At 31.0% G+C, this 104,350-nt stretch overlaps 6 protein-coding genes and 2 long non-coding RNA genes across 18 annotated transcripts; 6 read left to right on the forward strand and 2 right to left on the reverse strand.

Moving 5' to 3' along the window:
* Positions 1-2,472: 2,472 nt before the first annotated feature.
* LOC111015937 (P-loop containing nucleoside triphosphate hydrolases superfamily protein) lies at positions 2,473-7,221 on the forward strand. The gene is made up of 11 exons (XM_022291135.2): positions 2,473-2,957; positions 3,063-3,299; positions 3,621-3,875; positions 4,285-4,364; positions 4,466-4,571; positions 4,666-4,779; positions 4,900-4,998; positions 5,186-5,275; positions 5,398-5,504; positions 5,589-5,732; positions 6,538-7,221. Exons 1-11 carry the CDS (start codon positions 2,694-2,696, stop codon positions 6,806-6,808), a joined length of 1,767 nt encoding a protein of 588 aa, XP_022146827.1. The 5' UTR covers positions 2,473-2,693; the 3' UTR covers positions 6,809-7,221.
* Positions 7,222-9,699: 2,478 nt separating this feature from the next.
* LOC111015867 (putative phosphoribosylformylglycinamidine synthase, chloroplastic/mitochondrial) lies at positions 9,700-18,921 on the forward strand. Its single transcript, XM_022291039.2, is given in 7 exon segments — positions 9,700-9,831; positions 9,979-10,029; positions 10,178-10,835; positions 10,838-14,639; positions 14,809-18,017; positions 18,483-18,616; positions 18,706-18,921. Coding segments are annotated over 3 exon segments (4,167 nt in total). The 5' UTR covers positions 9,700-9,831; positions 9,979-9,987; the 3' UTR covers positions 14,305-14,639; positions 14,809-18,017; positions 18,483-18,616; positions 18,706-18,921.
* Positions 18,922-24,083: 5,162 nt separating this feature from the next.
* On the forward strand, positions 24,084-37,620 carry LOC111015870 (uncharacterized). Of its 10 annotated transcripts, none has more exons than XR_015787408.1 (16): positions 24,084-24,393; positions 24,572-24,903; positions 25,501-25,637; positions 25,890-26,041; positions 27,319-27,405; positions 27,753-27,877; positions 29,518-29,566; positions 29,650-29,855; positions 29,939-29,999; positions 30,136-30,858; positions 30,995-31,146; positions 31,240-31,519; positions 31,634-31,679; positions 31,790-31,941; positions 32,057-32,152; positions 32,762-37,620. It is a non-coding gene; the product is annotated as an uncharacterized LOC111015870 (long non-coding RNA). The 10 variants fall into 10 exon arrangements; XR_015787409.1 differs by having other exon boundaries at positions 24,085-24,903; positions 32,762-32,848; positions 32,925-37,620; XR_002602084.2 differs by having other exon boundaries at positions 24,085-24,903; positions 31,240-31,350; positions 31,425-31,519.
* Positions 37,621-37,657: 37 nt separating this feature from the next.
* On the forward strand, positions 37,658-48,345 carry LOC111015886 (uncharacterized). The gene is made up of 5 exons (XR_002602088.2): positions 37,658-39,754; positions 39,876-39,922; positions 40,094-40,204; positions 40,355-40,458; positions 43,188-48,345. It is a non-coding gene; the product is annotated as an uncharacterized LOC111015886 (long non-coding RNA).
* Positions 48,346-52,284: 3,939 nt separating this feature from the next.
* On the forward strand, positions 52,285-54,544 carry LOC111015952 (small ribosomal subunit protein eS4x). Its single transcript, XM_022291159.2, has 5 exons — positions 52,285-52,440; positions 52,911-52,988; positions 53,091-53,271; positions 53,525-53,622; positions 53,916-54,544. The coding sequence occupies exons 1-5, from the start codon at positions 52,438-52,440 to the stop codon at positions 54,348-54,350; spliced, it is 795 nt and encodes a 264-aa protein (XP_022146851.1). The 5' UTR covers positions 52,285-52,437; the 3' UTR covers positions 54,351-54,544.
* A 1,782-nt stretch (positions 54,545-56,326) lies between these two features.
* LOC111015964 (ferritin-3, chloroplastic) lies at positions 56,327-58,418 on the reverse strand. Its single transcript, XM_022291177.2, has 8 exons — positions 58,013-58,418; positions 57,673-57,756; positions 57,509-57,569; positions 57,315-57,402; positions 57,037-57,098; positions 56,875-56,940; positions 56,727-56,790; positions 56,327-56,627 (listed from the first exon to the last, which is right to left on the reverse strand). The coding sequence occupies exons 1-8, from the start codon at positions 58,306-58,308 to the stop codon at positions 56,584-56,586; spliced, it is 765 nt and encodes a 254-aa protein (XP_022146869.1). The 5' UTR covers positions 58,309-58,418; the 3' UTR covers positions 56,327-56,583.
* A 25,693-nt stretch (positions 58,419-84,111) lies between these two features.
* LOC111015947 (LOB domain-containing protein 12-like) lies at positions 84,112-85,379 on the forward strand. The gene is made up of 2 exons (XM_022291149.2): positions 84,112-84,343; positions 85,033-85,379. Exons 1-2 carry the CDS (start codon positions 84,188-84,190, stop codon positions 85,354-85,356), a joined length of 480 nt encoding a protein of 159 aa, XP_022146841.1. The 5' UTR covers positions 84,112-84,187; the 3' UTR covers positions 85,357-85,379.
* A 12,441-nt stretch (positions 85,380-97,820) lies between these two features.
* Positions 97,821-102,718, reverse strand: PUR4 (purine biosynthesis 4). Of its 2 annotated transcripts, none has more exons than XM_022291045.2 (3): positions 102,542-102,718; positions 102,305-102,355; positions 97,821-102,174 (listed from the first exon to the last, which is right to left on the reverse strand). In XM_022291045.2, the coding sequence occupies exons 2-3, from the start codon at positions 102,344-102,346 to the stop codon at positions 97,975-97,977; spliced, it is 4,242 nt and encodes a 1,413-aa protein (XP_022146737.2). In that variant the 5' UTR covers positions 102,347-102,355; positions 102,542-102,718; the 3' UTR covers positions 97,821-97,974. The 2 variants fall into 2 exon arrangements, with proteins under 2 accessions (XP_022146737.2, XP_022146738.2); XM_022291046.2 differs by having other exon boundaries at positions 102,305-102,445.
* Between the last annotated feature and the right edge of the window lie 1,632 nt (positions 102,719-104,350).

The raw sequence follows: 104,350 nt of genomic DNA on the forward strand, positions 1-104,350 counted from the left end.
TATATATTTGATAACTGGTTTTTGTTTCTTTAAGAGAAAAAAGTTATAAAATTGAAAATATAGGGATGACAATAGTGTGGGGCGGATTGAAGATGCGCTCCTCATTTTTTTACTCGTAAAAATTTTTAGTCCACCATCTCTACCTCGTTCTTCGGTTTGGGAATCATAACCATATTAAATGATCGTTATTTTTTGAAGGAGATATTCGCGGTAAAAATTACCGATTTTGTAATTAATTTTAATTATTTTTTTAATTTTATAGAAAGCATAATAAATATATATGAATTATTTTTAGAATTATTATTTACTATTATAAATAATTAGTTTTAAAAAATATTTAATATTTTATTTACAATTTAGTAAATATGTTAATAAAAGTATATATTAATTATTAAAAAGAAAATAGAATCGGGACAATTTTGAGACATGCATTTTCTATTATTTGAGTGGTGACTCGATCCTAGAGAAATTTTGTCGTAGAGACATGAAATACAAACTTAGATGGATGGAAACTTTTTAAAATAAAAACTTTGGAGAGAAAAAGGAAAACTAGTGAAAGAAAATTTAGAGACAAATAAATTTTAAAGAAAAAAATTAAAATTGAGAGGAGATACGTTAAAGAAAAATAAATTAAAAAGAAAAAAGATATAGTGGGAACAAATTTAAAGATAAAAACAATATTCGAAATATACTTCTTAGAAAAAATAATTAAATGAAAAGGTAATTAAACGAGAAAATGAGATATAATTTTCAGAGGAAACATATATTGAAAAAGAAAAAAATATTGTACGAAACGAAATGGTAGAGAGAAAAAAAATCCGATAAAATATTAACTTTTTAAAGAGAGAAATAAGAGTGATATGTTAGAAAAAAATAAAGATATTTGAGAGAGATAAATAATAATAAATATTTAAAATATAAACATTTTAGTGAGAGAAAAATAAATTTTGTCGGGTCATAAGCCCGCTTATTCATCTTTACAAAATTTGAATTTTCGTAATTCATTTGTTAAAAGTTTGACAAATAATTTTTTTTTATTTATAAAATTAGAAATAGAATATTAAATTGGTCGTAGAATCGTGGTTACATAGATGCTTTTTATAGAATATCCTTAATTGGGGGTATAAGAGTATTAGCTGAATTAACTTATTTTTTTGATCGACGGGTAATTGATGGAATTACAAATGCGGTGGGTATTCTTAATTTTTTTGTAGCAGAAAGTTTTCAATATGTAGGAGGTGGTCGAATCTCGTCTTATATCTTATTGTATTTAGCTTATGTATTCATTTTTTTATTATTAATTTACTAATCCGAAACTATGATCAATATCCCGCATCTGAATCGGCACAGCAAAGAGAAACTTAGAATGAATAAAAAATTGAGAGTGATAAAGAATTCTATTATATAAATATATGAGAAAGAAACAAAAGTCGAGTATTATTAAAAAAATAGATTTTGAAAAACAAAAATCAAACTTTCTTTTCCTTTTTTAATTTACATAGGATTTGTACCTAGGATTTCAAAATAGTTTTTTTAAAACATACAAAATTGAATTGGTTATCAAAAAATTTTATTTTTTAAAAACTAAAAACAAAAAATAAAATACGAAAAATGAAATGGTTATCAAACGGGTAATTAATAATCAAATTTATAAAATTTGACAAATATAAGAAGATGCATTAGACTCTCTAAGAATGTAAGAGAAGGAAATCACTCATACAATTCAGCCAACATTTTGATGTCATCAACCCAAATTACGACATCATCTTACCAAGCAGAAGACCCGAAGACCCACAAATAAGTTCAAACTAATAACTTCCAAGAAATTGGATTCAACCATTGCTTTAACCAACCCTAATCACAAGTTAATTTCATCCCCTCATGAGTAGAAGTTCTGCCAACAGAGTGTTCGCGATTGTGTGAGTGTTTCCATTGTCACATGAATACCTAATCTATCATCCCGTATCCACTCACACATTCGAGATTCCCTATCAGATATCCCACCCAAAGCAGGCTTATTATGAGAGGTAAATTCTTCAATCATTTTAAATCAAAAAGTTAATCATCAACAATTAAATAAAAAATAGTAAGTACAACATCAACCTCTAAAAAATGATTAAGATAACTAATATGAGCTTAACTCGACGATATTAGTTTCTGACCAAGAAATTAGAATTTGAATCACTCCCCCATTTATTATACTAAACAAAAAATGAATAAGATGCATTAAACAATAGAAGATAGTAACTAATGTATATCTATCTTAAATATTTATATTTTTTAATAATACAAATAATTCGACATTTTGTCAGCAATTAAATTGAAATGGGCAACATGAATATAATTAAAAAAATAATTAAATTAAAATGAGTAATGACCAAAAATAACATAAAGTTAGCACAGCCTTAAAAGAAAGCTGATTAAAAAAAGTATTATTAAAATAAACACAATACAAATTCCTTTTCGAAAAAGGAAAAATACGATTTTGTGAAATAACCCTACCTTAGCTACCTTTGAATCCTCCTCTCACTTCCACACTCCCACCTTCTTCTTCACCGTCTCCCCCTCCCTTTTAGCTGCTGCCACCGCCGACGCCGACGACGACGTCGCCTCCTCCGTTCAGTGACGCCGCCGCCTTCTCCCTCCTGAAAGTTTGCTCTGATTTTCTACTCTTTTGTTATTGGTATTCTCCCATGGACTCCGAGGATGGAAACCGAGCTTTAACCAGCACCCCCTTCTCCGACCTCGAACCTCCCCTCTCTGCACCAGTTCTCGAGGCGCTGGCCCAATCTGGTTTTCAATTTTGTACTCCAGTTCAAGCCGCCACGATTCCGTTGCTATGTAGCCACAAGGACGTCGCCGTCGATGCCGCCACCGGTTCGGGGAAAACCTTAGCGTTTGTAGTTCCGGTTGTCGAGATCCTCCGCCGATGTTCTAGTCGCCCCAAAGCTCACCAGGTTCGTCTCACTTTGTTTCATGTCATTCGAGTGACTTTTTGTTATTATCGACTCATAGAAGCGTTCAAATTATCTTTCTACATGTTATTCATATATTGTATGCAGGTTATGGGGATAATAATTTCCCCAACAAGGGAGCTTTCCTCTCAAATTTACAATGTTGCGCTTCCTTTTGTTTCTACACTATCGAATTTCAAATCGGTGCTTCTCGTTGGAGGAGCCGAAGTAAAGGCAGACATGAAAAAAATAGAAGACGAAGGTGCAAACCTGTTGATTGGGACTCCAGGAAGGTTATTCGATATAATGGAACGTATGGACAACTTGGATTTTCGGAATTTTGAGGTATGCGTCGGCCTCAAAAACTTGTTCTTAGTTAATATATTACGACAATAAATGTTCTTCAGTTAAGTAGTTGATAACTTGGTGTAAAATGATCCTTTACAGGACCCCATATATATATACAGAAAGGGGTTATGCCATTCAAAGACAGATGCTATATTGTTTCCTCCAGTTTATGTTTTTTATTTAGTGAATTTTTCTTACCAAAAGGAAAAAGATTTCTTATTGTCTGCATTTTATGTTTACATTTGCATCTATACTTTCAACCCTTCCGTCAGTTGATTATCACAAAGTTTTATTGTAGCTTTGATTATTTACCTACAGGTTTTGATACTGGATGAGGCAGATAGGCTCTTGGATATGGGATTTCAAAAGCAGATAACGTCAATTATATCTCGTTTGCCTAAGCTTCGTAGGACTGGTCTTTTTTCAGCTACACAAACCGAAGCAGTTGAAGAGCTATCAAAGGCAGGGCTAAGAAATCCTGTCAGGGTTGAAGTAAAGGCAGAAACAAAGTCTGGTTCATTGTCATCAACACAACTTGCATCTTCGAAAACTCCGTCTGGTCTTCATATTGAGGTATCTTATGCAATTGCTTCTCTTTAAGATAATTTGCATGTTTCAATTAAATAACTTGATGCATGGAGTAAATGACGGATATGTGAATATTAAAGACTTTTATTTACACTTCCTTGATCCCAGCCATTGTCATTGGGGATAGATATTATAAGCACTCTTAAATCATGGTCTTATTGAACTTAGTTGTTTATGAAGAACTCGAGACACAAGTTCACAACTGATACTTTTGTCCATGAAAAGGTTATGGGCGGTCATGGTGTGTGGATTGAATTATGCCCAGTATCCAAGAACGAAAAGTCTAGGATTTGTATGTAAACATTGCGTGCATGCTCGCAATTATTCTATAAGTAGTTTTGCTTGCATGTCCTGCAGTTTTATTTCAATATTTTTTGTCCTTTTGACTTTGCAGTATTTGGAATGTGAAGCGGACAAGAAGTCTGCTCAACTTGTTGATATTCTTGTTAAGAACAGAGCCAAAAAAATCATAGTGTAAGTTATCTGTTGGATTTATATACTTTCTAATTTATGACAAATATGGTTAAATATGGCAATGTTTTCCCCCCATTTTAGCATGGTTTTGTATTGTACAGATACTTCATGACTTGTGCATGTGTTGACTATTGGGGAGTTGTTCTACCACAACTTACCATTTTAAAGGGTTTTTCCTTGATCCCTCTGCATGGAAAGATGAAACAAGTAACTTTTCATAGACCATATTCTGTAAATTTTAAATTGCATTATTGGAAGCTCACAATGGATTTTGATGACCTATATCTTTTCTGTTCTATAGACCGCCAGGGAGAAAGCACTAGCCTCATTTGTATCCCTCTCGAGTGGTGTCCTTCTATGCACAGATGTTGCAGCCCGTGGACTTGACATTCCTGGTGTCGATTGTATAGTTCAGGTTGGCTATGGATGTCAGTCCATATTATTTTTCATATAGAACTTTTCTTAAAGAATTATGGTCTTTTAAGTGCATATATCCCTGAGCTAAAATAGATCTACTTATTGTTTGGTTATGCAGTACGATCCTCCTCAAGATCCTAATGTTTTTGTACATAGAGTTGGCCGGACAGCTCGACTGGGTAGAGAAGGAAATGCCATTGTTTTTCTGTTGCCGAAGGTGCAATTTGTGCTATTTGGTCTTTTTTATTATTGGAATTTTATATAATAAAACGAATGAACGTTGGAATATTGGTTCCTCCAAGTCTCTTTGGTTAATATTAATAAATAAGAAAATTATAAATAAACTCTTCTTTGTTGAAGTGGTTATTAATATTAATTATGAGAATTCTGACTTATTTGCATAGGAAGAAGCTTATATAGAATTTCTACGCATAAGAAGGGTTCCTATACAAGAGAGAAATTGTTGTGATGATGCTTCAGATGTAGTTCAACAGGTGAGGATATTAATCTTTGTGGTGAATGTTTCCGTTTTCTGTTTATGTTAGCAGTAAAAAAAGTTCCAAGTGTCATTTTACTTTTACTAAAACACCCGACGTCATATTAAAACTTGTTATAGATACGAACCGCTGCAAAAAGGGATCGTGATGTTATGGAGAAGGGAGTTAAGGCATTCGTTTCTTTTATACGTGCTTATAAAGAGCACCACTGCGCTTTCATTTTCAGGTGCCTAATGACATTTCTTTTAAATATTCTAAACAATCCGCAGAATACCTAGCTTTCTAATGTTTTGTTGTCACTGTCATTCAGATGGAAAGAACTTGAAATAGGGAAGCTGGCCATGGGTTATGGTTTGTTGCAACTGCCTTTGATGCCTGAGGTAAAGCACCACTCACTGTCGACCGAGGGTTTTGTCCCCGTTGAAGATATTAACTTCGAGGAGGTTAAATTCAAGTAAGGACTCTTCACAGTCAGTCTTTATCTTTTCAGCCATTTTGTTATCTCTCTCTTTTTCCATTGTCTCCACTCTCGATTTGCTAGTTTTTTAACGATACTTACTTTGTGTCACAGACAAGTAGTAATATGATTTTTGAATATGTGGGAGCTTACTGCTGTATGTAAAATAATGAAAATGTAGACTGATTCAGAAAACATACAAGAGTAGAAACATAGTTTATTTCCAACCACTGCCTAAGATAAATTTGATAGATGTATTAGCCGGGGGTATTTGGCTCACTAATCTATGGTTTGTATATGAGCTTGTTTGTCTCAAATTTCAAACTTGTTCATCACATGGATCGAAGCAAATAAGTTTGTCTGCCTTTTGGAAACCCACCTTTTGGAAACCCGCCCTTTGAGCTACACGCTAACTTTTACAAAATCACAATCATAAATCCACAAATAAAATAAGAACTACCTAATTTAGGCGGATGAAACTTGCCTATATAATTCAGCCTTAGGCTATACAAATTTGGGCTTTCCAAAACATGGGACCAAATGCTTATTAATGTCATATTGCTATGATCTTACATTTATTTATGTGTGTATGATATATTTTGATAAGTTCTCTGTTTTGCCCACTTGAGTTTGGCTCAACTAGCTGAGACACTTATCTCTAACCAAATGTCGAGTTTCCCTACTCCCACGTGTTATATTAAAAATATTAGTTTTTGTTCTGATTTCAATGTTTACTTCACATCATAGTGACTGATATTGCAAAAAAAAAAGGTTTTCCCTTAGCTTACAAACATCTTGTTAGGGATAAATCTCGGGAAAAACAACGGAAGAAGAATCTTCAAGCTAAGAAGGAAGCACAAAAGCAGCAGCCTAAACCCGAGCCGAAGAAGAACTCTAATGCTGCTACAGCTCCGGTCTTGAGAAAGAAAACAGCTCGACAGAGACGTGCTGCACAAACAGTTGAAGATGAGGATGAGTTAGCGCACGAATATCGACTGTTGAAAAAACTCAAAAAGGGAACTATCGACGAAACTGAATATGCAAAGTTAACTGGGACTGAGGAGCTACTGTGAAATGCATGAGTAAATTCTAAGATTCCAGTGAACTCTCAAAGACATTTACGACATAGCAAGAGTCTCGAGCATCAGAGACGGTCGGTCTTTTGAGAACGAGAGAGAATCACAGTACCTTGAAAGCTTTGTTTGGAGAACTTATGCTGCTGAAAGGGACCGATTCTGCAATGATAATCTTTGGAGTCCCAAAAGTTTTTGGCTTGAAGTTTGGTTGCAGCTGGAACAGATTTTTGCTTAACTGATAGGTCTACCGGTATTATTGAGCTACATCTCTTTCTTTTGTATATTATGTTGCTAGTAGGTGATTTTCCTATGTAAATTATGCCCTTTCTCAGGCTTCTTTTACTATTTATACACCCTTGATATGATATTTTTGTATCCTAATAGATAAATTCTGCCCACTTTATTTATTAGTTCTAGATGTTAGTGTTTATCTTTCTAAACCTTTTTTTTTGGGTTAAAATATTATTTTAGTCCTCTACTTCCGACTTTAGTTCATTTTAGTCCATATAGTTTAAAATCTCATTTTGACTCTAGTATAAAAAAGATCGTTGTTGGGGTCCTTATTTAGAAAAAAATTATCACAAATTTACACGTGACAAATAACGCGTTGAAATTGTAATAAAAAGTTTATATAAAAATATATTAAGGGATCGAGGTCATCACTTTTTAGAAGTATATATACCATTTTGAGATTTAAAGTTTGAAAATGTAGGTTTTTATTTATTTATTATTTATTTTTAATGCTCTCTTTCTAAACTTCCTCTTATTCATAGTATAACTTTCATTATTTGTTTGATAAATTTTGATGAAGTGTTGATTATGATGCGATCTATATAAATTAATTTTTGTTTGATTTTGTATGATAATGCACTAGATTGATATGTATGTCACACCTTTAGTTTAAAGACGTAATCGATTGATTTTGTATGATAATGCACTAGATTGATATGTATGTCACACCTTTAGTTTAAAGACGTAATCTAAAGACGTAATTAATAATAGGGATCAGTATACAATTAGTCTATTTTATGATTCAAATTACACAATCAACTTAACTTTTTAATCATAGATCATTGTCATTTCTAATATATGTTAAAACAAGGATAAAAAATAAAGTCAAATATGTAATAAATTTAGAATTAATTTTTGTTTTGAAATCTCTAAAATCGTACCATTTCATGAAATCCCTTATTTTTGTTTTGAAATACTTAAATCTCTAATTTGAAAACTAGTTTATTAGATTTTGGATATATGACACAAACAGTTCAAATTATATATTATATAACTATTTGACTATATACTATTAAAAGTTATATATTATATAACCTAAATATTTTAGTATATACCACTAAACACTATATATTATATAATCTTTTGAAGTTGCATATATTTATTATACTGTAAATTATGAGATAAAAATATATTATATGTATAATATTATATAATAATAAAGAAGTATATATTATATAACCATTTAGTATATATCTTATCATACTATTGAAAAAAAAAGCATGAAAAAAAAGTCGGAAAAAAAAATTCGGTGAGAGAGGAATTTTTTAAAATTTGATTACAAAAGTAAAAATTTTGTATTATTTGTGATATGAGAAAAAAATGAGATTTTTTAAGTTAGATCAAAGAGAAAAGATTTAAAATTCAAATACGAAAAAAATTGATAAAAATCAAATCTAATCATTTAAATAAAAAATAAATTTAATTAAATAAAATAATAATTGAGGCAGGATTAATGAAAATTTAAAATCAAAATTTGAAAACTTTTCAGTTATTTGTGAAATATTGGTTCTAAATGACCCATTAGAGATATTTTCTCTCAATAATAAATTTTAATCTATGGTAGAAATGTTTTTAGTAAATAAAAAGGCTTGGGAAATCCATTTGTTTGTAACAAGTTGAAAGAAAATCTATTGAAATATTTTTTCCCCCTCAAATTTTAATTTTGGGGATCAATATCAAATTTATAATAATCCATTATGCTACGGAAGGGTGTTCAATATTAATTTTTGTTCAACTATAGGGCTATTTGTTTTTTTTTCCTTTCTTTTTCTGATTTTCAGTTTTTTGTTTTTAGAAACATAAGGAATTTGTGTAATTTTGAGAAATATATTTCAAAAATTAGAATTTTGAACAACAAAATTAAACGTTAAGCTCCTTGATTTTCAAAAACTAATAATATATATATATATATATATATATATATTATTTTTTTGAGTTGGAATGATAGTACCTAAATATATGGATATGCATATAAATCTCATACTATTGTTTAGTTTCAATAAGTAACTAACTATTTTATTAAAAAAACGTAATTAAAAAATAAAAAACTTATTTGTGCTTGGAATCTCTGTAAAAATCATAATGATTTGAAATCCGCAGGATTTGGAATTAAAAAGTAAGAAATTTCAAATAGATTTAATTGTTATAAAATTTATATTTTAGAATGAAGTTTTCCTCTAAACCCTAAAATATTACATAAATTTAAAATACAAATATGAAAAAGGAAACTTTAAATTCTAAACTCAAAACTTTGAAAAGATTTAATAGATTTTAAATACAAATATGGAAAAGAAATCCCTACCACCTAAAACTTTGATCGCAATAAATAATACAAATATAAATTAGATTATGTTTTTTTTGTTTGAAAAGATATCATGATTTAATCTCATAATATTTAAAATTGCTATTAATAAATTAGGATGGAAAATTTTTATCAATAAACTTCTTATTTTATTTTCGAATATTCAGATCAAAAAATTGTAATCTAATTTATTTCAAAATTTTCTTTTTGTTTTTTCCATTTTTGAACGTAAAATTTTGTGATTATAAACAAAGATAGAAGAGTTTTAAATAATTTATAATATTTCAAATAACTTATTCAGTAGTCCCTTGTTTCATACGCAAAGAGTCGCCTCCGTAGTCGCCGTCGCAAATCGGAAAACTTCCAAAACCCTTCGCCGGCGCTCCCTCTCTGAATCTCACCACCGCATATCCTCTGCATAAAGGCGGTTGGTGGCTACAGCTTATGATTTTTTCTTTTCTTTTTCCGATTGATTCAGTCTGATAGAGGTCGTGTGTAGAAAATGAAAAGTAGCGGATCATCTCTTTTTTGTTTATTTAGTGATCGTTTTGTGTTTTTTTTTTTAATCTCGCAGGTCTGCTGAATGGCTGGTGCTGGAGAAATTGCTGCGGCGAAGTTCTTGCAAGTATGTTTCTGTTTTTTGGTTGTCGTTTGGCTTCTGGGGAATATCATATAATGGAGTTGGAGAAGTCCATGTTGTGTTTCGGAAGGTAATAATAGTTGTTTTTCTCTCACATTCACTTTGCTGATAAGGATTTATTTGCTTTTGATAGGATGGGCGTAGGCAAAATTTGTTTCTGCAGAGTTATTCCCACTGTAAACGGCATGGATTATTGGGGATGCTGCCAAGTTCGACTATGAGATCAGTTAATTCTAACAGAGGATTTGTTCCGCTGAGATTTAGGGCATCAAGCAAAGCCAGGGCTGTGGATTGTAAGGTGGTGGCAAGTCCAGTAGATGAGGCTTCAAGCTTGGTTGAGAAACCCAATACAGAGGTTATTCATTTTTTCCGTGTTCCTTTGATTCAGGAAAGTGCCACTTCTGAACTTCTCAAGTCCGTCCAAGTGAAGATTTCAAATCAGATTATTGGTTTGCAAACTGAGCAGTGTTACAACATTGGGATTCAGTCCGAGATTTCAAATGAAAAGCTATCTGTGCTTAGATGGCTTCTTCAGGAAACTTATGAGCCTGAGAATTTAGGGACGGAGAGCTTTCTTGAGAAGAAGCAGCGGCAAGGACTGGAATCTGTTATAATTGAGGTTGGACCCCGTTTGTCTTTCACTACAGCCTGGTCCTCAAATGCTGTGTCAATCTGCAAAGCATGTGGACTAAAAGAGGTGACGCGTATGGAACGTTCGAGGAGGTATTTGTTGTACACTAAAGGTGCGTTGCAAGAACATCAGATTAATGGGTTTGCTGCAATGGTTCATGATAGATGACAGAATGCGTTTATATTCAGAGGCTTACATCTATTGAGACTAGTGTGAAGCCTGAGGAGATTCGATTTGTCCCCGTTTTAGAACAAGGTCGGAAGGCACTGGAGGAGATTAATCAAGAGATGGGATTAGCCTTTGATGAACAAGATCTTCTCTACTACACCAAGCTTTTCAGGGAGGAAATCAAGCGAAATCCAACAACGGTGGAACTGTTTGATATTGCTCAATCCAACAGTGAGCACAGTAGGCATTGGTTTTTTAATGGAAAACTTGTTATAGATGGAAAGCCTATGAGTAGAACGCTTATGCAGATTGTCAAGAGCACCTTGAAGGCAAATCCTAACAATTCTGTGATCGGATTTAAGGATAATTCAAGTGCAATTCGAGGATACTTGGTTAATCAGTTGCGACCCGTTTGTCCTGGTTCAACAAGTCCGTTAGAAGAAAGTAGATGTGATCTTGATATTTTATTTACAGCTGAGACCCATGCAACTGGGAAGGGGTCTTTGGTTGGTGCAGGTACAGCTGGTTATTGTGTTGGAAATCTCAATATAGAAGGGTCCTATGCTCCATGGGAAGATTCATCATTCACCTACCCACCCAACTTGGCTTCGCCTTTGAAGATCTTGATTGATGCGAGTAATGGTGCATCGGACTATGGTAATAAATTTGGGGAGCCATTGATTCAAGGCTTTGCTAGAACATTTGGGATGAGACTACCTAATGGCGAAAGACGAGAGTGGTTGAAGCCGATCATGTTCAGTGGAGGCTTTGGGCAAACTGATCATACCCACATCTCAAAGGAAGAGCCTGCCATTGGAATGTTGGTTGTAAAAATTGGAGGCCCTGCTTATCGCATTGGTATGGGAGGTGGAGCTGCATCAAGCATGGTTAGTGGTCAGAATGATGCGGAGCTTGATTTTAATGCTGTGCAACGTGGGGATGCTGAGATGGCACAAAAACTTTACCGTGTTGTTCGTGCTTGTGTTGAAATGGGGGAAAATAACCCAATTATTAGCATTCATGATCAGGGAGCGGGGGGGAATTGTAATGTTGTCAAGGAAATTATAGATCCAAAAGGAGCAGAAATTGATATAAGGGCAGTTGTTGTTGGTGATCACACTATGTCTGTCTTAGAGATTTGGGGTGCAGAATATCAGGAACAAGATGCCATCTTAGTTAAGCCTGAATGTCGTAGTGTATTACAATTAGTGTGTGATAGAGAAAGGTTACCAATGGCTGTAATTGGTGTAATAAGTGATCATGGTCGTTGCGTTTTAGTTGATAGTATTGCAATCCAAAAATGCATTGCTAGTGGACTTCCTCCCCCTCCTCCTGCTGTGGATCTCGAGCTTAAGAAAATACTTGGGGACATGCCTAAAAAAACCTTTGAATTCCAACGAGATGTTCATGTTCTGGAGCCACTTGATATTGCTCCTGGAACTACAGTATTAGATTCTCTTAAAAGAGTGTTGAGACTTTTGTCGGTAGGTTCGAAACGATGCTTCACAACAAAATCAGATAGATGTGTAACAGGTCTTGTAGCACAACAACAACCTGTAGGGCCATTGCAAATTCCTCTTGCTGATGTTGCAGTCAAGGCACCGTCTTATTCTAATTTGACTGGAAGTGCGACTGGAGTTGGGGAGCAGCCCATAAAAGGCCTACTTGATCCCAAAGCAATGGCTAGATTGGCACTTGGAGAAGCACTCACTAATATTATTTGGGCTAAAATTTCCTGTCTTTCTGATATTAAAGCTAGTGGAAATTGGATGTATGCTGCCAAGCTTGATGGGGAAGGGGCAGCCACGTATGATGCAGCCGTGGCTCTTTCGGAGACTATGATCGAACTTGGCGTAGCTATTGATGGAGGTAAAGACAGTTTGTCAATGGCGGCCCAAGCTGGCGGAGAGGCGGTTAAGGCTCCTGGAAATCTTGTTATTAGTGCTTATGTTCCTTGTCCTGATATAACGAAAACAGTTACTCCTGATTTGAAGCTAGGGGATGATGGAATTATCCTTCACATTGATCTGGGAAAGGGAGAGCGACGATTAGGTGGATCTGCTTTTGCTCAGGCTTTTGACCAAGTTGGAGATGTGTGTCCTGATTTCGATGATGTTCCTTACTTCAAAAGAGTTTTTGAGTGCATTCAGGAACTCCTTGCTAGAGAGTTGATCTCTGCTGGTCATGATATTAGTGATGGTGGCTTGGTGGTTTCTATCTTGGAGATGGCATTTGCTGGAAATTGTGGCATCATCTTGGATTTGACATCACGTGGAAAGAGTGTGTCCCAAATACTTTATGCAGAAGAGCTTGGACTTGTACTTGAGGTAAGCAAGGATAACTTAGACATTGTAATGAAAGTGTTAACCACTGCTGGTGTAACTGCTGATATCATTGGACAAGCAACTGCTACTCCTATTATAGAAGTCAAGGTTGATGGTGTGACTCGTTTGAAAGAGGAAACTTCTCTGCTCAGAGATATGTGGGAGAAAACTAGTTTTGAGCTTGAAAAAAAACAGTGTTTGCCTTCTTGTGTGGAATCAGAAAAAGATGGATTGAAAACTAGGCATGAGCCTTTGTGGGAATTGTCTTTTGTTCCTTCCTCTACAGATGAGAAATATTTATCTTCAACATTTAAGCCTAAAGTAGCTATAATTCGAGAGGAAGGGAGCAATGGAGATAGGGAAATGTCTGCTGCATTTCATGCTGCTGGTTTTGAACCGTGGGATGTGGCGATGTCCGATATCTCGGAGCGAAAAATCACATTAGGGCAATTCCGTGGAATAGTATTTGTTGGAGGTTTCAGCTATGCAGATGTTTTTGGTTCAGCCAAAGGTTGGGCTGCTTCAATCCGATTCGATCAATCCGTGCTGAATCAATTTCAAGAGTTTTATCAACGGCCAGATACATTCAGTCTTGGAGTTTGCAATGGGTGTCAACTCATGGCTCTCTTATGGTGGGTGCCAGGCCCCCAAGTTGGTGGTGTGCTCGATGTTGGTGGGGATGCTTCACAACCAAGGTTCATTCACAATGAATCAGGACGGTTTGAGTGTCGTTTCACAAGTGTGACCATAAAGGATTCACCGGCTATAATGTTTAGGGGAATGGAAGGCAGTACATTGGGTGTGTGGTCTGCCCATGGTGAGGGAAGAGCATATTTCCCCGACGATGGAGTTCTCGATCGAATTCTCATTTCTAACTTGGCCCCAGTAAGATACTGTGATGATGATGGTAATCCAACAGAAGTTTACCCTTTCAATATGAACGGGTCTCCCTTGGGAATTGCTGCAATTTGTTCTCCAGATGGTAGGCACCTTGCTATGATGCCTCATCCGGAACGTTGCTTCTTGATGTGGCAGTTTCCTTGGCATCCCAAGCAGTGGAACGTGCGCAAAGAAGGTCCAAGCCCGTGGCTGCGGATGTTTCAAAATGCTCGAGAGTGGTGCTCCAGAGAAGCTTAATAATCCATTGAAAGTACCTGCTATAATTGATTTTGGAACTTATGTATTGTTCTAGTTTTCTTAATTATACTAGGATGCTTGACATTTACTACCATCGCATTTTAAATTTAGAGTTATTATTTTTCTGATTTTAGGCAATGCCATCAATTGACACTAGGAATCATTCACAATCTCTCTCTTCAATCTTCTAACCTTTCTTCCCTTTACACTTTTGTTCTTCAACTGGTCTTTGTTCAATTAACTTTTTATTGAACTGTTGGAGCTCACTTTTGACGTTTGGGGGATACTGACATGGAGTTCTCAAATGCGTAATCAGGATCTTCAAGAAATTGAAGGTACAATTTATTTCGTTCAAAAGCTTGTTTGTTTCCTTTCTTTTTTTCTTTACAGCCTTTAGGTTTGTTTTGCGTTTCTATTCCTAAAAACTAGAACTTATATGAACAAGAAATACTGGGTAATCTTTTAAATAATTTTTTTTCCTTCATTTCCTTTTTTCACTTTCAGATTCATGGAGTACTGAATGTTGTGATCAGTTGGGGCCTTCTACCTCTGATTGGTAAATATAATAGCAAGGTACATAAGAAAATTCCTTTCGGCAGACATGTATAGTTTTATCTTCACATCTTCTGCAGACTGGTCGAGGACTGGTCAAAAGCTTGAAAATGAGTCAAAAGGAGAATAATGTTTCATCTCATCACCGCAATATTAGAATTACTTTCACCATGATGGTCAGTCTTTAGTCTTTATATTTTTTTCAACAATATATTTTTCGTTCATTTTGTTGGACCTCTTTCAAAGATTGTACAGATATGTGCAATTGACAGCAACAAAACAGCAAGCTATTTGAGTAATAGCAGTATTGTTTATAGGACAGCAGCTTTTATAATAAGTGCAATGCAAGTTTTACTTCACATAATCTTGATCGTGGCCCTTCATTATTTTATCAGAGTGAATAACAATAATATTATGCTCCAATTTTCTAAAGAAAATTCTTGATTATCTTTCTAAAGTTGTTATTTACTTCATCTGCTGGTAATGAGGATAATAATTTCCCTGACAAAAGGGAGCTCTTCTTACAAACTTCAATGTTGCTCTTTCTTTTGTTTCTACACTATTAAATTTCAAATCAACGCTTCTCGTCGGAGGAGCCGAAGTAGAAGTAGACATGAAGATAATTAAAGACGAAGATGCAAATTTGTTGATTGGGACTCCTGGAAGGCTATTGATGTAATGGAGCGTATGGACGAGTTCGATTTTTGGAAATGTTAGGTATTCTTCAACCTCAAGTGCTTGTTCCTGGTTATTGGATTATTTGAGTTTATGTATTTACTGTCTAATCTAACACCTCTCTCCCATAACAACAAGTTTTCCTTTCAGTCAAGTGGTTGGGTCCAAATGGTTATGCCATTCTGAAACAGATTCTATACTGCCTTCTGTACATATTTTCTATTTAGTGATTTTTTTCATCCAAATGAAAATAAGTTTCTTATTGCCTGCATCTTTAAATTTTCAACCTTTTAGTTAGCAACTTTCTTGGAATATTGTACTGGTCTAACTTATAAAATGACGTTTTAGAAGCCAATTGATGGAAACACAGTTTATATGAACTTTGATTTTTCAAGCAGGTTCTGATATTGGATGAAGCAAATACCTCGTTTACCTTAGCTTCGTAGGATTGGTCTTTCTTAAACTACACAAACTAATTGAAATCCATGGTCATCAATCAATGCAACTTGCATCTTGTAAACTCCGTCTGGTCTTCATATTGAGGTATCCTATGCAACTGCCTAGCTTCTCATTTCATGCTAATTTGCATGTTTCAATCCAATAACTCCATGCATGCAGTGAATGATGTATTTGTGGTTAAGGATTTTCATTTACGCTTCTACGATTCCATTTATTCGTCAACTAGGATGTGTATGATAAAATCTAAGTCTTGGTCTTATTGAAGTTAGATGTTTACGAAGAACTTGAAAACAAGTTCTTAATAGATACTTGGTTATGAGCTGACATGCAGAATGGGTTATGCCCAGTAGTCGAGAAATATTGCATATTTAATTGCATACATGCTATTCATATTAGAATTAACTGTTCCATGTTTGTTTTGATTTTCGTTTTATGGTTCGGGCTACTTTTGGTTTGAGCTGATATTTTTTTATATACTTACATTTGCTTTATGGAAGTATGGTTTCCCGTAGGACAAAAAGATTCCTGCAGTTTCCTTTTGATCATTTTTATTTTCCTTCTAATTCTACAGTATTTGGAATGTGAACCAAACAAACAAGAAGTCCACACAACTTGTTGACATTCTTGTTGAGAACACTGAACAAATGCAAAAAATCATAGCGTAAGTTATCTGTTGAATTTACATACTTTCTATTGTATGATTAATGTGGTTCAGAAAAAAGCGCAATGATTTTTCCTTCATTTTAGTAAGGTGCCGTATTGTTAATGATACTTCATGACTTGTGCTTGTGTTGACTACTGGGGAATTTTGCCATTGTGGCTTACCGGTTTAAAATGGTTTTCCTTAATCCCTCTACACGGAAAGACAAAACAGGTAACTTCTTCATTACTATGAGTTTTGATGTCAGGACTAAAGCACTAGCCTCATTTGTGTCCCTCTCAAGTGGTGTTCTTCTATGCACAGATCGATGTGCAGCCCGTGGACTCAACATTCTTGGCGTCAATCATATAATTCAGTTGGCCATGGATGTTGATCCATGTCTGTCTCTGTATAATTTTTTTTATATAAGAAAATGTGGTCTTTTAAGTGCATATATTATCAAGCTTAAATAGGTCTTATTGTTTGGCTATGCATTATGATACTTCTCGGTAGGCATTATGATACTTCTCAGTAAGCTTGATCCTTTTGTTGGCTTTTGATATCACTCTTATGTTGATTGTATTGCTCATTGTCGAGCCTATATTTTGCTTTCATCTTTTCCTTTTTTCTCTTACTCCTATGGGAGTTTGTATTCTTGAACTCTTTCTCCTTTTCATATATCAATGAAAAGTTGTTTTTTGTAAAAAAAAAATATAATACTTCTTAGTAAGATAACGTTTTTGTACATAGAGTTTGGTTGGACTGCTTGATTGCCTATAGAAGGGAATGCCATTTCTTTTCTTCTGCCAAAGGTTTCGTTTGTGAAGAAATTCTTCTTTGTTCTTAATATTAAAACGAACAGTTTGATTGACCTGCGTGGAAGAATCTTATTCTTACTCATTGGAAGGGCTCGAGAAATTGTTGTGGCCATGCTTCAGATATAGTTCCACAGGTGAGGATATTAGTCTTTGTAGTGAATGTTTCACTTCCATTTTAAATTTTACGGTTTATGTTAGCAGTAAAAAAGTTCAGGTGTTATTTTACTTTCACTGAAAGACCCAACGTCATATGAAAACTTGTTAGAGATACGAACCACTACAAAAAAGGATCATGATTTCTTGAGAAGGGAGTCGAGGAATTCGTTTCTTTTATACGTGCTTGTAAACAACATCACTGCTCTTTCATTTTCTGGTGCCTATGACGTTTCTTTAAGAATGCAAAATATCTCACTTTCTGGTGTTCTGGTGGAAAGAAATTGAAATAGGGAAGTTAGCTGTGCGTTATGGTTTGTTGCAGCTGCCTTTAGCGCCCAAGGTAAAGCATCACTCGCTTCGATCGAGGGAGTTGTTCGTGTCGAAGATATTAACTTAGAGGAGCTAAAATACAAGTAAGGACCCTTCACAATCTTTACTTTTTCAGCCATTTGTTATATCTCTCTCGATTTGATACACATAAGAGAGTAAAAACATGGGATATTTCATACATAAATGGTTATTTCTAGTTCTTGCCTAAGTTTGCTCTACGCCTAAAGATAATTTGATGAGTAGTTGAAAGAAGTCATCTGTTTGAAGGCATTTGGCTCACTAGTCTACATATCTTTTTTCATTTGTTTCTTTTCATTTATTTCGAGAAATATATAGATAAATTGTATTTAATATGTGAATTTACTTCATCATGTTACTAACTCACATGAATACTGTTAAAATTTGAAATACTCAAATTATTCTCATGAAACGTCTTTTCAAACATGTGAATCAAATGCTTTTTTGAATGTCATGCTGCAATGATCTTATATCTATTTATGATACTCTAAAATAGAAGTTTGCCTATAACTTACCACACGTCTTATTAGGGATGAATCTCGAGAAAAACAACCTAAGAAGAATCTCTAAGCTAAGAAGGAAGCATAAAAGCAAGAATCTCGTGGAGCCATCAATTCATAGCTACGGTATAATATTTGGAAAGAGGCTGCCATCAGTATGGGAGGTGAGTGTATTTTCAAAACGATTTTGGACGACAAAATCAGATTGAAAAAGGGAACTAGGAGATTGACCTTAGTTTTTTTGTTTTTTTAGTTTGGAGATGGAGCTTCTCCCTGTACTAGAGCACCTGCACCCGCTCCAAGACTTGAAGTTGAAAGTTGAAAGATACCAAGGATTTTTGTTATTAAACTCATCGAAGGTTTGAACATGTGACCTCCGAATAGGTGTTACTTGGAAATTAAACTGCATGCCCTCTAGCTCGAGAGATTGGCTTAATTGATCCCGAAAAAATTGGTACTCTTCAGGATACCTCGTAACTCTCCATTTTTTTCCTTCATTTTAGTCTAGTAATTTTAAAATGATAGTTTTAGTCATTGAGCTTTTAAAAAATTGACCATCTTGGACCTTCTATTTTTATTTTTATCTAAATTTTTGGATTGGCCTAGTTGGACCAATGTTACTTTCTATTCCACTTTTTTTAAATGTTTGTTTTAGTATTTGAGCTTTTAAGCTTTTTATTTAAAATTTTCAATCAAATTTTAGCGTGATACTTTGTTAAAATTTTACAAGTTATGGAGATCAAAATGGACGTTTTAAAAGTACGGAAACTATAGATACTAAAATTGATGTTTTGAAAGACCATAAATCAAAGTTGGACCAAAGTAGTATTAAACATTAAGTTTATACAATTAATTGTAGACATGTATATAATTTTCACGCCAAAGCGAGCATAGCTTAGCGGTAATTGACATATATTTGTCTCAAATTTTTTTTCTCACTCTAAATTTTCTTCTTTCTAAATTTCTCTCTAAAATTTTCCCAGAATATTTATTATTATTTATCTCTCTTCATCCAAAATTTTCATTTCTATGTATTTTTATTTATTATTTCTTTTTTTAACCCATCAGTTTTATTTACCTCTCTAAAAAATTAATATTTCTCCAAACTTTTTTCTATAAAAATTTCGTCTTTTATAACTTTTCTTTCTTTTCCAAATCTATTTTTTCCCTCAAAATTATATCTTTTTTTTATCATTCAATTTTCTGTCATGGTAATTTTATTTATCTTTGTATTTATTTATTTTCTCTAAAAATTATATTTTGAATCTTATTTTTATCTCTAAATTTTCTCCATTATAATTTTTCTCTTTCTTTCTAATTTCTTTAACATATCTTTTCTCGACTTATTTTTTCTCTTCAAAATTTTTCTGTTTTTGTATAAGTTTTCTTTCACTAATTTTTTTTTCTAATTTTTTATTTATCTCTCTAAGATTTATCTTCCAAAAATTATTTACATCTCTCTAAATTTGTATTTTCATGTCTTTACACTAGTGATAAGCAAGAATTTTCATAGGGTCGGGTCCCAAAAATAGGAAATGCATGTTCTGACTCAGTCTCCGATTCCATTTTTTAAATAATTAATACATATATTTATTACACTTTTTTACTTTTTAAATTCTAAAAATAATTAAAAACAATTATAAAACTGACGATTTTCCGAGAGACGAGGTGGAGAGCATCCTAACTCGCATCTACACTATTGTCATCTCGTATAATTTTTTCATGTTTGATTTTCTGATTTTTAAAAATAAAAAACAAAAAATGGTTATCATAGTTTTTGTTTTTCAAAAATAGAAAACTAAAAACTAAAAAACTATAAACAGAAATGGCTATGAAGTGTTAAGCTTTTGACCAAGTTGGAGCCGATATTCGAAACAGAGCTGGGGTGGGTTGATGGTGAGGGGAGATCTTGTTTTTCATTTACGGAGTTCTCAAGTTATCGTCATATCAATATTAAAGATAAAACGATATCTCGACAAATATTTATAAAACATAAAATATATATGTCCCTAACTTTCCACTTTCAATTAAACACTTTTTTCTCCTAACATAAAATTTTCTCCTTTTCTAAATTTTTTTAATAAGATATTTTGTCCTCTCTATTTTTACTCTTAACACGCTTACATCATCTTCTTTGGTTCTCCTAATCTTCTTGTCGGTTCATCGGCTCATCTCTGCCCTGTTCTAGTTATAGAATGAGCCAGATCTCTCTTGTAACTCTATTATTCCCTCGTAGTCCTTGCTGGAGAGAACTATATGAGGGATCGAGAGGGCTCTCTCCCTTGTTGTGAGAGAAAGAGAGCCGACGAGGGTGGGTGGTGGGTATCTGTAACGAATCGAAAAAATAAATAAATATGTATATTTTCAAGAGAGGCACCGAGTACATAGACGAGGCGGTCCCGGGAGTGAAAGCCCATTCCCTCGTGCTCTGGAACTCCTTTACTTCGGTTGAACAAAAAAGGTTTAATCCTGTGAAACTGTAGCGTAGTGATAGCCAACCCAGAGTTTGACATTCTCCGGTCTTGGAAGGAAACCACTGAACTTTCCTTCCCAAACGGACAAAAACACTAGGAGGAAGACGATCAGGATCTCACGTGTGGCCGCTATTGGAACAAACTCAGAATCTAAGAGTGCCAAGTGCCCCCAGTCTAGAAGGACAGTATACCACACGCTTGGAGCCAAACTTTTTTAGAAAAAGAAAAGAGATTTGTAAAAGGATAAATTTTTATCTTGTTACGGCTTTTTAAAAAGTTTTAACAGGGTTGGTTTTAAACTCTTTAAACCCTAGTTTTACATTAGTAATTTTCTCTAGACCTAGTAAAATAAAACAGTTAAGAAGAAAGAAATTTTTATACTCTAGTAAAAAAAAAAACAGTAAGTTTTCTTTCGTATTGTATTTGTTTTATTTTTTCTAATGTTAAATATTTAATTCAATTTGTTGGAAAACGTTTTGGGGTATTTTTTTTTCTTCTTTTTCAATTAGATTGAATACTTTTTACCGTTCCAGAATTTTCAGTTTAAATAATTTTGTTTCTGAAAATGTTTTTGGGCTATTTTGAACTCTTTTTGCGTAAAAAATTTAACCATCTGCATTCTACGGTATAGTTCATTCCCTTCATTTTTACATGAAAATGGTACGTTTCTATCCAGTTTTAAAGGCTTTTTTATACCCTTTTCAAATTTGATTTTTCTATAAAAAATCAGTAAATTGTTTTGTTGAATTTTCGGAACTTTTCTTTCATAAAACTGAAAAAAATTTCCATATTTAAAATCACCAAAATTTTAATAGTTTTGAAGGTTGTATATGCAGTTTTGTTGAGAAATTTTTTATAAATTCACTCTGCATTTGATTAGTAACAATTTTTAGTGTTATTTTTTAATTTTAAGGTATATTAACCAAGTTTTTCAAAATTGGCTTTGTAGCCTTAAATCCATATTTTTCATAATTGTTTCATGTGAAAAAGTTTTTGAATGGGAAGATTGAGTAGTAATGTGTTGAATTTTAAAGGTCAAGGAGGATGTTATTTACATTTGTGAGATTTCCAATAGAGGTAAACCAAAAGTTTTGTAAGTAATTGTACGTATCCCTCCAAAAACTGAATATTTATTTTAGATTTGATATGAAAGATTTGGAGTTTGACATTTTTTTTTATGAAATTGAAGTTTTATTATGATTTTATAAATATTTTAGAAATTGATATTTTATTTAATTATGAAATATTTGAAGGTATGTTTGGCATGATTGGATAAAGTTTTGTTTGAAATTATTTTAATATTTTGAAGTGATTTACTATTGAAATTATGTATTTGTTTTGCACCAATTAACAAAGTGGTTGTGGAAGCTGAACCACTGTGAAATCCCACGATTTGAATTCACCGCGGCGCTCCTCCATGAATGAGAAAAATGAAAGTTGCATTAGTGATAAAGATCTCTAGGGAAACTGCTAAAAAAAGATTGAACATGTGGGAGGATCTGAACCAATTATGCTTTCATTGCCCCCATATAGAGCACTGAGTTACTTATGTTACGATCTTCAACAGGCAGACTGCACTGACGACGGCGACTAGGAGGGATCGCTAGACCAGTAGTCAGACCAACGATGAATGTATAATGATTGTGACTCCACGACAAGCTCAATAAAGAATTTCATTGAAAGGGGATCGTAAACGAAAAAGGAGTCCATGACCCCGCGTATAAAGAGAGGTCGAATTCCAAACTCTGCGAGGAAAGCAAGTGGTGTTCGTTGGAGGGCGATGACGTTGGTGGGTCGGAATCAGGAGGGGAGAAGAGAACCGGAGGTATAGACAATAGGAGGGAAGAAGGAAGAGAGGGAGACGAGGGAGAGTGAGAAAGAAAAAGAAAAATGAAATAATTATAGGCATGTTAAAATAATATAAAATTAAATAAATACCCAACTTACCAAGCCACGTTAGCTTTCGTTAATTGAGTTGTTGGTCCCATCGACCTTTTACAACTCTTTTTTAAAAGTTTGGACAAAATTGTCATTTTTTGAAACTTAAGAACCAAATAGAAACATATATCTAAACTCAGGGAATAAAAAGTATATTTTACCCTTCATTTTATAACCATCTTCTTTTTAAAAACCATATTACAAATTTAAACTTTTGAGTTTTATATTAAATATAATCACACCCTAAACTTTAACAACTGTCTAATAAGTCCTCAAACATTCTCTCTATTTTTTTTAACTTCACAAACTTAATAGATATAAAATTTAATGTTTAGGGTCATCTTATATATAGAAATTCAATTTTATATCTAATATATTCACTAATTTTAAAAATATCAGATGGTCGGCCACATATTAAATACAGTGTTTAGAGACATTTAGAGTTCAATTTATTATAGATCAAAATTTGGAAGTTTAGGAATAAACTTAATTTACACTTTTCTTTTTTGGCTGTGATGTTTCCTTAGAGGAGAGAGACGAATTATGCTTTATATTAGTAGGTGCATTATAGCATTAAAAAAAAAAAATACACTTTGGAATATAATAGAAGAATTGGACTTAAAAAATAATAAAAAAATGTTGTAAAAAAATAAAATAAAATGGAATAATTGGGAACATAAAAAAAAAAAGTACTGTTGGGTTTAACAAACTATTGATTAGTGTGTGTATCAAGATCAACAGTTTTTCTCAAGAGGGTGGTTTTTCTCTCCCCTGAGATTTTTCTATCTTAAAATTTTCTTTATAATTTATTTCCATGTGAAATTTTATCTCAGTTATTTACCACCTTTTATTTTTAACTGTATTTACTCTCTTTCTTTTAATTGTTTTTCTTTACCTTCCCTATTTGTTTTGTCCTTTTTTGATTTATCACTTTTCCTAAGCTTTTCTCCATCTTTAAAATTGATTTAAATTAATTTGGAATGTATTTTTATCACAATTTCTCTCATATACTGATATATTAAAATTAGCATGTTGGGTAATTTATCAACGGTAAAAAAATTTTATTGTTTTCAAAAAAGGAAAAATATTGTGCAACTTGGAAATCCCAGATTTTTACGGAAATCTCTACAGAAATTACCGTTAGCATTTTATTTTGAATTTTGAATTTTGAATTAGAAAAAAAAAAGATTTCCGTTGCGCGGGGTTGAAGCTGGGGAGTTCGTTATTATATTTGATCGTTCGGTCACACTTCCACTTCCACTTCCCGCTTCCCGCTCCCCGCTCCCCGCTCCCCGCTCCCGTTTGCGTTCCATAGTGATCACTTCTTCTCATCGCCATCGCAATGGTGATCGCTTACCAGTTCCACCGCTTCGATCATCTCTTTCTTCTTCTTCTTCATCCCCTCGATGGCGCAGCCGACGTTTCTGCGTTCTCTGTCTTCGGCCTCCGATTCAAATTTTGGTGGTCGGAGGAATGTTAGGGTTTCGACAACCGAGGGAGAGGCGCCACAAAAGTTTCGCAGCCCTAGGGTTTCGATTTGCTCCATCTAAACTTCCGTCGTATTTGACAAAACATTTTCAATCTCATCCTTATACTTCTCAACCTTGTGTTTTTAATCGCTTCTTAATTTGTCTTTTTATATTTTCATTTTCATTTTCTCTGCTATTGTATTGATTATATTGACCAATCTGTTCATGTTTTTTCCAGCATGCATCTAGTAGTGTATACCACAATGTTCATCATCCAACCAAGTTGACATCCACGGCAGATTTGGTTTGTGCTGTTTTAAACATAAAACTGAGCATAAATTGGAGGATCCTATTTGTGAGGGAAAGGGACCGTAAACTTTCTATGGTGAAACTGAGAAGGCCATTGTGACCGAGACCGTTAGGATCAGTATGATAGAATGGAGGACGATTATCAGCACTTCTGAATCACATGATAGAGAGTGGTCTCGTGATGTGAATCATGAATATAGGTGCACTGAAAGATCCCATTCCAGAGAGTTTTAGTTTCTCATGCTGCAGCTTGTTTTGCTGGTAAGTATCTACTCGATAACCGCCATTTTCTTTCCAATTTATTAGCAAATCTTCTGCCATATTCCTGAATGTTCTGTTCCAGGTTAAGATCATATCAAATTCCATGAAATTTGTCATGCCCGGTGTTGGAATTGTCTTCTTTCTCTTGTTATTCCTGAATTTTAGGGTTTCGACAACCGATTTGCTCGATCTTAGAATTCCGGTGGTTTTGTCTATCATACCCCTCGTATTTGACAAAACATTTCCACTCTCATCCATATACTTCTCAACCTTGTGTTTTTAATCGGTTCTTAATTTGTCTTTTTATTTTCATTTTCCCTGCTATTGTATTGATTGATCAATCTTTTCATGTTTTTTCCTGCATGCATCTGGTGTATACTACAATATCCATCATCCAACCAAGTTGACATCCAGGGTAGATTTGATTTGTGCTGTTTTAAACATAAAACTGAGCATTAATTGTAGGATCCTGTTTGCGAGGGGAATGGACTGTAAACTTTCAAGGGGCAAATCTGACCATGGCTTGCTGTACACGCTACCACTCAAAATTGCGTGCTTAAGTTTACTGACACTAGTTATTTATTGTTTTTATAACAGTCAATCACTTTTCACAGCTGCTTGCTATCATTGGAGAACACAGATCAGTGATTGTGGTGATGACATTTGTGGAGCAGTTGTTAATGTTAGACCTCGGCAGGATAAATAATGCTTCCAATTCCAATGAAGCTGCACAGGTAATAGCCACTAGAACGATGATTTATATACAACCCATCGGCCATCATATTTTCTGCAGCTTATACATCAATAAATACGTCTGGCATGCAATGAAATACTGAATTTATGAACATAATATGTTTGCACAAAATGTTTGGAGTGGGGAATGTATTTGTTCATCAATATTTGTATTCGTATTCTTTTGATTCTACTTATGAAAATTTTGAAATTGAATTGATGTCTTCTCGTCCTCTTTTAATTTTTATGGTCAGGTGGAAACTGTACACACAGGGCATTGGCTGTTGTTTGGACTTCCCCTCTGGTAGCTGCTCTTGGTGTGTCCCTTACTATTCCTGTAGCAATGTTGGAAGATATCATCCGTAGCTGGCAATATTCGGCAGTTTATATCATTGGGTCAGCCCTAGTAAGTAATTTGATTCTTTCAAAAAACTAAAATGGGTAAATCTTATTTTAATTCACATATTACAAGTTCTCTTAATTAGATTTAATTTTTGAACAATTGGATGGAGACTATACTTTGTGGTTGTTGATTGTGACACTATAGTCCTGCTATATCATTTATACTCTTTTTTATCGTGACACTAAAATGAGTAAATTGATCGCACACCATTACAACGTCAATTTTCTCAACTCTTTTACCCGATTTCAGTGTCTATCCTTATTAACTCCTTCGACTGTTTTGTTCTCTCTTTCTTCCTTTTGTACTATACTGAGTTTAATTTCTTCTTGATACCCCTGCTTCTACTTTCAAAATATTTTGCTTTTGGAAGTCGTCGACCACGATATTTATGGGTTTCTTACATGTCTAATCTGAATATCTTATTTTTATTTTTATTTTTTTTTATCTTTTTTATTGAAATATCGTTTGATGATGTTGGTTGTAGAAGTTGTGAAAACCATTTTTAAAATTATATCTCCAAATAAATTATAGGATTTTGGATTATATTGAAAAAGTTTCTTCTGGCTGCACAAGTAATAATACTTACAGCACTTTATTTCTCCATATTTTTTTACTTAAGTTCTTTTTTGAGTACTTGTTTCGTATTCTTCTTTTTTTTTTTGTTGGTACACCTTCATCTCATTTTTTATAGGAATGAATTCTTTGTTGTGATGCTTATTGAGCATTTATGGCACTTAAGCTATGATGTTTACCTATTGGGTTCTTTGACTGAGATTAAACCTAGATTAGTTGTGCTTAAGATGTTGCATATGCTATTACTGGGAGTCTAGTGTATTGATTACATGTGGCTAAATTTTGTGATTTTATGTGGGGTCTTTGAACTCTTAAGCAGAAGATTACAATTATTAGTTTCTACATAAGTCCTATATAAAACGATCTAGAAGCTTTAACATTGACTTTGGGAGGTTATTTGCATGAAGCTTAAAATAAGAAAAAGATTTTTATAAACCAACCTCACTATTAATCAATATTTATTCATCCAATGCATCTGGGGTAGCTTTCAAATTTCCGAAATGACAACCATTCACATTACTTCTTGACCCTCTATATATAAATCAATAGTTTCTGGGGGTTTGGTTTGTTTGTTTGTTAGCCTGCCTACGACATTTTTCACAATACATTAGTCAATATATGACTTCAATAGTTGTTCTATATTGTTATTCAATATAATGATTAATGGGAGGATTTGTTCACTTGGTGCTTCGAATCAAACCCACCAGAGGCAGAGCCATGGAATTACAATATTTATTGTTTCCCTTTCTGTTGTGGAGTGGTCATTCAGCACATCTGATCTACTTCTCTGTAAGGTTCGCCTTTTCGCATATTTCAATTTTCCACCGTCATGCAGTAGTAAGTTGATAATGGCATTCCAGTTACTTCAATATGCATTCCATAATCAGGCACATATTTATTATGTCTGTCTGTAACAAAATAAATAAACAATTTAGAATATTTAAGCATGCAAGAATTGGAGCTGCCTCAACAATGATAAGTTTCTCTCTCATGAAGGAATTTGAGTTTTTAAAGTGACAGGAGTCAGACTTAGTATATTCTTAGTAGGAACAATCCGAAAGTTTTACATCTTCAATATATTTAATTGATTTAATTAACTCATCTTGTAAGTTTGTAATTGATAAAAGTTATTTACGGGTAGACATCTAAAAGGTTGTGCCACACCATGTTTCCGAAGGCAGTGCTCCATCAGCCAAGTACCAAAATTCATAATAATTAAGTCTGACTTTGGAGTTGGCAAGCCATGTAACATGAGATTTTTCACAGGTAACAAAATTATTGATATCTCTCCCTCTGCATGACTTTGGAGTTGTCAAGCCATGCAACATGAGATTCTGTTTGCTATCCTATTTTGTGATTTTTGGTTCTGCATTACGTTGATCTTTGATTATGTAGTAGCTTGGACGATAATGGCATCAATTCTGTCTAGTCATTATGCAGCTTCATCCATGCTCAGGTTCTTTTTAATAAAATGGTTGTGTTCATGTTGATGGTTCTTTTTCTGTTTGGTGAGAATAGCATGAAAAATACTGGCTAGTCATTACGTGTGTGTGTGTGTTCGTTTTCTGTGATAATTTTTATTTACAAGTTGGCGGTGTATTTTTCAAGCTATTTTAAAATGCTTACATTGAAAATTGATTTGATTTTCCGGAGATTTCTATAACTTTATTTTTCATTCAAAGATTAGGATGCGATATGGATGGGTGGATGTTTATTGATTATTTTGGTAAGCTAATGTTGATCTGTACTTACATTTGATACTTTTCTGCTATTAATGTAGTATCATGTTTCGGATCTTGTACAACTTAATATTTTCTGTAAAATAGTTGATTGGTAATTATTAGAAAAAAAATAAATTATATATATATATATATATAGGAAAATCATGTAATTATGAGAACTGAAAATAAGAACACATCGAAATACTATTTTTTATTTTATTGCATTGCATCTGTAGGATTTAACTTTTGCCATGTTTCTCATTTCTCTCTCATCTCATCTCCAGTTTCTTTTGTTCTTTATTTATGTGTAACAGTGTTCACATTGCTTTATTTAAAATTTAGCTTTGATTTTTGTTTCGATGTATTTGATGATTACATTTACTGGAATTTATTTCAAGATTTTAAATTTATTGCTTAATATTTTAAACATGGTTTGTTTTTGTGTAGTTTACTGGTTTAATGTTGCAATTTAGTAAGCATGTAATATACTTTTCTTTCTCATATCTCGAATTTTTCTTGATAGGCAGACTTGTTTGGCCGTTTGTCATTACTTTTTATACATAATGTCAAGTCTTCTACCATGTTTCACATGCTAGGTGATGTTGGATCTCTTTTCGAGTGATATTTTGTTTCAATATCTCCTCTCTCTGACTCTCAACTCTTTTTCACTTGTATTATATGCATTAGCCTACTTGAAGCACTGGTGAGTTTAAATTTATTTTTACACTGGTTTTGGATTCATCTTCTAAAAACAAAACAAAATAAAAAACATCCCTGAAAGTTCTTTATCTTGTAAAGAAAAAACCCATTTGCATGGAATTGAGGATCCCGAGGGAAATTGTAGTCCAACCACAACTACCTCTAGAACTTTAACCACAACTCATTTTGCAGTTCATAATTCTTATGTAACAAAAACACCCAAGAGACTTCCACTATGCAAGGTATCTTAAATTAGTTATTGAAATTAAGAGTACGGTAAAGGACGGCTATGAAAGTTATTTGGCATTATTGACCAGATGGAACCTCAATAGAAACTCTGAGATTTTGTTGATTTAAAAATTCATTCATTCATATTGGTTCTCTAATAGTGATCAATTCTGTAATCACATATTATTTTCCGGTTTTTTTTTTTCTTTTGGGTATGTCATTAGCTTTAACTAGTGTAGTTTTTACTGTTTAGCCCAGGTGGATCTGAAATATTAAGAACAGAGCTCTTAGACCTCCTTTTCTGAAAGTAAGTTTCAAGTAAGTTTTGAAGTCCTATAATTTATTCCATTAGATAATTGAATCTCTTGTTTTTTTTTTCTTTTTTGGCAGTCTGGTTTAAATTCTATCCTTACAACTGAGGTTGACGTCTCGTCAATACAAGCAGAGTTTGTCTGACTTGATGTAGCCCATAATAAGCAGTTCTTTACGGATTTTGTTTTTCAAGAACATTGAAGCAAGTGAACGCTCAATTCACAGGTCTTGTGCTTTTGCATCTCTAATTTAAGACCAGAGCTCTTAGAACTCCTTTTCTGAAAGTAAGTTTCAAGTAAGTTTTGAAGTCCTATAATTTATTCCATCAGATAATTGAATCTCTTGTTTTCTTTTTCCGTTTTGGCAGTCTGGTTTCAATTCTATCCTTACACCTGAGGACGACTTGTCAATACAGCCCATAATAAACGGTATGACTTCTTTACGGATTTTGTTTTTCAAGAACATTGAAGCTAGTGACTGCTCAATTCACAGGTCTTGTGCTTTTGCATCTCAAATTTTTTATTCAGATAAGAACAATGACAAACATTCATGTTTATCTTACAGGTGCAAGAAAAGTTCCTTGAAGATCTTGTACTATGGGAAAGAAAGGGCAAAATGATGTAAACTATACAAAAGGAGCATGCAGGGATGAACTCTCTTCAAACTTTCAATTTACTTTTGTTCCTTCAGATGAATTGCATCATACTCTCTACATTTGTTTTTTAGTCCACTTTTAAATTCACATTTAACTTGTGTTTAGTATAAAACAAATAACAAAAGTTCAACATTATATTGGACAAGATTGTAAGGAAGTTTAAAGTTTTTTGTAGGTGGAATTCAACTACGTTGTTATTTCCTAAGATTTCATTGTGCATTAAAACTGGTTATTAAGCTATAAATGCCACCAAGACCTTATTCTTTGAAATTTATTTTCGATTATCACAGAAGAGAGGTTTTTTGATCGATCAGTAGATATGTTTTATGTACCCTTTTGCTTGATGCTGATTATCAACTTTTAACAAAATTTCATTAGACTGTAGGAGTATAAAGCAGCTCGAGCTAAGTTATTGCAGCAGGGGTGCTACCATTACAAGATCTCGGAGCCAAACTGACCAAAGAAAATGATGGCAGGGAACTGATAGAGCTATCCACTCTGGAAGAAAAGACAATTCCTGACGAACTTGTTAAAATTCAAGCATACATAAGTTGGGAGAAATCAAGGGAAGCTAATTACACTGTGAGGGATATTTATTCTCCCTGTCTCTCTAACTCACCGGCCCAAAGCAGGTATCCTTTCATATGTCATTTCATTACTCATTTTACTTGTTTGTTCTCCATGATTATTTAGAGGGAATTTGAAGAAGCGAAGGAAAAGTTGCTCTCTGAAGGAGAAATATAAACTAAAGAAGCAAAGCTATTGCAGGCTCAAAATACGTTGGAGTTGAAAAAATTCAAAGAAAGCAGAGGGACCTTATGCAACTTGTAAATAAAAATGTCCTCAACATATAGAGGAAACATATTCAGCTAAGCCAAAAGCCTTGACATATGTTAAACTAAAGGAAGAACATGATCGTGGTAAGGATCTTCTGGTAGGAAAATGATGTTATTTTTTCCAATTCCTCTTTTTCAAAGGCCATTTTTGTTTTCTAATTATTTTCATTATGCTAGGTTCTTGTAATAGAAAATGCTAGTACGACAAAGATTCATTTGACTACAGATTTGCAGGATCCAGTTACAGTGTGCTGGTGTTTATCTAGAACAAATGTTGGCGAGTGATTGGTAAAATGCTAAAACTCTTGTTTCATTAAAATTTTTTGGGAGAAGGTGTAGATACTCTAATGCAATTTTTCCAGAAAAAAGTTTATGTAATTTGTGGGCATTTCTAGTCCATGGGGTCCAGTTTCATTGAGTCAGGCAGTTGAAGCACAATTTATATCCCTTCTTAAAGGTAAGATGAGAAAGGGTGTCCTTGTAAGTAAACTCTTGAAATTCTGAATTTTGACTATTGTATTATTATAGATACACGCTCAGTAGCTTCATCTTGCTACAACTCATTTTATAGGTTCCACATCTAGAAATCTTGATTGAAGGAGGATATGGTTATGTGGGTATGTCTTGTCTTCTTACTTGAAATTGGATCAAGAATATAAAGGCTCATAAGATTTTTTGTTTGCTTTGGCATCAAACCAATGCAGGTGATCTCTTTTCTGTTTTGTAGTGTGATTTATCATCGTACCCTTTTTTTACACCTAATTTGCCTCATCAATGAAGGAGAGAATTTTCATAAAAGGATATTGAGGATGGTAAAGGGTACTGCAAGCCATTGTTGGATGGATAATATAGCAGAACTGAAGAGATTGCATTTTAAAGGTTTCTTTCAATGTGGTATATGTTACCCTTGCACACAGTTTCACAATGTTTTTCATAATATTCGTAGAAAGTATTTAAAATAGTGGTGATCAACATCTTTCGTTTCTCTTTGCAGCAAATCACCTGATATTCTTCCTTTACATATTGATCTGTTAGGCGGAAATTTGCCCAGCTGGCTGTTGTGACTCTACTTGAGCAGAAATTTTGCGCGGTAAGGATTAAGTTATGTTTGTTATTTTTAAGGTAAAAGCAGTGTTTGCATTCAACTATGTTATGAGATTAGCTCGAATAAAAAAGTCAATTTAGATTTGAATTTTCATATACTGATTTTTTAGTTTTGTTGTTGGATTATGAATGGCCTCCTTAGACTTAGATATAATTTTCCTGACGTAGAGGTGGATAGAATGATAATCTGGTTACATGTATACTTAGCTTGTGTAAATATGAGCAACCATATATATGTTTGAACCTAACCTAATGGTATTATATTATGAACCGAATAAATGACCCGTGAAATAAATTCTATTTACAATCCAAACATTTGATTGGGAAGTGGCAAGGCTTTAAATTCTAGGTGGATAGAAGCTGCGATTACTCGAAAATGGTTCTGCAGAAAATTTAATTATGACTCTAATGCTTAAAAGGTCCCATTACTTACAGCTCAGAAAATTTATTGTAGGTCCCTCATTTTTTTTTCTTTTCCATCCACACACCTGCTTCTCTTCCTCTTATTCATATTTTGAGCTCTTGTGTACTGTCTTCAATGTTTTCAATATCTTAGTATAATGGGGTGGTTTCTAATCATTTCTTACTAACAAAGGAACTCAGCAGCGTTGTATTTGTCATGAGGCGTGGTCCCTCATGCTCAACGATGATCAATCTTGGAAAGGGGCACTGTGTTTGTCAGGTTTCTTCTTTTCACTTTTATTTTAGCAATTCTTGCGATTCTTTTCTGATGGTAATGTTCTGATACCTTTCTCTAGGTCAATGTGCCTTGACTCGAGGCTATTGAATCCTCTTTTTTTCAAGATGGTCATTTTCTCTTTCACTATTGTATGAATAGCCTCCTTAGATATGATTTTCCTGACGTAGTGGTGGATAGAATGATAATATGGTTACATGTTTGCTTAGCTTGTGTAAATATGAGCAACCATATATATGTTTGAACCTAACCTAATGGTATTATATTATGAACCAAATAAATGACCCGTGAAATAAATTCTATTTACAATCCAAACATTGGATTGGGAAGTGGCAAGGCTTTAAACTCTTGGTGGATAGAAGCTGCGGTTACTCGAATGGTTCTTCAGAAATTTAATTATGACACTAATGCTTAAAAGGTCCCATTATGTACGGCTCAGAAAATTTGTTGTAGGTCCCTCTTTTTATTTTTTCTTTTCCATCCAGATACCTGCTTCTCTTCATCTTGTTCATATTTTGAGCTTTTGTGTACTGTCTTCAATGTCTTCAATATCTTAGTATTATCGGGGTGGTTTCTAATCATTTCTTACTAACAAAGGAACCCAGGAGTGTTGTATTTGTCATGAGGTGTGGTCACTCGTGCTCAACGACGATCAATCTTGAAAAGGGGCAAAACTTTATGTATGTATTATTGTGCATTTTTAACTCCTCCTTCCATTATCGAGTGTGAAACGTTAGAGTCTTCCAGTTCTAGCTTCATGTTCTTGCTTCTTTTTCCTCTTTGCGTGTACATTACTGCTGCATTTTCTATTTACCTGCTTTCTTTTTTTTTTTTTTGGTTGTTGTGGCTGTTATTTGTGTTGCTTTGGTATTTTTTTTGTTTTTGTTTTTTTAATTTTTGATTGTTATTTGGACCATGAGTTGTTGTTGTTTGGTTGTCGTTGTGGTTCTTTTTGTTTTGGTTGTGGTGGTTATTTTAAGTAATGTTTTCCCCATATTGTCACAATTGTTTGTGTGTGTATATAAGATGCTAGATATTGATTTTTGATTTCTTACCTTCAGTTCTTGAGGAAAGTAAATAAATTGCTTAATATATCCTTGAACATATAGTAACAAAGAATTTTCAGGTTCTAAATAAGTTATCCAAAAGAAGAGCTTCCTCCCTCTCTCTTTCCTATCTCTCCCTCCCCTTTTTCCTTTCCTCTCCCTCCTTCCTCATTCTCCCTCTCTTCCCTCTCCTCTCCATCCTCAATCTCCTTCCCTCCATCCCTATTCGTCTCTCCCTTTCCTCTCTCTTCCTCCTCTTTCTCTCTCCCTTCCTATTATTTGATTATCGTGTTTCAATGTTATTTGAACGAAACATTTGTGATTAATTGTATTAGGTAGTTCTAGTAGTAGTTAGCTTCTCTGTTTAAGATTGGGGTAGTCAGTTTGGATTATTATTTACCATTTGCTTATATAAAGCCCCATATCTTTAGTTTTTGATGAGAAATGCATAAATATTTTCTCCATTTATTGTTCTAGTTCATATTACAACTATTACCTGCTGAGGTCTATAACTACAATCTTTTAGCAGGTTATTCCTGCTTGCTTTCCTTATAAATGATGGCGCTTTTTTGTTATTCTTCATAAATCGCAATGGTAAATTTCAAAATAATGTAGGTAACTTGATAGATGCAAGGATCCCTTGTGTTATTATGAAATTTTTTATCTTTAACTTTGTATTGAAGTGGATGTTGTTTTGTTGGTAAAACATGTTATGTTGGTAAACTATTGATATTGTTAGGAGGGAGAACTCGGTCTTCCTGTTGTCTCTCTTCCCCTCCTCTTGTTTCCCCTTTCCTCTTTTCCTTCCTCTTTCTCCCTCCCTTACCATGGTTGGATTTTGTTCCAATGTTAATTGAATATTTGTTATTTATTGTATTTGTTTAATTATAATTAGATAGATTTAGAAATAGTTAGCTTTTTGGCGACTTTTTTTTTTGGTGACTATTATTTACAGTTGACTATTAATTGTATTGTTTTTGTTCCATAGTCTAGTGCTTTTTGTTATTCTTTTTTGGGGAGAAACTATTTGCTATTAGCTTTTAGCTATCTTGGCTTCTCCATTCTTGCTTTGCTAAGTTTTAGTAGTTGTTAGCTTCTTTGGTTAGGATTATCATGCAGTCGGTTGAGATTGTTGTTTACAGTTTGTATATTTAAATAATCATAAATTCTTTTCTTTATTTATTGTTCTAGTATATATCCATCGATGTTGACTAACTATGATCATAGCTTATTTTTGGCTGTTTTTATTATTCTTTATAAATGGCAATGATCAATTTGAGATAATGTGAAGGGTAATAGGGGCATTGTAGTATTATGATGTCATTTTTTATGTTTAGTTTGTTGAGTTTGATATTGTTTTGTTGGCAAAATATGATGTTATTGTGTAAAATGTTGGCAAACTACTGTTACTATTTGGAGGGGAGGGAGCACTTAGTCTTCATTTCCTCTCCCTCCCTACCCATTCCAATACCAATTATTGGTTATTTTAATTGGACATTTGTTTTGGTTGATTATATTTGGTTAGGTTTATATTGTATTTGTTTTGGTTGGGCTTGTATATTTTGGGGGAGTAGCCTGTAGCTTGTTTTTTCTGGTTCCTAGTGGATGATTGTTTTTATTGTTCTTTATAAAATTTTGCACCGAGTAGGGTGTTTAAACTTGTTGGTCTTTGATATTCTTTCCTTGACTGTGAAAGCTGGTAGGTAGTGAGAAATTTAGGTAGAGAATTTTTGTATTTGTGTTTGCTTTGTTTATGTTTGTGTCTTTATGCTATTTGTTCATGTTTTCTTCGATGTTGTCTCTTTATTCATGTTGTGTTACTTTGGCATATACATAACCAGAGAACGAGTCAATAGTAGATGTAGTTAGGTACGCCCTTCCCTTTATTTAATTTTTATTACCATTACCATTTATTTAATTTTTATTACCATTACCCTTTATTTTTTCTTTCACGATGTTTGTCGTTTGCATAATTTCATATTGCTTTCTCTCTCTCTCTTCCCCATGCTGCCCTTCCTTCCAGAATCTCCTCCTTTTGTCTCTCCTCTCCCACCCTCCTTTTGTCTGTTTTTTTTGCTTTTGTTGTTTTTGTTATTCTTTATTTGTTTTGATGGAGTTACAAAACTTTTATTTATGTATTATTGTGCATTTGAAACTCCTTCCTTCTAGCTTCATGTTCTTGCTTCTTTCCCTTCTTCGCGTGTACGTTACTGCTGCCTTTCCTATTTATCTACATTCTATTGATGGTTGTCGTGGTTGTTGTTTGTTGCTTTGGTCATTTTTTGTTTTGGTCGTTATTTGGACCGTGAGTTGTTCTTTGGTTGTCATTGTGGTTATTTTTTTGTTTTGGTAGTGGTGGTTGTTTCAAGTAATGCTTTCTCCATAACATCACTTTTGTCTGTATGTATATAAGATAGTAGATAGTTTTTATTTTTTATTTTTTACCTTTAGTTCTTGAGAAAGTAAATAAATTGCTTAATATACTCTTGGACATATAGAAACAAAGAATTTTCAGGTTCTACTCAATAAGTCATTCAAAAGAAGAGCTCTCCATAACATCACTTTTGTCTGTATGTATATAAGATAGTAGATAGTTTTTATTTTTTATTTTTTACCTTTAGTTCTTGAGAAAGTAAATAAATTGCTTAATATACTCTTGGACATATAGAAACAAAGAATTTTCAGGTTCTACTCAATAAGTCATTCAAAAGAAGAGCTCTCCCTTCCCTCTCTCTTCCCTGTCCTCTCCATCCTCAATCTCCCTCCCACCCTCCGATATTCCCCTCTCCCTTTCCCTCTCCTCTCTCCTCTTTCTCTCTTCCTTCCTATTATTTTATTATTTGAGTATCATGTTTCAATGTTATTTGCTTGAAACGTATGTGATTAAGTGGGTAGATTTAGTGGTAGTTAGCCTCTCTGGTTTGGATTGGGGTAGTCTGTTAGGACTATTATTTACCATTGCTAATTTATATAAAGCCCCACATCTTTAGTTTTTTATGAGAAATGCATAAATATTTCTTACATTTATTGTTCTAGTTCATATTTACCATTATTATTAGCCGAGGTCCACAACTACATCTTTTAGCAAGTTATTCTTGCTTTCCTTAATTATGGCGTTTTTTTGTTATTCTTCATAAATTGCAATGGTAAATTTTTTAATAATGTAGGTAACCGGATCCCTTGTGTTACATGACAATTTTTTTATCTTTAATGTGTATTGATGTGGATGTTGTTTTGTTGGTGTAAAACATGTTATTGTGTGAAATGACGTAAACGTGTACATCAATTATTTTAAACTATTGATATTGTTTGGACTTTGGAGGGAGCACTTGGTCTTTTTGTTGTCTCTCTTCCCCTCATCTATTCTCCTCCCTCTTTTTCCCTTCCTTCCTATCGTTGAATTTTGTTCAAATGTTATTTTAATGGAATGTTTTTTATTTTTTGTATATGTGTAATTAGATAGATTTAGTAGTAGTTAGCTTCTTGGGTGACTATTACTTACAGTTGACCATTAATTGTATTGTATTTGTTCCATAGCCTATTGTTTATTTATTATTTTTATTTGGGGCTTGTTTTCCTACTTTATGGATGTTGACTGGGGTGTGTTAAAACTTTTGTTTTTTATATTCTTTCCTTTCATAACTGAATGTGAAATGTTGTGAGAAATTAGTAAGAAAATGAGTTAAGAGTAGATGTAAACTGTGTCTTGACCCCCCCCCCCCCCCCCCCCCCCCCCCCCCCCCCCCGCCTTCCATCTCTTTCTCTTTCCTCCTTCCCAGTCCTTCTCCCTCCCTACCTATTATTCGAATATCGTGTTTCAAAGTTATTGAAATGAAACATTTGTTATTAATTGTATTTATTGAACTACATAGATTATGTAGTTGTTAGCTTTTGGTTAGGAATGTCGTCCTGTCGGTTGAGATTGATTACAGTTTGTTTAGTTATATAATCATAAATATTTTTCTCCCTTAATTGTCCTAACATATCCATCGAGGTTGACTAACTATATGAGTGTTTAGCTTTGTTCTTGGCTATTGTTATTTTTTGATATCCGTGAGTGTCTGGGCCAGCTTAGGTGCATCTCGACTAATCTCACAGGACAACTATCTGGACCCTAGAACATTTAGTGCTGGAAAACACATAGAAATTACTAATTTCTAGGGTAGGTGGCCATCATGGGGTTCTTGCTTGTTATTATTCTTCATAAATTGCAATGGTCAATTTTTAAATAATGTGAATGTTAACGGGGGCATTGTAGTATTATGATGACCATTTTTATGTTTAGTTTGTTGAGTTGGATATTGTTTTGTTGGCAAAATATGATGTTGTTATTGTGTAAAATGTGTGCATCAATTATTCTAAACTATTGTTACTATTTTGGAGGGGAGGGAGCACTTAGTCTTTAATTTCCTCTCTCCCTGCCTTCCCATTTCAATACCAATTATTGGTTATTTTAATTGGACATTTGTTTTGGTTGATTGTATTTGGTTAGGATTTTATTGTATATGTTTTGGTTAGGTTTGTATTTTTGGGGGAGCAGCTTCTAGCTTGTTTTTTTTTCGCTTCCTTATGGATGTTGATTGTTTTTATTATTATTCTTTTTAAGTTCTTGCACTGGAGTGTTCAAAATTTTTGGTCTTTGATATTCTTTCCTTGCATTGCTGACTGTGAACGCTTGTCGTGAGAAATTAGTTAGAGAATGTTTGTTTGTTTTTATGTTTTTATGTTTGTGTTTGTGTTAAACCGACTTAAACCTTTACATTTGTTTATGTTTGTGTCTTTATGCTATTTGTTCAAGTTTTGTTTGTGTCTTTATCCTTTATGGCCTGGCTGTCTTTCTAGTCTATGGTCTCTTTATTCATGTTGTGCCTTCATCTCAGTTGTGAGATGTATCTTTTCCCTTGCAATATAAATAACCTAAAGAATGAGTCAATGGTATATGTAGTCAGGTATTTACTCCTTCCCTTTATTTAACTTTTATTACCATTACTCTTTCTTTATTTTATTTTTCATGTGGTTTGTTGTTTTCATAATTTCATGTTGCTTTTCGAATTCCTAAGTCAATTAGAAATTGGCTTCGAAAGTTAAAATTAGTTATAGAACACCACAAGTTTCCTAATGGTTTCCTAATGGTAAGTTTGGATGAAAGTGAATCTTATTTTGATCTCATATTTTTAGCTCTTGTGTACTGTCTTCAATGTCTTCAATATCCTAGTATTGTATTTGTCACGCGGCGTGGTCACCCGAGCTCAACGATACTCAATCGTGGAAAGGGGCATTGTGTTGGTCAGGTTTATTCTTTTCACTTTTTTTCTTGCGATTCTTTCTGATGGTAATGTTTTGATACATTTATCTCGAATTGTTGCTGCATATGGCTATTTGTCTACAAAGCGATAGTGTGAAAGTAAGTAGTTTTTGTTAAGGAAGCAGTAGTTAGATGCAAATAGAGACGCAGAAGTTTCTATTGAAGTGCGAGGTACAAGAAAATTGGAAGATGCGTGAGTACACCATGCTTTGGAGCATCATATTCTGTTTTGTTTTCTTTATTTGCTTATTTCCCCCTCATCGGGCTTGTATTTATTAGTTTTTTATTAGTTGCGGGTGTGACTTTAGTATGGTTGAAGGTTTTCTCATTCCATCCGGTGCTGTTTTTGAAAGACATTGTTCTCATCCTCACCCATTTCAACCACCTAAGACAATTAGAAAGCTAAAAGGTAATCCAAGAGGTGGTAAGTTTTGATTAATCCAACTTGAACACGCTGGTGGAAATGAATCAAATGATGGTGAGTATTCAGTAGAGAAGCACTTCTTGACATTTTAAAACAGAAGATGATGCTTATCCAATGTGAGTTGAGTTCCTCTTCAATCAATGTTCTAAAGTATGTTAATTGTTTGCATCTTTTCAAATACTAATGTGTTTTCCCTACTTTCGGTTCGGTTATATGTTTATCCATTCTCTTTTGCAGTCAAACACTTAGGTGTATATCTTATATGTCTCTATTCCCGTAGGCAGGTATCACAAGTTTCTTAATGGTATCATAAGTATTGGGTTTCCTGCTGCATTTCTCTTTCAATCAATTAATATTGATAGTTTTGTGGTCATTCTTTATTGTTAATTATTTTTGTCATTTTTGTTGTTGTTCGGTTGTTTTTGCTTTTTTGAGAATTAATTCTTCATTTTCAGGTATGGGAAGTTTTATTGTCCCATCCACATGCACTTTTCCTAGCAGAGACTCTAAAATGGAGAACTTGGTTCATTGGTTGTGTGTTGAAGAGAAACAAATGAGAACTTGAGGTATTATTCATTAGGATCATTTTGATTTAAATTAAATAGTCTTTAGTTACTTTAAGTTTGTTCCTATTGATGCCTCCTTAAGTAGTCTTTTATGTTTGGAGCCATTATGTTCATGCGTGGAATACCAGTGGCTCTCTTCTTTATTTTCAGGTATGGGAAGTTTTGTTGTCCCATCCACATGCATTTTTTCCTAGCTGAGACTCTAAAATGGAGAACTTGGTTGCCTGTTGAAGAGAAACAAATGAGAACTTGAGGTATTATTTAATTAGGATCATTTTGATTTAAATTAAATAGTCTTTAGTTACTTTAAGTTTGTTCCTATTAATGCCTACTTGAGTAGTCTTTTAAGTTTAGAGCCATTATGTTTATGCATGGAATACCAGTAGCTCTCTTCTCATTTCCTATCATCCTCTATCTCTTTCTCCTCGCCCTCTCTTTCTCTCTTTCTCTCTTTTTTCCTCTCTTTCTATCTCTCCCCTGCCCTCGACTTTCTTTCCTTTTTCCCCCTACCTCTCTTTATACCTCTCTCTACTCTCTTTATTGGAGTATTGTATTTCAATATTATTTAGTTGGGAGGATTTGTTTTGGTTACATTGTCTGTTAGGTTTGAGGAGGGTGCAAACAATGTTCCACATTGGCTGTGGAAGGGAGTGATCCATGGTACATAAGAGAGAAATTATCTCCATTGGTACGAGACTTTTTAGATGAAATCAAAAGCAAAGTCATGAGGGCTATGCCAAAAGCGGACAATATGTGGTATCGTTGTCCTTAATATGTGGTATCAGAGCCATGATTTAAATTTAGCTGTGTCGGTGAATCCTCGAGTGCCGAACAAAGAAGTGGTGAGCCTCGGAGGTGTAGTCATGGTGTAATCCACGGGTGTGCTTTATCAAGGTATGGCGCATAAGCCTTGGATAAGAGCAAGCTCTCGTTCAGGTTCCGAAAGTAGATATGAGTGACTACTTGAGGAGAGGTTCAATGGTAATTTGTTCAAGGGGAGGATGGTTAGGTTTGTAAGGAAAGTGCAAACCACATTGGCTAGGGAAGGGAGTGATCCATGGTATATAAGAGAGGACAATTATCTCTTGTGAGACATTTTGGATGAAACCAAAAGTAAAGTTGTTAGGATTATGCCCAATATCATATCACTGTGGAGATACGAGAGGGTACTTGGGTACCGTTGTCCTTAACAAGTAGTATCAGAATCATGGTCTAAACCTGGCTATGTCGGTGAATTCTCGAGTGTCTTATCCAAAAAAAGAAAAGAATTCTCGAGTGTCGAACAAAGAAGTGGTGATCCTCGGAGGTGTAGTCATGGTGTAATCTGCGGGCGTACTCTATCAATGTATGGCGAAAGCCTTGATAAGAGCAAGCTCCTTTAAGTTTCGAGAGTAGACAGATGAGTGAGGGGAGGCTCAATGATATTTTGTTCGAGGGGAGGATGCTTTGTAAGGAGGGTGCAAACAAAATCCCACATTGGCTAGGGATGGCCAGGGAAGGGAGTGATCTAATGGGGGTATTCGAGGCCTTCTGGGTGAAACGAAAAAGCAAAGTGGGTTATGTCCAAAGCGGACAATATCATACTATTGTGAAGATACTTGGGGGTATTCGGGGTACCGCTGTTCTTAACATTGTCTCCTAGAGTTGGTTTATTATTCAATGTTCTATTTTTTATTTTAGATGAGGATTATATGAGTATTTTTATCCATTTATTGTTTTTAATGCCTCTCAGTCTCTCTCTTTTTTGTTGGTTTGTTGATTTGTTTAGTGGGTTCTCCATGTCAAGGAGCCTTGTCAATAGGATCTTCCATCAACCAAGCTATTGAATCCACTTTTCCACCCTTTCTCTCTCTCTCTTTCTCATCCAGCCCTTCCTTCCTGTATCTCCTCATACTCTCCTTTTTTGTCTCTATCTCTTCTCTCCCACCCTCCCTTTAATTTTGTGATTCTTTATTTGTTTTGATGGAGTGACAAAACTTGTGATTCTTTATTTGTTTTGATGGAGTTACAAAACTTTTATGTATGTTTTATTATGCATTTAAACTCCTTCCTTTCATTACTGAGTGTGAAAGGTTGTAGTTTTCATTCATTTATACAGTCTATAGCTACGGTCTTCTAGTTCTTGCTTCTTTCCCCTCTTTGTGTGTACATTACTGCTACATCTTTTATTTATCTACTTTTTATTGGCAGTTGTCGTGTTTGTTGTTTGTTTATTGCTTTGGTCATTTTTTATTTTGGTTGTTATTTGGACCATGAGTTGTTGTTTGGTCATGTTGTTTGGTTGTTGTTTTAGTGGTTGTTTTAAGTAATGTTTTCTCCATAAAATCACATTTGTCTGCGTGTATATAAGATTCTAGATAGTGATTTTTTATTTTTTACCTTCAGTTCTTGAGGAAAGTAAATAAATTGCTTAATACTTTGATAAAGAATTTTTAGGTTCTACTTAATAACAATAGAAGAGCTCCCTCTCTCCCTCCCCTGTTTCCTCTCTTCTCCACCCCTGCTTCCTCTCTTCTCCATCCTTCCTCGTTCAACCTCCCTTCTCTCTCTCTTCCCTCTCCTCCTTCCCTACGCCCCTCTCCCTTTCCCTCTCTTCCTCCTCTCCTCTCTCCTTCCTCCTCTTTCTCTTTCTCTCTCTCTTCCTATTATTTGAGTATCGTGTTTTAATGTTGTTTGAATAAAACGTTTGTGATTAATTGTATTAGGTAAATTTAGTAGTAGTAGTTAGCTTCTCTAATTAGGAGCAGTTAGGATTATTTTTTTACCATTTCCTTATTTATACAAAGCCTGAATCTTTAGTTTTTGATGACAAATACATCAATAATTCTCTCCATTTATTGTTCTAGTTCATATTACAACAATTATTATTTGCTGACGTTTATAACTACAATCTTATAGCAGGTTATTCCTGCTTTCCTTATAATTGATGGTGCTTTTTCGTTATTCTTCATAAATTGAAATGGTAAATTTCAAAATAATGTAGGTAACTTGATTGATACAAGGATTCGTTTTACACTATTGATATTGTTTGGACTTTGGAGGGAGCACTTGGTCTTCATGTTGTCTCTCTTCTCCTCTCATTTCCTCTCTTTCCTCTCTCCTCCCCTTTCCTCTTTTCCTTTCTCTTTCTCCCTCCCTTCCCGTTGTTGGATTGTGTTCCAATGATATTTTAATTGAATGTTTGTTATTTTTTGTATATATTTAATTAGATAGATTTAGTAGTAGTTAGCTTCTCGGGTGACTATTACTGACAGTTTTCTATTAATTGTATTGTATTTGTTCCATATCTTATTGTTTATTTATTATTTTTATTTGGGGAGCACTATCTAGCTTGCTGAGATTATTGTTTGCTGTTTGCTTATAAATATTTTTGATCCCCATTGATTGTCCTTACTTACTAGCTTGTTCTTCCTTATGGATGTTGATAAGAGAGTGTTAAAACTTTTATGTCTTTGATATTCTGTCCTTTCATAACTGTATATTAAACGTTGTATGGAGAAATTAGTAAGAAAATGAGTTAAGAGTGTACACTCTGTGCTTCCTCCATTCTTCCCTTGCTAAGGTTTAAGATTTTTATTTATTTTTAATTTTAGATTATAGGTACATCGATATTTTTCTCCATCCTCCCTTCCCACCTACTTCCTCTCTCTCTCTTATTGTATAATAGGTAGGTTTTTGTTTTATTCTTATTACCATTTGATTGATCTAAATTGATGTTTAGAGTCGTTATATTATTATGGCATTATTATCTTTGGTTTAACTTTGACATGATGTCTCTTCCTTTCTCCCTCACTTTTCCCGTTTCCAGTCTCCCCTCTTCCTCCTCTTCTCCCTATTATTCGAATATCGTGTTTCAATGTTAGTGAAATAAAACATTTATCATTATTAGTATTATTGAACTATATAGATTTAGTAGTAGTTGTTAGGTTCTTTGGTTTGATTATTGTGCAGTTGGCTGAGCTTATTATTTACTGTTTGCTTATTTATATAATCATAAATATATCTCCATTTATTGTCCTAGTAGATATCTAGCCATCGATGTTGAACTATGATCATTTAGCTTTGTTCTTGGCTGTTTTTGTTATTCTTTATGAATTGCAATGGTCAATTTCAAATTTGTAGTATTATGATGACATTTTTTATGTTTTGTTTGTTTAGTTGGCAAACTATGAAGTTATTGCGTAAAATATGTGCATCAATTATTTTAAACTGTTGTTACTATTTGGAGGGGTGGAAGTACTTATTTTTCATTTCATCTCTCCGTCCCTTCCCATTCTAATACCAATTATAGGTTATCTTAATTGAACATTTGTTTTGGTTCCTAGGATTTTATTATTTGTTTTGGTTATGCTTTAATTTTTGGGGAGCAGCTTGTAGCTTGTTTTTCCCTGCTTCCTTGTGGATGTTCATTATTTTTATTGTTCTTTGTAAGTTTTATTGCACTGGAGAGTGTTCAAACTTTTTGTTCTTTGATATTCCTTTCATTACATTGCTGACTGTGAAATCTTGTAGTGAGAAATTAGTTAGAGGAAATATTTGTTTGTTTTTATGTTTGTGTTTGTTAAACTTTTGTTTTGTTTAAGTAGTTTGTTTTTCTTGCTTTCTTGTGAATGTTCATTGTTTTTGTTGTTCTTTATAAGTTATAGCACTGGAGAGTGTTCAAACTTTTTGTTTGATATTCTTTTATTGCATTGCTGACTGTGAAAGCTTGCAGTGAGTAATTAGTTAGAGAATGTTTGTTTGTTTTTATGTTAAACCTTAGTTTTGTTTTATGTTTGTGTCTTTATGCTGATTGTTCGTGTTTTGTTCGTCGTTGTCCTTTTATTCACGTTGTTTTCTTTGTCATCTAATAACTTAGAGAATGAGTCAATAGTAGATTTAGTTAGGTATTTACCCTCCTTCCCTTTATTTAATTTTTTATTAACATTACCCTTTTTTTATTCTCCTTTGTTGTTTGCATAAAATATAGCTTTTCAAAATTCTAGCCAATCAGAAATTAAATTTGAAAGTAAAAAATTATTTTTAGAAGCATTATTTTAAAATAAGTTAGAAAGTTAAATATTTTAGAAATTTTTTAAAAAATTCAATGAATATGCGGTTAAATTTCAAATATACTTATTTAAAATTAAAGTTACACCACTAAAAAAGGAGGTCGTGTATATTGATGTAATTAATATATAAATAGTTTGGGGAATTTGTAAAATATGGTATGAAATTCTATCAAGACCGTTTGACATATACTTTTTGTTTTTAACGAGTAGAGTAGTGCTCTTTTTCTTCAAAAAAAAATAAAATAATATCATGTTGTTAATTGGCATTTTAATTTGAACTGTTAAACGTTAAAACAGACTATTTTGAATACAACTTCTGTTTGCAAAATACAGAAACAAGGTCTAAATGTTACTTTTGGTTGATATTAGTTAAGAATATAACAGAAAAGTTGTAAAACTTTCTATTTGATGAGATTTAAAGTTTATTGTAAACATCTAATTAATCGGGAAATTTCAATTCCAAAGTTCTCTAAATTTTAAAAAGGCTTTAATTTAGAAGATTAAAACTACTTTTTTTTTCTTTTGATGTAACAAAAAGATTAACACTGCTAAAAAGGAAATCAATATTAAGTATATTGAATGTAAAATTTAATATATAAATCGTTCAGAGAAAAATTGTAAAATATGGTATCTGAACAGAAGGAGAAATGGCAGAGCATTTGATATATTTATTTTAAAAATAATAATATTAGAGCATTTAATATATATCCAATCCTTGAAAAGGGTGATTCTCTATTTGATGATGGGCGAGAATATGATCATTAAATCAGAAAGATGCATTGGATCCCATTATAATTGAAGTAAGAATTAAATTTAATTCAAAATATAAACTATTTTTAATGGTTTTTAAGGATTAAAAGCCAAAAAGGTTTGGGAGTTATTTGGATCGAAATCAATTGTCATTGTATTGCTAAAATCACTTTCTTCCCATTGATTATGTTTGGTAAAAAAATTGATTTTAGAAAAATTCAAATCGTTTTAAATTGACTTTTAAGGTATCAATTTTGAATCACACCTTTGCCATTAATTTTATGTTAGACTTTTATTTTTAGATAAGTTTTGTAACTTTTACTTTTTGTTCATTTTGTTTTAAAATACACACTAATTTTACCAAAAATCGAAGTAAAATCTTTCTAAATTCAATAATTTCAACAAAATTCATAATTTTTGTTCCATCAATATACAAAATAGATGGCTGAATATAAAAATCCTGAAAATGAAGAAATAAAATGAAAACTGTATTTTAAGTTACAGTTTTTCTGGTATAGATCAGTGAGGTCTATGATTTTAAAAAACATGATGTTCCGAGCTTTCTCTTATGTGATGAATTGTGAGCTTAATTGATCTCTTCTGGGTTCACAGGTTCTTCCTTTCACTGCTTAGTTAGCTTTAGCTTGTAGATTGAGTATGGTTCCTTAGTTATGTTTTGATTTTTTGAGTATGGTTCCTTAGTTATGTTTTGATTTTCATGTTCTTCATATCTATTTTCATTTCAGCAGATTATTTTTTCCGGGACTTACGTGTACTTTAATAATATTATTGGGAATTGTTTAGTTTTTGAAATTTGACGAAGATTTTAGAAACTATATTTAAAGAAGTAAACTAGAAAGCAAAGAAATAAAGAGTTTTTAATTTGACAGATACAAAATTATAGTAATAGTAAGAGCATTTCTTTTACTATTTCCTTCCACTTATAGATTAGGAAAGAAAATTTTATTAGTCTACGTATTGATGGACACTCCCCTCCCCTCCCCCATCTCTATTTCTCTCCCCATATCAGATAGATCAAACATTTTTCTAGTCTAACCTTAGGCCCGGCCTACAAAATGATGAACAAGAAAGCAAATAAATAGCTAGATACTCTACAAGTGAATCAGAACTGATGAACCAAATGTACAAATCAAAAATAAAAAACAAATAAGAAAAAAATTAAGAAATAAAAAATAAACAGGGAATCCAAAGAAACAATAAGGAAAGTATCAAATAAAATTGCCAAAAGGAATAAAGAACAGGAACATTAATAAAACAGAAAAAAGGGGTTACACACTTTATTTAATTTAGGAGGTTTACTATATCCTTGTAGGCTGTTGAGTAATCTAGCAGAGTTGAAAGGTAGAAAGTTCACTCTCGATGTCTGGATTTCTTACCAAAAAAATATGAGAATAGAAGATTGTAGAGAGACGTGAGAAAAATATGGGACTCCAACTTTGAAGAGTATTGATGAACAATAAAGCGGAACGAGGAGTTCCCATAAATAGAAAAGAGGAAAAAGAAAATCTAAAGAAAAAAACTAAAAAATCAAGAACAATTTATCGAAAGAAATGAGAATGAGTGTGAAATAAAGTCACCAAAAGAGCGGAAAAAAGCCCCAACAAGATTAACAAAACAAAGTAAAAATGTAGCTGTAATACATCTTATTTGAAGATTGACTGCATCCTCGACGACTAAGTAGTAATGCAGTTGAGAGAGTTGAGGGGTTGCTGTAAGAAGTCTACATTCATTCTCGATCTCTTTACGAGAGAAGAAATCACTAGGCGTCAATGGCAGAATATCGATACCTTCGGAGGTGGAGACGACCAAACCATAACGATTTTTCGTCATAGAAAATTGGAGAATGGAATCATAGACAGATGTGAAAAAATAAAGGACTCCAATTCTAAAAATTATTGATGAATGATAAAGCTGAAAGATGAGTTTCGATAAGTATATTAATAATGAGATTAGACTAGGAATTAAGCATCAAGGACGGAAGAATGAGAATGGAGCAACGAAGTACAAAAATGAAGGTGTTATACACTTTATAAGAACGTTGACAGCATGCTCGCAATCGGTTGAGTAATGCAGCCGAGCAAGGGAGAGTTCAGGGACAGTTAGAAGAAGTGTTAAGAGGAAAACAAGCTTACCTTAGACCCTCGCTTGTACCTTAGGCCAGGCTAGCCTGCAAATGATAAAAAATATATATTATTGTGTTTAAATAATATTATTTTATTTTGTTTTTTTATAACTTGATAGTAAAGTAGTATTTTTTTTTATTAATTTGTTGTTGTATGAAATAAATATTGGCATATTTAGTTTTTTTCATAGGGTAATGTTCTGTGTTACATTTAGTCAGATTATTTTATTATATTTGTTTAATTTAGTTATTATTTTTATTATCTTTGTTTAGTTTAGGTATTATTATTATATTATATATATAGAGAGTTACAAATTTATTTGGAATGATAACTTTTTAAAAACAAAAAAAAAAAGAAAAGAAAAAAGAATAACCAATACATTTGTAGAAAGATAGTCTAAATAATTTAAAAATTTTATTTGCATTTTATCCTAAAAAAATCATCTTTTTGTAGTTAAATATTTTTTTTTAATAAATAATATATATTCCTTTTTTTTTTTGTCATTCTCTTTTATAAGGAAATTTTGTTGTAAAAAAACATCAAAATAAAAAAAAAATTATAAAGACATTCCATGCTATGAAAATGTTTCAATTTTTAAAAGCATTCAATACGTCTTAAAAAATAACAAACCAAAAATTTAAGTTCAAATAGTTAAAATGGACATTTAAAAATAAGAATAAAATTCTTTTCTTTAATTGTCAATTTTTTGAAAATAATATGAGAATAATTATTATTGAGCTGTGGTTTGCTAATACATTCCTCATATACAAAAGACATAACTTAAATCTTTTTTCATACATTTGGGTGATCAGTCACACCTTATAAATCAAAATTGGTGGTGAATCCATTATTCTCCTCTCGAGAAAAAGTTGGTCGCTCTGCGTTACAAACCGTAGCGACAAGAATAAGTGCGAAATATAATCACCAAAATAGAGGAAAATGCATGCAACTTATTGGGAGTATCGAGCAAATGGAGAGTTGAGGGGTTGCTGGAAGAAGTCTCCCCTGATCTTTTTCACAAGAGAAGAAATCGGTGCTTTCCGAGGTTGAGATGACTATGTTGGTAAAAATATATGATGTATATGTAAAATGAATAACACTAGCAAATAATTTACAACATAACTGGCTACAAACAATAATAAATGTTGAAAACTAACACCAAAATTTGATAAATATAGTTGAGACAAACTTCAATAGCGCTGACCTAAATACAATTATTCGCTCTGCACAAGTTGCTAGCAGACTACAGCGATCGTCTCAACATGATACAACAAATAACTCTGATAGAACTGTAACATCGAATTACTCGGATTTGGTAGAACTCTTAGATACTTGCTCTCAACACCCCAAGAGAGAATTCTCGTGAGAGGAGGGAGAACTCAAATGATAAAGTTTGATTTCTCGGAAAACCACAACTATATATAGTTGTCCAAACATGTAACCTGTCACACAAAATTAAACAATGTTATAACTTTAACCCACGTAAATATAAAAAACTTCTCACTTAAGATAACTTAAGTTTAATATATATGTGTTTTTAACACATAAAGTTACAAAGTTACACATTAAGACAAAAAGAAACAAAAATGACAAATGAACCAAAGAATTTGTTTTGTAATTAAAAATGTTCAATTCATTCAAAATTCACTTTCTTTCACACATTAAAAATCCAACAAACCATCGTGATTTTCCACGATAGAAAATTCGAGAATGAAAAACCGTAGAATAACGTGAGAAAATAGAGGACTTTGACTCCGAGAAGTATTGGTGAATGAATGAGAAAGCGGAATGAGAAGTTCTAATAAACATATTAACAATAATATTAAACTGAATCAAAAGAAAGAAGGTGAAAGACTTGCAACGAAGCCGACATATTGAGAATGAAACAACGAAGATTGTTGAGGGAGTGAGGGAGCAAGCAACAATATGAAATGTACCCGCATTCTTAATTATAAGATTAACCCAATATTATGAGGAAAATATTGGAATAAGTGGGTAAAAAATAGAGGAAAGCAAAGATGTCTTAGCCCTCGCTTTTTGTGATCAACAAGAAAGAAAATAAATAAGAAATGTGAAAAAGAAAATCTTATAAAATAAACTAATAAATCAAGAACAAAATGTTAGAAAGAAACCAAAAATGAAAAATAAAATCGCCAAAAAAGAAAAAAAAAACAGTCACAAAGTTTAAGGATTAACATAACAAAAAGTAGAAATGAAGATGTTAATGCACTTTAAAACTTTAATAAATAGTCTAAAAGAGAATCAAAACTCAGAAGTAACCAAACACACAAATCTGAAATCAAGAAAAAACTAAGAAATCATGAATAAACTAGGAATTGACAAAAACTAGAAGAAATGTCAAATAAAATCGCCAAAAGTAGAAATATATAGTTAGTTAGAGACAAGTGATAAATAAAAAAAAATTCAATATAGTAAATTACCAACAAAAAGAATTTAATGTCTAATTGCCAGGATTTTTTTAAATAAAAATAATGTATTCTAAAAAATATATATAGAAATATGGTAGTTGTGATAGGAATTTCAAGAATAGGTAGATAAATCCAAGATGTCTAAATCGCGTACATTGAACGCCCCCTTATAGTCAAGTATATGCCGGGTGAAAATCATGCACATGATTTGTTTGCTGCTAAAATGGGATGAAATTTATAGACCGCTGATATATATTTGATATATATATGTGATATCTATATATATGTATATATTTGCTTTTTTTTTTTTTAATTTCAGCAGATTTGTCGGATATTAATCTTATCCAAGGATTTTGAGAATGAAAAGAAAAATTCAAAACCTAAAAAAAAAATCGATAAATTTACTAATAAAGAAAATTGTGACGAGTGATTAAATACTATAGTATAATAATTTTTTAATTTAATTTACTTTTTTTTTATATTTAAAATTAAAGCTACCCTATTTTTGTAGTTTTTAAAAATGATTACATTATGATCAAAGCTATTCTGTTTTATAAATTTTTTAAAAATATTTTTGGATGCATGAAATTGGATCTAAGGAGTGTGAAAGATAAATATATACAACTCAAAAGTGTGCAATCAAAAGATGGATAGTGAACCAACATTCAAATGGATAAATATCAACATATCTCAAATTAGTTAAAATTTCAAATATCTAACCTCCAAAACAAAGCTAGTTTTTAAAATTAACTAAACATGCAATGACATCAAATATATTAACTAAGAAAGGAATAGAAGATAATCACACCCCATTCATGAAATTCTTTCTCCTAAAATAAAAGTGCAAAATTAGTCTCCTAATCAAATATTAAATCACAACATAAATTTTGGGAATTTGAAAGTAGAGTGAAAAAAAAAATCAGAATTGAAAATATATGATTACCATGATAATTTTTTCCTTTTTTTCTTTTGTGTTACTTTCTGATGTACTTCTCCCTTTATATAATAGAAACTCGGAGAGAAAAGAAGGTATGAATATTCCACGTATGTAAGAGAGGGAGAGTGAAAAATTAGTGGGACTATGGAAGAACGTGGAGACGAAGAAGAGAGAGAAATCGATGGGAGGAGAGAATGAGAGAAAAAGGAGTGTACAAAATTTAGTGAAAAAATCAGTGGAAAACGCAATTTATATTAATTCATTTAATTTTAATTTTACTTGAACAAACAAAGATTTGAAATAATAAAAACAAAAATAAAAGTGACCATATATAAATTTCAAAGGAAAATTTGAATGTGCTCATAGTTTTATAAAATATTTGAAAAAATATATTTTATATAAATATATCTAAAAATAATTACACATAGTATTTTTAACACATTAATCATTTCTATACCTATAGCTATATATTGATTCATTAAAAGTAATTGTAACAAACAATAATTACAGTATGAGATTAAACTATCAATCTTGATTATGTGATTAATCCATTACTCGAATTATATGTTTTTTTAATTTTTGCTATAATTTACAAATGTTTCTTTTAGATGATATTTTTGTAATTTGATTATATAAATTAGGCTATATTTGCAATTATCCAATTCAAAACACTTTCCTTTACATTTGGGCCCACGAGCCCAAAAGTGTCCAAAAATTTTTCTCAAAGGCCCGGCCCAAATATTCTCTGCTAAACCAGTTCATGGGCCCAAAATCTTTGCCCTAATTTCAGTCCTCTCCATAATACCACCATTGGACCACTCCCTCTCGCGTTCGCCTCACCAGAAGCTGCAGCTCTCTCACCGCAGGCGCCGGCGGCAATCTCACTCTAGGGTTCAGCCCCGTTGAACTTCTCTTTGAAACCATGGTCAGTGGATCTCTTTACAAACTTCTTTCTACGTTAATATCTTGAATATTGCTGTTTCGGTTTGCGTTTGGATTTTGTTTCTGTTTATCTTCGTAGAATTTGAGACCAATGTATTTGTGTTGGGTGATTTCTGATCCTGCTGATTTGTTAGATTGTGATGTGTTCCTGCGTTTCTATTTTCTTTGTTGAGATAGCAATTGTTGTGCACAAAAATATGGAACTTTCGCCATTCTGTATTAAGTATGATTGGTTTGCTTGATTGAGTTTTCATCCATGTATTTTAGTTTGTTTGTGTGTTTCTAAAAGGTTTCTTTAAGATTTACTGTGTAAGTATCATTAGCATATTTCTGTTCACCACTTTTTTTTTTTTTGTTATTGTTTTGTGCTCTCTGGATTTCTGTGTATGTGCTTGGATAGTGATTTTAAAGATAGATAACTGTGTCTTTGAAATTAATGTCTGGCTTTGGCAGGCAAGAGGATTGAAGAAGCATTTGAAGAGGCTCAATGCTCCCAAGCATTGGATGCTTGACAAACTTGGTGGTGCATTTGTGAGTAAAATTTGTAGTTACATTTCAGTTTACTCTTACTCTGAAACTATGCATTACATCTATTTTTTTACATTTAGTTCTACCTTTAAAATCCCTTTGTAGGCCCCCAAACCTTCATCTGGACCTCATAAATCAAGGGAATGCCTCCCGTTGATTCTTATCTTGCGAAACAGATTGAAATATGCTCTCACATATCGTGAGGTAATTGCAATTTTAATGCAACGACATGTTTTGGTCGATGCTAAGGTGAGGACAGACAAGACATATCCTGCTGGATTCATGGGTATGCTTATCTTCAATTTTGTAATTGTACTGTTTAATTTCCCCTAATTATTGAAAATTGAACATAATAGCTGTGCCGTTCCAATATGCACACAATTAATCTCTTTTTTTTTCCCCGTTTGGGAATTATTGTTGGTTTTATGAACTGAATTAGGGAAGGTATGGAGTGTTAACTCGCTTCAATGCTTTCATATGGGCATTGTATTATTATTTTTAATATATGTTTTAAGCATAACTCATCCTTTTTGTTTTAGATGTTGTGTCAATTCCCAAAACAAATGAGAATTTCCGGCTTCTTTATGACACAAAAGGTCGATTCCGTCTTCACTCAGTCAGGGATGAAGAGGCTAAGGTCAGCTACTGTTCTTTGATATCAAACTTTTACCTGTTATTTGTTACAACAATCCTGTTTTATAGAATGTATGCTGTTTAGGATTCACAGGAAAAAAGATGCAATTGCAAATACAGATTTTTAACACTTGTATAGATGGAATATCATATCTTTAAAAATCATTCTGCATTTTTGTTTTCTTCATTACTTCTTCAAGGCAGCTGTTTTCTCTTCTCCTGATTATTACGTGAGATTCTTAAAGGGAAATTATCATAATTGGATGATTTGTGATGTGTTTGATTTTATTTTTGCAGTACAAGCTCTGCAAAGTTCGCTCAGTGCAATTTGGTCAAAAGGGCATCCCATACCTGAACACTTATGATGGACGTACAATCCGTTATCCCGACCCCCTGATCAAGGCGAATGACACCATCAAGCTGGACCTTGACTCAAACAAGATTGCTGATTTCATCAAGTTCGATGTTGGAAATGTTGTGATGGTTACCGGTGGAAGAAATCGTGGGCGAGTGGGAGTGATCAAAAACAGGGAGAAGCATAAGGGAAGCTTCGAAACAATCCACATTCAGGATGCAACCGGGCATGAATTTGCAACTCGTCTTGGGAATGTGTTTACAATCGGGAAGGGGACGAAGCCATGGGTATCCCTTCCAAAGGGCAAGGGTGTCAAATTATCTATAATTGAAGAGGCCAGGAAGAGGCTTGCAAGCCAAGCAGCAGTTACAGCTTAAAGAGTTGAGTAATCTGTAGTCATGATTTTAAATTGTTTTGACACATCAGTTTCTGGGATTTTGCTCTTTTTATTATGGGTAAGTAGATCTTGAGACGTTATTTATTTCTACTAGAAATTTGGTGAGGCTGTTGCTTCTATGATTTTGTCGTTCAAACACTTTATTACTGTGGAACTTATAAGCCATATTAGTTATCCTGTGCGTAAGATGCAGCCTACATTTTCTCCAATGCTCTGATAAATTACTGATGAAAGAATCTTGCAGCCAGTGCCAAACCTGGCACTATTTTAAATTAGGTCAGTTTTTTAGTAAAATTATTGGTGAAATGATCCGTTTTCACTGGTTTAGATTAAGTCTCTAAGCTTTCAATGTTGTATTTAATAAGTTTTTGAACCTCTAATTTTGTGTCCAGTAGATTGCCTTTTTTATAGATACATAGATAGACATTCAATATATGCAAAGATTATGCAATTTGTGTGGGTTTGCCTTTTGTTTTCATTTCTTCAAAGAAGTAATACCTTGATTTTTTTGTTCTTGTGTATAATAGGTTTTAGTCTATTTTAAATCTTTTTAGAAATGATTGGACTCTATTAAACAAATTATTGAAAGTTGAATTGTAGCTATTGTTATATGTGGTTTTACGATCTTAATCATTAAATATATAGTTTTTCTTGTACAATCTAATGATATAATCACATGGTTTAGTTTCGGATGATCTTGTTTCGGTTATGACCCACTTTCTACAATACTCTTTCAAACTCTTTCAAAGAAGAGAGTGCCTAAATCACACAGAACTACCAAGAATGAAACACAAATATAAGAATTAATTATTCTTTATTTCTAATTTCTACCAAGTTTTTATTTCTATAAACAAGAATTTTTTCTTAAAAAAAAAAAAAGAGAAAATAATAACAAAAAAAATATGGAAAATAAAACCAAATAGGAATCAGTTTCTAATTTTTGTTTTCTTTTAATACAATAATATATGGGATAGAGAATTGAACTTGGAGATAGATGTTTTAACAGTTGAGATAGCTCAAATTGGTAGATTAATTTTAGTTACCTAAAAAACAATATATATATATATATATATTAAATAATCTTTTTGTTTTTTATTTTTCTTTATATTTTCCATTTTTTCCTTATAGTGCACGGTGATTATACAAAATTTGAAAGGGACGTCGTTTTGTTATCAAAACATATTTTTATTTTGATTTTCAATCAAGAATTAAAGAAAATTGTATTTTTTATTGTTTTAAAAAATTGAAAAACATAAATCATAAGTCATACAATAAAAAAATGAAAATATTATCAAATGAAATATTAAATACTAAATAGACATAACTTTAGTCAAAGTTATGCAAAAAAAGGATAATGATAGTCCAAGTCACGTCACCGTAAATTCAATCCAATCTTAAATCGTCATAACTTTGACCAAAGAGAATGGTGATTATCCAAACATCAAAATTTGAAAGTGGAATTCCATTTTATTCTTAAAACTCATTGTGGGGAGGCCAGTTATGATTTAATATACAAGCCATTCATTGCTTTATTTTTTTTCTTTTTAAAATAATTATGATTAAAATAGGAAAAATATCATATTTTAGCTTTACCCTACACCTTTCAATTTCATCTAACTGCATATTTAACTTAAATAAATATTATAATCTTCATCTTAAATTTGAAAAAACGTTACCATTTGTATTAAGTTTATATTAAAAAAAAAAATCCTTGAGAAAAAGTATTTTTTTATGCATATTTAAAAAATTATAAAACAGAATTGATAGACTTCAAATAAGATCGACACTAAAATAAACTGATTTTCTTGGCTAATAAATTTTATTAATCAATTAAATTTTCACTTTTAACTACATCACTTTTCTTTTTGTGGTTAAAATTAGTGGATGAATTAGTAGAAATTTAAGTTAAAATTAAGAATGACCACTAGCCAAGAAGGGTCCTTAAAAACTTAGCAATTTCAGAAAATTAGAAAACTTTAGAATTGAAACAAGCAATTCTCCCAATTACAAAGTGGTGGCATTGGTTAAAGAGAAGAAACCCTAACACAAATCTAATAACAATTCTGCCTTCTAAACTAAACAACACAAACACAAACACATTCATTGACATCACATAACAACAACAGCTCAACCCTTTTATTTTCATATTTCACCTCAAAAACTAAACTAAACCCTATTCAGATTCTTCACCACCAACACAATTCACTTACTCTTCATGCTCCCTCATGAAGCAGCATCTGATCAAAATGCCACACTCCTGAAAAGGGTTTCAACAAATAAGATCAACAAATCCACGAGCGCCCAAAATAGTAATGTTTGACGATGATATACGATTTTGTAGAAGTTAAAAACTTACCATGTCCCTTGCCAACTCTTCTCAGCTGAGCAACATACTCTGAAATTTTCTTGATTGCTTCCACCTAAAATGGCAAAAGTTGGAAGGATTTAGAAAATCTTTTCATTTCCATTTGTCAACAAAACATGAACATCCAATTGAGTGTTACCTGTTCACCCAAAAACTGGCTTTCGACGAACTCGGTTAGCTGTACATCGTTGTTCTCATCAGCCACCTAAAGAGAATGCAAATAAGTTCAAAAGTCGAGTATATATGCCTTAACCACGGTATAAGAAACATGTTTTAAGAGACTTCGGAAAAACAATCCTACCTTGTGCAAGTGAAGCAGCTTTTCATTTGTTAGCTTCTCAAGGGACAAAGCAAGCTCCATAGCTGCAAAGTTTTAAAATAAGAGACAACTTTATTACAAACTACAATATATAAAATAAGAACATAAGATTAATGACCAAAGAGCCAACATCAATATCAGAAGCCAATTGATATATTTTCTACAAACTTTCCGAAATATCATCTCAAAATTTCTATAAAATTAATCTATTTTTGATCTGCATAATATTAACTATAAAAGAGAGAAAAAAGAAAACTAACCATATAAGGCATCTCCCTTTTGTTCATGGTCATACTCCGACAAGGGCTTAATCATACTCTCTAATGCTACTCTACCACCTCTTTTGTTCTGAGGATTTCAGAAAATTTTGTACAGTTCAATCTCAAAGCCACAAATCCAAAACCAAGATCACGAAACTTAGAATTATTATTTTTCCCCTTTTTTGTAAGTTTACCTGATATTCCATCAATTTCTCAGCGTGACCCCTCTCTTCTTCACTTGATTCCTTGAAAAACCTTTTCAATAATACCATTTTTCTCCATCTCAATCTCAATTTCAGGCACAAAAGAAAGGCAAGAACAAAAAAACGAAAAGAAATTTCAGAGTGTGAAGACTCACTTGGCCAAACCCTTGAGTGCAACATTGTCTCTATCGAAGTAAGCATACATGGAATGGTACACATATGACACATTGTATTCAACACTGTAATCAAATCACCAAAGTTAGATTTCATTCAAACATATTCATAATGAAGATCTGTAACTGTTTCTCATTTCTGGTTTCTAAACTAAGAACAAATAAATGGGAAACAAAAACGGATATCTGTTTCTAATCTACAACACTAATCAAACACAAAACAGAGATCCAAGCAGTCCAAAGCAGAATCAGAACTCAAAGCAACAAAAATCAGAAATCTCTCAACAAAGAAAAAAAAAACTAAGAAATCAAGGAGACTCACTTAATCTGCTCATTAATGGCAGCCTCACAGGAATCAGCATACTTCTGGCGAGCAAGGGAGACCTGAGGGGCACTGGGGATGAGGCTGAGCTCCTTCTTGACCTCTTCAAAGGGCTCGAAAACCACCCCTGTCAGCGGCCGAGTGTTGGCCCCCTTCGACGCCGAAACTACCACCGCACCGCCGCCATTTCTGGCCGGAGACAGCCGGAGAATCGACGACGAGGAAAACAGAGGAGCACCCAGATTCTCCCCTCGAGAACTAGCCACAGAGAGAGCCGAAGGAGCACGGAGAAGCATGATTAAAGGCAGAATTGAAGAACCCAAATGGCTAACAAAGCGAAAAAACGAAAGAAATCGGCAGAATCTGGAGAGATTTTGAGGGTTTGGAGAGCGTGTGGTGAAGGGAGGGCTAGCGGGGGAAAGTATAAAAAGATAGCGGAAAGTGGGCAGGAGCCGTTGGATGAGAAGACACGTGGACGGCGGAGATGGAGAAGCGGAGAGGAGCGCGTGTCAAGCTCGTGCCCTGTTGTGGAAATGGATGTGGTTCGTTTCGTCTTCCGGAAATATCTCCAGACTTTTTTTTTATTCTAAAAAATCCAAATATTTTTTTCTTTTTTCTTTTTTAATTTTTAGTTGTAAAATGAGGTTAAACTACAATTTAATCCATGAATTTTTGGTGTTGAATTAATAAGCCTCTAAAATTTAAAAATATTTAGATCTACTAAATAAAAACTTCAAAAATTTATGATAAAATTTTGTATTTAATATGTTTTTAAAGAATTTATAAGACACACAATTGAAAGTAATTTTATAATTTAACGTAAAACTTAAACCCTTGACGTCACAAAATTGAAAAAATTTGAACTTTTACTTATTTGGGATAAAATATGAATTTTTACGTAAAGTTTTTAGAATAAGTTAGACCATATAAAAAGATAAAGCTAAAATAAAATAAATGTAAAAATTGGGGTCTAAAATAGAGTTTGAATCTCAATTTTCTTCTTGGTTTGAAGATTCACGAATGAGAATAAGACAAAAAAAAGAAAAAGAAAAAAAAAGGTGAATGATGAGATTTCTGACCACAAACAATATTTCATATGGGAAATTATTAATTTCTTTTTGTGTCCATTTTCACGACTAATGTCCAAAATTGATTGCTTGTCATTATTTTTGTTTCTTTATATGATTTTATTTTATTTTTTTCAATTTTGATCACATTAAATGTATTATTTAATTCAGAAATAGTACAATTTTTTATGATATAATTCCTCTTTTAAGTATATACCAAATTAAAATAATTTTTTAATACAACAAATATGGAAGGGGGATTGAACCCCCAAAAGCAAGATATCTAAATATTTCTTAGTGCTCTATTTGATAAAGATTTCTATTTTTTGTTTTGATTTTTCTGTTTTCTGTTTTTAAAAAACAAAAATCATATATTTGATAATTATTTTTTTGTTTTTTGTTTTTAAAAATAGAAAATCAACATGTTTTGTAGCCATTTTTAAATTTATGTTTTAAGAAGTTAAAAAATTGAAAATATATATTAGAGGGAGAAAATTCTATGTAGAGTAGAGATCGACAATTGCGTGGGACGGGAGTGGGATGTCTTTTTCTATTCTCGTACTTATGAAAATTTTTAGTCCACCGTCTCCACCTTGTTTTTCGATCTGGGAATCGAGATCTGTTAAAGAATCCTTATTTGGGGACGGGAATATTCGTGAGAAAACTTACCTGTTTCATAATTAATTTTCATTATTTTTAGAATTTAAAAAATAAAAAGTATAATAAATATATATTAATTATTTTTAGAAGTATTATTTACTCGTATAAATAAAAGTTTCTAAAGATATTTAATATTTTATTCAATATTTAATAAATATGTCAATAAAATATATATTAATTATTAAAAAAATGGAATCAGGGATAAGATCAGGATATGCATTTTCTATTATTGGAGCGGTGACTCGATCTTGTAGGAATTTTTTTCATTCCTAAAGTAGAGACATGAAAATAAAAGTTTAGAGGGATGAAAATAAACTTTTGAAAGAGAAATTTAAGACAAACAAAGGAAAAGTTTTAAAAAAAATTAGTGAAAGAAAAGTTAAAAAAACAAAAAGAGCAAAAAGTTTTGGGTAAAAGAGAAGTTGAGAGGAAAAGATACCTTAAAGAAAAAAATTAGAAAGAAAAATAAAAATTATAGTGAGAAAAAATTAGACAAATTTTAACGAAAGAAAAGTTCTAGAAAGTATTAAATGTTTACATAGAGAAATGACAATGATGTGTTGAACAAAAGGAAAAAAATATATAGAGATAGAAAATTTTGGAGAGAGAGAAATAATGATAAATATTAAAAATATTAAAAATTTTAGAGAGATAAAAATAAATTTTTTAGAGAAATATTTATGAAGAAAAATTTTAGAATGAGAAAGAAATTTGTTAGAGATAAATATTTCAAAAGAAAAAAAAAAGAAAATTGAGTATTAGATTGAAAAAAGATATTTTGAAAAATAGAAATCTATTCTTAAAATCTACTTTTTTTTTTCTTTTTTATTTTTTAAATTTACCTATAATTTCAAAATTATTTTTGAAAAAATAGAAAATTGAATGGGTTATCAAACATCCCTACTTTTCAAAAATTAAAAACCAAAAATAAAACACACTAAATCTGCCCTTTGCTATGCTCATATCGGTAAAATGAAAAAATAAAAAGAGAAAAAAAAAGAAATTAAATAAAAAAAAAGCTTAAATCTACCACTTGCAAAGTTCTTTTAGCTCAAGAGATGAAAGCTAAATCTTTGTTTGCAATTTAGTCCAATTGTTTTATAAGTTTAAATTTGGCCTTCTATATTTCTTTCAATTATATCATTTTCATGAGTAAATATGGAAACATGGAAACGGAGTCATTCAAATTTATGACTTCCTGACCATAATTACCGTTGAGCTAAACTTGTTTTAGCTATACTTACTGAATTGAAAGTAATTTAAAAGACAAATTAAGGGTTTGTGTATGGTATTGTTTTTATTTCTTTGTTTTTCCTTGACTCTTTTTTAATAAATAAAAAACAAAACTGTATTTAGTAATTATTTTTTATTTTTTACTTTTCTTTAAAATAGAAACATAAATAGTTTGATAAACATGTTCTCCAAAATTTTAAACTAAAAAAGTAAAATTTATATGAAATTTAGTTTTTTAAATTAAATGTTCAAACATTTTAAATTATATTTATTTTTTAATATTTATTATGCATTTTATAAATCAAGAATGATAAAATTATTTTTATTTACGTGTTGGAATAATTGGAAATGAAAACAAGAAACAAGAAATTTAGGCTTTGTTTGATAATCGTTTCGTTTTTTATTTTATGTTTTTAAAAATTAAGTTTAGAAATATTACTTTTACATATGTGTGTTCATTTGTTCTATTGTATATTTATTAAAAACATTTTCAAACTCTTAGGTCAAATTTTAAAAACAAAAGAATATATATATAATTTGGTTGAGATTTCGAATATGTTTACCAGAGAAGTGAACGTAGCAACGAAATTGTACACAAACATAATTTTTTAAAAACAAAAAATCAAAACGAAATGGTTATCAAACGATATCTTAATTTTGTTATTTCCAAATTAATTTCTATAAAATTTTAGAAATGTTTCTTAAAAAAGAAAAACAAGAAATAAAAACAGTTATGAAACGTGAAGCGAAAAAAAAAAAACACAACGTTACCAAATGAGTCGGAGTCATGTAAGAATCCATATTTTACAAATGTTGATATTGGTAATTAAATATCCTCAGGCCCTCAGTTAATTTCCTCATATTATATTTATTGTTTTTAATTAATTATTTCTTAATAAATTAATAAGTCTTTTAAAGAATGCGATTGTATTTTATAATGGGTTGAACAAGTAAAGAAAGTTTCCGGTCTCAAAAAGAAAATTTAATTAAAAAAATAAAAAATAAAGAAAGTTTTCAACTTAATTATAATAGTACTTTAGGATTCCAAAAGTTAAGTATGCAATGCCTCCCTGCGCATTTGACACGATTTTGGATATTTATTTTTGAAAACTGTTTTCGGATTCACTAAATCAGATGGATCTAGTGAATACGATTTTTTTATGTTTTCAGTGTTTTCAGATTCAGAATTTCAAATTTTGAAGATGCAGAATTACATTAAAAATGATAAAAACTTTGATAAATATATTACTTCATATTATAAACTCATTTTATGTTTGTTAAAATTAAAACATGTAAAATATAATATATTCTAAATTATATAATCTTGTAAAATAACAATTATACAGAATTCATAAAAAATGTTAATAAATTAATTAATATAAGTTTAGATTAAACTAAAATTTAGTTTGCAACTACTTCTAGTTCATAAATATATTACTAAACATACATGGAACAATTTCTAAATTGAGATTCAATTACCAAATCTGCTACCAAACATATATCTGAAAACACTGAAAACAAATAATACATCTGCTTTTCAGTGAATCCCTTGTTTTCAAATTTCTGTTTTTTGATTATCAACCAAACGCACCATTAATTTTCTAAAATAATGGTGCAAAAACGTCTATTTTTGGCAACACATAGTATCTCAACGTTTTCACTCGCAATAAAAAACATTGGTTTGATTGACATTTTTTCCGACAACATGCAATGCTTAGTATATTAAAACAAATTATATGTAGCATATATACCCAAAATATTCTTCATATCAGTAGCTTCAAATCATTCATAACACCAATTAGAAGACAGATGAAGGTATGATTTAACATTACAAAGTTTATGCAGTATTTACCTTAAGCAACTTCATAATAAGTTATCCACAAAACAATATCATTGAAGTATTATTTAACATTACAAAGTATATACAACATATAACCAAAATATAATATACTTCATATCGTGTAAATGCAAAATATTCGTAATACTGTAAACTTACTAAAAATATTATTTAACGTTACAAAGTATAGACAGCATATACTCGTATAAGTAACTTCAAATCCTTCGTAACCGCATAAACTAACTAGCAAACAAAAAGAGTATAATAAATGTTTTTCGAACTCTCAAGGCATCGCCTCAAACACCAGTTTCTCGAGAAATAATCACGGATATGGACTCTCTCTGTATATTTTTTGTTTTGTTTAAATATCTCACCATGAAAATTCATATGATTTTTAGTTGAGCTTATTCTTAAATTGGTCAGACTCTAGATTAAATATATATATATATTAAAAAATATTGACAAGTTTGGAATTGAGATCTCAAAAGAGGTACTCATGCACTTATTCCATTAAAAAATTGTACCAATTACTATTAGTCCAATTAAATTGATTAATGAGTACTCTAAAAAAATGATTAAATGAATAATTTTCTGAACAAATGTCATATACCCAATTACTTTTATAAAATTACATATGTACAAATATTCTATAAAAAGAAGTTACTAGTTCAAACTTTTTAATAAAGAAAAGTACATTTCAATAAATAAAACAAAAAGTGAATCTTTTCAATGGCCCTTTGAAAGTTTAAGGAAATAAAATTTACCATTATAATCAAAATATAACCAAATTTTCAACTTGTGTTATATTCATTGGGTTGTGGCCGAAAGTGACAACAATAGGGTGTGAATCTACAAAAATGCCCTTTTAGTTTTTGGTAAATGATGTGCAAAGTTCAGCTTAACTTTAAAAGATGTGATAGAAAATTGTAAAATGTACACACCAAAGACAAAAAAAAAAAAAAAAAAAAAAAAAAAGAGGAAAAAGGAAAAGAAAGGAAAAAAGAAAGAAAAATCTCTAACATTTAGTGGACAACAATAGAGGAGATGAGGCTTAAGTGTGAGTTTCTCTATATGGATTTTTTTTCTATGTTGTAATTTATTTATTTATTAATTCACTATAACCATCCAAACGTGAATTATATATATATATGTCTTTTCTAATAATGAATATCAAGCGACTTTAATTACAAGTTTATAGACTTTTCGTTTAGAAATATGGTCGAGAATGTATTAATTATTTATCGAGTAATATTTGGTAAATGCCTTGACAACGGTAAATTTTATGTGGTCCTATTAAATTTAGACAAGTCCTCGAGCCTATTCGAGGACCTCTGAGAAACCTCTTCTTTTGAAGATAAGAAAATTAGACTAGCACAATAATCACATATATTTTTTATAAAATTCGCTTGTGAACTTTATGAGCTATTCAATAAAATTATAGTTCGTCGCTATAGTTGCAGTACATACTCGTGTTCAAAAAAACCAACCACCCGAAAATCCCAAACAAATCAACTCAATCCAAAATTTGAGTTAGACCGGGTTCATTGTTTTTCTAACTTGATTTGGTTGGTTTAATTCCTAAAGAGAGCTATTTTCTTTCTTCTTTAATTCCTCTTTCCAATTTTCTAGATTTTGTATGGTAGAGCATAATAGTTTGATTACCCTAATATTTGTCGATAATATCGTTGTCTAGCAAACTATATAGCAATATTGTATGAAAATGAAAGACAAAAATACTTTAAGATAATAGTCTCAAAAGACACGCACCAATGCTCAATGTAGATGTTTTTAATTAAAATTATTTTGTGATTGAAAAATATATATTTTATAATTATTTTTGTTATTATTTTTGTTTTAAAAGTTTAAGTAGGGTTAGAATTCTTCAATTTAATTCTTACAAAAATTTTAAATATTTAATATAAATTGGTAAATTTATCACAAATTTCAATATATAATAAAATAAATTGAAAATATCACATGGACGTGTTAAGAACTATTATATACTAAAATAAATAGATAATATATAATTTACCATGCACATTATATATAAAAAAAAATGGAACTTTCTAAAATTGGTTGCATGGTTCTTGATCTCTAAATCCTCCTCCATTGCATACTTTTTTATCCACATTTCAAGAATCCAATCAATTAGCAACAAAATATTAATTTCATTATTTCATTTCTAGCTAAAAATCTTAGTTGATTGTTAAGGCCGTGAAGCCAGCAAATTATATTAAATTGAAAAAGGGATTAATGAATGAGAAAAAACTAAAGAAAATTGGAAAAAGAAGAATAACTTAATCAAATGGGGACAAAGTTTTAAAATAATTTAGTTTTAAAAATAAATTACAAAAATAATGTTAGTTTAAAAAAAAACTACAAAATAAATGTAATTTAAATAAATAAATTCAAAGGTAATTTAGGTTTTCAAAACTATTGACAAAAATAGGTTAGGTTAAAATAAAAGTCAAAACTCGCGTACAGTGCCTGTGATTTTCGTGCAAACGTGGCAGGTGATTAGGTGAAATCGCGTACATTGTACGCGACTTTCACCTCGACTTCCACCTTTTTATTTTTTTTGTTTTATTTTATTTATATATTGTTATTTTATTAATATTGCGTAATTTAATTAAGATGAGATTAAATTTTTTATTTTTTGTTTTTTTATTATTTTAAATTTGGATTAAAATGTGATTTAAAGTCTAAAAGTTTAAACTTATACTAAAAGATTTTCGTTGATTAAAATGTCATTTAGCTTTTTGTGTTTCATCTTCGTATGTTCTATAAAATAACATTTAAATTTAATATAAACTAAATCGATAAAAAATTATTAAATTAATAAAACCATAAAAGTAAAGGTATAAATTACATGAAACTCACATGTTTTGTCATTTGCATCGCGAAATACATGGCTTTAAAACAAAAACCAAAATTTGGGATATGTATAATTAGGGTTTTGTTTGTTTTACAATTATTTTGTTTTAAATTATTACATTATAGGAATATGTCCATCATGTGGTAGGTAATTAAGAACTACTTTCCAAATATGGAGAAAATTAAGATGATAGTATTTTTCTTAAATTATGGTTTTTTAAAATAAAAAAAACAAAGAGATATTGGTGAGAAGTTGCAGTGCTACAGCTTTTGAATTCAAAATATAAAATAAAATAAAAAATAAAAAATAAAAGAGGAAGTGGGGGAGTGGCCATGGCTGCCCCTCCCAAATTTAACAAAAAAAAACAAAGGGAAGTCGTCTGCAACTTCCAAATTCAAAATAAAAAAATAATAAAAAAGAACAAATTGTCGTCAGTAAAGACGTGGCTCCATTTGCGCCACGTCAGGTCATGGCTGCGACTTCTGTGAAATCGCGGTCAATGACCGCAATTTCGACGTAAATTGCAGCCATCGCCTGCGATTTTGGACAAATCTACTCTAGTTTTGTAATTATTTTGAAATCTACATTAGATTTGTGATTTGTTTTTAAAAAATAATTATTTAAAAAAAAAATCCCATCAAATGGGGCTTGGGGATAAATGGTGGAGAGATGAAATGCAATATGTGATATTATTTCATTACATGTCAAGGGGAGAAAGAAGGGAAAATAACCTTCCAGAATTGAAAGAAGAGCTGTGGTTCAGAGTTGAGGAATAACTCCTCGTATCTTAAAACCGACAAACGGTACTTCGAAACCTCATTTTTATACCCGATCTTAGTTAAGGCCGAGCTACAATGAAACTGGTCTTAACGTATGCCCCATCCATTTACTACATAAAAGTGGGACCCACCTCTTAACGGTTGGGATTTTTTAGATACAAAATAAAATAAATAAATAAAAAGGAAGGAGTGAAAAAAAAAAAAAAATTGGCCAAAACCCATACCTTTATTTTTAGATTTGACATACTCATATATATTTATGAATTTTATGTTCCGTGGGGAGTAGCCTGTCAGAATTTTAGGTGCAGTCGAATTGGGATTTTTGGCAGCAGTTTTTGTGGCAACGACTCGGGTGTTGGCATCACAAATCGGGGAGATCAAGATCATCTTTGTTTGAGGTATAGTATCTTGATTAATTATATTTGTGAGTTTTTCATTCCTATTCCTAAGTATTAATTGTGTTAAAATACTTAGAAGTTATGAGTCTTTTGTTGGGACCTCTAGGGATCATATTTTTTAAGAGAGTTTATTGTATTCAATTCTTAAACAATTATTAGTGAATTACTTACGTCTGGATGAAAGATTGGACGTAGCCCTTAGTGGTGAACCAGTATAATTTTATGTGTCGTCATTATTGTGCTTTTACGGTTTTCTATTTGCATATTTTCCAACATTAACATCTATAAATATATAGACATACTTAAAATATACATATTGTATGTATGCAAAGTTGATTTACTCATACCTCGAACACTTATGGGGACTTTGAGCATCAAAGTTATTCACTTTTTCTATGCCGTTCTCTTTACACTTTCCAAATTTTGTTCGTATTCACCGAGTATTCAGAATTCAGCATCAAAACTTCATATTAAGGTTAATCCAGCCATTGCAGGTGTTTAATTTCTTTAAGGTAACATTGAAAAATGCATCGTATTAATTAGTTTTTTCCTTTCTTCCACTCCATTCCACCGAGTTGGTTCATATCTCTCCCTTTCTCACATTTTTTCGTGCACTTTTAAATTTTGATTAAAGAAGGTATTTAAATAAGTTAGAAAGGAATTTAGTTGTTGGTATTTTTGGCAAAAAAAAAAAAAAAAATTCATTTCATTTCATCATTTTTTTAAATTTATTTTATATTATTTATTTGGCATAACTCAACGAATTTATCTTTAAATTTCATTTCATTTCATCGTATTAATTAATTATTTATTTGTTGGTAGAGACGTATATCTCCAACCAAGAGGTCGTAAGTTCGATCCCAAACCCTACATGTTGTACTTAAAAAAAAATCAATTATTTATTTGTGCTTTTGAAATTGAAATTGAATTTGAGTTTTTAAATGTTTCCGGATATTTTATTTTTTTGAAAATTATTATTGATTTTCCTTATTTTTTTTTTACTTAGAAATCGTGTTTAAAAGCTTAGCTTTGTAAACATGCCTATATTAAAAATTTTGGTAACTATTAGAGTTAAAAATAGAACGAAAATTACGTTTTTGTGGGCCTCTATCTTCTTCCAAAATTGCCCTCAATGAAACACAAATTTTTTTTTTTATCATTTTGATGTATTCTCCTAAGCTCCACGTGTCATACATGCAAAGAAGGATGATTTGTTAGCAGAATTCTTTTATTCTCTTCGTCTCTCATATCTTTCTTAAGGTCTTTTAATCACACAATTTTATGGAATTAAACGAATTCTACTCTCCTAGCTCGAAAAAGAATGGTAAAGTTCATTCAGTTTTGCAGTTCATCAATTTTTCCACATTGTTTTTATCTTTTGATTTATTATTAAATCATTTGGTTTCTGTTTTCTATATACAGATAATTTCATGAATTATTCTTGAACTTGAAATTTTTGTTTTTGAATAATATTATTTAAAAATTTGTCCTTAATATTTAAAATTCTCAGTTTTCGCATAATGTATTAGGAATTCTCAACGGAACATTCTATAAAAAAAAAAATTATAATTAACAAAAATTTGATATATCCTTAAATTATTCTTTTATTAACTTATTTAAATTATATTATTCTTTTAATTTGACGTAATTTATGGACGCCTATATTGATATTAATTTTTATATTTTGATGTTAATTATTAAATAGGTAAGACTAATTTTGCTATATAAATGTACCAGAAAAAAAATGAAACTCGAAATTATTAGTAAAATTGTTTCTTTTCATGCAATTACTTAAAAAAAATTAATTTTCTAATAGTTTAGAAATATTTTAATTCATTTCCATTTATATTTGATGTCAAGAAAAAAAAAATAAATTTAAGAAAGAAATTAAAACAAAATTATAATATTCTATATCTATTACTTATGCCATTTCTACATGCTTTATAAATAGAATTCTTGGGAAAGAAAAATTACGTTCAACGTATATTTACAAAATATAAAAGTTTAAATTATTTATTTTAAATGAAAAAGAAGTCTTTTTAGTACATAAAAAAAAATATAAATTTAATATATATTTTTAAAGACCAACTTTATAATACATATTAAATAAAATCATTAAATCATCATTCACAAACCAATCGTTTTGAGAGGAAGAAATTTTTTGATAATCTATGCTATATTAAAAAGGGAGGATCTCATAGAAACATTTTTAGACCATTTTATCCTTTATCAAATTTTATATTTACTAAGCATACCATTTTTTATTTTAATAATTTTAATTAATAAAAATATGAAGGTTATGAATGCGAAGAGTTTGAATACAAAAAGTTTTGTTTATTTATTTCAAACCATTTATGATTTTACTTTAATTGCAATTAATAATATAATTAAAAAGGTGTTGGAATTTCAAAAGTTTACCAATCTCCTACATGTATATATATGAAGTTCATCTCTATTTTTTTTATACGACAATTTAGCTCTCTCTTAATTTGCTTCTTTTCATTTATTGATTTCTTCGAAATTTTACAGATTTAGCAACATCATATTACACAGTGACCTAACACCTTGAGTATCTCAATTTATAGGAGTTTGAAGGTAATGTTGTTATAGTTTGGTCTCATACGTTAATCAAAAGTGGACCAATCTTTGAGAACTATCTTTTGAAAAATAGGTACGAATCTTCTCTATAAATATCTAGAACTTATTTTATAATCAGTATTGTTATTATTTTTATTATAGAAATTTATAAATGGTTATAATTTTAAAATTTAATTATAACTAAGTTTTTAAATGTATGAATGTAATATGAATTATACATAAATATTATTCTCTACTAACATTGTTTATTTTTACATGAATAAATATGACATATTTTAAAATAGCTAAAAAGATTTTTTTTATCTCTATAGAAATATTTTATTTAAAATAATAAAATAAACCACTTGAGCTAACTATTTCAAATATTACTAATAATTAGATAATAACATGTTTAATTTGAATTCTAATTAATGTCTGTTTTTTCTCATCAATTATAAATTTTTATAACTCATTAAAATTAATATAATAAATAAAAAGTGGATTAAAAATAAATATTATAGAAGCAGTATAATATATTATTTTATTTATAATAGTTATTATATTTTATTAATTAATTACACGAATAAATATGATTCAAATAAGTAAAACTAAATTTTAAAATGTAAAATTATGAGTGTTTTATTTTTAAAAAAGTTGATGAGTTCAAAATGCTCAAAATTAGAGAGAAACAAAAAAGCAATGAAATTTTTATTAAGTAAAATATTATTTGGAAACTTTAACTCTTGACCAATAAAATTTTAAATGCACCAAATCAATATAAAAGTTTGAAATTTATAAATGTTGAATGTGAAAAGTTTTGTTATTTCATATTTTGAAATATTTTATTTTTACTTATATTATTAACTATAAAGCTTTATTTGAAATTAAATTTAAAAAATTTTAACTTTTTAACTTTCTAATTTGACAGGCATAATTGAATTACATACTTATTGATTTATAGTCATTTTTTTATTATGATAATTTTTTATGAATTGTGATATTTTTTTAATCTTGTATCGGTGAAAAAAAAGAATTACGTGCATTTGCACGTAGTAATACACTAGTTCTGAAAAGTATGTGCAAGGAAAAAGAAACCTTTAAAAATAATTATCCAACCACATTTTCATTAAATTATAGTTCTACTTAATAAAATTGTTTAAGAACCAATTCTTAAGGAGGCCTTAAATTCACCAAAATCACCATTTAGGCTTCTTTTTTCATTTTTTTATTTCATTAATATTATTTTTTTTTTGACAAATATTGATTATTTGGTTTAATTTGTTGAAAGAACATGGTTTAATTTAAGAAACAAGCACATTTTTTTTTATTATGTGTGTAGGACTATATAAATTGGCTTTCAAACTTCCAAAGGAGCTATTTATATTTGGGCCAAGGCCCATCTTTAACAATACAATGACATCTATATATATTTCTATATTGTATTGTAAAACTGTTGACAAAATATAAAAAATGTAAAAAGAATATCATCCATCACACCATAAGAGCTAATGTTAGACAAAATTAAAGACTTTAGCCCAATATCACTCAATTGTCTGAATATTACTCGACTGGTTAAGATGGATATGTTTGACTAGTTAAAAGATCAAATGTACAAATTTTTACCCACGTATTATTAAACTCACCAAAAAAAGAAAAAAAAAAGAAAAAAGGAAAAAAATAACAAACGGAAATGCTAATAATTAATAGGTGTTTTTATTTTATCTAATGGGTTCAATTAGTTCTTATATGTTATTTAATTTCGGCTTTTCAAATAACATAGGTATAAAATTAAGATCGTAACATTTTCGTTGACAGTGTCATTTAAATCTTTTATCATAATTAATACAAAATGAGACAATTTCCTGATTTTTTTTTATAAAAAGGGAATTATATATGTACTTGTTTGTTCATACTTCATACAGCAAGTCTGCTCCATATAAATAGGTGAAAATTTGACGGTTCGGTTCGGTTTTTGTTAGAAAAAAAAAGAACCGAAATCAGTTCGGTAAATATAGGCAAAACCGAACTGAACTGATAAGAACCGGTTCGGTCGGACCCAAACCGGTTCTTTCTTTATTTTTTTTATTATTATTTTTTTTTTGTTTTCCCTCCTCTCCTCTCCTCCCCTCCCTTCCTTCCCAAGTCAATTTTAAATTATGTTCTAACAAACCTAACATTACATTTGCATTAAATACGTGATCACGTATATAACATCTACTTTTGAAGTTTAAAAGATAGTATCTAAAAGTTGAAACAAACAAGATTCTAAATATCCTTTTAAGTAAACAAATATTCCAATAATGAGATTTACAAAATTCTAACAAAAACTACAAAATGTAACGAGTTCAATCTCGATTTCTGTCATGACTCCAGTTCCATCTATAGACTTCAGAACTCTACAAAAAAACATGAATTGTTACATAATATCTAGTATAAAATAAATTATTAATGAAATAGAGATAAACAATATTTGAGAGTAGAAGTTAAAACCGCATGATCGAATTTCTTATACAAGCCCTATTAACATCATTCGCTGCATAGACGATAACAGGGTTGTGGTTGTCACTAAGAACATCGATAACAACATATAAACTAAAACTGGAAAATGACTTGGTTCTTTTCCCCATTTCTAACGAAAATTGGATAGTCCATGAGCCTTGAATCATTAAGAACATCGATAACAGTATAACACGAATTCGGTATAAACCAAACACAAATTGGGTATAAACCAAACAATCATAAAACTAAATAGGAAACAATCGACTCTAACCTTATAGGTAAAGCTGCTGTTGCTGGTTGTTGGTTGGGATGGTCGTCGTCGTCGTTGCTGGTCGGGATGGTCGTTGTCGTCGGTCGAGATGGTCGCTGTCATAGGTGGGGATGGTCGCCGTGGCTGCAAACTTTTCACACAGAGAGAGAAGGGGGTGGGTTTGGGGGGGGGGGGGGTGGTTGAGGGACTGATTGAGGCACACACTTAGTTTTTCTAGGTTAAATCAAAACCGAACAAATTGAATCGAAAATTTTCGATTCGGGTTGGTTTCGATTCGGTTCCAACTTTATCTTAATCGACCCGATCCGAACCAGTTCGGTTTGATTCAATTTTTCGTTTTGATTCGGTCTGTTACAGCCCTAATATAATATATCTCCATATTAGTATAATGTTAGGTCGATTTTGAGTTTAAGCCCACAAGATCTTAATTTTTAAATATTTTACCAATAAATTAAAGAAAAATCCCAATAAAATTAGAGATGTTATTTTTTAAGGTTTTAAATGTCGATGTCGATGAAAATTTGAAGGTCTCAATTTTATAGAAATGTTGATAGAAATTAAAAAAAAAATGGATGTCAATGAATGTGTTAGAGAAAATAATAAAAATAAAAAAAATTAATTAAATTAACAAATAAGCATTTCACATTTTTAAGAAAGGTTAAAAAATATTTGATGATAACAATAATAATAATTCAGGTTCAAATATTTTATTATTAATATTATGTGTTTATATTAGTGCTATTTTATTAATATTTTGTCAAATTTTTTAGATGTTATGAAATAGTTGATTTATCCCCTCATGTCGATATATTTTTTGTTTTTTAATTTTTTTATAATTTGAAATCAATAGTTCTTTTAACTTTTTAAAGTTATTAACTGGCATTGCACATGCTCGAAGATTTAGACTCAAGAGATAACAAAGATTTTTGATATCAATCTCACCGCTTAGCTTAGAAGTTGACTATCTCTTAAAGTCATTATATTGATGTAAATCCCCGTACATAATGAATGTCGATATGAAACAATCGATTCCCTTTGTAAGAAGGCATCCTCTTCTCCCGAAGTTACGAGATTATTTTACCGAGTTCCAAGTAAATTTAATACACAAATTGTGTTCTTGTCTTATACACTAAAAATCTTTCCAAACTATTCACATTTTTCAAGTTTCAACAGTATTCACCATCCTAATCATCCTCCCCAAGTGTTGAATTTTGGTCACACAGAATATTTAGAAGTGAGATTACCAATGTGAAGTGAAGTATAGAACAAAAAAGAAAGAAAAAAGAACAAAACAATGAGAGATTTGACCAAATATTTACGACCATAAAACATTAAAAAAGAAAAAAAAAACAACCAAAGCATCTCGAAAATGAATTCTTAAAGACAGCCAACAAAGCTCATTAAATGTTTGGCATTGGAAGCCTCATGTTTTTCCTTCTAAGGCGGTGAAGATGTCTGTTTTTCTTCCTTAATCTACACTTTTTCCATTTCTAAATTCTAAGAAACAAAAACATCACACAAACTCAAAAAAACAAAACAAAAAATTAAGTAAAAAGAAATGTTCTTTTTTTTTTTTGTTGGAATAATGACATTTCTCATCTTCATCAAAACTTAATTAGCTAGGGTTTTACAACATGATGACAAAGTTGACATTAATTAGGGCACTATGTCCAAAAAATCTCTCTCCATCTTTGTTTTGCCTTTGGGACAGCCTTAAATTAATTAATTTTTTTTCTTCTTCTTCTCTATCTTTGTTATTTCCCAATGCTCTATCTAGCAAAATTAGTCTATATGCAAAACCCTAATTTTGTGTATAAAATTCATTGGGTTTTCTTTTGATTATTGGATCTAAAGGAATCTCTTGTAATTATCACTCGCATGCCCTTTCATTCTCTTTCTCTTTCTTTACTTTTTGATTTCTCTTAGCCTTAATTTTTTTTTAGGTGTTAGTAGCTATCCAATATTGTAACTGACGTTGCGAAACTCGTCCCCAAATGAAGGTATAATTTTAGCCTTAATTAATTTTAGATTTTCTTTTTTGTCAACATAGTTTAAATGATGAAAGTATATATAAACTTCGATCGAAAGATTAGAGATTCGAATCTTCATCATCTTACATATGTAGTGACACGAAAATAAAAGTTTCAATTAGTACATGTCAATTACCGCTGAACTATGTTCATATTGGCAACACTAACTCCAATTTTAAACAGAGAAAAAGTGGGCAAAAAGTTGTAATGATATTTTGGTCGGGTTACATTTCATCTATTTTCTTTTCTCTCCCCATTATCATTTTTAAGGAGTGCTCCAATATGGTATTGGATGGGAAAATTTTCAATCTACCCCTAGTGTTCACTCCCTAGTGTTCACTCTATTTGTTCAACGTTATGATTTTTTCTTCAGAAATAATTATTAAACGTTACCGAGTCCCGCATCATTTTCATTATGGGGGGAAAAATGAGCAGCCATGTGTCCCACAATTAAGGGATATGCACTAACCAGCGCGTCAAGTCGACCGCATGGATGAACTAGGTCTCACACGCCTTACCGTTGTCACCATCAGCGTGCATAGAAGGTGGGCTTGACTGAACGTAGCTCACACTCATCGCCGGCCAGATTAAGTCCGTAATTGGGAGAGAGAATCTCAACATGTCCATTATCAACTGACAATCGATCACCTATTAAGAAGGCTGGATAGTCCGTAACTCAGGTATGTTCGAATTTCTTCTGAAATACATCACTTAGTACGAATTTTAGCATCGAAGTGTTCACATCTGTTTTGCAGGTTATTAATATAACGAAAAGGAGATATAAGCCTTATTGTTTGGATAGACAAATCGATGCACAGACCATTTTTAAATATCGCTGTCACACAGTTGACAAAAATATAAATTGTTTTCATACTCCCCTGGTATTAAAATTTTTTTGTATTAGCTAGAGTTTAGCCTAATTGTAATTAATAAACGATTGCTTCAATGAGAGACCAACATACAATTGAAGCAAAGCTAGGTGTTGGGTTGTGTAATTTAGAGAGAGAGACATAGAGAATCATGTGAGAAGCAATAAATGCAAAGACTTTGGGGTTCTACAAAAAAAAAAAAAAAAAAAAAAAACTCCTACAACTTTCAATAAACATAACACACACTTAAATTATTAATATTATTATTGGTTAATTCCAAAATGGGCTTCATATGTAATATCAAAAACCAAAATACCATTAATGTCTTGTCAGAATTTCATTAAATTGTGTGGGTGTAGGGTTTTATATATAATTTTCATGTCACCTTCTGAATTATAATTTTGAATTATAAAAATTTCTCTGCATATTGCAAAAGATGGTATTTAATTTGGGCATCTTTTCCATTTTTTTATTATATTGATGTTAGCCAGTTGTGGATATGATTTAATTTGATGTACTATAGACATGTGAGATTGAGCATAGGGCTTATGCTATGGAGAATTTTTTTTAAATACCTTATTATAATTTATTGATTATTTAATGAATATGTCTGAGATTTAGTTTGGAATCATGTTGTGAGTTGTCCAAATGTATCATTTACTCAAGATTTTTTTTTTAATTTTACATTTATTTTGTCAATATGATTTAATTTTCATATATTTCTATTTATCTATCTCAATGATATTAAATATAGTAAAACTTGATGTGATATTGATGTAGATTAGGTGACTTTTTTTTAGTACGATAAATATGGGGATGAGGGTTCGAAGCTTCGACCTTTAAAAAAATAGTAAGATATTTCAACTGTTAAAACTTCGTGAAATTCGCGTGGTTTATAGTTTTTTGACCTCCATTAATGGAAATGAAAAATAATCTTTGTAGCATGCGTTAAGAACTAAAGGAGAATTTGAAAAATAAAACAAAATATAGTTGTTAGTAAAATGGAAACTAAAAATGGAAAACATCAGTCAAATAGATTCTTAATTCTTGAAAATCAATTAAATCTTCAAAAATCAATCTTAAACAAACTAGTTTATTTGAGAAAAATTAAGTTGATAATGAAATTAACACGAATATCTTGAACATTAAATAGGTAAGAAATTCCAAATAAATAAAATGCCCTTTCCTATAGTTTGCCAAACCCAAACATCTCATCACAAGATTTCCTCTTTCCTGATCTTTTATATACTATTTTGGTTGTCGTACTTTAATTATTTTATTAAGTTCGATTATTGTACCTTTAAAATATTTATTTTGTCCATTATACTTTTCAATTGTGTCTATTTTAATTTATGTAAAATATTTATTTTGGTTTATTTACTTTTAAAAATTATTGATTGTTTTAGTCCCTTCATTTTATTTTATTTTATCTCAATTTCAATCCCAACTCCAATACGATATTACACCCAATATATTTCTTGAAATATAGTTATAATTTTATATTAAAAAGAATTCAGAGAGTTTGTATTAAATTTTGTAAATACGGATTACAATGAACACTTTTTAACACTAAAAAGACCAAAAATAACGTTTTAATGGTATAGAAACTAAAATGAACTAAAAGTAAAAACACAAGGAGTAAAATAGATATTTTAACAAGAGAAAAACTGAAATAGAACAAAATAAACCAAAATCGAAACTAGGAGTCACCAAGATAATATTTTATATTATTTTTATTTTTATTTTTTTGTATTTTTATTTTCTTCAATTTGTTTCACAAATACCCAAACAAACAAAGTTTCGAACATCAATGCTTCTATTTCCCTTTTCTCAAGGCTACTAAATATTTCTTTAAATATTCTATCAGAAAAGATTTCTCTCTCTTTTTGTTGTTTGTGATCTCATGATAGACATGAATCATATCATATTTGATTGGGTCAACTTCACGAGGACTGATCTTTCTTTCTTTACCTAATTAGTAATTAATTAAACTACAAAATTTAGAGAGAGATAGAGATTTTGAAGTATATTTGATATGGGTTTAATATCATTTTAAAGTTTAATTAGTAGAAGCTTCTTTATGTAATTATTTTAAATTGTCCCACTACACTTTTTTTCTTTAAAAAAAAGGTAAAGAAACAGATTGTGAAGTATATTTGATATATGGGTTTAACACATTTTTAATTTTAAGTATAAGTTTCTTTAAATTAAATAAAAAGTAATAAGCTTCTTTGGATAATTTTAAATTGTCCCACCACACATTTCTTCTTTTTTAAAAATAGAAACTTGAGATAATTATAAGCTAAAAAACAGTCTTCTTCATTGAAGACAAAAGAATATTGTTGGTGTGTGGATATAAAATTAGTATATGGGAGTTTCTAGTGGCATTTTAACTAGAAATTTCATTGGTTGAACCTACTTTTTTATATTAATTTTATTATTATAAAAATGCCTAGAAACAACCCATTTGATTTTAGAATATTGTCAATAATTTTGTATTTTAAAATTCAAATAACATAAATATGTGAGATGTTGTAGTCTATTTCTTAATTTAGTGTATTTTGCTGATTTTATAAATCCAGAGAAATGGACTATTATAAATGTGATATACACTGTTTATTATTTCTTTTAAATCAAAATACAATTTTGCCCCCACCCACTAATTCATCTGACCTTAAATTAATATAATATATGAGGGCCAAAATTGAAATAAAAAGTTTGAAATTTTGAAGTTAAGAAATGAAATAGAGAGGAAAAGAGAAAAAAAAAAATATAAGTAAAAAAAATAGTTACGCTCGAATAAGTAATAGGAAATTTTAAAGTTATATAAAAATGGAAACTTTTAAAAATATAGAAAAAAAAATTATCCGCAATTGTAAGAGTAAAAAAATGAAAGGCATATTGTTTATCCAAATATTATATGAATAAATCTTTAATAAAACCAAGCTTTAATAATATTCATATGTTTTAGAGTTTGAGTTTTTTTCGATTTTTAATTCCTTACATTTTTGTCCTTAAGGGATAGTTTGGATGGCTTGGGACATCAAAGAATAATCTGTGTTGGGTTCTATGGACATAAAAGCCAGGACTCGCCGTAATAAAGAAAAGATTGATTATAAACCCTACGTCATAAAGAATATTGATACTGAGTTGATATAAATTTAAAAGATAAGGTCGTCTAAACAAAGAAAAGTCGAAATTTAGGTTAAGTTATTAGAAATTTGGAGAAAGAATTAAAAATTTTCTTCTCTTAATTAGGTGGTCTAATTCTTCCTCTAAATTTAGTTATATTATGCCATGTATATTTATTATCAGCTTAATTTTAAAATTCACCCACGTAAAGAGTATATAATTGAAAAATATTAAAATGTAAGGGACTAAATTGTAACTATTTAAACCGTAAGGTTTAAATTGAAAAAATATCCAACATTAGCGGGATTTAGAACATATATTTACTCCGCCTATAAATATTAATATATCTCTTTATTTATGTCCCCTAGAAGATGATGCAGTAGCAAGGATACAGAACCGATATCACGTAACATGAGGTTTTTAGTCCCGGTTCTAGGAATCCACTAGTCTAAGCTACACGGCATCGATTCCAGTTCTAATTATAAGGATCCACTAGTATAAGCTACACGACATCGATTCCAGTTTCAATTATAAGGATCCACTAGTCTAAGTCATAATTCTTGGAAAATAAATAAATAAATATATTTATTTATTTGCATAAACAAACAAATGGCCGATGCTAATTTGACAGTCGGTTTGAGAAAATCAATGAAGAAACGATTTTTGTAGTCAAACAATGAATTTTATTAGAGAAAAAGATAGCTAATTTTTTTGAGTGAGGTTTCACGTGTGAATGTTTGTGCTTTGTGGGGTTTTTTATTTTCTTTTTATTATTTTATTATTTTTAATTATTATTATTATTTTAAGAAAACAAACATTCACGTCATTGTCAAAGTCTCCTCTCCATGGATCTCAAGTTATTCGGTTTATTTTAGGGTTTTTCAAATGATTATAAAAATTAATGCATTTTAATTTTTCAAGTTATAATATATAATTTTAGTCATTTCAGTCACTTTAGTTAATGTTGGAGGGTAAAAAACGGGTTTGTCACGTTGAGAACTAGGAAAAAAATTGGTGTGCTAAGATCTTTAATTTTTTCGGATTCTCATACATAACATGATTGACTTTGAAGTTCGAGCTCAGTCAAACTCCACTTGGTTGAAGGTAATGTCGTGTTATGATCTTAGGGACCTGACAGTCTGTGATTGTATAACTAATTCCTCGATAGTACAATTGAATGGTCGAATGTCGCTATCATCTAACTCTCTATAAATAAAAGCATTATTCTGATCTAGGTACGCAATGTGAACCTCAACTTGAGACCTTAGATCGAACTCTCACTAACTTAGCGTTGTAGGTGTTTTCTTTTTTTTGTGCATGTCTTCCTCATCAAGCTCGCTCTGCAAACTCGACCATACTCGATCTTCTCCAATTCTTGAGCAAGATCAAAATCCACCATAAACAATTAAAATTCTCATTTAAAATTTGATCGAAAAACAGCTCACTTACAAAACGTAGACAAGAAAAAGAAGTTCAAACCTTGAATCTAACGAAAGATTAAAAGCTATGTCAAATCTTCTACGATTCAAAAGTAATACAATGGAAAAGTGGTTGGTCAATTATCTCAATGTTTTATATACTTCATTACAATAACGTTTTTAATGTCAATAAACTTAATCATTACATTTATAATATAGGATAGTAATATCAGTTAGTATGGGGTTGAAATTTAAATCTTCCACCCCTAGAAAAACGTAAAGATGTTTTAAACCAAGTTATCAAACTGTAAATAACGAAAAATATAGAAATCAAAGAGGTAACTCACACTCTTCTCGTCTTAAAATCTTAATTAGGATTTCAAAATAGATTACAAAAGATAAAAAGTAGTTTTAACTATGTTTTCAAAATTTTCATATTGTAACATAGTAAAAGAATACTTTTTAAATTTCTAAAAATACTTTTACAAAGATACTTTAAGAAGACACATTCAAATAAAACGCTTTTTTGAAGAGTACTTATTATAAAGTAGAAATATCCCATTTAAAATTACTATTCTCTTCTCAAACATTTTCAAAACTACGTACCACTAAAAACAAAATCATCATCAAACATAATCTCTCTCATTTCATAATGATTATCTACTTACTTCATCTCGTGAATCAAATTAACATCTATCATATTCCAGACTAGACTGTATCCTCTCAATTTACTCACTCTCAAGTCTCACTAATAAATCAAGATTGGCCTTAGAACGTGGTAGCCATATATTCATAAACTGAAAAATTCATTTATAAAATATTTTTTTATTGCCTTTGCCGACTTTATGGCCTTTGCTTATATGCTCAAAGGCTAGGGCGGCGGTCAACTATTTCTGCCAATTTTAGTTAATTATATATATATATATATATATAGCTTATGTTATAGATCAATAAATTTAAGTTAAGTGAATGTCAAAGATCATGGGGTTAATGGTTTTAGGTATATTGCTATTTCCTATAAAGTTTGTATTTTTTAATTGAGAAGAAAAACGGGGTCTAGCTTCATGGTTTACAATAAACGAGTAAAAACCCAACTCAAAAATTCTTTCGCAATTGAGTCAAACATAATATATTAATGATTTTAATTCTAATTTTAAATTTCTTTTTCAGTACAACATATTGGGGAGGGGGTTCGAACTCACAACCTTGATTGAAGGTATATATCAATTACAATTTTTTAGTTATTAAATTTTGAATTAAAAATTATAATTAATTTTTAAGTATTTAGAGTTACACATAATAGATAGACAAAGAGTCCGATTTCAAAATGAATTAGAAACTATGACTAAAATAATTTTCTTTTTATGTAAATATTTAAGAAATAAAATAAAACATTAAAAGGCCGAGGCAACAAAAATTTATAAATTTATCAACCAAAAGAAAATATATATGAAAGTTAGAATATACAACTTATTAAATAAAAAAATATGGAATTACAGATCTATATGAAAGAAGTCAAACATTATATTACTCTTGTTTCTTATGTGTATATATATATTTCTAGTACCTCTCATATATATATATATATATATATATATATATATATAGTGTGTGTGTGTGTGTCTTAATTGAATGTGAATAAATGTCAAAAGAACCAAAATAAGAATTATATATACCATGTTCTTTTCAGCTTCTCCTTTGTTATATTATGGTTTTGAAAGTTTTTCTTCTTCAAGACACCTTACTAAAATTATTTCAAAGAAAATAAAAGTATATATATTTTTTCTTTTATGCGGAGGGTCTCGATTTTAAACCCCAAATCGTGTTCACATTTACCATTCGCTTCACGAAAATTATGGTGGAAGAAAATGTGCTTCTATCTAAACGTTGATTAAGAAATTAGTCGTCAGGTCTCCCTTATTTTTTTTCTTAGATTCAAAAAGTTACTAATTTTTTTCTCCCTCATATTCACATTATAGATGAGAGAAAACTTGTCTCATCTGAGCATTTTACAAGGAAGTAATTTATTGCCCCTTCGATTTGTTTTCAATTCAAAAAGTTAGATTTAAAAAGAATTAAGATTTTAAAGTATATATATATATATATTTTAAGGTAATTAAAAGGTGAGAATTTTAACCTTTCTTACGTAAATGAGAACATGTAGGCGTTCCATTATTACTTAGAACTCGTTTAAGACGTTGTTTAAAATATTAAAATAAAATAAAATATATTTTTATTTTTAAAGTTGTTTGATAAAACTATAACAAAGATCATAGTTATTGGTAAAAAGTTAAGATTATAGTGCACTTTATATTACTATCCAAAACTCTAATATCAAATCTTAATGTTCTGTGTTTTGGTTTTGGCTAATTAAGCTCAATATATTATCTATAAAAAGTATTTATTTTATTTTATTTTACTTTCAAATATTCTATATATTTTAGCTCATGAAAAACATAAAGTTTTTGTCGTTAGATTTTTTTAACTATTTAACAAAAATCTAATATTATTATATTAGTTCCAATTTTTTTCAATTTTGAATCATGTGCCTCTTAAGATGGTAGTTCTTTTGGGCTCAACGATTTTGACCGGATCCTATTTTTGGACTGGAAACTCGTTTGAGTTTTTTAGACTCTAATATCATATAATATTTCAAAATCGTTTAATTAAGAAATGACTAATCCATATGTATTATAAACATTTATTAGATCTTTTATCTTTTCAACTAGAATCATTAATGACCTATTAGACATCTGTTTTGTTAATTTAATTTAGAATTAAATGGTTATATGAAACCCTTTTGAAAACTACATGTTGTAGGCTAGGTCTCAAGTTTTAATTAATAAAAAATTAACAACTATAATTGAAGTAATTTTTAATACAAAGTTAGAAAATAAAAAACATAAAAGTTTTGGGACAAAAGTATGAAAACTCATTGACTTTCAATCCAATTTTTTCTTAATATATGAATGAATTACAAAGGAAAACATAAAGTTTTTAAAGAGGCTCTTTTCTCGAGAACTCCATGAAAAGAATATCTCATCTAGATATTACCATGAGAGAGAGAACATCTCTCCTTTTTTTTAATTAAATTTAAACTTTTAACTGTTTGAATAGAAGGATTCAATGTATCAAAAGAAAAAAGAAAAATTCAAAGGATTCAAGAGAGTAGTTTCAAGAAGGGGAAAAAATATCAAGACTAGAAGCCACCCCTAGAATCTTAATTCATTGGATAATATTTTCACACAAGTTACTTCAAACACACCGAAAATCCTAAGTTCAACAGCTAATAAGAAATAACTATGCGTCAAACTTAACCGGCTTGATCCATAGAATTTCTTTCCGTTAAAACAGATGTTTCTATTATCAACATAAACATAACTCAACGGTACCTAATACCTGCTCTTCTTTTTGTGGTCAGAAGCTCAAATCCTATACTCTCAATTTGTTGTACTAAAAGAACAAATGCTTCCATTATTTAAAGAATAATAATGATAAATGTTGAGCTATCTATCCCAGTGAAAAACACATAAAAACATATGTTTTTGTACATTTCTTAAAGACGGGTAGCCGCTTTTTTTGGAAGGCGTGGCACTCATGTGTGATATTTTTTCTTTCTTTAGAAACAAGAGAAGGGGAGAAGAAAAACCCATTAATTTCTAAAATAGAATTCACTAAATAATTTTGGTTAAATTATAAGTTTAGTCTATGAACTTGATGTGTCTAATAAGTTTTTAAATTTATAAAAATGTCGAATAGGTCTCCACATAGATTCTATTGAAAAATACTTAGGCGTTGACTGATGGGCACATCATTTATCTCGTGCTCGCCACCATTAAATTTTTTGTAATTAAAAGAGATAAATGAAAACAAAAATAATGAACTGTCAAACTTTTCAATATCAAGATAAGTGTTCACCAATGGACCGTGTTTTATTTTTCTATTTTGTGTCTTATAAATCTCTTTGAGTATCTAATCAGTTCATAAATTTTCAACCTTATTTCTAATAGGTTTCTAAATTTTTTAATTGATATCCAATAGATCCTAAATTGTTTTGACACGTCCTTTTAAAATTCATATTTATTAAGATCTTTTAACTTTCAATTATAGGCCTATAATTTTTTAACAAATTTCAATTGATCATAGACCTATTACAAAGATTTAAAAAAAAAAAGTTAATTTTATTAGACACAAAATTGAAAATTTAAAGATACATGTGACTTATCATTTTAAAAATTTAACTAATAATTTTGTAAGAAATCCTCCAATTATTAAGTAATTATTATCACCCTTTTTCTGCAGCCAATTAATTATTATAATTAATCGTACTAAAAAAATTATTATAATTAATATCTTTAATTACAACAATCACTCACTTTAGGCTCACACACGTTCAACTCCCATTATAAATATACACTCTTCAACCACTTTCTTCTTCAACTCTCTCTCCAAGTTTCAGTCTCAAAATTCTTTCTCTCTCCGCCGTCTCTCTCTCTCTAGCATTTTTCCGGCGAAGTAAAAGGCAAATATATGGGCGGAAACTCGCCGTGCGCCTCCTGCAAGCTGCTCCGGCGGCGGTGCGCCAAAGACTGCATTTTTGCCCCTTATTTTCCCTCCGATGACCCCCACAAGTTTGCTATTGTTCATAAAGTCTTTGGTGCCAGCAATGTCAGCAAAATGCTGCAGGTTCTTTTCCTTCTTCCCCTTCCTCCTCCTCCATTTTCCCGACTTTTTGGGTTTTGAATTTCGGGTATTTTTCCTCATTTTCTCGTAGAAAAAGTACAACAAAAAATGTATAGCGTGTCAATGTATATCTCTATTGATGCAAAGTCTTTTTAACCAGCATAACTGCGAATTTAAAATACTAAATTTGAAACATGAGTTTTTCTAATTTTCTTCAATATTTCAAGACGATTTATCATATTAACAAACAAGATACTAATTACTTGCCAAATTAAAAACGTAAAAATTCTCTAATTTATTTGTGTTCTGAACAATATTTTGGTTGATACTTCTCGTCAATATGACATGTTTCTCTAATTTACATGATCATATGACATTGTCTACTTTAAGCGTAAATCTATATAGTTACCTCTTTCTTTTCCTTTTTTTAAGGGTTCTAGGTTGAAAAGTTAAGAGTAAATGAACTATTCATCTCGTTAATATTGATGTATTTACTATTATTCTTTAATCTTTTGTTCAATATCACCATTAATACAAAGATTTTTCAAGCCGACTCGAAACTCAAAACCGTTTTTCGAGCCGGAGAACCGAAAGAATACACAACAAAACATGAAAAGATAAAAAATAAATAAAAAGTTGAATTTGTGAATTGGATGAACATTTTTTTCTTTTTCTTTTTTGGGGTGAAATAGGAACTGCCGGTTTCACAAAGAGGCGACGCCGTGATGAGCCTAGTTTACGAGGCAAGTGCAAGAGTGAGGGACCCAGTGTACGGATGCGTAGGGGCAATTTCGTACTTGCAGAACCAAGTCTCACAGCTACAGATGCAGCTGGCGGTGGCGCAAGCCGAGATTCTGTGCATCCAAATGCAGCAAGACCACCCCGTTTTCCCAAATTGCCCCCAGATCCACTACTCCGGCGACAAGCTACTCCCGCCGCCGTCTCAGTGCCTCAATTTTGCCAACTCTCCTAATGTAATTTACGACACCGTTTTTGGACATGATATAGTTTCTTGAATAAAATCAACATCATTTCATAATATTTATTTTTCATCTCTTGCTATTGAAAAAATTAGTTCTTTCTCTACCTTATGGAATGTTAGAGGGAGAGAAAGAGGAATATGAGTGGAAAAATTATTCGAGTCACTGATATAACTACTCTAATAACAGTAGGATAAATCTTCAAAATCTGTCTACCCCTAAATAACGGTCTAAAATACTGTGCTTAAATTTTTCTTATACATGTCATTCGATTAAGGTTTCGATTAAGGTATAAAACTCAAGAGTCTAAATTCTCATTCTCAAATCTCTTTGAACTTAAAAAAAAAAATAAATAAATAATTCTCTCATACATCTATCAATTTAAAATGGTTAGCCACATATATATAATTTCAATCCCTCGAGTTTTATTATTATATTTTTTTGTGTCAAAAAATATTTATTATTTTATTTTTTTAATGAGGTTTATTAAAGAAAAACAAAGGTGAAGTTTTATGAGGTCAACGTTGCTAGAGACGATAAACAATTAAAGAAATAAATTAAAAATAGGGTTGTTGCGAGAGGGAGCTTCTAACTATTACTATATAGTTGAACTCACAAAATTCAACCGATTTAAAATACAGTTCTTGTTTTTTTTTTATTTGAATTCTAAAAGTTAAAAGAAGAATTATTAGTTTTTTTTTTTTTTTGAAGATTTAGTAAGTTTTGAATTTATTTCCTAACATCATGTAGAATTAATATCCTATATCATGATTTTATTAAAAAAAAAAAAGTGTTCTTATATTTTATTTCATAGATATTTTGAGAAATTTTAAATGGAGGGATTTTAAATGCAGTCGTTTTGTTTGTTTTCCCTAGAATTAGAATGGATTTTAAACTTAGTTTTCACTATTAAAAAATTATTAGACCAATAAATGGTTGTATTTTGTAGGAGTCTTAGTGAAATTACTAATTTATCCTTAACATATAATTAATTTTTTTATTAATAAATGAGGATGGAAGGGTTATTTAGTAAATTACTTGTATTTTCTTTTCTTTTCTTTCCTCATGAACATCCTACATTCATTTCAAATATTTAACGTCTTAAATAAGATATAGAATTTAACACAATTTCTATTATTTCAAATCATCTTACAAACTTTGTTAATTTCAGACAGAGAAGTCTATAAAGTTCAAAACTAGAGTTTTTAGGACTTTTTTAACCACTCTAATCAAATGAAAATGAAAATTCTAATCCATGACTGCTGACGGAGGAGGTGGTGACTGGCAGCGGTAGAACTCAAAGCCGTTGCTTTTAGTTTCCAATAATCTTCACTATTTTATTAGTATTTTTTCCTTTGGTTCAGCAATGGTAAGATGAGAATCAAATTATGGACTCTTCAGACGGTAATAAATGTTTTATTTATCCGAATCAATACAATATTTTTCCTAACTAGACGTGACCAATCACAAATCTTTAGTCTAAGAGACGCAATGGAAAGTGTTCAGGGGATGCGAATGTAACCAATTCGTGGGAAAAATCCCCTCATCTTTCTCACCCTCTAACTCTAACTCTAAATTAAATTAATCAAAACGAGAATTAAACTAATTACATATAATATATATATATATATATATATATGTCAAATCAAAAGATTTTTTTTATTTAATACAGAAGGTAGGATGAGAGATTCGAACTCCGTCTTTTTTATTATAGATGTGCTTAATTATGCTAAAATTTACGTCAAATCATAATAATGGACAAGTAATTAATTTAAAACAAATATAAAGGGAAATAAAAAAGACAAAAGGCAAAAAGATTCCTAGTTTTGTTTTATTTTTCTATTACAATTTCATCAAGACATTAGACTCAATATATTTCTTTAAATATAATCATAACTTTATATTAAAGTATTTTCATTATGGATACAATCTGTTTTAAAATTTTTGTAGATAGAGACTAAAATTATCACTTTCTTAAAAATATAGGGACAAAAACGAACATTTTAAAAGAATAGGAACTAAAATGAACTAAAGTTCTAAGCACATAGACCAAAATGAATATTTTGAAACTACATAAACCAAAATGAACCAGACCAAAATAGTATTTTAAACCACATTTTTTAGTACACCAATGGTAGGAATGAGGGATCATACGATTGACTTTTGGAACGGTGATATGCGTATATAATCCATGAGTTATGTTTGAATTTACTTATATCAAAAATACTTTCTCGCACATTTATGTCCCAATTTTCAAACTTAGATCTAATGATGATTCAATATCATATCAAAGTAAAAACTTGAAATATTTGACAAAGTTTTTTGACATCCTCATTTTCATTTTAGTAGTCAATGTGTGTTTGAATCTCATGAATTCAAGTAATATCCAGTAAGTTTACATGTGATTAAGTAAAATTAAAACTTGCTGATCATTTCATTACAATAATTAAGGCTACGGTCTTTGATATATGCATTTTGTGAGTCTCATGTTTTATGATAAAATAATTAGAGTCATCATTTCTAATTTTAAAGTCAACAATAAGCCGTAAATAATATCTACTATTTTTCTTGAAGTTTGAGGATAGAATTTCCATTAAACTAATTTATCTAATTTTAGAGATAAAGGAAGAGATGCACTAGCACCTTTCGATTGGGGTCCGCCCCGAAGATTAGACCGTTGGGGTTAGATTTTGGAGTCTGCCGTCATGGTTGTGTTAATATTTTTTTGCCAAAGGGCAACATCAAAGCTATAAATTAGAAATAAATATATATTTTCACATGTGCATGTCTCCTATACATATACATAGATATGAAAAATGTAAATATGGAAGAAGTTTTTTGAAGAACATATAAGCAAGTGAAAGAAAAAAAAGGAAAAAAGTTGAAAATCATCATTCCATAATCTAGCTTTTCCAAATTAAAAGAGATCTTCCCTTATCCATTGGAAGTTTTTTGAAGTGTAAATTGGGATGACCCATTTTGGAACAAGTTCAATGATTCATGAAGGATTGAAAAGAGAGTTGTACAATGTAAGAAACTAAAAAGTTAGAAGAGGGAATAATATTACCAAAGAATGAAGAGATATATAATTAATGATTGATTTTTTGATCTGATCTACTCATCTTTTTTCTTTTAATTTCTTCAATTTGCATATATTTATATGGCAGAGATTATTCTAAAATGCTAATAACTAAAAGTGCAATGGGATTAATTATATAGGTCATGCGCACATGAACTGAATGGCTGAGAATATATTTGATCAAATCAGTCATGCAATTATGTAAGGATTCTGTTTCTTGTTTCTCGTTGTTTAGGAAAAATATTCTCAAAATTATATACAATTTTAAAAAAATAAACTTTAGGGATCGTTCAGTAATATTTCTAGTTTATTGTTTGTATTTTCCTCTTTTATAAAATGCATTTGATAACTGTTTCTTGTTTCTTGTTTTTTCTTTTTATTTTTTTTTTTTGAAAAATAAATTTAGTATTTTTTTTCTGGTTCTCTTAATATAAAATTAAAAGATCAAAATTTTACATGAAAATCAAATTTTTAGATAAAATATTAGAGAACTTTGTGGTTTTATTTAACCTAAAGTGTATTATGCATTTTGTAAGTAAAAATTGATAAAAGAATGAGACAGTTTTTATGTATATGTGTTTTGAAAACTAGAAACGAAAATAAGAAATAAGAAACCCTTTTTTTTAAAACATTTCTTTAAAATGAGAAATAAAAAATTACAAAGTCAGCTCTTTATATTTAGTACATAAAATAAATATAGTTACTAACGGTTTATCTTTCTAAAAATATAGAAATGAGAAATAAGAAAATTACCAAATTACCTCTTGGTTTTTTGTTTCTTATTTTTTTTCCTATTTCCATTTCTTCATACTTATTATTTTACCATGTTTGACTGATGAAATACATACTAAATATTTTTTTAAATAAATATTATTGTAGACATTTTCAATATTTATCATATAAGAAATTAATAAATGGTTAATTACGAGAGAAAAAATCCAGTTACCAAGCACAACTCTACTCATTTTCAATAAGAAAAACAAGTGGCTACCAAACATGTTTCTGTCTCTTTTATTTTTTCTAAAAACAAAAACCAAAAAATTCAGTTACTAAATATGATTCGTTTTTTCATTTGTACGAAAGAGTAAACAAGAAACTGGAATATTAACCAAGCGTGAGTAATGAGTGGCGATAAGAATGAGTAGTTATTTGAAGGGTTTATATAATTATTGAGCTGGAAAACTTGACACAACTTGCTATGGTTCATGCATTTAATTAGCTCTCTACATGATTGGTTTGAAAAAATGGGCAACAAATAGAGAATCAACTAATTAAGATTTGTTTGTGATTTGGGGTTTTGGGATTTCTTTTTATCTTAATGGAGAAATAGAACTCTCTGGTAAATATTAGTTTTGGTTTGTTTTCATAGAGAAAAAATGTTTGTTAGGTTGTTGACTTGGTCAAGTTTTCATGTGTAACTTTTTTTAAGAGAAACTTGGATCCTAGCTATCAATATCTAAGCCTCTTAGCCTCTTGCCACTTTACCAATCCTTGAAGGTGCTGCATGATTGAACTTTAGACAATGTTTTTATTTAATCTTCACGGTTAATTAAATGTTTTGATATGAGATATTAATTATTAATTTTTTTTGTTGAATTGATATGATTGGGTTCAAGCCACATGTGACGCAATTTATACTAAGTCAATGATTCCTTGCATATGTACGGATATAAGGACAATGCACATATCCCTAGGTATGAGAATATAAAGGTCAAAGGGCCGCCGACTCCCATCTGGTAATCAAAAAATAAAAGTATGATGCGGCATAAAGTTGAGGTTGAATAATTGTGGCATGTCATGTCAGCACCCTATTTATGGTACTAATATGATATTTTTTTTTACTCTCTTTGTTTTTAGTACAATAAGTACGGGTCAGTAATTCGAACTCACGACTCCTTAGATAAAAGGTTTCAATTACAGTCGAGCTAAATACTGGATTCAAATTAAATACCAAAAAATTAAAATTGTTATTTAACTATTTTTGGCACAAGATTGTTCTACTGTTTAATTTCTTTGTTTTGGTCTATGAACTCAAATATATATAATTTTATCCTTAAACTTGGCGAGGTGCATCATTTAACCTTAAAACACGCCATTTTATTTAATTGTACCTTAAACTTTGATAATAGTATTAAATATTTGTCATAAACACTAAATTTTAAAAAATTGTTGTAACTTACCCTCTAATTATAAGTTTCCGTTTGAAAAATGGTTGAAAAAAATATTCTATTGTGTGTTAAATTAATTATAAAACATATATTTGGTATGAAGTTGATAGAATTCTCAGATTAAAAAAAAATAAAAAATAAAAACATTAGAGCAAGTTTTTTAGTAGATATTTGTAAGTTTATGTGAAATATTTAATATTTCATTTTGTACATTAATCAAATTTAATTTGTGCAGAGTTTTCAGTTTCATTAAATTAGTGATTTTTTTTTGTCAAAATTAGTGGGTTAATTAGCATAAATTGAATAGAAGATAAAAATTGCAATACTTATCGAAATTTAAAATTTAATTCAATGAAATTAAAAGTTTGGGGTGAAAATTGATACATGTTGTCAAGATTAGGGGTAAAAAATAAAAAAATTTCCTAACCTTTAAAATATATAATATTAATATGTTCCCCTCCTTACTTATGGTCTAGAAATCATTGTGTTTATTTCAAAAAAGGAAAGAAAAAAAAAAACATTGTGTGACCCAACAAGGTGGCTATCAATATTAACGAAGAAGGAAATAACCTTACAAAAATTCGAACATAAGACCTCCTATAGTATAATATCATGACAAACCATCATAATTAAATTTGAAAATTCAAATAATATATATAAAAAATCAAAATCAAAATATACTATTAAACTTATGAATTCAGGAAATTTATATATAACATAGCAAGAACAAATGGTCCTCTATTAAATATTATCCCATTTTCTCCAAATTGAGAACTTTGAGAATGAAAAAAGTCATATGGAAAACAAAGCCCTAGAAAACCAACCTTAGCCTCTCTTTGATAACATATTTAATTAAGCATATATATATATATATACTTTTTCTTTTTCTTTTTCTTTTTCTTTCTTTTCTTTTTCTTTTTTTTTTCTTTTTTTTCTTTTTTTTTTCTTTTTAGGGCTCGAGGATACATATAATTATAATATGTCCCAAAACCCTTCAATTGGGTTTTGTTTGGAATCTTATATCATTCTCTATTGGGTCATAATCACATCCAACCTATATCTTTTTTCATTTTCTTCTACTTCTTTTCTCTAATTATTAGTATGTCATATCAATGAAATTGAACTTTTCAATGAAGAAAAAAACAATAAATTTTATTCTAATTATTATTCTACTACTTGATAGGTGCTTATTTAATACCGGCTTCAACTAATATATAGTTAGTTCATATTCTTGTACCTCCAACCATGAAGTTGTGAGTTCGATCCCCCACCTCACATATTGTATCAAAAAAAATTCATATTCTTGCCCACAAATATTATTTTGAAAATTTATATAGTCTAAAATAGAATAAACCTAAAATGTTTAGGTATACATGTAGGAGTAATTATACTAACAAGATATTTGAATCATCGAACAAATTTCGAGTGGTTGATGTATCTTATTTTAGTAGAATAAAAAATATTAGTGGAATTTAAATATCAAAATAGTGTTGCATATTATTAATAAGACATAGGCACCATAAGTAATAAGACTTAGTGGTTGCTCTTTTTTGGCCTTTTTTTTTTTTTTAATTTAGTGAATGTCAAATAGTTGACAAACATCATAAATTTCAATTCTTAAAAATGGATTTGACTTTTTGGTTCAAAAGGAAATTAAAATATTAAAAAAATGAATTTAATGAGTTGAGTTTCTTGACTTTAGAGGTTAAAGGAATGGAGATCCTTTTGCCATGAATAATAATGTACACCATTCACAATTTCAATTCTCTCTCTCTCTTTGTCTCTATTCCACTGAGCACCTTTTCTTTTGTCCAAAAAAGTAAATAATTAAATAGATTAGTCAAGATCAAGAGGTAGGGTTTTGAAACATATTTGAATTTTTGTTAATTAATTAATTAATAAAAATTAGGTTCGAGTACTTTTTTGATCTATCTAATTTCGATTTAGTTTATTTTTGTCCTTATATTATTAAAATATCTATTTTTATCGTGTACTTTTAACTTTTAACCATTTTATAATTCTATGTATTTTTAAAATGGGACCTTTTTTTTTAAATGACAATTTTGATATCTATTTATCAAATATTAACACACATTTTGTACATAAAAATAAACTTTTAATACAAATTTATTGCTACATTTAAAAAACCAGTGTGTGTGAAGTGTACTCATGCTAAAATTTAAAACCAAAATGGTCGACATTTTCTAAAAGGACGTAAAACGGACTAATTAACACATAATATTGGAAAGTTTTCTTTTATAGTACAACATTTAGAAGTTAAAAAGAAAAAATATATATGTAAAACATTTGAAAGTTTTAGGAATCAAATTTAAAGAGATCCATTTAAAAAGAAAAAGAAGAACAGAAGAAAGATATTAGATTTAGAAACACTAAAAATATTCTTAAAGAATGGTTAACCAAAGTCAAAAAGGGAGAGAGTTCAACTAAAAGTTCATGGATGTCCAATATCCAATGCAGTCTTTAATTGCTATGCTATGGTTTTGGCATTATTATTATTATTATTATTATTTAATGTCAAAACATCAAAATATATATAATATAGTGTAACATACAATATGGTTCATATAACATCATTTTAGAAAGGAAAATAGAGAGAATATAAATCAAATATGCTTCACTTGACTTGAGATAGTGGAGTGGTTGAAGGAAGTGGTCAATGGAACTATATTGAGCCAAGGCATGCTTATTGTCTCCTTTGCATTATATGGAATTAAGAATCCTTCCCTAAGTGCCACATAGGTGTCTTTTTTGTGGAAATGTTCCTAAATATTAAACTTTTTTCGTTAAAAATTACATTTTGACCCTAACCGGTCCTCAATTTCGTTCAAGTAACGATTTAGTCTTTATTATATAACAATTTAGTTTCTATAGTTCAAAATTTGTAACAACTTAGTTTGTGAAAATTCTCATCAAAATAATTGTCGATTTTTGTTACATAACGATTTAGTTTTTGTAGTTTATAAACGTATTTGGCTCTTCTTCAGTTTATCGATTTACGTATATAAGAAATTCTATTCAATCTTGACAATATTTTTAACTATAGAACCATAGGATGTAGAACATTACAAATTTTGAACTACAAAGACTAAGGACCCATTTGATAACTATTTTTGTTTTTGTTTTTGTTTTTTGTTTTTCTGTTTTTAATTTTCTCTTTTTTAAAAAGAAATCAAAACATGTTTGGTAAGCATTTTTAATTTTCTGTTTTTAAAAAGTTTGAAAATTGGAAATATATGTTAGAGAGAAAATTCTATCTAGATGAGAGATAACAATAATGTGCGGCAAAAGTGAAGATGCACTTCACTTTCTCATTTCATGGTCGTGAAAATTTTTAGTCCACCATCTCTACCTCGTTCTTTAGTTCGAGAATCGAGAACAAAAAAATCTTTATTTGGGAAGAGGATATTTGTGGGAAAATTACCGATTTTGTAATTAATTTTATTTATTTTTAGAATTACAAATTTTAATAAATATATATTAATTATTTTTAGAATTATTATTTACTATTATAAATAATTAATTTTAAAAAATATTTCATATTTTATTCACAATTTAATAAATATGTTCATAAAATATATATTAATTATTAAGGAAAAAAAAGAATAGTTTCAGAACATGCATTTCCTATTTTTTTTTGCAGCAGGAACCTAACCTAGAAAAATTTTTGTCTTTAATGTAGAGACACAAAAATACAAGTTTAGACATGAAATATTGGAGAGACAAAGAAAGAGACTTAGAAAAAGAAAATTACCGAAAGAAAATTTAAAGACAAAAAAAAAGAGTATAGTGAGAGGAAAAGATACATTAAAGAAAAATAAGGAATTATAAAAAAAAAACTATATAGAGGAAAAATTAAAGATTAAAACAAGATTCCAAATATAATTTTTAGAGAAAATAAATAAATAAATAAAATGATAAATAAATGTTATAGTAAAAGGTAGTTGAACAAAAAAGAAGATATAATTTTCAGACAAAAATAGAATAAGAAGATAAAGAAATGTTTTTGAAAAAAACGAAATTGTAGAGTGAAAAAAGTTTCAGAAAATATTAAATTTTTGAAAAGAGAAATGAGAACAATCTATTAGAATAAAAATAAAAAAAGATATGAAAATGCATAAAGATGAAAATTTAGGAGAGATAAAAATAATAATAAATATTTGAAATATGAAAATTTTAGAAGGAGAAAATTAAATTTGTAGAGAAAAATTTAAGAAGAAAGAAGTTTTAAAGTGAGAAAGAAATTTATTAGAGATAAATATGGAAATAAAAAAAAGTTGAGCACCGGAGGAAAAAATTAAATTTTGAAAAACATAAATCAGTTTTTTAAAATTACTTTTTTTGTTTTTGAAATTTAAATAGAACTTCAAAATCATTTTTGAAAAATCAATAGTAAAAAATTGAATTAGTTACCAAACAATTTTGTTTTTAAAAAACTAAAAATGGTGACCCTTATCTTATTTACGTATTAAAATTCATGAACTAAATTGTTACCAATTTTAAAATACAAACACTAAAATTGTTACAAACTAAAATTCATGGACTAAATCTTAACTTTAATAATAATACATGAACCAAAAGTGTTTGATTGAACTAATATGCAGAGGAATTTACCATGTCTCAAAAAGTTGATGAATCAGGTACGCTAATATTTTTTGTTTCTTATTTTTAATTTTATCATGAACCTTAAACATTCCGCAAGTATTGGTATTTCATATTTTTAAATTTAAAAATAGATACAAAAAATAAAAATAAAATAAAATTCTGGTTTCTTGTTCCAATTTCCAACCAAATCAAATTTCATATTGAAAAAAAGTTCTAAAGTTGAAGAACAAGAAAGAGTTACCGAATGTAATTATATTTTTAAGATTTTTCTTTCTTGAAAAGAACAACAAAAATAAAAACCGTTACAAAACTAGCCTTTAGTAACTATAGCAAGCACGCTAATGTATTCTTGACATCCAGCTACCTAATCCACAGACCTTAGGCTAAAAAGTTAGTTTCAAGTAATAATAATTAGAAGAGTTAATTTCAAGTAATCAATTTCTGAGTTGTTAGTTTGATGATTGATCTTAGTCAAGCAAAGACCAATCAGAAAATATTAAAATGGAAACAGTCATGATTAAATTACTACTTTAGCCTTCATGGGTGAAAAACAGTCATGTAATACTTGGACTTCACAAGCTCCTCATTTACCTTACTCTTTCTTCGGCTTCAGTTGGTCATCTTCTGAAGTTTTTCTTTCTATACTTCTTTCTTTTCCTTAAATTCTATATATATAATATTACAAAGAAAAAACAAAAGGTCGGGCGAACCCCATCACGACCAACTCGAACAACAGCGCCTTCCACCCAAGATTTTATGAATAAATCACTCCAGAAAGAAACTGACTAAAGGTACAAGGTCCGAGACTATCAAAAGAAGAAAGACTTATTTTCGAAGATCCTGAGATTTCTTCCTAACTAATCGTTTCTTTACACATTAACTTTCAACCCCTTTTCATACCTAAAACATAAGACGAGTATGCTAGTTTCTCTACTACAAAATTTCATTCAAACTATGGTCATATGACAAATAAACCATAACTACTACAAAATTTGATTCAGACTGCGGTCATATGACAAATAAACCATAACTGATGATCAGTCGGAATAGAACAATGTCAATTGTGGTGTATTTTTGTTATGTAGAATGAATGGTTAGCTACTATAATGAGAATGAAATACTAATACAGTACAATCGACAATTGACCATAATATTTCTTTTATATATCCGTGAGTGTCTATGCTAGCTTGTGTGCACGTCGACAATTGACCACAATACTTGGTGGGATATTTGCAAAAATTACTCAGTCATGCAGTTTAAAACAATGCTCTAACATAGTAACATACTTGAATTTATATCTGGAGAAATTTTTCCAAAATGAAGACATAAAAAAGGTGACATACAAACACATTCATGCTTAATGGTAAGGAACAACGCCTACTTTGTAGTAATTATTGTGGTGTAAAGCAACTTCTAAATCCTGCATTTTCTAATACTTCCATGATACTAGAACTGGAATTTTCAAGCTCAACACCTAATTCATAATCTGATCATGGAGCTCAGCAACCAGACCACAGCCAGAATTTTTTAAAGAAGCTCAACAGGTAAAATAAACAAAAATATAATATTGCAATAATGATTCGGAACCTGATACGGTTTTTACTCACTTTTGAGCTTTAGACCAGTCCGCCACCGAGCTACTCCAATGGCATAAGCAGATGTCCGCAGGAGATGTGAAGATAAAACTATGCAGGTCAATTATACTTCCAATCAGACACACAAGATTACCCAGTGTTCACAACATTCAGTAGTCCATGATAATCTGAAAGTGTGAAAAAATGAATGAAGTAAGAACATTGTACTGAAAATTTCCCTAGTGTTTCTAGTTCGGATAAATTCTCAGGAACAGAAATGAAAAAACAATATAAATGGCTGTAAAGAAAAGGTAAAGTGAAATGAACAGGCTTTTGATTGACAAAAATAGTTCTCTTTTCCGGACTCACATTTGTTCTTTTGGAATGGCAATCAACTCCTCCATTTGGTGATGGTAATCTGTCCTCCCCACCTGTGTCAAAGTTCAAGGTTCCTCTCATATTGATGATTGGTTGGTCCAAGGTCATGCCTACCTAGCCCAGTTTAGGAGATTGAGGATCCGACCTATCATATCGGGTTAATTCACTGTCGTCGCCTTCTTCAGCACCTTCAATTTTGTGAAAAATCCTAACTATGTAGTCATCCAAGAACTTGGTGAGGTATCCAAAACATCAAGAATGAACTTCTGCAGTTCAACAGTCATAAGAGGGAATGTTTAGGTCGTCGTGATCGGGACTCTGTTCCACTGGAAGGCGACAACCAAGGCCTAAGCCCCCACCATGCCGATTTCAGTAGGTTGCTGGCCAAAGAGACTCATCCATGATCCACCTCGATTGAAGAATCTCACCTGTTCATTCTTCAAATTCAAAAGCTAAAAGCACTCTAAATCAAGAAAAAGAGTAATTAAGAGGAAGCTAGCAGTAATCCAGAAAAACAAATAAAACAATGAGTTGAACAGGGGCCAGTTTAAGAACAAAATGAAAAGGGAATAAAGGCTTCAACAAAATAATGATTCCTAGTGTGCATTTTTGTTTATGTTCTATAGAATTTTGTAGACATTCTATGATGCAATGCTATAGATAAGATATATTGGTATATTGATCACAAAATTGTCCATTCATGGAATTCATTAAAAATAGGAAAATGATAACTCTGAATTCGGCAGTGTAAATGTCAAGCATCCAAACATTATTAGGACAACAGGGCAATCCACCAAAATTTATTGTATTAAAAGCAGGAACTCTCAATAGACTAAGCTTCTTCGGAGCACCATTCTCGAGCGTTTTGAAACATCCGCAACCATGGGCTAGGACCTGCTTTGCTCACATTCCACTGCTTTGGATACCAAGGAAACTGCCACATCAAGAAGCAACGTTCTGGATGAGGCATCATAGCAAGGTGTCTACCATCTGGAGAACAAATTGCTGCAACTCCTAGAGGAGATCCATTCAAATTGAAAGGGTAAACTTCAGTTGGATTTCCATCATCATCACAATATCTTAATGGGGCCAAGTTAGAATGGAGAAGACGGTCCAGAACACCATCATCAGGGAAGTATGCTCTTCCCTCACCATGGGCAGACCACACACCCAAGGTGCTGCCTTCCATTCCCCTAAACATGATAGCGGGTGAATCCTTTAAGGTCACACTCGTGAAGCGACACTCGAACCGTCCTGATTCATTATGAATGAACCTTGGTTGTGATGGATCCCCACCAACCCCATGCACTCCACCAACTTGGGGGCCTGGCACCCACCCTAAAAGAGCCATCAGCTGACACCCATTGCAAACTCCAAGGCTGAAAGTGTCTGGCCGTTTATAAAACTCCTGAAATTGATTCAGTAGGGGCTGATTGAATCGAATTGAAGCAGACCAACCTTTTGCAGAATCAAGAACATCTGCATAGCTGAAACCTCCCACAAATACTATTCCACGAAACTGTTGTAAAGTGATTTTTCCATTTAGGAGATCTGACATTGTCACATCCCATGGTTCAAAACCAGCAGCATAAAATGCAGCAGACATTTCCCTATCTCCATTGCTCCCTTCCTCCCGAATTACAGCTACCTTAGGTTTATTGGTTGAAGACAAATACTTCTCATCTGTGAAGGAAGGAACGAAAGACAATTGCCACAAAGGTTCATGCCTGGCTTTCAATCCCTCCTTTTCTGATTTTACACAAGAAGCCAATCTTTGGAATTTTTCCAATTCAAAACTAGGTTCTTCCCACATATCTCTAAGTACAGAAGTTTCCTCATTCAAATGAGACACCCCATCAACCTTGACTTCGATGGTAGGAGTAGCAGTTACTTGTCCAATAATATCAGCAGTAACACCAGCAGTAGTTAACTCCTTCATTACTACATCCAAGTTATCCTTGCTTACCTCAATTACAAGTCCAAGCTCTTCTGCATAAAGTACTTGGAACAAACTCTTCCCACGTGATGCCAAATCCAAGATGATGCCACAATTTCCAGCAAATGCCATCTCCAGAGCAGAAACCAGCAAGCCACCATCACTAATATCATGACCAGCAGAGATCAACTCTTTAGCAAGTAGTTCCTGAATGCACTCAAAAACTTTTTTGAAGTAAGGAACATCATCGAGATCAGGACACACATCTCCAACTTGGTCAAAAGCCTGAGCAAGAGCAGATCCACCTAATCGTCGCTTTCCCTTTCCCAAATCAATGTGAAGGATAATGCCATCATCCCCTAACTTCAAATCAGGAGTAACTGTTTTTGTTATATCAGGACAAGTAACATAAGCACTAATAACAAGATTTCCAGGAGCCTTCACCACCTCTCCGCCAGCTTGGGCCGCCATTGACAGACTGTCTTTACCTCCATCAATAGCTATGCCAAGTTCAATCATAACCTCCGAAAGAGCCACAGCTGCATCATACACGGCTGCCCCTTCCCCATCAAGCTTGGCAGCATACATCCAATTTCCACTTGCTTTAATATCAGAAAGACGGGAAATTTTAGCCCAAATAAGATTAGTGAGTGCTTCTCCAACTGCCAATCTAGCCATTGCTTTGGGATCAAGTAGGCCTTTTATGGGCTGCTCCCCAATTGCACATGCACCTCCAGTCAAGCCAGAATAAGATTGAGCAATAACTGCAACATCTGAGAGAGTAATCTGCAATGGGCCTACAGTTTGTTGCTGAGCTACAAGACCCGTTACACATCTATCTACTTTTGTTGTCAGGAATCGTTTTGAACATACCGATGGAAGCCTCAATACTCTTTTCAGAGAATCTGCTACAGTTATTCCAGGAGCAATATCAAGTGGCTCGAGAGCATGAACAACCCGTTGGAATTCAAAGGTTTTCTGAGGCATGTCCCCAAGTACTTTCTCAAGCTCAAGATCCACGGCAGGAGGAGGTGGAGGAAGACCACTTGATATGCATTTTTTGGTGGCAATACTATCAATTAAAACACAGCGACCATGACCACTTATTACACCAATTACGGCCATTGATAACCTCTCTCTATCACAAATTGATTGTAACAAGCTACGACATTCAGGCTTAACTAAAATAGCATCTTGTTCTTGATATTCTGCACCCCAAATCTCCAAGATAGACATTGTATGATCACCAACAACAATTGCCCGGACATCAATTTCAGCTCCTTTTGGATAAATAATTTCCTTGACGACATTACAATTCCCACCAGCTCCCTGATCATGAATACTAATAATTGGGTTATTTTCCCCCATCTCAACACAAGCACGAACGACACGATAAAGTTTCTGTGCCATCTCAGCATCTCCACGCTGCACAGCATTAAAATCAAGCTCTGCATCATTTTGACCACTAACCATGCTTGATGCAGCCCCACCTCCCATACCAATGCGATAAGCAGGGCCTCCAATTTTTACAACCAACATTCCAATGTCCGGCTCTTCCTTTGAGATGTGAATATGATCAATTTGTCCAATTGCTCCACTAAACATGATCGGCTTCAACCACTCTCGTCTTTCGCCACTTGGCAATCTCATTCCAAAAGTTCTAGTATAGCCTTGAACTAGTGGCTCCCCAAATTTATTACCATAGTCAGATGCACCATTACTTGCATCAATCAAGATCTTCAAAGGCGAAGCCAAGTTTGGTGGGTAGGCAAAAGATGAATCTTCCCATGGAGCATAGGACCCCTCCATATTGAGATTTCCTACACAATAACCAGCTGTAGCTGCAACAACAAAAGACCCCTTTCCAGTTGCATGGGTATCTCTTATTCGTCCTCCTACACCAGTTTCTGCACCAGGATAGGGAGCTACTGCACAAGGAAAATTATGGGTCTCGGCTGTGAATAAAATATCAAGATCACGACTATTTTCCTCTAGAGGACTCGTTGAACCAGGAGAAACAGGTCGCAACTGATTAACCAAGTATCCTCGAATTGCACTTGAATTATCCTTAAATCCAATCACAGAATTGCTAGGATTTGCCTTCAAGGTGCTCTTCACAATCTGCATAAGCGTTCTACTCATAGGTTTTCCATCTATGACAAGCTTTCCAGTAAAAAACCAATGCCTGCTGTGCTCACTATTGGATTGAGCAATATCAAACAATTCCACCGTTGTTGGATTTCGCTTTATTTCCTCGCTGAAAAGCTTGGTGTAGTATTGAAGATCTTGTTCATCAAATGCTAATCCCATCTCCTGATTAATCTCCTCTAGTGCCTTCCGACCTTGCTCTAAAACAGGCACAAAGCGAAACTCCTCAGGTTTCACACTAGTCTCAAAGGATGTAAGCCTCTGAACATAAACGCATTCAGTCATCCTATCATGAACCAGTGCAGCAAACTCATTAATCTGATGTTCTTGTAATGCACCTTTACTATACAGCAAATACCTCCTCGAACGTTCCATACGCGTCACCTCTGTTAATCCACATGCTTGGCAGATTGACACAGCATTTGAGGACCAAGCCGTGGTGAAAGACAAACGGGGCCCAACCTCAATTATAACAGAATCCAGTCCTTGCCGCTGCTTCTTCTCAAGAAAGCTCTCAGTCCCTAAATTCTCAGGCTCATAAGTTTCCTGAAGAAGCCATCTAAGCACAGATAGCTTTTCATTTGAAATCTCAGATTGAATCCCAATGTTGTAACACTGCTCAGTTTGCAAACCAATGATCTGGTTTGAAATCTTCACTTGAACGGACTTGAGAAGTTCAGAAGAGGCACTTTCCTGAATCAAAGGAACCCGGAAAAAATGAATAACCTCTGTAGTGGGTTTCTCAACCAAGCTTGACGCCTCATCTACTGGACTTGCCACCACCTCACAATCCACAGCTCTGGCCTTGCTTGATGCACGACATCTCAACGGAACATATCTTCTGCTTGAATTAACTGATCCCACAATCGAACTTCGCAGCATCCCCCACAATCCACGCCGTTTACAGTGAGCATAGCTCTGCAAAAACAAATTCTGCCTACGCCCACCCTGTCAAAACCAAACAAGTCTTCGTCAGCAAAGTAAATATGAGAAAACACCTATCAATACTGACTTCTCAAGCTCCATTATGACTTTTTCCAGAAGCCAAAAAAACGAACCAAAAGAAAACAAAACATACGTGCAAGAACTCGGCGGCAGTAATTTCCCTGGCACCGGCCATTCAGCAGACCTACGAAAAAGAAGGAAAAGTTGTCTGTAAACACCGAAAAGATCCGCTATTTCCACTTCCAGCAATAGAACTGGACATAATCTCTAATCTCTACATGAATATGCAAAAGAAGACTGAATCGATCAAATCGTTCAAAAAATCCGAGAATGAGTAAGAAAATGAAACGCTTAAGCTGTAGCTACTCACGGCGGCGGCGCAGAGGAGATGCGGTGAGATTGAGAGAGGGAGCAGCGAGGGACGGCGGCGGGCGGCGGAGGGTTTTTGATTTGCGACGGCGACAGAGGGACTGAAGAAGGGGAGGGATGCTCTGAGCATAAAATCTTTAGAAGGCAATTTTCACGCGAGATGAGGGCTTGGTTCTTTTGTTTTATTTTTTAATTTTATTTCAATAAGTACTTTTTTTTCTTCTTCTTCTTTTTGCTCTCTGATTTTGGAAAAATTAAATTTTGTGAAAATATAAGTAAAAATGATAGAAATTTCTAGAAAAATTATAAGAAATAAATATTTTACTTTTCTTTTCTTTTTAAATAAATTAAAAATTATTAGTATTAATATTAGGTTGATACTAGTGTTATTTTATTTATATATCTTTTATATTTTGTCTTTTCTTTTTCGATATTATGGAAATTTTGATTTATACCTCCATGTCGATGTCAAATTCATTAACGTATAGCAATATTGAAGTAACGAGTTAATTCTTAAACTTTAGTTTGTACCGATATAGTCATTGTACTATCAAATTGGTAATCTAAAATTTGTAACGATTTAGTACATATTATGAAAAATATTTATTAAAATTTTATAGAGTTTCTTATATACGTAGATCGAGATAAATGAACAAATGTATATATTTCAAATGTAAAATAAAATAAATATAGAAATGTTAAATTGTTGTATAATAAAAATCGATACTAGTTTTAATGAGATTTTTCACCATGTAGACTAAATCGTTATAAATTTTAAATTACGGATTCTAAATTACTAGCTATCAAAGTTCAATGACTAAATTGTTACTAATTTGAAAGTGCACAAACTAAATCGTTAATTCAATCAAAATACATCAAAAAGATGAAAAGTTTTTTCTTTTGTCCTTAACCTTTTTAATTTTAGATTTTTTAAAATATATTTGAAATTTGGTCCAATCTAAAGGACAAAAATAAGTTTTTGAACTATTTTTTTCTTTTAGTTTTGGCTAGGTTTTAGAGGCTGTTTTTTAAAATTAGATTAGACGAAGAAAAATGTTAGTAAATTAACATCACTTTTGTTTATTATTAATAATGGGTGAGATCACCGTCAAAGAAAAAAATGGGTGAGACAATTTTTACTTCAGTGAAATTAGGGCATCAAATTGAATCATAAAATGGTTATAAGCGGTGAAATTAATATTCTTTTAGAAACTAAACTTAAAAAAACTTCACGTTAACTAACTAATAAATTAACAAAATACCTAAAATCAAATCAAATCCCACTGTGAAAATTGAAAATACCTTAACTTTAAAAATAAAATTAAAAATTAAAAAAAATACTACCCGACTTTGCTTAATTCAACTGGTTAAATTAACACTTATCTTTGACAATAACATCATAAGTCGAAATTATAAGAATGTTCGTAGCTAAATAATTATATGAATCTTAAAGAAAATGATGAATTAATTGAATAGTTATTGTCGTATTTTTTAATACATAATGTTTTTTTTCAATAATTAATACATAATAGTTGTTATTGTTAACGAATACTAAAAATACATTAATTACATCAACGTCACATTAGTCTATATCCACACATCATGTATGAACTATATGATATAATATAATTAAAGATAGTTGAATTCTTAAGCCTTATTATTTTATCAATATCTATTAGTTTTAAGGAAGTGATAGAAAATGTAGGATGTATTTGGTAGTGTTCTCATTTATTTGTTTGAGAAATATAAATATTTGGTACCTATTTTTATTTATCGTTTCTCATTTTCAAAATACGTTTCTAAAATTGTG

This window comes from Momordica charantia (genome assembly GCF_013281855.1).
Source record: "Momordica charantia cultivar OHB3-1 chromosome 9 unlocalized genomic scaffold, Mcharantia_2.0 BLBB01000009.1, whole genome shotgun sequence".
NCBI lineage: Eukaryota > Viridiplantae > Streptophyta > Magnoliopsida > Cucurbitales > Cucurbitaceae > Momordica > Momordica charantia.

Bases quoted from the DNA above. Each gene is read 5' to 3' on its own strand.
- PUR4 (XM_022291045.2), bottom strand. From the start codon at position 102,346: ATGGCCGGTGCCAGGGAAATTACTGCCGCCGAGTTCTTGCAC. The intron at 102,175-102,304 runs GTATGTTTTGTT...TGGTTTTGACAG, and splicing joins CTGCCGCCGAGTTCTTGCAC to GGTGGGCGTAGGCAGAATTT.
- LOC111015947 (XM_022291149.2), top strand. From the start codon at position 84,188: ATGGGCGGAAACTCGCCGTGCGCCTCCTGCAAGCTGCTCCGGCGGCGG. The intron at 84,344-85,032 runs GTTCTTTTCCTT...GGGGTGAAATAG, and splicing joins ATGTCAGCAAAATGCTGCAG to GAACTGCCGGTTTCACAAAG.
- LOC111015937 (XM_022291135.2), top strand. From the start codon at position 2,694: ATGGACTCCGAGGATGGAAACCGAGCTTTAACCAGCACCCCCTTCTCC. The intron at 4,365-4,465 runs GTAAGTTATCTG...TGTATTGTACAG, and splicing joins AGAGCCAAAAAAATCATAGT to ATACTTCATGACTTGTGCAT. The intron at 4,572-4,665 runs GTAACTTTTCAT...TCTGTTCTATAG, and splicing joins TGCATGGAAAGATGAAACAA to ACCGCCAGGGAGAAAGCACT.
- LOC111015964 (XM_022291177.2), bottom strand. From the start codon at position 58,308: ATGCTTCTCCGTGCTCCTTCGGCTCTCTCTGTGGCTAGTTCTCGAGGG. The intron at 57,403-57,508 runs GTAAACTTACAA...TGAAATCCTCAG, and splicing joins AGAAATTGATGGAATATCAG to AACAAAAGAGGTGGTAGAGT. The intron at 56,628-56,726 runs GTAAGTTTTTAA...AACCCTTTTCAG, and splicing joins AAGAGTTGGCAAGGGACATG to GAGTGTGGCATTTTGATCAG.
- LOC111015952 (XM_022291159.2), top strand. The intron at 52,989-53,090 runs GTGAGTAAAATT...ATCCCTTTGTAG, and splicing joins ACAAACTTGGTGGTGCATTT to GCCCCCAAACCTTCATCTGG. The intron at 53,623-53,915 runs GTCAGCTACTGT...TTATTTTTGCAG, and splicing joins TCAGGGATGAAGAGGCTAAG to TACAAGCTCTGCAAAGTTCG.